Genomic DNA, 144,179 nt, shown 5'->3' on the forward strand with positions numbered 1-144,179 from the left:
GTCAGCTTACAAGACGAAAAGTCCTGTTTTTCCAGGGATTTACTCAGTGGCATAAGCACCTACCTGGGAAGTGTAAGGCCATGATTTTGATCCCTGATTCCAAAAAAAAAAAAAAAAAAAAAAGTTCTGTCTCGGATGGCACCATGACAAGGCTCACTGGAGGACTGTGAGATCCATTTGCTGAGTGTGAACAGCACATAAAGCAGAGGATGGTAGAGCAGAAAATGTAAGTACATTCCATGCCTAGAAATGTTCTACTTCTCTGCTGCTGTGTAACAAGTCATATCTAAGCTAGTGGTGACCAACAACCACTATTTATACCTGATTGTGCCTTCTTGGGTCAGGGGCTTGGGCAGTCTTTGTCTCCCATGCAGGGAAGCTCTCTTGGTTGGGGATGGCTGGGGCTTTGGTTCTGACTGTGGGAGAAGTGCTGTGGTTTTCTTTCTCCATAATATCTCTGGGGCTGGCATGTTTTTTAGGTTCCTCACCAATGTGTATGGCAGCTAGAGTAGAGGATGGCTATTCCAGCTGCAGATGGCCACCAGACACCACTCCCTCTCCACAGTTTACATGTGACTAGTACAGGCTTCCTTTCAGCACAGAGGCTTCTTACTTGGTGGCCTGTTCCTTCACAGCAAGAATTTCACAAAGCCCAGGTGGAAGCTGCAGTCTCAGGATGTAGCTTCAGAAGATTCCAAGCACTGCATCTGCCATATACATGTATTCTACCACTGAGCTGCATTTCCAGGCCTTCATTTTTTGAGTCTGGGAATACTAAATTGCCCAAGCTGCCCACGGTAAAGCTAAGTGTCCAGGCTCCAGAGTGGTTGGGATAACAGACACATGCCACTGATCTCAGCATATTATATTCTTTTGCTTAAGCAAATCCCTAAACCCAGTCCAAATTTTAGGAAATATTGGAATCATGGTTTACAAGGGAATGAGTTTAATTCAGGACAAATAATTTATAGGATTATTTTATAGTAGTCACACAAAGAGTCAAATGCAAGTGTGCAGGAGATTTGTGCACATACTAGAGACACAAGGATGGGGGTCTGGATCCCAAGGCAATGTTTATATGAGTCAAGTTGAAGACCTTGAGCCCATAGCAATATCCTCTACAGGTCCAAATGGAAGCCTAGAGCCCACCAAAATGTCTCAAAAAAATTCTATCAAGGATATGCACTGAGAAGGCCCAAAGTCAGGGGTAGAAGCTAGAAAGTCTGTGCCAGCAGGTGAAGTAGTGTGCCAGCAGGCTGAGGGATCTGCACTGAAGCCAGGATGCTCAAACTGAGTACCAGAGTTTCCCCAAAGAGAATTACAGTTGTCCTCAGCTATGGCCAGGTCCCAAGCTCTTCTGATCCTAACAGCAGAGTTTGTATCAGAAAAATCAGCCCAACAAGCTTCTCTGAGATCAACAGCGCCAGCTGTTTCTTTCCAGTTCTCCGTTTATGCTGCTGGCAACAACTCAGATGGGCCTTCCACATCCAGCACTACACACTCGGTTCAATCGGGTGTTACAAGTGGACCATTAGTTACTCCATTACAGGAGTAAAACAATTCTCCATGCAACAGGAACCCGGAAAAAAGCAGGGATAGCTATTCTCTTTGCAGATAAAGTGAATTTCAAGTCAATACTGATTAACAGAGAGAAAGCTCACTATATCCTTGTAAAGGGAATAACCAAGAGGAAGAGATAAACATAAATATATATGCACACATAACAGTTCACCCAACTATGTAAAACAATTACTAACAAACATGAAAAATCAAATAAGCCCTAATACAATGTTACTGGGAGACCTCACTACTCTACTGTGACAAAAACACAGATCAACTAGACAAAAAAACACAAAATCAGTAATGAAATATGGGTACTACATCAAACTTTTGAACAAATGGACTTAGTAGATGTCTATAGTGTTTTGCTCCACAACATCAGAATATACAGTCTTTTCAGCTACCAATAGGATGTTTTCCACCTACTGGCTCATAGAATATACTTGAATAAATACAAGGGATTTGAAATTATCCTATGCATACTCTCAGACCAATGTGCAATGAAATTGGAAATCCATGCCAAGGAAACCACAAGAACTTCATAAATCCATAGAAATTAAAGAGCACCCGACTGACAACCAATGGGTCACAGATGAAATTAGACGGTTTCTACAGTTGAATGATAACAATACAACATACCAGAGCTTGTAGGAAACAATAAAAGCATTCTTAAAAGGGAAATTTTTAGCAATAAATAAAAATATCAGGAAAATAGAGCTAGTGTATAGAAAAAATTCAATGCTGAACCTCAAATTTCTAGAAAAAGAAGAGCAGGCCAAGCCAAAAGCTCGTATGTAGGAGGAAATTACAAAGATCAGAGCAGAAATTAACACATTGGAGACTAAAAAATACAATACAAGGAATCAATGAATCAAAGAGCTGGTTATTTGAAAGATTAAATAAAACTGACAAAACCTTAGCCAACCTTATCAAAATAAGTTAAGAAAAGACTAAAATCCACACAATTAGGAAAGAAAAGCGTAAAATCACCACAGACTGCAGAAATGCAGAGAAACATGTATACCTACCTGGAAAACTTGTATTCTAATAAGATGGAAAATTCAGAAGAAATGGAGAGATTCCTAGATGCATGTGAATTATCAAAGCTGAATCAAGAAGATATAAAAATCCTAAATAGTCCAATATAAATAAATAACATCAAAGAGGTAGTTAAAAACTTCTCAACAAAGAAAAGCCTAGGCCTGACACATTCACTATGGAATGCTACAAGAAATTTACAGAAAACCTAATGTTACTACTACTTCAAACTCTTTAATGACATTGAAAGGAAAGCAAGATTCCCAAATTCATTCCTGGCAGCAAGCATTTCCTCAAACCCAAACTAAAAGAATTCTAGGCCCATCTCCCGAATGAACACTGATGCAAAAATCCTGAATAACAAACTGGCAAACAGACTGCAGCAAGTCATCAAGAAGACTGTACACCATGATCAAGTGGGATTCATCCACAGGATGGGGGAATGGGTCAACATACTTAAATCCATAAGTGTAATACACCATATTAACAGAGCCAAGGACAAAAATCACATGATCATCTCAATAGATGCAAGAAAAGCTTTTGACAAAGTCCAGCAGCCGTTCAGGATAAGAGCCCTACAGCAAAGCAGAATACATGGTCTTTATCTCAATCTGATAAAAACCATCAATGACAAACCAACAGCAAACATCATACTAAGTGGACAAAAAATGAAAGCTTTTTCTCTAAAATCAGGAACAAGCCCAGGATGTCCACTGTCTCCACTCTTATTCAATATAGTCCTGGAAATTTCAGCTGAAAGAATTAGAAAAGAGAAAGAAACAAAAAGAATAAAGATAGAAAAAGAAAAAGTTAAATTATGGTTATTTGCAGATGACATAGAAGACACCAAATATTCCTCCAAAAGACTACTAGATTTAATAAACAAATTCAGTAATGTAGCTGGTTACAAAGTCAACACTCAAAAATCAGTAGCCTTCCTGTACTCACTGAGAGAGAAATCAGGGAAACAATATCTTTCACAATAACGTCCAAGAAAAAAAAAAAAAAAGAAATACCTAGGAATTAATCTAACAAAAGATGTAAAAGACCTCTACATTGAAAACTACTGAACTCTGAAAAAGAAATTGAAGAGGATATTCGAAAGGGAGAGATATCCTGTGCTCTTGGGTAGAAAGAACCAATATAGTGAAAATCGCCACTCTTCCAAAACCGTTATACAGATTCAATGCAATTCCAATCAAAATCCTAAGAGCATATCTCACAGAAGTAGAGAAAACAATCCTAAAATTCATCTGGAACTAGAAAAGCTATAGAATAGCAAAGTCACTCCTCAGCATGGAGACAAGACGGGGGCATCACAATCCCTGACTTGAAATTATAGATAATGCTACTGTGACAAAAAGTACGGTATTGGCAAACAACAACAACAACAACAAAAATCACACCTGAAAATCAGTAGAACATATTAGAAAAACCAGAAACAACTCCAGACATACTACGCCACCTTATCTTATCAAAGGTGCCAAACACATACACTGGAAGAAAGATAGCCTCTTTAATAAATGGTGCTGGAAAAACTGGCTCTATACCTGCCAAAGATTAAAACTGGACCGTATCTTTTACCAGGTTCTAAGCTAAAACCAGAATGGACGAAAGATCTGAATATTAAAACAGAAACATTAAATCTGCTAGAAGATAGAGTAGATAAAACTCTTGAAGACGTTGGTGTAGGCAAAGGCTTTATGAACAAAACCCAGATTGCACAGGAACTATCACAAAGAATAAACAACTGGGATCTCACCCTATTGAAAAGCTTTTGCAAACCAAGACAAACCACCAACACAGTGAAGAGGCAACTCACAACAAGGGAGAAAATGTTTGCCAGTTGTACCTCAAAGGATAGTAATATCAAGAACATATAAAGAACTAAAGAAAAAAAATTAGTCCTCCCAGATTTGAAGACCCAATCCAAAAATGCGCATCTGAGATGAATACACACTTCTCAGATGAAGAAATACAAGCAGCAAATAAATATGTGAAAAAAATGTTCAACATCACTGCTCATTTGAGAGATACAAATTAAAACAACACTGAGATTCCATCTCACCCCAGAAAGAATGACTATTGCCAAGAATTCAAGCAAGCACAAAAGCTGGAGGGGTTGTGGGGAAAAAGGAATCCTTTTTCTCCACTGTTGTTGGAAATGCAGACTGGTGCAACCACTTTGAAAATCAGGGTGGAGATCCTTCAAAAAACTAGGACCTGAGGTCCCATTTGGCCCAGCTATTCCCCTTCTGGGCATCTTCCCAAAAGAACATCATACTACAGTGATATATCTGTACTCATGTTTATAGCAGCACAATTTTTAATAGCCAGATCTTGGAAACAACAAAAATGCCCATCCTCTGGGGAATGGAAACAAGATGTAGTATTTTTATACAATGGAGTATAAAGTCAGAAAGAAGGATAAACTGGAGACTTTTATAGTCAAATGGATGTAACTTGAGATCATATTCATAAGCGAAATAAGACACACATGTGTAAACATCATATTGTTCAGTGTGAAAACCTAAAACAACATATGTATATGTATGCAAAAAGTAGTTAAAATACTTCTACTACTGATTTCTCCTGAGTTCACTGAAGAGAAATATTTGTGCTGGTACTGTTTGGACAATTGATTGCAGATTTCTTGGGCTCTGGGTGAATGATTTTGGGATGACAATGCACCTTGTATGTATCATTGTTGCCTCCTGATTGATGTCTTTTGAAATTTTGAGGGTTTTTTCTCCTTGAAATAAGATGGATTTGAAAAACACAATCCAAGTCAGAAGAGAATTGACTCCACTTTCATTGAGCAGAGAGGCCAAGAATTTGCAGCCCACAGTAAGACGGATGTCTTCATGTGGCTTCTCAAGTGCAGAATGTCTTTCCTGGTATGTAGCATTCAACTTTCAGACAGAAACGCATTAAAGAATACAACCATGATAGGATTTATGAAATGGAGGGGGTATGCACCGGGCTGTGATGTAACATTCCTGGTACAGGATGGAGTCTTTTAAGAGTGAAGGCAAGAAGCAGTACTTGCAGAAATCTAAAGACTAAATTTATACTAGAGGGGTTTCCCTGAGATACTATTTGTATTTCATTACAGAAAATTCCATACTCAAAAGCAGATTAATAAAGGTGGGCATGGTGGCACACGGCTGTAATCACAGCACTCGGAAGACTGAGGAATGAGACCCAGCCTGGCTACGCAGTGAAACCCTGTCCCAGAAAACAACAAAAAAGACAAATCCTCACAGATCTCACCTGACTTCAACTGTCACCAGCACACATGATTTTGTTTCATCTATGTCCTGAGCTGTCCCTCTGGACATCACATGATCTCACCTGTTAGGACCTCAGCAGTGGAAATATAGCCTGTAAAGGGCCTGTATGGTGCAGTCCCTCAAATATCTAGAAATAAACATTTACAGCCTGAATACCCAAATTAGTGGACACAGATTCCGTTTTGACTTACCTCTGCTGAGATGAGACGGAAGTGTGCTGCATGCTAAAATTTTCATAGATCACAAAGAGAAGCCAAAGACAGGACTAGTGGGCAAATTCGGAGAGAACATTGAACACACACAGGAGAGAGTAATGCAATAAAGATTCCAAACAGTTCTCCATGAGCGAGGAGGAGGCGGGAAGAGAAGGCAAACGATGCTCTTGTTTTACTTTTAACAAAATGGAGCTGGGAGTAGAGCTCAGCTGTACCATATTTGTCTCCCTTGTAACACTCACACACACACACACACACACACACACACACACACACACACTCCAGGTTAGAGGGCTGAAGCCTTAGTGATTAACATCTCTCCAGCTCTATAGCTTTTGAAATGCTACAGTACTGTTATACCACTTTATGAGAGACTTCTGTCCACCTGAAGACAAGAATGTGGACTATAGGACAGTCTCAGGTCATCAACTCAATTACCCCCATTAAGAGGAAAGGCCTGTGCTTTCCTGTTGGCCTCCTCTGAAAGGGAAGGGTGAGATGTCTAAGTATTTATAATCAAATCACAGGGAGCTGTTGCCAAATGGGGCGAAAGTAAGGCTCTCATGTGACACAGGATGGTTTTCACTGGGGTCCTTGAGGCGTGAGAACAGTTCACATGTGGATTCCTAGAGGACGCTAGGATGCCTGAATTGAACAAACTCCCAAACAAGGGTGAGCAGATTTCAGACCCTCCATCTGGGAGCAGCCCAGGCGGGGCTGAGTGGAGGTGACCCAAGGCACCCCTGAGAGCCACCCCTGCAAGCTGTAGAGGTGAGGACTCTCCAGGACTTCCCAGAGGAACTGCTTGCTTCCTTCTGCTACCTCCGCCCACTGTGTGTTCCTGCTCTGTCAGGTGTCACGGGTCTGAAAAACTGTCCTCAAGTAGCACCACAGGTCCTTTGTACTCATGGGTTCTACATCCAAGGAGTGAACCAACTGCAGACTGAGAATATTTCTTTAAAAATCTGCATCTGAATTGGTTTGTTGATGTGTGCTTATACTTCCAGCACTGTGAGGCTGAGGTTTAAGTCCAGCCTAAGCAATTTAGCAACTTACTGAGACCGCCTCAAAATACAAAGGGCCGGGGACAGAGCTTAGTGTGAAGGCCCTGGATTCCACCTCCAGCACCTTGGTGAGGGACGTTGTATCTGTACTGAATACATGCAGATGTTTTTTCTTGTATCTCCTAAAGAGCAAACTACTATTCCCATAGCATTGCCACTGTATTAAGTGTAAGTTATCCAGAGAGGACGCAAAGCATCTATGCAGGGACACATGCAGGTTCTACAAATATGATGTATTTTCTACCAGGGCCTGAGCAGCCATGGCTCTTGGGATCCGTGGGGTAAATTCCCTCATGAAATACAACAGATGACTGGAAGGCAAAATCACTGACTAATCATTGTCACTAGGGAATTAAGGCCAGGAAATGAGACATAAATGCATGTGGGATATTTGAAATGCATTAAGTGATATGTGGGTGTCCAGAATAGCAGCAGCAATAGCACTAGGATATGGACCATCTACTCACCTACCACCCAGGGACACACCAAGGAATGCGGGAGAGTCTGGCCTCTTCTCTCTGCTCTGCAAACCCCATTCAAAAACACACAGTTTGCAGGGAAAAAGGCTGAGAACCAAGAGCTCAAACCCATGATTACTCTGAGATGCGCCATGTGAAACTTGAAAACAGGAGGGTAACACTGTGTGAACAAAGGGCCTGACACAGCAGGCAAAGCTGAGCTTGTCAGTGTCCCACCCCCAACTGGGCTGGGAGCACCTCCCCGCCATAGTCTAACCAGACCCAATCTTCAGCAGGACCCCATCTTCTCTTGCCTCATGCCCAGGTACACTTATGTCATCCAGCTTTCTGTCCGGTGATTTCCATAGCGACACTACCTTCAGAGAACCTGCCTGGAGCAGGAAGCAAAACAGCTGTGCTTGGGCCAGGGATTTAGCTCAGTGTCATGAGTGCCTGCCTGGCAAGCATGAGGTTATGAGTTCGATGTCCGGTAACACACACACACACACACACACACACACACACACACACACACAATTCAGCTGCACTTAACTTTTAACAAAATCATGGCCTATTCAAAAAACTCTTCACTGGCAGTGAAAAATGTTTCAGAACTTTATTGGAAGAAAGCAATAAATAATACTGTGATTAAAATAGTTCAAAAGTATATATGTGTATATGACTGTATACTTTGTTACTTACTCAGAAAGTTCCACAAAAATTAATAGAAAAAGGGCAGTAATATGGATTGTACAAGTGAATTGTATGCATAAACTAAATTAAAAAGGCATGCTGCGTCTACCTATGTATCAGTTGCACAATAAATAACATGCACCCTGATCTGACTCCTTCCTTGCTGGCTTTTTAATATGCCAGTGAAAAGCAAGTTACATTTGCTACTTGTTCAATCCAAAATGGCTATGTCATCAAAATCTAAAAATGTATGACTAGTTGAAACATGTTTATAAACCAATGTAAAAAGGTGACTCACATATGAAAATTAAGGCCTTGATTAGTTAGAGTAGTACAACTTTATTTTCAGGGTTTCCTGCTCTCATCTGCTCATGCACCAATGTCTGTGAGATGTGAGCACAGTGCTCAGTGATTGGTCCTCTAAGAATAGCTGGAGGCACCTTCCACATGCTCACAGGAAAGAGGCAGGGAAGGTTCCAGGCTGGGGTCCACCCCTGGCCACTCCAGCCCTGATGAGAGAAGCTCCCAGCTCATGGCTTCTGGTCAAGTCTCTGAAGACAAGCTCCCCAAGTCCAGAGACAGGATGGGGAAAAGGGAACCAGTGCTAAGAAAGTTCCATAGTGCTCTGGTGCAACGGTTCAGTCCCGACTTTATTAGACTCTGATTTCTTGCTAAAAAAAAGGACAGTTAAGGTCAGTCAACCTCAAAATATGACAACTGCTTGGAATGAAGCCTCCTGATTTTTTTTTTTTTTTGTCTTTTTTCGCTTTTATCGGTACCAGGGATCGAACTCACGACTTCCTGCTTGCAAAGCAGGCACTTATGCCGCTGAGCTAAATCCCCAGCCCCTACCTCCTGATTTTAAAATGACTGATGTAGAGCAAGGTGAAGGATAATGCACATTGCTTATGTCACAACAATTTTATAAATGTAGTAAACTGGGCTGGGGATTTAGCTCAGTGGCATAAGCACCTGCCTTGCAAGCAGGCAGTCCTGAGTTTGATCCCTAGTACCGATAAAAACAAAAAAGACAAAAAAAGGGTAGTAAACTAATTTTTTCAGGGATGGCTTATCATTAAAAAGTTAAATAGTAATAATTATAATATGTGCACAATTTACAAAAGCCGTGTATTTGTTCATAGGGTTTATACATACAAGCATTACAGTACATTCATTTGAAAGACTAAAATTAGATATAAGAACATGAATTACTTCCAGAGATATTTATAGCCTAAACATAGATGAAAAAGTAAGTAACTATATAAATGAAAAGTCCTAAGTTTACAAAAATAGAAGAAACATTAAATTCTAAAATATTTTCTCTATGTTATTGATGAATTTTTCACTAATTAAAAACTCTGTTATAAAATATCTTAGGAGTCCATATAACAAGTATTAACAGCGATTCGACTGAATTAAAAAATGTAGTCTCTGTTGGATTCAAAATGCTGCATATCATCTGTAGAAGTAGTGCAGGAAAACTGGAAGATAAAAACAAACAGAAAGCCTCTCTTAACACACACCACCTGGAAAAGGACCATGACTTCAGACACACATGCTGGGGCCCACTTCCCCAGGCCTCCTGCCTCCTCCCTGCTGGAGCGTCAGCAGACAGAACACTGAGGACCCTGCTCATGGACTAGAGAGGTTTTACATTTTGTGACAGTTTTAAAAGTTAAAGTTAAAAGACTATGGAGCCCATCCCAGATTCCAGCTGAGGCACTGAACACAAGCACAGTAGGCAGAGCTCCAGCTGGGGTTCTGATCACGGGTCAATGACACCTCTGCCATCAGTCAGTCAGAGCTCTAGACCATGAGGACACAAGTGGCTCACTGGCGCCCAGGCATGGCAATGCAGCTTTGTGTTTAAAATGTCTGCCATGTATGGTGGCACGTCTGCAATCCCGTATGTCAGAAGGCTGAGGCAGAAAGATTGCAAGTTTGAACAAGGACTAGATGATCTAGGAAGACCCTGTCCCCACTAAAAAGGGGATGGGGTGCTAGGGATATAGCACAGTGGGAACACTCTGGGTTCAATTCCCCATATATGTGTGCGTACATGTGTGTTTGTAACAAAGCCAGTATAGGAGCTGTGTACCACTGTGTATAAACACAGTGGAAGAGATGCTTCCCAATCTCAGGCTCTGGCCTCCTGGTGTGGTCAGCTTTTGGGGTGCTTTTTTCCTCAGTTGCTGCTTTCCTGCCCACCCCCCAACAATGGCATCAGCAGATCATCACTTCAAGTGAGTAGGCATTTTTAGCTTTTAGGAAAAAATGGGAACGAACGTGTTTTTCTTTAAAACTGGAGACACAAGGGACACAGGAGAGGGGAGGTAAAAAGATTTAAGATGTCCTAGTACAGGTACCAACTCTCCATGATGAATTTAAGTACAACTAACTTACTAATAAAAATAAAAGTTAACAGAACAAAAATGACACACAGCCCTCTTTATGGTCAGCTAAAAACCAAAATCGCCTTGATGGGTACAGAGCTACTATTTCTGTCATTTTGAAGTTCCCCATGTAAATTGGCATGGTCTAAACCCACACTGTTAGCCCTGTTACAGCTTCACCCTGCTGTACAGGGATGATCTCCAGGGATTACGCTGCTCTCTACTCACCAACAGGAGGCTTAACAGGAGGAAGTCCTGACTGTCGCAGAATCCAACTTCTGTGTTTCTGATACACTGCCTGTTCCAACAACCATGAGAGGAAGTATGCAAAAACAAAGTGCTGTTAGTTTTAACACTTCACACGGGGCACAGGTAAGACACACATCTCCACACCTACAATGGTGTCTACTGAGGAATCCTAAGACTGCCTGGGAGAGTGAGGCAAGAGCATCAGAGGGCTGCCCAGAGTGGTTCTGTCACCACCCAAGGGGACACTTGCACCTAAAATAGCAATAGGGCCCCTTGGAAGTGCAAACCACCTCAGTGTGCACATACAGAAAGGACAACCACCTAACATAGCTACTCTGCAGCTCCTTAAGCCACACTTTGATATAGCAACTGGACTTTTCCTTGTGCCCTACAGCTAGACCTCCAGGAATGAATGGGGTGAATCAGCAGCACGAAGGGGAGGAGGGAACCCCAGCTGCTCTGCAGGCACTGCTCTCAGGGTGGGTTGCAGGCAAAGAGGCACAGCCCAGAGGCCATGGCCAGTGCTTCTCAGAAGACTAAAGCTTGTCTCAGTTTCTACAAAAAAGGATGGAGAACACGGAGGCAGGGGTCCTTGTTTGACAAACACTGGGTGGCTAAACAGGCAGTACAGCCCTGTCACAAACTGGGTAAAGAGCTTGCAACATCTTCTGCAGATATTTACACTCCCAGTTGTACAGTGTTTTGTTTTCCTGCAAGTATACCAGGAATACTTCTTAGCAACATCTTGCCATAGCTCTAGAAAAGACAGATAGCTGGCCGTGTTGGTAAGACTGGGCAGTCATTGTAAACCTTCATTCTAAAGTCTAGGAGACATGCTGTAATTTATCTTATACTCTCCACCTCGCAAGTCATTTGTAACAGTCCACCTTCTTACCAATGTGGCATAGACATCTTCTATGTAATTTACCCTGACAACTTTTTCTATTCAATCCATTTAAATTTAGTGTTACACAGTTTGCCTGCACATGCCTGTAATCCTAGCACTCTGGGAGGTTGAGGCAGGAAAACTCCAAGTTCAAACCAGGCCTGGACAATTTAACAAGACCCTTTCTGGATAATAAAAGAAGGGGTGGTGTGTAGTACAGGTAGAAGGCTCCCTCCCCAGTACCACCCCAAACCCCAAAACAACAACCACAACCACAAAAATGCCACCAAAAAAACAAATCAACAACAAACAAACTCATTAATACTACCCTTTATTTTTGTTTTGTTTTGTTGAAACAAGGTCTCCCTGTGTAGTTCACACTGGCCCTACAATCCCTGTGAATTCGAGGCTGGTACTGAGCTCTCAGCAACCTTCCTGCCTTAGCTTCCCCAGTGCCGGGATTACAGGTGATCTCCACATCCAGCTATGTTAATATTGCTTGCAATGTTCAGAGAGAAAATGTGATTCTTATAGTGAAACAGAAATTGAAGGTACAGGGCAAACAACAGAGTACTCATTTAGACTATTTAGTAAGCCAATGGAAATTAAGCTCAAGGCCCGTCACAGCTTACTTACTTATCTATTTTATTTATGATACAAGGTCTTCCTATGAAGCTCAGTATAGCCTTAACCTGGATTTATGATTCACATACATCTCAGATTCATGATTTTCCTGCCTCAGCCTCCCAAGTACTGGAATTACAGGCATGCACTTCCATGCCTTGCCAACATTTGTAAGACACCTTGAGGGAGAAAGTGTTAATTCTTAAGAACTTACTAGTTAAAAGACACACTGGAAAGTGTTCAGCTTTAAAAAGTTTATATAAATGTATTTTCCTCTGATTTTCATACAGGCAAGAAAGAGAAAAAAGGAAAACTACCTACACAGGGGGCTAACAACAGGAAACTTGTAACAACCCCACTGGTACAGTTTATACAGCACAACCATGTACATCAGGAATGAGAAGGAATGAAGTCTCCACCTAACACTGAGATTGTCAGCAATGCAGAGGCTCAGGACTCCATCAGCTTCACCCACATGACACATTGAAGCATCAAAATCACATTACTATGATGCCCAAGTTACAGATATGGAAACTGAGGCACAGCACAGCTACATGACTTGCTCAAGGTCATGTCCCTGCTACCACAAGAGCTGGATGTGGATGTGGGCTCTCTCAGGACCCTATCAGTGCCTTTTACTAGGTGGGCAGGACTGTCAGGGACTCAAGGTCTCCTCTCAGCCAACTGCACTCTTCAGTCAGCAGTTACATAAGGGCCATCCCGACTGCACTGGAAAGGTCAATGCCTTGCCATCTCTCACTGAGAAGGCAGCAGCGCTGCCCTAGCGGTCTCCACAAGGCTTCTGCCTTCTTCCCTGTCCCTCTTCAGGTGGCACAAGGTAAGTATATGGAAAGATAACACTGGAGGGAAGGGAAAAGGAAAGACAGAGTTGGCAGAAGCTGGAAGTTGTGAGCTAAAGTTTACTCTGCCATTTCTTCTAGTGTGGAGAGAAGTCCCAAGTGTCACACTGCAATTTTCCTGGCAAGCCAGTGCTGCCTGCCACACACTGCACCCCACAGGTGCATCAGCCTCAGCCCTGAGAGCACAGATGGGTGCTCCACTTTATTAGTTGGGCAAGGATGCTAAGGTTCAACCAGACAGATTTTTTAAAAATTCTATTATTGTTGTTAACCATTTTCCAACAAATGTTAGGGCTAATTCTGAACCATTGACACCTGGGCATGCAACCAAACTCAGATGCTTTGTAACACATACAATGGCCACTCTAGGTAATTATTAGCGCGCACATGCTCCCAGCCAGTGTTGCATTACATGGCCCACCACATACCATCCATCTGGATCTCATTGGGCTGCATAGAGCAGAAAGACTTGGAAGAAGAGACTCGGAAGTTTGCAGGGAGTGTCTCTGATGACCCAGTTGCCACGCCGTGAATGGCCTTTTCTCTAACCTTCTCTCTCCATGAAGGTGCTCTCCTAAAGTGTTTGTCATCCTCCTGGCAAATGAAAACACAGAACAGGCACACTCTAATAAAGATAACTGTCCTTCAGAAGGACTCCTAAGCCCCTGACTGTTTTGCTTTACTTAGCCTTTCCTGGTGACCTTCCAATGTGCTGCACACACTGGAACTTCAGTGTGAGAGGAAACATGACTACATTCCTGCTGGGCCCCAACTGGAGAAACGAGGGCAGTCCTGGGCACCAGGGATGTGATTTTCTCACCCATCAGAATATTTTATTTCTTACTGTGGACAAGCTCTTGCCTGCTATATAATGTACTTTTATTTATTTTCAAAATATTCTGGCTACAAATAATCCAACAAATGCTTTGCTTCCAGATTCAGCTTCCATCTTCTTTGTGAAAATCAAGTACTCTTGGAGCTCACTGAAGACAATCGTAATGTATGGCAACAGGTGAGTTATGATTTAGCATGAGGGGAAATTTAATATACTTTTGAAAGAAACCTTCCAAACAGAAGAACTGGGGCAGGACAGTCAGCTGTCACCAAAACACAACTTAAGACTTTGATCGCAGGCTGCAATCTGTTTGACAATATAGAAATAATTTTTGAAGGTTGCCAAAAATTAAGTAGTGGACCAAGAGCAAGGATCAGTAGTAGAGCACTCAACTGGCATATGTGAAGCCCTGAGGTTGATTCCTAGCAGTGAGAGGAGAAAAAAGCTGAAAACTTACAACATCAAAACGTCTGACAGTCCCAAGGACCAAAAGGTCGGCAAATTCTTTGTCCAAGACATTTCGAGCCTGAAGTAACAAAACAACAACTAAATATATCTGAAGGATGTTACACATTACAATTTTTTAAAACAAAGACTTCAAAGACTCACATGCTTGCAACACAAACTGGAAAGAAAAGATAGTGAAAAATCAAGCATTTGCTTATTTTGAACTACCATATTATAGATTAGTTATGGAAAGTGATTACTAGTTGTCTAGAGTTAAATTTTCTCTCCATTCAAATGAAAAATAAGTATTCTAGAACCACAGAAAAACCGAACACTGTGGCTAAGCAGACAGAGGCACAGACTCCGTTGTCACCTTTCTGTTCTCTGTCGGGATCTGTAACAACAGGGCCAATGTGTTGTAATCGAAGGCTTCATCTAAGGCCAGCTGTGCGCCATGAACCCCACTCTCTATGAGGTTGTTTGCATATTCTTTAAGGCCAATGGATATGACCCAGCGAATCACTCGATCATTGCTCCAAACAAGCACATCTGTGAAAGAACAAAACAACTGTAAATGTGGCTTCAGAAAACCTCTTCATCATACATGTCCTGCAATGCAGGGGAAAGATTCCTAGCATGGATCTTGATCCCTCAGTTCCTGAAAATGGACTCCACACTCACAAATACTGACAGACACACACCTAGACACAGCTGTTTTGGTTCTGCCTCATTCTAATAAAAACTTTCCCTTTAGAAGCCTCCCCTAGTGCACTCAGGTGTCACAGTAAGATTGTGGATGGGATATATTCAGGGAACAATACAGCATGATTGGCTGAGGATGTAGCTTGGTGGCAGATCACTTGCCTAGTATGTACAAGGCCTGGGGTTCAATCCTAAGACTGCAAAAACATCAGGCTGAGGGTCAGAGTCAGACCTAGCACGTATAAGCATGTTTCCTACACAGACCCCAGGGTCTCCTGATATGCTTCTCCATCATGAAAGGGGCAGATACCATGACAGTTCAGATACCTTGCTGAGTTCAACACAAACTCTTTGCTTCTGACCTTCTGACCTTCGTTTTCTTTTACTTTTTCTTGTTGTTGTACTGGGAATCAAACTCAGAGCCTTGTGCTTACCAGGTAGGTGCTAAGCCACTGAGCCATACCCCAGCCCCTGTGCTTCTGAAGCTTTGGTCATATCAACATCTTAATATATTACAAAGAAAGAATTTTAAAGACATTCCAGCATACTAGATTTTGGCAATCGTATATCATACAAAGATAATTATTAAATGTATTCTATTACAGACCAAAAAATTGCCACTCTGTAAAAATATATCTGACCACCAATCTTTTCAAAGACTGCTTTTGCCAACTGACAAAATATGGAGAGGGGATATAGAAAACAAATTAAATGGATTAATACATTTCATGTCTGATTTTTTTTCTCAACTTTGTTTTGGTACCAGGGATCAAACTCACGATCTTGCACTTGCCAGGCAGCCGCTCTGTTGTTGAGCTATATCCCCGGCCATGACTTTCTTTTCTAAATAGACCTCAACGTATTCTTTGTTTTAAAAGAATTAAAACCCAGGCCTTGCACAGACTAGGCAAGTGTCCTACCACAGGGCTACATCCCTGGCCAATAGATAATCCTTTATTTTATTTAGAAAAAGACATCAGAATGAGGATGAAAATAACAGAACCACGATGCAGCCTGAATGAATCAACTATGGAAGACTTGACACAGTGCTTGATCATTATTCAGTAAGTCTCATTTCTTCTCATCACTGCAGTGCTATTAGTAACTACCGAGAATTCTGAGAGACTCTCGTGAGCATGACATTCAGTGTTGTCTTCAGAGAAAATGCCTGTCCCTGTCATACTGAGGGGGCTGCCATGCCCTCTCCTACCTCCTGGCCTGTTTCTGACATGTCTTTCCTTTGCCCACAGGACACTCTGTGGTTTCTGTAAGGACTGCAATCCCAGTTAGTATGGGTGCTGTGGCAGGAGGGTCACAGGTGTAATCCCAGACCAGGGTACTTAGTGAAATTCTGTCTCAAAATAAATAAATAAATTACAAAATTATGGGTGCTAGGCTATTGGTTGCCTTGACCTCTCCCTCCCTCTGGGAGCAGAACTGTGTGCCCTGCATGCTGCCACAGGCCTTAGAAAAAGCTCCCAAAGCTGTAGTTTTGACCTCTATCCAGTAAGCAAAAGGCAGTGGCTTGTTTGCCTTGCTCTGATCTAATAGCATAAGGCAGAATCTCTGAGAGAGCGTATACAGTGTACAACAACAAAAGGAAAACTACATGAAAGAATGCCAGCACCAAGAGGGTAGCCTACAGACTGAGATAAGCACACACTGTCTCAGGGCACCCCTTTTCATCCCTCCTCTTGTTATCATGCCAAGCCAGTTGTTTCCACTTAAAAGTCTTCCCTGATTTATTTTTTTGTGGTACTAGAGACAGAAGCCAGAGCCCTGAGCATGCTAGGCAAGTCTTTTTTCACTGAACTACATTCTTAACACCCCTAATTTTCAAATCTAGTTTTAGTGTTCTGAGACAGGGTCTCACTAAATTGCCAGGTCGGCCCTGAATTTGTGATCTTCCTGCCTTAGTATTCTTAGTAGCTGGAACTGTAATTTGTGTAATTCCCAGATAAATGTATGATTATTTTGTGCTTTTTTTTTTTTTCAGTCCTAGGGATCAAACCCAGGGCAATGCAAGTGGTAAGCAAGTGCCTTATCACTAAGCCCTTGATTTCTTTTTGAGGTACTCAGGAATAAACACAGGGATTTGCACTGAGCTGCATCTCTAGCCCTGTTATACTTTTCATTTTGACAGAAGGTTTCACGGAGTCCAAGCTGCCTGGGCTAGGCTTGTGACTCTGCTGCTATATCCTCCCAGAGTGCTAGGATTGCAGGTATGTGCCAGCTCAGCTGGCTGCTATACTTTTTCAAACAGGCAATCACCCAGGCTGCCTGGGAGGCAGCAGGCATGTGCTGCATCCATCCGGCATAATGTACTTGCCTTTAACTACATCCTGACTTTCTTCTCTTCTTCTTTCCAGTTCTTTCCGATCATAATTTAACCTTTTCAGGCACATAAGTCCACACTGGAAGCTGTTCCTATTTACAAAATAAGGGGTTATTTAACGGTGGCAATGTGAAGTCTCTTGATCCGTTAGGAAGAACCACTTGCACTGCCTCACCTGTGAAAACTGTCAACCATTTTCAGCCGCCCCCACAGGTCTTTCTTGGTCAGATGGTCCAGCATCCGAGCATCCACAAGGCACTCCATGAAATAGCTTCGGTACTGAGGTAGGCCCAGGCTGGGCAGCCACTCATTGCCAATCCACTCGTGGTTCATGTCCCCATATGCAAGTGTCTGATTTCAACAAATGAGTGACATCAGTTCAGATTTTTAATCTAGACAACATTCTTAAAGGCTAAATGAATGACAACATTGCTTTTCATAATTTCTAAATATTTGGTCTCCCATTCCTACCTTTTCAAATTCCTAAAGTTTTATCCAACAGAAATCATATTGGCAAAATTTTATGACTCATTTAGGACAATTTACCAAGCTATAGAAAAATCATACCTGTCTATAAATTCCTTTTCTGAATTAGTTTTCAATATAATAATATAGGAATAAAGAATGATCATGACTCATGAACAAGTTTGAAGAATCAATTCAAATCATTCAAATGAGCTCTAGCTGGTTTTGATTTTATTTTTAATACTTTGTCTTCCTAAATGACAAGTGTATTTGAAAATCAGGAAAAGTAAATTTAAAATGATAAACGAACAACTAATGAGACTAAGAACAAAAAAAGAAAAATACAATTAAATTTAGAAGACTTCAACACTCCTCTCTTAACAACTGGTTCAATGTGCCAATCAAAAAACCAAAAAGGACTAAGAAAAGGAAAACAATCAGGAAGGCTACGGACAAAAACAATACTGTCAATCAATCTGACCCAGATATAACTTACACTTTTTCCTTTCTTTTTTTTTGGGGGGGGGTACTGGGAATTGAACTCAGGACCTCATTCTTGCAAGGCAGGTGCTGCAACACTGAGCTAAATCCCCAGCCCCTCCCCACAACCTTTAAAGACAGAGATTCCCATTATATTACCAGGATTGAGTGCAGTGGCTATGCACAAGCACTCCCTATGCAAAGAGATATTGATGCCACTCTTAGTATGATGTCCATCTTAGTTTAATGCCCAATTGTCATAGGACATTATAACAGCCAACTTCTGGGCTCAGTCTCTTGAGTTTTGGCAACTACAGGGGTGCATCATCACATCTGGCTTCAGGACATACTTTTTTTGTGGTGTGGTATGGTGGTGCATGCCTGTAAACCCAGCACTCAGGAGGCTGAGACAAAAGTATTTCGAGTTTGGGACTAGTCTGCACTACACCAAAAATAAGGAATCATGGTAAGTAGGTTTACTGACTCAGGAATAGGTTGGTTCACCAACTGAGGAGGAAAAAAAAAAATCAATGAAATTTGCCCAATTACGAGATCAGCAAAGAAAGCCATGTCTCATAATACCTTATGTGGCACAAGATCCATCATTCAGTTATGAAACTCAGCATTCTAGGACGAAAGACCCACCGCCTCAATCTATTAAGGGTCATCTACCAAAAGCCTGCAGCTAAAAACCTCACAATGAGGGACCAAATGTCTCCCTGAACGGAAAGAAGCACAAGGGGTGTCCACTGTCACCGTTTATGTTTGGCTGTGCTGGAGACCTGGCCACTGTAATGGCAGGAAAAACATAAAAATGGCATGAGTTGAGAAAGACATAAACCTCTCTTTATTAGTAAATGACACAATTATCATTGTTGAAAAAGTCTATGAAATAGCTATTAGGATTTATACATGAATTTAGCAAAGCTGCTGAATATACAATGAATACACAAAAATTAACATTTCTAAATATACAAAATGAACTGGAAATTGAGATTTTAGAAGTATCTTATATAATGGCACTAAACTGCATAAAATCCTTAGCAACCAATTCAACAGAATATGTCCAAGGTCTGTACAATGAAAAATAGACATGATATACAACCACTTCACAGAGAATGGTTCGTTATGCTCTCCAGCTAAGGAAGATTAAATTACATTCACAGGAATCCTAAGGTACATTGAGGAATCCTTTAAAATAAAAAACTATCCATTCCCATCCATCCCCTCCTGGCTTGAACTCAGGGTTTCATACCTGCTAGGCAAGCACTCTAACCTGAGCTACATCCCCAACCCCCTACAACAGGGTCTCACTAGGCCCAGGCTGGTCTCTAAGTTGATATCTTCCAGCCTCAGCCTCCTGAGTTATGGGATTACAGTCATAAACCACCATGCATGGCCTCCATGTTTGGTTTAGAACAATGGATTCCACTCTAGTATTTTATTTGTTCCAGTCAAGATACAAGGGATGGCTCAGCTAAGAGGAATGTTCCAATTCTAACAGAAAAGATTTCAAAACTTTCTTTAAATGATGAGTGACAAATATACCACTATGGTAACCATTAAGATACCTAACAATGTTACCATGATGCAGTCCTTTGAGTCATACTTTCATGGGCCTGGGATTCACAGCCTGAATATTTGATGTTTTCTGGCCTGCTGACTATGCTATCTTCTAATGAGTAGAAGAAATCTTCCAAATAAAAAGCTGTGCGGAAGCAAACCCTCCATATCTCTGTTTACTACTTTTGCAGTTGCTGATAATGCAGATTCTGACAGCTCAGACTCAGTTTGAGGGAGAGCCTCCTCCTCTCCCTGGCTGCCACCACAGCCTTCTGAAGAAGTGTGCAAAGGGACCTCATGCTCCAAGCATGGACAAGTCACGCTCAGTCTCAAGGTCAGTAAAATGCGAGCTCCACGAGAGTGGGACTGCAGCTGTCCTGCTCATTAATGGCTCCTGGCAGCTGGCACAGCCTTCTTACACAGCCAGTCATATCTTACATCTGATATGCGAACAGTTCTGACCACACTTGAGTGTTCCTTCCAAAGCTCAGTCAGGATTGAGGCCACCCAGTGCCAGCACGGGCAAAGCACAATGCTTTGTGCTAGCATAGCTCTGTCTGGGAAAGGATGGTGGCAAAGTGCACCAAGCTTCTGCAGAACATTGCATGTGGGGTAAATCTGGAATCTTCTGCATGGGCCACTTTTATGTGGTCACTGCAAAAAGCAAATGTTAAGCTTATTCAACTACACTTTATGTCTCTGATGCTATTTCATATTGAAGTGGTGACCATATTCTACTTTGTCTTTTGGAATATATTGAAACTTACGTAATTATGAAATGCACTGCTTAATTCACTGATGGTCATTGTTGGTCCTGTAGAGAGACCTCTAACTAGGTGAATTTAAGTGATTCTAGAGGCAGGGAGTATCTAAACCCAGGGAGGGAAACCCAGTTAGTAGCTATTCTCTTTCTTCTTAGTTTTTGTTTCTAAACTTTTTGTAATTTTGAGACAGGATTTTACTATGTAGTTTAGGCTGACCTTGAACTCACTATGTAGCCTATGCTGGTCTCAAATTTGCAACAAACATGCTTGATCAACCTCCCAAGTCCTGGGATGACCCATATGTGTCACCAAGTTCCACCTCTCTTTTTTTCAAATGAACAAACAAAACAAACAACCAAGTGCTATAACTGAATAACCTTTAGAAATGCAAACAGAAGCAACTGTTTCAAGCATCATCTTGGAATCAGCAAATTCTAATCTTAACTCATTTATACTTGCTTTCAGACATATGCTAACTCTTCTGAGCCCCCGAATACCGTGCCCCTGGGAAAAGCTGAAGAACTACAAGTCCCCTGGTACTGCACTGTGCCCACCAAAGACCCACGAGGGCAGAGGGATGCTGGGAATTTAACCAAGTCATCTGACTCAGACACTGTAAAACATGGGGCAGAGCTTTCTGTGTAGTGAAGAGTTAGGCAGCTGAAATTCAATCTCTGTGAAGTGATAAGCCTTAATTTCTGAGAACTCCATTACTAAGATCTTTAACTCAACACAGTAGGGCAGTACTTAGTCAAATAACAATATAAAGACATAGAGGGAAAGGCCCCGTGCCAACTTTCAGGTTTAGAAGTGTATTTCATGATTTTTTTCAGCAGTACATTTTAGAACAAAACTAACCCAGCAACGAACTACATGTACATAAACTCAGGAGTTGCCTAAACCAGGGGACTTTGTATAAAAGATTCTATTCATAAATAAAACAACCTTCGTTCAAAGTAATTTCCATGATCCCATATGGGAAATGTTCAAAATTATCCATGAGATGTAATCTTTAATCCTGTGATTTATTTGATTACATTCTTCAAGTCATTAATGATACTATGAATAAATTAAGATGTGAAAAACACCTACTAAAGCAGGTCACACAAGTTTACATCCTCAATTGCTTTTTGTTGCTACAGAGTGAAGAAATATTATAGAAAGACTCCAACCTTATCCAGCTTCCCTCCTCATCTTCCTGATGTTAGGTTGTTAGGAATGTAAAAGAACATAACTATTAGTATTAGTGAACTTTAGTAGTGTAAGCAAATTAATTCTGCAGGGAACATGCACCTTGACTGAGTGAAAAACATTCAAAATATCAATGCCTCATGCAAAAACTCATGAAAATCCAAGAATTTCAATTTTCCATGCAAGGAGCAGACTTTTTCCATGCCAACTAACCTCATACAGTAGACTGTTGGCGTTAGACAACCACAACGCAGTGCTCAATGGAGGTCTCTCCAAAAGGAGAAGCAAATTACATCTTCTCTAAATGGGGCAAATCTATAAACTAAATTCTTGTAAAAATCTAAAAAATGCAAATACGACTATACGCTATGAGCTAATAACCTAAAAAGAACACATTATATTTCAAACAAATGCAAATTAACTTTTGTTTTCAACAAAAGACAAAGGGCCCTTTGGTCTGGAGTAGGAAACCCACTTTGGAACATGAGCTGCAGGGCTGACTGACCATCTGAGATGTGGCTGCAAGTGTTTCCATCTCTTCATGTGTTAACCAGACATTTCCTGTGGTCTAAGGTGACCCCAGTGCACCAGCCACATCCAGGGCAAGGGAAGCGTGACAGAAAGGAGAAGGACGCACATATGAGCCACAGGCACAGTAAGGAGCCACGAGGCAAAGGTCACTCTTTGCACATTTTCATTTCAGGCACCCACAGAGAAAGCCAGAGATCATTAACACAGGCTCATCCTCTTTTAAACAATAACAGTGTGGTCGGAATATAAGGAGAACAGCACACAATTTCCAGATCACATGCTTAAAAGTATGGATGAGAACATACTTTATATTTCTGAAAAGTTACTTTCCCCAGTAACTGATGATTCAATACACAGTATTTTCAATAGTCTCACCATGTTGGAGGTATAGCTCATGATAGGGTTTTTGCCTGGCTCTCCCAAAGCACTAGGTTTAAGCCTCAGTACAGCAAAACAAAAGAATAAAACAAAACACACAGAAAGCAGTCTCACCCCAACACAGGCTAACAACAGGATGCTCTGGCCTTGGCTTCCTGTGGCTGCTTTCAGCAGATGATCCAAAGCCAGAGGAAGCCCAGGAGGCCAGGGCACAAGATAGTGAGCACAGGAGAGCCAAACAATGCAAACACCAAAAACAAAGCACTTGTCACCATCTGAGTCAAACCTGAGACTGATGGCCACTCTGCTAGCCCACTGTAAGCTCCCCAAGAACAGCAATTTCTGTGTTTGTAACTGGTGATATGGAGAGTCTTTCTGATGTGAGGTGTAGTCCTTGCCAATAGTTCAACTGAATCACAGAAGCTCCCTTTTGAAAGAGGGTTCTTAAAAGCTTTGAAAAAGCCATGCAGCATCTTCATTTCTACAAAGCCCACATTAATGTGGAAATAGCTGCAGAACAGACTGATACTGGTTACAAAACATTCCACCAAGGGAAAGTGTTCTTTGGCCATACGTTAAAAAAAAAAAAAAGGCTTATTGTTCATTTTCATAATTCTCTAACAACAAAATCTTCACACTTTTTTGTGTATAAAGTTACTGTAGGCAGACCTTGCTCTGCTGCTCAGAAGGATGTCTACACAGCTCTAAGAGTTTGTTGAACATCTAAATGAAAAACCCCTGAACTTTGCAACTTAAGAGCTGGCCTGCTCTTCCCTTCTAATAACCACCAATGTTTCATCAGAAGAGTCACCAGGAAGCTCTTTGAGGGCTCTTCACTACTCCCCAAGTGGACAGCATCTTTGTGAGCACAGGCATGGTTGGACAGACACATGCAGCTCCCAAGACCCAGAGCACCTGCTGGTGCCGTGACACACAACCACAGTGCATCTAGGAAACTCAGCATTTTTCCTCCTTTAGTTCTTGTAGGGAAAAAAAGACATCCACAAAGAAGAGAAGCTTAGAACTGTCCAGGAACCAGTGGATTTCTGGGAGGTGACCACCCCTTGTTAGCATGTCAACTGTATGTCAGTGGCACCTCTGGACTGCCACAAATTACAGTTACTCTGTAAGTCCCGCCTATATGTGCAGTGATGCAGATGCACTCACACGCACAAGACTGAAGGAAAGAAGCCACACACAACAAAGTAAGGGCAGCCCAACCTAGTTTATAGCCAAGGGGCCATAACCAGGTGCTTATTTATGCCCGGGGATTGTATGTAAAGGTTTATACATTCCTGGGCTTATCTGTATATTTTGCTACCTGTATACTTGAAGAAAAACAATATTTTCCGCATATAATTTGCTTAGCAAGTACCTTTATATACAGTACAAGTACTAATTATTGTTTGAACTATGAAATAGAAATCAAAGTTCAAGGATGAAATGCTACTTAAAATGTTAACTTTTCCTTCCTCAAGAGGTCCTTACACTTACTCAGTTTTGATAAATTCATACGTACATTTGTGACAATCAATTTTCTACCTTTCAAAAAGCCTTCTTTCTTAAAGAAGGCCTTTCTAACCAAGTTTTATTCATTTATTTAATTATTAATTTTTTGGTCTTTTCTGAAACGGGATCTCATTACTCAGTTCAAGCTGCTCACACTGTAACCCACTGGCCTAGAACTCACAGTGATCCTCCCACCTCAGCCTTCTGAGTACTGGAACTACAGGCATGTGCCACCACGCCTGGCTTTAACCACACTTTTACACAAGCAGTTCACACATTTTCTTTGGATCACTCAACCCCTCCAAGTTAGGGGTTGTACTATGCTTTCCTGAAATTTTAAGTTGAAACCACCCTGTATGATTAGGAAGCAGCACGGAAACATTAGCAGGCCACTGCTTTTGTGGGCTCTGCCTTCCTCCTCCACAGAGGGCACACAGAGCCTCTGTGAACATACCTTTTTCAATGTGGGTGTAGCCGAAGGGCTGGTGAGCCACAGGGTTTCCTGGATGGCCAGCCGCAGCTTCAGTCTGTGCAGAGGGTGGCTGATGCCAATCTCTTGCTGGATCTGTCTGTCTGACAGAGCTGACATGATGGCCCCACTTTTCACATTTGCTCTGCAGGCAGCCACATAGCAAGCAGGCATCCCAACCCAGAGCTAGAAAGAAGAATGAAAAGACCAGAACATCAGGTAGAGACAGGAGATGCACGACAAGCTTGTGTCATGTAGCATAGGTCTCTGTAGTAAAGGGATGTACCTCCAGCCATTCAACCACGGTTGGCCCGTCCCACTGTGAAAATGGTAAGCCTTGCCTCTGGGCTTCCTCCAGCAACTCAGGCCTGTGAAAAAGAAGACATTCAAATTAAAGAAGCACTGCTACACATCCAACAAGTTAATGGAACAGTCTCTGAGCATTTTCAAAAGTATAACACATATTCTCAGTTCCTTTTATCTTCTACAGTTTTAATGTTATTAACATCATCCTTGTAATGACAGTCACACACATACTATGGAGAATGCCTGAGAAAATAAAAAATGCTACAGAGTTCTCTTGATTCCCAGTCAAATCACCATTACTTCAGAGAATTGAAGAATTACTACCAACTTATAAAACTCAAGCAGAATTTTCATATCCAAGGTAGTAAGACAATTAGGGGAAAACATGAAACCCTACTTCAACAATGAAGAAACAGTATCTAGGAAGAGGAAACCACACCTCAGTTGAGACATCAGTGCCTAATTTTGTGAGAGACTTTAAAAAACAGTGTTTTTGGGGGGTGGTTGTGGTTTGGGGAATGTTGAGACAAAGTCTTGCTATGTATGTAGTCCAGGTTGGCCTCAAACTCTGTGTAACCAGTCTCCCCCAGTGCTTGGATTATAGATGTGTTTCATACTCCCAGCTGTAATGCAGACTTTTAACCACAAAAAGATTATCGTCTAATACAGCAAACAAGTAACAGAGGACAGTTTCTATTGTACACTGCTCTTTAAGTAAACGGGTACTTGATAAGTCACTGGGTCATTCTGTGGTTTTAACCCATTGATCTCTTCTTTAGCCAGCCATTCAACACCTCCTTCAATGCCAAATGTATCACCAGCACAGAAACTCATGCAATACCAAGGCAGTACTGCAGGGAAGTGGGTAGGTGAGTCTTGCATGCACTACGTAATGTGATTTGAGGTTTCATATATGCTTTATTTCTAAAGACTCAAGTCACACTTTTACTATACTAACATCTCTAAAAGTGATTTGTGTAACACAGTTATGTGAAACAGTAACATTGTAAGCATGGTAAGTCTGACATTAGAACACAAAGGACAAGTATGTTTCAGATACACAAAAACCCTAGTCAGTCTCAGTCAATCAGTCTCTCTTCCCCTTTTCTTTCTTTTGGAAACTTATGTTCCTAAGTAAAATGTTTCATATACCATTTCAACTAAGAGTTCCTTAAGTTACCACTAAGCTTACAGGAACAATCACCAGGGAGTAACTGTACCAGAGAAGGCAGCAAATGTGTTATCTCAGATGAAACAAGAAAAAAAAAAAAAAAGAAGAAGAAGAAGAAGAAGAACAACAACAACAACAATTTTCTAGTTGAAACAAGCAAAGCTATTCACAGAGAAACAGATCAGCAGAAGTGTGCTCCTAAGTACAAGAAGTAGTAGGCTACTGTCATGGTTTATGTCTGTGGCCCCCAGGCCTCATGCATTTTCATTGTGCATTTGTGATGGTTCATTGTCTAGTGCTTGGATTCATGGTGTCAGTGTTACACCCACATAAGAGTGGAGCCAGGATATGATGTAATGGTAGGAAGAAAGTGTATCTTGCTCTTTGCCTGTTCCTACTTGCTGTTTGCAGCCACCATGAACTGTGACCCAGCCATGCCCACCTGCCTTGGAGCCAACTGAGTGTGGACTGAAACCTCCAAAAACTGTAAGAAATAAACTTTTCCTTTCCAAACTTGGGCTTCAGGTATTTTGTCTCAGCAATGAGTAAAAAGTAACTAAGACAGAATTTGGTACCGAAGAATGGGGTTGTTTGCTGTGACTATACCTTACCATGTTTTTCAAGAAATGGCTTTGGAAATGGCTTGTGGGCAGAGTTTGGAAAGGTTTGGATGTGTTGCCTGGATGCATAGAGCTAGAGCAGCTTAGGCAGTTCTGTAGAGGAGATAGTGGTCACAGCTCAGGAGACCAGAAGGCTGATAGGAAGCCTGATGGTAAAGAACAGGCCTGGGAGATTTCTGCTGGGAAGAAGGACTGCAGTAGTTGTTGGACTCCCCATGATGTGAGTTATGGGTTGGCAGAAAGTTGTCTACATTTTGCTCATGTCCAGAGACTTTGCCTGAGACTGAAACAAAGGGCAATGGACTGATTAATCTTGAAAAAGAAATTAAAAAGCAATCAAATGTTGAGTCTGTGGCATGGCTACTGTAGAGGGCTTTTAGCCAGCTTTATGTTGCAAATCAAGAGGAAAGAGCCCAGTGGGATAATTTGCAATACTGTGAGTTTGGCCAGAAAGAATATTTCAGGAAGGCTGTGGATTGTAAAGACAGTTGAGATTCTGATGGCTGAGGGAAAACAGAGAAATAAGAAAGATGGGCCGGGGCATCCCAGGAAGCAGGTCCCCACCCTGTGCAGCCTCACTGCAAAAGTAAAAGAATTTTTTCAGAGGAGAAAGCTGCAGAGCACCAGGTTCCAGAATGGCGACAGAGACCACATGAGTTTCCAGAATGGTGACAGGCCACATGAGGTTCCAGAATGGTGGCAACATAGAGAAGCTTTTCCTCACAATCAGTTAAACAGAGCCCTGTGATCCAGGCAACTGACCCCTACAGCCAAGAGAGAGAAAAGCCTGAGTACTGCTCTAGCTAGCAGCAAACCTTGGCAACATCCACATGGTGCTGATCTTAGGTGCTAGGAAAATGCACAAATTCTGAGGGTAAGATGGCTTCTACCTCTATTGCAAAGGGCCTGGGAGGCCAAGCTGTGTGCCCCTGAGAGGGCAATTTGTGAAGACATAAAGGTGAAGCCAAAGGTGCAGTGGAGACCCCAAAAGTTTGGAAAAGCCAGAAACATGGACGATCCAAGGAAAGCTCCAAAAAGCAAGCAGAGAGGATTTAAGAGAAAAGCTGCAGGAGGTGAAATCCCTGGAAGTGCCTTGGGGGTGGAATCACACAAGCCTTTTGGAGCTTGTAACCATATTGCTTCAGATGCAGAGCAAGGAACTCTAGGACTTAATGTTCATCCTGCTGGATGTTGGATTTGCTTTGTTTCCAATGCTTTATATTCCCCTGTTTGTAACTTTTGGAATAGTAATGTTTATTTTGTGCCTTTGCATTTGAGAAATGTTTAAACTTGTTTCATTTGTACAGGGGTTACATTTAAGAGTTTGCCATAGATCATGGAGGAGACATGGGACTTGGACTATTCAGCAATGCTGAAACTTAAGACTTTGGAAACTCTTGGTGGTGGACTAAATGTCTTTTGTATAAAGGATGTACAAGAGTCCTGGGGGCCAGGGGAGGAATGCCATGGTTTATGTCTGTGGGCCCCCAGGCTTCATGTATTTGTATTGTGCATTTGTGATGGTTCATTGTTAGTGCTTGGATTGATGGTGTCAGTGCTATACCCACAGAGGGGTGGAGCCAGGATGTAATGTAATGGCAGGGAGAAGGTGTGTCTTGCTCTTTGCCTGTTCCTGCTTGCTGTTTGCAGCCACCATGAACTATGGCCCAGCCATGCCCTGGAGCCAACTGAGTGTGTGAAACCTCCAAAAAATGTAAGAAATAAACCTTTCCTTTCCCAACTTGGCCTTTAGGTATTTTGTCTCAGCAATGAGTAAAAAGTAACTAAGACAGCTACCAAACCTGGCTACAGAGCTGCTATGACTCATTTAAGGAAACAAGAAACACACACACACACACACACACACATACACACACACACACAGAAAGAGAGAGTGTGTGACAAACATACAGAGAGACAGACAGACAGACAGACAGACAGACCCCAAGAAGCAGTGTAAATCCATTTCTGGGTAAAGATCTGAAATTCTGTAATATTAAGTGAGGGTCTGTCCTGGATGCTCTGGCCAGGCCAGGGAAGAGGAAGACTACTGCTGTAGGTCAGAAGCACTTCTAGATTATGTGCCTATTCAAATAGACTAAGTAAGAACTATGTCCTCAGTAGTCTAAAAATGATTTTGTTGGTGTTTTCATTATTTTTGATGGTACTGGGGATGGAACCAAGCACTCATTGAACTAAACCGCCAGCCATTTCTACTATACTTTTTATCTTGAGACAGTTTCTTAAGTTGCCTAGAACAATGGTATTGTCATCATAAATGACCCTTCTGCCTGGACCTCCCAGGTAGCTCGGATGATTAAAGGTACATACCACTGCACAGCTGTAATTTGTGAAAGTACATACCAGACATGTACTGCAAACAAGAACAAGGCCCACTACCTGAAGCTTGGTATAAACTGCTGTTGCCTTTACATCCTTCCTCCTCCTTACACCTGCATCCAGATGCAGCTGTGGGAGTGGTGTGAAGGTAGCAGAAGTAGGATGATGCATTCAAAAGTCATGGGATGTTAGGAAATAACACAGAAGACCCTGGCTGGGGAGTTGGCCCAAGTTCCACCTACAGGTAGCTACACCTCCCCTACCAGGTAGTTTGTGGACTACGAGATTGGGCACCTAACCTTGGTTAACACGATAGGTGGGCACATTAGAGTCCAGTTTTCTTGAGAGTTGTTCCCAAAAGTGTACAGAAGGATCCTGTGTTAAGATGCAGAATCTGGAGCCTGCAGACACTTCTGCGCACCTCTACTCTGGCTCTTTGCAATGTTTGGTGATATGCACAACTACCTTCCTTTTACACTGGGTATTGAAACTGGATCTCTTTTGCTTGCTACTGCACATACTTAGTACAGACACCCATTTGTCCAAATCTGTGACCTCCAAGAACTAAATGGCTTCACAGTGTTTACTCACCTACCTGACTATCCACTTAGGTAAGGTTATCCGTCTACCCATATGATTAGTTTGGAATAGGAGAACCACCTATTTCCTCCCCCTCTACTAAAGCTGCAAACATTTAAGCTTTAGCAACATTCATTCTTTTCTTGCTCAACTTCCCAAATAATAACTCTTCCAGCTCTGAGCCCCAAAGCTTCAAGCAAGGTAATCAAGCTGGGTATGGTGGCATCATCTATAATCCAGCATGTGGGAGATGAAGGCAAGAGGATTACCATGAATTCAAGGCTAGTCTGGACTACATAAGGAGCCCCCAGGGGAAAAAAGGGAAAAATTTAAAAAGAGCAAATAAAAACATAGTAACCAGTGGGGGGGGGGCATACTCTGCAGAATGTCCATCATCTGTCCACACTGAATAGCCACCAAGGGCATCTGAATAATATGTCAGTAATCCTAGATGTTGATGTGTCATATCCATCAACTCCAGAAGAAAACCCCTTTGGTTTCTTCTGATATTTGCTTGCTCCTGGGCTGTGAGATATCATATCCCAATAGATGTGACAGGCAGGCCAAGCTGGGGCCCTTTGCAGAAGGTGGCTGGGCACTAGATTGCTCTGTTCCTGACATTGTCAGAGCTTCTTTTCTTCAGCTTATAGCTTCTCCCATAGAACCAAACACTAGACACCAGGGTTGATTTTTATAATATCTGCTCTAATGCCAGGATGATGGTACACACCTGTAATCCCAGCACTTTGGAAGCTGAGGCAGGAGAATTGCTATGAGCTGAAAGTCAGCCTGGGTTACATAATGATTTCAAGTCCAACCTGAACAACACAGTGAGACCCTTTTTTAAAAAAAGAAAAGGAGGCCAGGAATTTAGCTCAGCAGCATAGCACCTGCCTGGCAAGTGCAAGGGCATGAGTTTGATCCCCAGTACCAAAAAAGGAAAAGAAACCAAACACACATACACACACACACACACACACACACACACACACACACACACACAACACAGAGTATCTGCTCTAATGCAAACTGATACGGCAACCTTCCTGCCTTTAAATTAGAGACTGGGGGCTGAGTGTAGCTCATTAGTAAAGCACTTGCCCAGCCTTCACAAGGTGCTATGTTTGATCTGCAGCACCAACATGTATATACATGCATACATACATACATACATACATACATACATACATACATACTGTTGGAGGAGGCAGCTATTTTAGATTCTGTCATACTAATGATGGAGCTCAGGGCTTTAGCATACTAGGAAAGTGTTCTACAGCTAAGCTGTATTCTCTCGGACCAAATTACACTAAATTCTCTGGGGAACAAATGTGTAAAATAAAAGTTACGTGAAGGCCAGGGATTTAGCTCAGCAGCTTAAGGGCCTGCCTGGCAAGTGTGAGGTTGTGAGTTTGATCCCTGGTACAAAAAATGTCATGTAATCTATGAATTATGATATATTTTATAATGTAGGCAAAAGCACAATGGTAAAGCTGCCCTTCATTTCAAGAAGCTTGTGCGAGTTTCTGCAGAATAAACATTATCTAAGTGACATATAGCAAGAACTTTAACTCTCCATAGTAAATACATGACTGTATTTCCAAGAGATGGGACACTTTTCAACTTCAGGGGTCTTGCACAAGGGCTAAGGAGACCCTTTCTCATGGCTGCAGCTCAGGCTCACATTTCACATGCTAGCCACACTGTGAGGAAGAGTACTGGGGACCAGTGTGTTGTTTTGACAAGTGAGGAATGGAAGCAACTTTTCTCACCAAACAGAAATATACTCTTGGGAAGTTTAGCAGAGAACCCAAAGCTGGTAACACCAGCACTCCACACTATATGATTCAGAGTACCACTGAGTATGGCTCCATGTGTAACCAACTTCCCACAGCAAATGCACCACAATGCCACGCAACCGGAAGGAGAGCACTACAAAGACAAAGATGAGTTGGAGATCCATGTTTTGAAACTTCACACAGCATTCTATGAGCTGATGAACGGACTCCAGTCTGAGTCATGCTGAAAGTTGCATTGACTACTGAGCACCTCAAGTGTCAGCAGAGCATCAAATTCTTCCAGTAATTCTCAGAGAGCATGAGTTCAGCTGGTCAACATGTGCACTGAGTCCTGGGAACCCTCCTTCAGTCAATGTGATAGGCTAGTGGTTCAGCGGCAAGGAGCATGGCCTACAGCCAAGTTAGGGCTCATCACAAGAAGTACTGTATTTCTGAGAAAGTACCAAAGTGTTGAACTGTACTCTGTATTCACAGAACAGTTTTTTATTACATCAAGAATGCTCAAAGTAGCTGGATGTGGTTGTGCATGCCTGTAATTCCAGCACTTGAGAGGCTGAGGCAGGAGGATCATTGTGAGTTTGAGGTCAGCCTGAGCTACAAAGTGAGCTCAAAGCCAGCCTGAACTGCATAGTGAGACCTGTCTCAGAAAAACAAAAACAAAAACAAAAAACAAACAAAACAAAACAAAACAAAACAAAACAATAATGCTCAAAGTATTAAACTGTACCCTGTATTCACAAAATACTTTTTTTCTTCAAATCAATTACAATTCAGGTTATCTGACAGATATCACAAAACTGCCCACCATAGTCAGATGACTACTTTAGAATTTTCCCTATGAACTTTCTACTATGGTTGAGAAATCACATATGCATCCCACATAGAACTATAAAGTACAGAGCAAAGACCCATTCTTAGACACCTTGAAACAGCCACAACAGATGTTTGGAGTAAGCAGCATAAACTTGAATCTCCTTGCTACCGAGAAATCTCCCTCCCTACCACCACACACACACACACACACACACACACACACACACACACACGCACACAAACCTGTAAACATGCATGCCTGGTGTGCAATTTAATCATGTGTTTGGGCAAATAATTCAAAGCCTGTCCTGAGGGTGCACACACACTTCTTGAGAGTTAGAAAGTCAATTTTTACAAAAGGGAAACATTTTGGTTTTCTGTTTTTTGCTTTTATTGTGGTACTGGGGATTGAACCTAAGGCCTTAATGCATGCTAAGAGTACTACACTACCGAGCCACATCCCCAGCAAAATAGCCAAACATATTAGGAAAATTATTTCTTCTCTTCCATGAAACATAAACTTCAGAAGGCAATGGGGTGAATGATCAAGCTGTGCTGCTGTTGTTTTTATTACATTGAAATGAGCACGTGAAATAAAAGACACTGGCAAAATCTGGGCAACACTATTTCTTTAGCATGGTTTCGAGAGGGAAAATGACTAGCTTTAATATTAAGCTCCACAAAGCCAACTGCTCATTGCTTAAATTATTATAAAAGACTTTTACACAGTTCAGATTTTGTGGTTAAATGGTACTATAAAATTCTATTTACAGAGCACCAAAGATTGAATATTTGTATAGAATGTTTCCATAACAGAATTTCACCTGCAATGGCATGTCATCACTGTTGAGCTGCTTAAAACAGTTACTATGGTCAAGTGCGGTAGCACATGCCTGTAATCCCACCACTTGGGCAACTAAATCAGGAGGACTGCTGTGAGTTCAGTCCAGCCTGAATTACAAAGTGTGATTCTTGTCTCAAAAAATAAATGAATAAAATAAAAAACAAAAGACTCATTATAATATGAAAAACTTCATATATAAGTTAGCTATGAAATAAAAGACAGACAATAGAAGAAAAAAGTTATTGTAACTCAGCATGGAAAATATATCTAAAGGAATACTTCGACTTAGTACAATTGTGTTCCATCTTTTATATGTGTTTTGGCTTATAGTCTGGTATGTCTGATATATATATATATAATATATATTGATATTGATATATATATCATATATATATATATATATATATATTTCTTTTTAATAGTCTTATTTTTAATCTGTATACATGACAAGGGTTTATAAGAGAAATGCATGAATGGGATTCTGGCAAAATACAAGGATAGTGGAAAATAAAGAATAGAAATGTGTCACGGACATGTATCAACTCCCAAGAACCAACATGATTATTATGTACTGCAAACACATACCAATAGAAGTTTAAAAAAAAAAGGCAGTCATGAATTCAGAGAAGACAACTAAAATGAGTGAGATTTCATAACTTTCCAGCAGAAAGGGTTCCTAGGGATTCCAGTGCAACGCTAGTGTCAGGGCCTTTGCACTCTGAATTCCACACAGTACTGGCTTCACTGAGAAGTGGACACCTGATGTTTCCCATATACAAATTTATCCAAGAACCCACCAACTTTCACCTTTTCTCAAGACCAGTGTGCCCATCTTACCTTAGGCTTTCAAACATTCCCTACTGTCAAGTTCAAATTGTACCTCTTAGACATTACATACTGTCTGATTTTGTTGCAGAAAGCTTTTTTATTGATATTTTATTAATCATCTCACTAGGAAAATGTCTCAACCTATCTAGTTCACTTATAACTCTAGTTTTGGGTGTGGTCAGCTTACACAACCAATCCTACATCAGAGAAGTGTACATACTTCCCTGATATGTTGGTGCCTGTGCTCCCCTATGCAAAATCATTCGGAACAGTATATATTATTTTCAGAATCTATCTTTATGTGGGCTTAGGGATGGTATGTCAAGCCAGTACACTCTCACTTATACTCCACTCCTCAGCCCCTTAAGATTTAGTAGAGGATTATAGTTCAATAATACACTGTAAAATAGAGATCCAATCTCAGATAAAATGTAAAATTATATCACGGTAAATGCTTCTGGAGGACCACTTGTGTAAACAATAGAAGTCACCACAGTGACCTTAATTATAGCTTATTTAGGACTTGTGTTCATGTTTTAAAACATATACATGCACATATATAATTCTATCAAACTGAGAAAAAGCCACACGATGCATGAACAACTGTAACAGTCATTTGACAGTTGAGAAAACTGAAGCCTAAGCTAAATAACTTTGTCAGACAGCTAACTAGAGAATTAACCAGGATTCAGCGGCCAAAGCTCAAATGGCCAAGCCTAACTATTACCCATTCTATCATCTAGAGAGACAACTCTGCAAAGGAAGACTGAGAATACACATGTGAGTTCAGTCAAAGTTTCCAAATGTCCTCTGTTCTCCAGACATGATGGCTTAAAACAGGCTTTAGGTCAATGGAGGCAAACCTATGGCATGCATGTTGCAGCAAGCTCTTTGTACCACTGAAAGCTCTATCACTGCTTTAGGTTCATCTTTCAAAAGACAATGTATTTACATAGCTAGAAATTACACTTAAAATCAGCTAAGAATGATGGTTAACTCAGAAAACTGTTTCATGAGATGGAGAAATAACAAAAAGCTTACTGTTTTTGAAGTTGACGATTTTTTTCATCCTTTCCTCCCAATTTGCTAAGTTGGAAGGCATCCTGAGATGAGTTTTCCGTTTCAGAAACAACGGCTACAAAAGAGAAGAAAAGCCCCCAAATTTAGAGTAAATTAACAGGGCAAAGTTTTATGTTTCACAAATAGGAAGAAGATTCTGCAGGTAGAGAGCTGAATCATTTCTGAAGGGTAAGCTTCCGAGCAAACACATATAAATGTTCAAGCGTATAAATTAGCACATAAGAGGGTTATTCATTCACGACAAATGAATTTCCACTGCTCTGCTTTGTTTCACACGTGGGCAAACTGGGCTGTCAGGAGAACGCTCAGCCATGACTCCTCGTGGGCACTGGACACCTGCAGCAGGCACATAGGAAAAATCTCACACTCTCCCAAACCCAGCAGTTAGGACAGCTGCCTAAAACCGGCCCACCTTGTCCTGGTGATTCTTTGCCAGTTTGTCCAGGCGGACCCTTTTCCTTTTTGCCAAACAAACGACCAGTGGAGGACTTGATGCTCTTCTTCTTTGGGGCTTTGTGGAGCGCGTCCTACCTGCTGTCACTGCTACTGGGATTGTTCACAGGACCTTCCTGGGAGCCTGTTGAGCTTCAAAGAAATAAAATGGATTTTTACCACCCTCTTCCCATCTCCACAGTCCATTCACACGTACAAGAACAGTCTGCATTTTTAATATTCCTACCTTCAACTTCCTAAAAAACGTTTCGAGTCTCTTACACACAGTACAATATGCATTGTGATGCAGGGTCCCAGTAATGCTTCCACAGACCTGTGTCTGGAAAGCCAAGATTCTGATGTGCTCCCTGCTCAGAGCAGGCCTGTACTCTAGCCTGTCTTGTTTGGACACATAAGGGAACACCCTCTGCAGGGGCCTTGCTCAGGCACTGAGGGATGCACTCAGTCAACAGGAAAGAAAACAAGGTCTCAGAAGCCTGACTGTAATTGTAACTTATTTAGGAATTGTGTCCATGTTATAAAACATATACATGCACATATATAATTCTACTGAACTGAAAAACAGCCACATGATGTATAAACAACTGTAACTGCCATTTGACAGTTGAGAAAACTGAAGCACAGGATAAGTAACTTTGTCAGAGACACACAGCTAACTAGAGAATTAACCAGGATTCAGCGGCCAGAGCTCAAATGGCCAAGCCTAACTATTACCCATTCTATTATCCTGGGAGAACACTCTGAAAAGGTAGACTGAGAATACATGTGTGAATTCAGTCAAGATTTCCAAATGTCCTCTGTTCTCCAGACATGATGGCTTAAAACAGGCTTTAGGTCAGTGGAGGCAAACCTATGGCGTGCATGCTGCAGCAAGCTCTTTGTATCACTGAAAGCTCTATCACTGCTTTAGGTTCATCTTTCAAAAGACAATGTATTTACATAGCTAGAAATTACACTTAAAATCAGCTAAGAATGACTGTTAACTCAGAAAACTGTTTCATGAGATGGAGAAATAACAAAAAGCTTACTGTTTTTGAAGTTGATGATTTTTTTCATCCTTTCCTCCCAGTTTGCTAAGTTGGAAGGCATCCTGAGATGAGTTTGGTGTTTCAGAAACAACAGCTACAAAAAAGAAGAAAAGCCCCCAAATTTAGAGTAAATTAACATGGCAAAGTTATATGTTTCACAAATAGGAAGAAGATTCTGCAGGTAGAGAGCAGAATAATTTCTGAAGGGTAAGCTTCTGAGCAAACACATATAAATGTTCAAGAGTATAAATTAGCACATAAGAGGGTTATTCATTCAAGCCAAATTAATTTCCACTGCTCTGCTTTGTTTCACATGTGGGCAAACTGGGCTGTCAGAAGAACGCTCAGCCATGACGCCTCGTGGGCACTGGACACCTGCAGCAGGCACATAGGAAAAATCTCACGCTCTCCCAATCCCAGCAGTTAGGACAGCTGCCTAAAACCAGCCCACCTTGTCTTGGTGATTCTTTGCCAGTTTGTCCAGGCGGACCCTTTTCCTTTTTGCCAAACAAACGACCAGTGGAGGACTTGATGCTCTTCTTCTTTGGGGCTTTGTGGAGTGCGTCCTGCCTGCTGTCACTGCTACTGGGATTGTTCACAGGACCTTCCTGGGAGCCTGTTGAGCTTCAAAGAAATAAAATGGATTTTTACCACCCTCTTCCCATCTCCACAGTCCATTCACACGTATGAGAACAGTCTGCATTTTTAATATTCCTACCTTCAACTTCCTAAAAAACGTTTCGAGTCTCTTACACACAGTACAATATGCATTGTGATGCAGGGTCCCAGTAATGCTTCCACAGACCTGTGTCTGGAAAGCCAAGATTCTGATGTGCTCCCTGCTCAGAGCAGGCCTGTACTCTAGCCTGCCTTGTTTGGACACATAAGGGAACACCCTCTGCAGGGGCCTTGCTCAGGCACTGAGGGATGCACTCAGTCAACAGGAAAGAAAACAAGGTCTCAGAAGCCTGATTGTAATTGTAACTTATTTAGGAATTGTGTCCATGTTATAAAACATATACATGCACATATATAATTCTATTGAACTGAAAAACAGCCACATGATATATGAACAACTGTAACTGCCATTTGACAGTTGAGAAAACTGAAGCACAGGATAAGTAACTTTGTCAGAGACACACAGCTAACTAGAGAATTAACCAGGATTCAGCGGCCAGAGCTCAAATGGCCAAGCCTAACTATTACCCATTCTATTATCCTGGGAGAACACTCTGAAAAGGTAGACTGAGAATACATGTGTGAATTCAGTCAAGATTTCCAAATGTCCTCTGTTCTCCAGACATGATGGCTTAAAACAGGCTTTAGGTCAGTGGAGGCAAACCTATGGCGTGCATGCTGCAGCAAGCTCTTTGTACCACTGAAAGCTCTATCACTGCTTTAGGTTCATCTTTCAAAAGACAATGTATTTACATAGCTAGAAATTACACTTAAAATCAGCTAAGAATGACTGTTAACTCAGAAAACTGTTTCATGAGATGGAGAAATAACAAAAAGCTTACTGTTTTTGAAGTTGACGATTTTTTTTCATCCTTTCCTCCCAATTTGCTAAGTTGGAAGGCATCCTGAGATGAGTTTTCCGTTTCAGAAACAACAGCTACAAAAAAGAAGAAAATTCCCCAAATTTAGAGTAAATTAACATGGCAAAGTTATATGTTTCACAAATAGGAAGAAGATTCTGCAGGTAGAGAGCTGAATCATATCTGAAGGGTAAGCTTCCGAGCAAACACATATAAATGTTCAAGCGTATAAATCAGCATATAAGAGGGTTATTCATTCACGCCAAATGAATGTCCACTGCTCTGCTCTGGTTCACATGTGGGCAGACTGGGCTGTCTGGAGAATGCTCAGCCATGATTCCTTGTGGGCACTGGACACCTGTGGCAGGTACATAGGAAAAAGCTCATGCTCTCCCAATCCCAGCAGTTAGGACAGCTGCCTAAAACCGGCCCACCTTGTCTTGGTGATTCTTTGCCAGTTTGTCCAGGCGGACCCTTTTCCTTTTTGCCAAACAAACGACCAGTGGAGGACTTGATGCTCTTCTTCTTTGGGGCTTTGTGGAGCGCATCCTACCTGCTTTCACTGCTACTGGGATTGTTCACAGGACCTTCCTGGGAGCCTGTTGAGCTTCAAAGAAATAAAATGGATTTTTACCACCCTCTTCCCATCTCCACAGTCCATTCACACGTACAAGAACAGTCTGCATTTTTAATATTCCTACCTTCAACTTCCTAAAAAACGTTTCGAGTCTCTTACACACAGTACAATATGCATTGTGATGCAGGGTCCCAGTAATGCTTCCACAGACCTGTGTCTGGAAAGCCAAGATTCTGATGTGCTCCCTGCTCAGAGCAGGCCTGTACTCTAGCCTGTCTTGTTTGGACACATAAGGGAACACCCTCTGCAGGGGCCTTGCTCAGGCACTGAGGGATGCACTCAGTCAACAGGAAAGAAAACAAGGTCTCAGAAGCCTGACTGTAATTGTAACTTATTTAGGAATTGTGTCCATGTTATAAAACATATACATGCACATATATAATTCTACTGAACTGAAAAACAGCCACATGATGTATGAACAACTGTAACTGCCATTTGACAGTTGAGAAAACTGAAGCACAGGATAAGTAACTTTGTCAGAGACACACAGCTAACTAGAGAATTAACCAGGATTCAGCGGCCAGAGCTCAAATGGCCAAGCCTAACTATTACCCATTCTATTATCCTGGGAGAACACTCTGAAAAGGTAGACTGAGAATACATGTGTGAATTCAGTCAAGATTTCCAAATGTCCTCTGTTCTCCAGACATGATGGCTTAAAACAGGCTTTAGGTCAGTGGAGGCAAACCTATGGCGTGCATGCTGCAGCAAGCTCTTTGTATCACTGAAAGCTCTATCACTGCTTTAGGTTCATCTTTCAAAAGACAATGTATTTACATAGCTAGAAATTACACTTAAAATCAGCTAAGAATGACTGTTAACTCAGAAAACTGTTTCATGAGATGGAGAAATAACAAAAAGCTTACTGTTTTTGAAGTTGACGATTTTTTTCATCCTTTCCTCCCAATTTGCTAAGTTGGAAGGCATCCTGAGATGAGTTTTCCGTTTCAGAAACAACAGCTACAAAAAAGAAGAAAATTCCCCAAATTTAGAGTAAATTAACATGGCAAAGTTATATGTTTCACAAATAGGAAGAAGATTCTGCAGGTAGAGAGCAGAATAATTTCTGAAGGGTAAGCTTCCGAGCAAACACATATAAATGTTCAAGCGTATAAATTAGCATATAAGAGGGTTATTCATTCACGCCAAATGAATGTCCACTGCTCTGCTCTGGTTCACATGTGGGCAGACTGGGCTGTCTGGAGAATGCTCAGCCATGACTCCTCGTGGGCACTGGACACCTGCAGCAGGCACATAGGAAAAATCTCACACTCTCCCAATCCCAGCAGTTAGGACAGCTGCCTAAAACCGGCCCACCTTGTCTTGGTGATTCTTTGCCAGTTTGTCCAGGCGAACCCTTTTCCTTTTTGCCAAACAAACGACCAGTGGAGGACTTGATGCTCTTCTTCTTTGGGGCTTTGTGGAGCACGTCCTGCCTGCTGTCACTGCTACTGGGATTGTTCACAGGACCTTCCTGGGAGCCTGTTGAGCTTCAAAGAAATAAAATGGATTTTTACCACCCTCTTCCCAGCTCCACAGTCCATTCACACGTACAAGAACAGTCTGCATTTTTAATATTCCTACCTTCAACTTCCTAAAAAACGTTTCGAGTCTCTTACACACAGTACAATATGCATTGTGATGCAGGGTCCCAGTAATGCTTCCACAGACCTGTGTCTGGAAAGCCAAGATTCTGATGTGCTCCCTGCTCAGAGCAGGCCTGTACTCTAGCCTGCCTTGTTTGGACACATAAGGGAACACCCTCTGCAGGGGCCTTGCTCAGGCACTGAGGGATGCACTCAGTCAACAGGAAAGAAAACAAGGTCTCAGAAGCCTGACTGTAATTGTAACTTATTTAGGAATTGTGTCCATGTTATAAAACATATACATGCACATATATAATTCTACTGAACTGAAAAACAGCCACATGATGTATGAACAACTGTAACTGCCATTTGACAGTTGAGAAAACTGAAGCACAAGCTAAGTAACTTTGTCAGAGACACACAGCTAACTAGAGAATTAACCAGGATTCAGCGGCCAGAGCTCAAATGGCCAAGCCTAACTATTACCCCTTCTATCATCCTGGGAGACAACTCTGAAAAGGTAGACTGAGAATACATGTGTGAATTCAGTCAAGATTTCCAAATGTCCTCTGTTCACCAGACATGATGGCTTAAAACAGGCTTTAGGTCAATGGAGGCAAACCTATGGCGTGCATGCTACAGCAAGCTCTTTGTACCACTGAAAGCTCTATCACTGCTTTAGGTTCATCTTTCAAAAGACAATGTATTTACATAGCTAGAAATTACACTTAAAATCAGCTAAGAATGACTGTTAACTCAGAAAACTGTTTCATGAGATGGAGAAATAACAAAAAGCTTACTGTTTTTGAAGTTGACGATTTTTTTCATCCTTTCCTCCCAATTTGCTAAGTTGGAAGGCATCCTGAGATGAGTTTTCCGTTTCAGAAACAACAGCTACAAAAAAGAAGAAAATTCCCCAAATTTAGAGTAAATTAACATGGCAAAGTTATATGTTTCACAAATAGGAAGAAGATTCTGCAGGTAGAGAGCTGAATCATTTCTGAAGGGTAAGCTTCCGAGCAAACACATATAAATGTTCAAGCGTATAAATTAGCATATAAGAGGGTTATTCATTCACGCCAAATGAATGTCCACTGCTCTGCTCTGGTTCACATGTGGGCAGACTGGGCTGTCTGGAGAATGCTCAGCCATGATTCCTTGTGGGCACTGGACACCTGTGGCAGGTACATAGGAAAAAGCTCATGCTCTCCCAATCCCAGCAGTTAGGACAGCTGCCTAAAACCGGCCCACCTTGTCTTGGTGATTCTTTGCCAGTTTGTCCAGGCGGACCCTTTTCCTTTTTGCCAAACAAACGACCAGTGGAGGACTTGATGCTCTTCTTCTTTGGGGCTTTGTGGAGCGCGTCCTGCCTGCTGTCACTGCTGCTGGGAATGCTCACAGGACCATCCTGGGAGCCTGTTGAGCTTGAAGGAAAGAAAATGGACTTTTACCACCCTTTTCAGAGCTCCACAGTCCATTCACACGTATAAGAACAGTCTGCATTTTTAATATTCCTACCTTCAACTTACTAAAGAATTTTTCAACTCTCTTACACACAATACAATATTCATTGTGATGCAGGGTCAGAGTAATGCTTCCCCAGACCAGTGTCTGGAAAGCCAAGATTCTGATGTGCTCCCTGCTCAGAGCAGGCCTGTACTCTAGCCTGCCTGGTTTGGACACATAAGGGAACACTCTGTGCAGGGGCCTTGCTCAGCCAGTGAGGGTTCCACTCAGTCAACAGGAAAGAGAACAAGGTCTCAGAATCCTCACTGTAATTGTAACATATTTAGGACCTGTGTCCATGTTTTAAAACATATACATGCACATATATAATTCTATTGAACTGAAAAAAAACCACATGATGTATGAACAACTGTAACAGTCATTTGACAGTTGAGAAAACTGAAGCACAAGCTAAGTAACTTTGTCAGAGACACACAGCTAACTAGAGAATTAACCAGGATTCAGCGGCCAGAGCTCAAATGGCCAAGCCTAACTATTACCCATTCTATCATCCTGGGAGACAACTCTGAAAAGGTAGACTGAGAATACATGTGTGAGTTCAGTCAAAATTTCCAAATGTCCTCTGTTCTCCAGACATGATGGCTCAAAACAGCCTTTAGGTCAATGGAGGCAAACCTATGGCGTGCATGCTGCAACAAGCTCTTTGTATCACTGAAAGCTCTATCACTGCTTTAGGTTCATCTTTCAAAAGACAATGTATTTACATAGCTAGAAATTACACTTAAAATCAGCTAACAATTACTGTTACCTCAGAAACCTGTTTCATGAGATGGAGAAATAACAAAAAGCTTACTTTTTTTGAAATTTTCGATTTTTTTCATCCTTTCCTCCCAGTTTGCTAAGTCGGAACGCATCCTGAGATGAGGTTTCTGTTTCAGAAAGAACAGCTATTAAAAAATCAGAAAAGCCCCCAAATTTACAGTAAATTAACATGGCAAAGTTATATGTTTCACAAATAGGTTGAAGGTTCTGCAGGTAGAGAGCTAAATAATTTCTGAAGGGTAAGCTTCCAAGCAAACACATACAAATGTTCAAGAGTGTAAAGTAGCACATAAGAGGGTTATTCATTCACGCCAAATGAATGTCCACTGCTCTGCTTTGGTTCACACATGGGCAGACTGAGAAAGCAGACTGGGCTTTTCTGGAGAACCCTCAGCCATGACTCCACGTGGGCACTGCGCACCTGCAGCAGGCACACAGGACAAAGTTCACGTTCTCCCATTCCCAGCAGTTAGGACAGCTGCCGAAACCCCACCCACCTTGTCCTGGTGATTCTTTGCCAGTTTGTCCAGGCCGACCCTTTTCCTTTTTGCCAAACAAACGACCAATGGAGGACTTGATGCCCTTCTTCTTTGGGGCTTTGTGGGGCGAGTCCTGCCTGCTGTCACTGCTACTGGGATTGCTCACAGGACCATCCTGGGCACTTTTTGATCTTGAAGGAAAGAAAATGGACTTTTACCACATGCCCTCTTTAGAACTCCACAGTCCACTCACATGTACCAAAACAGTCTGCATTTTTAATATTCCTACTTCATCTCCCTGAAGATCCTTTCCAGTCTCTTACCCACAGCACACTATGCATAGCAATGCAGGGTCCCAGTAATGCTTCCACAGATCTATGTCTGGAAAGCCAAGATTCTGATGTTGCTCCCTGCTCAGAGGAGGCCTGTACTCTAGCCTGCCTGGTTTGGACATCTAAGGGAACACCCTCTGCAGGGGCCTTGCTCAGCCAGTGAGGTTTACACTCAGCCCTCAGGAAAGAGAACAAGGTCTCAGAAGCCAGAAGAACTGGAATTCCACCTTCCCTCTCAGCAGCTCCTGCAGTCTGGTTCCTTGGATCCTGCTCTCCTGCAAAGTGAGAGCTGTACTATCTCTCAGGACACTGTGGAGACCAATGTGCCTGCTTGATCATACTGCCTGGTATGGAACAAAAGCTTCTAAGAGGAAGTGTGAAAAACAACAGTCTATAAGTAACCAAGCCTTCATGGCCTCCTGATGGAACATGCTTCCTAAAGGGATAGGGACAATGTGGGACTCTCAAGAGCTTAGAAGACCCAGAGTGTGGGAGGGTACCTGAGAAGCACCGATTGTCCACAGAATAGCATGATCCAGAACCTGCCACATCCGTGTGGCAAATTCTTCACCAGGAATAGAAAGAAAGTTCTTAAAAGAAGTGAGTGTGTGGGATCTGAAGAAATGGAGCTTTTCTCTCAAGTGCTAATTTCAAATAATTCCTATTCTTTCTAAACTTTGCCCAAACAGATGGCCTTTTCCACTGGATGTCACTACAGCCACAGAACAGGAGAACACATTCTAGGTCTAACGTTTAAATAATCACAACCAAATGAGCTTGCTGAGAATTCTTTAAAAACTTGGTTTTTCTCACAGGAAAAGATTAATAGATGTTCTTAAAAACTAAGACAAGCAGGTTTCTCAGGGGTCTGGTGGCCTACGAGACCTGCTCCTTACTTTTGCATGTCCCTGATGTCCTCGTGGCTGACTATTTGCAACGCCCCTGTGTGCAGCCTGTCTAGCTGAAGGGACTTCGGAGAGGAGAGAGGGGAAGTTTCACATTTTATCGTTGTCTTGTCATCTCGTTCTTCTTCTCTGCAAGCTAGCAACTGAGGAGTGAAAAAACAACATCAGCTAACAGTACATTATAAGAAAACACATCACATAGGCTTTATATAACATAAACTGACTCAAAACCTATTAGCTAAACTTTCTACCTGTCCTGAGAAGTCTCATTTTAATTGAATGCCAACCTGAAGGCCTGTTTGTCTGGGGGAAATGAACCACATAGAAGAGAGAGAGCAGGGCAGGTTGACCTATAGCCTTCCTTCATGGAAGCCCCGGGAAGCCCAGGGACAGCATCACCCCCCCCTTCAAGATTCTGTTCTCCGTACAACCTCAGGTACCTCTGAGGATAGTTACTGAGGGACAGTGAAGTCCTAAACGAAGCCTGTTCACTGCACTTTATCACTTCAGGTTAACAAAGTTACTCTCATTACTGAAGAGCCTGTGACACATATCTTCAGTTACTGATGTCACTCAAAGGAACACTAGTGGGGGCCGAAGCCTCAGGGAAACTGTCAATACTTTTACCTCTAGCAAGAAACAAGACAAGGACAGCATGAGCGAAGACCCAAATATGCATGTGTGTGGCTTCTGTTTCTCACTGTGTGGACCAAATGTTATGAGCAGAAGCATTTGCATGCAGCCTAAAACCCTACTTCCATGTGGCTTCATAAAATAATCCTGGGTTTTGGGTTTGCATATTATCTTTTTTTGAAGTCCTGCAATGTCTCCAATGTTTTGCTTTTATTGGTTTTGTTCTTTAATGTTTTCAGTTTTATTATAACTGATGATATAGGTAATTAGCAAGAGGCATTATGGTAACCAATGATCATCACTTTGTCTTCCGTTTTTGTATTATGTACTATATCCATTCTTTTGATTTGACTGACTCTGTTTTGTTATGTCACATTGGATTTTATTCTCTTCAAATAGAAAGTAATAAGAACTGTGGGAGTAATAAAACCCAAAATGTATAATTGTCATAGTAAAAAAGAGAGGAAAAGAAAGTGCTCTAAAGGATATAATTGCATGTATATTTAAGTGTATAAGATAGATAACCATATTGCTAAGTTTTTGTGGGATCATTGAACAGAATTGTTTGTAGTCTCACAGTTTGAATGTCTACTTCATATGCTTTAATTTTGTAATCTGAACAACCATTTCTAAGATGACAGTATGTAATCTATTAACTAGTGACTTCCTACTGTTTATTTTTTTTTTTTGAAATTCTGTATCACTTGTATCCTTTTTCTGTTTTTTTTTTTTTCTTTTTCTCCTTAAATAAAAAAATAATAATAATCCTGGGTATATTATTAAAAGAGGGTCACGCAGACCCTGGGATTTCTTTTAGGGGATGGCCCATGAGTATGCCTATGTGTTGAGGAAGGCAGGACTGTGGAAATAGTGCATATGTGAACTCTTTCAGGGTCTGGTTAGGCCCTGTTTAGAAGGTTGTTATTTTCGAGTTTTGAAGCAGGACTAGATTTCATGAAACATTCATGGTGAACAACAAGTGGTGAACAGTTAATTTATTTATCTGTACAATGGTATAAAGGATACAGATTCCATTATAGTCCTGTAGCAGCTCACTGAAGACCACCTAGACTAGTGTGAGCTGAGAGCATTTAGGATATAATTTTTTTTTTTTTGTCTTTTTCCTTTTTATTGGTGCTGGGGATCGAACTCATGACTGCCTGCTTACAAGGCAGGTGTTTATGCTGCTGAGCTAAACTTCCAGCCCGCTAGGATATAATCTTAACAGATAAACAGATAAATTCTGTATCTTTCTCTCTTTTTTTTTGAGATAAGGTTTCATTATACAGTTCTGGCTGGCCATGAACTCACATGATAGCCCAGGCTGGCTTCAAACTCCAGCAGTCCTCCCTTATCAGCCTCCTGAGTGCTGGGATTACAGGCATATATCACCTTGTCTGGCTCTCATTTCTAATTGTAGTAACAAAACAAAAGACTGTCGGGGGCTGGGGTAACCAGAGCTCACTTACTTAGCTTGTTTGAGGCCCTGTGTTTAACCGCCAGCAATCTCATCTCTAAAAAAGTCCATCAAGCTTGAAATCAACAACATGAATCATAAAAGTTCAAAAAAACTTTTTGGGAGGGAAAAAGAAATCAAACTTAGGACATTGTTTGCCAGGCATCATTTAAATTTCACGTTAAAATAATCATTTGTTAAAATAGAAAAGAAAAAAGAAGAGGTAAGGCACTATACGTATGCTCCACCCACAAAAAGAGATTCTTGCACCAAGACTCCCCTACACTAGCCCCTGCTCTGCCCAGAGCCTTTCAGGCTCACTGAACCAGGTCTTCATTCTGCCTCTGTTCTCTTGTGGGAGGAAAGCACAAGGCTAGGGCCCACTGCCTTGTCTCAGACATGTCTACAAGTGCCAAGAAGTCACCTTAGTCTGCCCAGTAAAACTGAAATGAAGAAGTAACCATCCCATATCGCTCTTTGTCTGGCCCATGTTTGCTGTCCTTAGACTCACCGCTAGGCTAATCTTCACAGCCAGCCCAGAGCAAGTCTTCTCAAAGTCACCAGGCTGCATGCTGAGGAGAGATGACTAGTGAACAAGAGGAGGCCACAGTGTCTGAGTCTAAGTCAACAGACTGCTTCCTTTGCTGAGAAATTCTTACTGCCAAAACCAAAATATCCAAACCACACTGAAGTCCACTGAACAGAGGTAAGCTCTGAGGCCGGCTGCTGGTGAAAGCGCGGCATCTCACTTTGGGCAGGCACAGATCAGGGCCATTCCAAGCAGCACTACTGTGTGGATCACTACCTCACTTACAAGAGAGCAAGCCATGGTTCCACTGGGCCAAGGAACAGCTCCCAGGCCAGGAACTAATCAGCAACAGAGTGAGGATCTGTACCCGTGTCCTTAGTAAATTTCCCTTCTGCTCAGCCACATAGAGAAGCTCACACACAGCTGCTGAGGACAATCACTACTTGGCACCTGCAGCAGCACTGCCCCACAAGTGTACCACCAGGAAGGCAGGAAGCATGAAGCGGGCATGGCACAGGGCCAGAGGCAGCAGGCATTAGGGGGAGCTTCTAGATAGACAGAAAGAAAACCCCACAATCCCCACTGCTCCCAGGGTACTGCTTTTACTTTCAAGTTTTACTCTGAGAGGGAGACTCCCAGCAGATCAGAGCATCTTGACAAATCTAGGCCCAAGGGAGAAATGGTCCTGGTTTTGAAATCAAAACACACTTAACTCCTACCTGCTCTGCACATCATGTGATCTAAATTTCAGTTTCCACATCTGTAATTGGGGGCAAGCACAGCAACTGGTTTCTCACAGGGATGTGTTTGTGGACTAAATATAGCAAAAAAATGCCCAAGCACTGAGTTTGGCACCTGGCAGAGAGCAGTGCTTACTAAGTTCTAGCCTTCCATATCAGAAAAAACTAGTTTTCCTCAATCTAAAGCCTATGGCTTTGCTTCAATCATTCCCTCCTTTCAAATCCTAAATTCTATGTCTATTATACACATGCATGCAATGGTTAGAGGCAAAAGCACTGAGTGAAGCAAACACTGACATCTGTCCCCATGTTCCATGGATGGCTGATTACCAAGAGAACAGTAACTTGTGATGTGGCAGGTCAGTTTAAACATTTCCAATGAAACATCACTTATTCATTGCAATATATTGACAACATTACACTTATGTGTGACATACTATACTCTTCCATGCATTAGGGAGATACAAAGCTATGCTCACTTACTGGAAAATTTACCTTTCTATGATGTTTCCTTAAGTTGCTAGGCTAACAAGATGCATGCAAAGAAATAGACACCAGATTTATGACACGATTTAAAGCTAAACATTCAAGGATCTACTCAGGCAAATATATTACAATATGAAGGACAAGACAGAAATAAGAGAGACAGGATTTAGAGAAAATATAACTGGAAATCAAATAATCTTTTATCACAAATATAAATCTAAGTTATCCAAGATTTATTAGAAAACACTATAAATTACTACTCAAAGAGCACATTCTATTTGAACACATGCGATTTAAAGCAAGACACTGTATAGAACAAAGGGCCCTGATAACCACCTACTCTCTAATATTCCCATGATGACAAGGATGTTACAGCAACATCTATTATAAAACTGAAGAGCCAGGCATGGTGGTGCAGACTTGTAATCCCCGCATTTGTGAAGCTAAGCCTGGAGAACTGCCAACCTGCACTACATGAGTTCAAAGCCAGCCTGAACTGCATGGTGTCATCCTGTCTCAGAAAAACACAAAAAACTGAACAAACTTATTTTTAGTTAATCATTTTTTGTGCAATGCAGTAAAATCTTCACCTAGAATATGATTTACAACTTCCTAAAATATATCATTTATCCCTCGTGCAGTGGCATACACATGAAATCACAGCACTCTGGTAGGCTGAGGCAGGAAGGCTGCCAAGTTTGAGCTCATCTTGGTGATTTAGCACGATCCTGTCTCACAATAAAAAATAATACTGAAAAAAAAAAGGGTCATGTGTGTATCTCAGTGCACAGGCCTAGATTCCATCCAAGATACTGTGGAATACAAAGGAGTGGAATGGAATGGAAAAAAAAAAAAAAGAAAGAAAGCTAGGCATCCTAAAATATGTAACAATAAAAGCTAGCACAGTACTAGATAGGAGGCATTTTAATTAAAAAGTAGTCCATTAAAGACTATAGCATATGCCCTATAAGTTGATGAGATTTAGAATTCTGATTATAATCAATAAAATCTGATTCGTATTGTCTGTATAAAGTTCCCATAAATTTTACACTCAGCAGTGGCCCCTCCCCTTGCTCCTGCAGTATGTAGGGTTGAATCCAGCTGGGCCACTCAACAAACTACACTGCCAGCCATGTTTATATTTTTATTTTGACATAGCACATTGCTAAACTTCTCATGCTGGCCTCAGACTTAAAATCCTCCTTCTTAGCTTCCCCAGTAGCTGGCATTACAGGCATGTGCCACTGCAGTGAGCCCAGATTATTTTTTAACCTAGGAAATACTTCACTCATGAATCATGCAGATCCTGTACAATCTAAGGAAAAACATTCAACCAATTATATCTTGCTTGTAACCACATTGACAAATTATATATTAAATATAATTGATCACTACTGAGCAAAATACATTTTTAATGACAAAAACCCCAAGCCCCACTAATCAGTCACAATCCAGCTCAGACTCACACGTGCTTGCCTGGTTAGCTGTGCAGAGCCATCACAGAATGGGGAGAGGCTGAGAGGGGAGCTTCATGGACAAACTACAAATTGATAGGGACCTGAGGCCTGGATTAGAATTGAATCTGGAGATGGTTAAAATAAAACAAACACAAGGGTGGCATAAGAAATCAAAACCAACAATGGAAGCACACAGACCGTCAGCCAGCATGCTGAATTAGAGAACCAGGAAGAAAGAGTTTTCCTCCGTGGTTGTGTGTGGTACTGGGAATAGAAGGCAGGGGTACTCTAACACTGAGCTATGGTCCCATATTTTTTTCCTTTTAATTTCAAAACAAGGTCTTGCTAAATTGGGCAGCCTACCCTTGAACTTATGATTGTCTGCCTCAGTCTCCTGGGTAGCTAGAAAGATAGGGTTCACCCACTATGCTTGGGATACTCAGCTCTTTTTGAGTCAGTGTCTTCCTAAATTGCCCAGGCTGACCTTAAACTGGCAAACCTCCCACTTCAGTCCACAAGTAGCTGGGATTACAGATGTGTTGCTGCACTTCTTTTACAAATACTGGAAAGAAGGACACAACTGATAAATGAGATTGTCAAAAAGATGAAAATACAATGCCAGGCTTGGTGCCACATGTCTGTAATCCCAGCATGTGAGAGGCTGAGGCAGGAGAACTGCCATGAGTTCAAGGCCAGCTTGAATTACACCACAAGATCCTTTTTTCAAAAAACCAAACACTAATAAATAAAATAAGTTTGAAAAGAAGAAAAAGGGTCAGGGATATAGCTCCATGGCATAGCACTTGCCTGTCAAGCAGAACATCATGAGTTCAATTCATAGTACCAAAAGAAAAGAAAAAAAGAAAAGAAAATGGTTTGGTGAGTGGTTTGGTGCTTGCCTAGTATGTGAGAAACCCTAGGTTCAAACCCAATATGTCCAAAAAAAAAACAGGAAAAGAAAAGAAAAATATTGCTCAGTTAGTTAACAGTATAAATTATAAATACATCCAAATGTCACAAAACAGACTGCTGACACTGAACATTCCACTAAAATGACTTGCTTAATTTGATTATATTCTGGCTAAGAATGCCACTAAAAAGTAAAATGTATAGCAAGAGAAATAAAACCAAAGATACAAGTACAGGTGCAAAGCAGAATGTTGTAAATACAATTTCACATGAAATGAGATCTCATAGGCAAGATAAGCACAAAGCCTAAACTACCCAAAAACTATTCACACATTAGAGCTGATGTAACATCCAAAATTCAATACCATACCTCTGTGCCTGAGGAAAAATATGAAAAAATTAGAAGACACCTGATAATGCTCCCTTTACCACAGTCCCAGAGAATACTCACATCTCTTTAGCGAACTCAAAGCACAACTAGTACTGAAAATCCTTGTTTAAGGAGTGCATGTACTTGAGAAGCTGAACATAAAGAAAAACACATGATGACAGCCAAGAAGCTGCAAAGATGAAGAATCCACATGAGGGTGGAGGACAAACTCCCATAAACTAAGTGGGAAAAGCTGGGCAAGTTCTCCTCTACCTTTTTAAAAGACCACAGAAAAGGAGAAATTTCTCAACCAGGGGGAGGCGGTATGTCACGATCTGACAGCAATACTGTGTTGTATTATTCATATTTATACTCATTCAACAGTGCAAATGCTGAAAATAACCGACCAAGGAAAGGACAAAAAAAAAAAGGAATCATTATCCTTAACACTCCAAGCACTCAACATTATGACAACCCTGTAATTTTTATCACTTATTTCATGAACATCTCGTTCCAATTTCTTGTTCATCTCTTCAGACTTGATGAGATCCTTTCTTGCTGTGTCAAGATTTTCTTGCAGCTCTGACACATGGCTGGAAAGTGCAGCCAGGAGCTCCTTCATCTGACTCTGCTCTTTTGAATGTTTGTGTATGACTTCTTGGAGCACAATTATTTTGGCAAGGTCTTCCTCATGGCTTAAGGAGCCAGCAGAAGATCTCTGATGGGTAAAATGGACACTCTTAAATAACCTTAGTGTACTACCAAATAAAATACTTTTGAACATAGGGACTATCAAAATGGATTTATGCCATCTGTTGGATGATAGGACTCTCAACAATCACTTTAGCTGGAAGCAGGCCATTCCAGCAACAGCATCCAAACAGCATCACACACGAACCACAAAATATAAGAAATCAGCAACAGAACAAAGAGAGATCTCAAGGACTTACCTTTCCATTAGTGCTTGGTGTTTCTTCTTGTTCATGGTCAAGCACTCCATCTCTTGGTGATTTTTTCTGATTATTCTGTTTTTTAAGAGTCATTAGTTACAATCGAAAACTGAGTATGAGACTACAATAACTTATGGAAGAGTAATGAGTAAAGACAGCAAAATTCCATTTGGAAAAACATAATTCTACAGTGCTGAACATAGTATAAAAAAGACAGTACATGCCAAAGCTGACCATCCATAGCAGAACCAGATTACTAGAAACAGAATGTACTGACTGCTTGACAACAAATTTAGAGATTCTTGCAATCTGAAATAAAAATCTAATCCAAAAGTATTACAGGCTTCACACTGTTTTTTAAGAGATTAAAATAATTTTCCCTTTTCAGGGCTAGGATGATGTCCCACAATTACCTCCTTATGCGTGGCGCCCAGTTCCTCTTCTAACAAGCTGCACCTTTGCAGTGCTACGCGTAATTGCTCTCGCACCTGAAAAGAGTTGAGTTTTTATATGCATACGCACACTTTCCATATAGTTATCCTGATATTGATGAAAGGCATATAATAAAGTACTTTCAATGTCTTTCATTGCTAGTACTGTCAAGAAAATGTCCTTGTTAATGGCTTTAAATATTAAGGCTGGGAAACTCTTGTTCCTAAATAAATGAACACTATCCAGTTCTTAATGGGCAGTCAATATTCAGAAATAATCAATTGAAGACTCACATTCCAGTTAGTGTTTGTTGATTATGCAGAACATTGCCTTTTAATACAGAAAGTCTGTTTACAAGAACTCAAAAACTTAGCAAACCTTAAAGGTAAACAAACACATGCAAAGTCTGCCATGAACCCAGCAAGTGTAAGAACCCAGAACTACTAGTGTAGCTCATGTACTTTTTCGTCCAGGGTCTTGTGGTGGTCAAATAAGGATGTCAGTGCTTTTAGCACTTCCATCTCAGTGGACACACCTGCAGGACACCGCGCCTGCCGCTTCATCACAGTCGTTTCGAGAGAGCGTTCATGCCTGGAGACAAGGAACTCCAGATGTTCCAGGAACAGCTGAAACCAGGCCAAAGGGGGCGTGTAAAGAGCACCTTCAATTTCACATTCAAATCCTTCATAATCTCATGGTCAAACAAGTTCAAATTCCTACAATTCAGTAGAGTTAGGTAAATTTCCCTCAATTGTATTCGAATGTCATGAATTTCCATCACTAATTTCTTTTATTAACAAGAAGGTCTCATTTTGTAGTCTAGGCTGGCTTGAGGACTTACTAGCTAGCCCAGGCTGACCTCTAACTCAAGACATTCCTGGCTCAGAATGTTGGGATTGAAGGCATATGCCACCATGCTTTGCCTTCTATCACAAATTTTAAGCAACATTTAATACTGAACACACTCTACAGAAGGAAAAAGCACAAAACACTTAAACCAGAGCTCCACTGACCCTCATGTTGTTCCTTTCTGCTTTCAGTTCAGCAATTTCTTTTTCCCTCTCAAGCAGCTGTTCCCTGCAAATGTTGAGCTCTTTTGCAAGCGTTGAAAACTCCTGCAAAGCAGCAAAGTAAAGGAATAAATCAACACATACATGAATAAATTAAAAAAAAAAAAAACAACCTCTTAAGCAAGACTTCCATTGGCCTCATAGTCCACACACACAGGCAACCCAATCTCAAGATACATGGCAAAGGATTCCCATTCTCCTCCAGAGAAATGGAGATCAACCATTTGCTGTAAGGTGACATAGGTATTCCCAATGGAATGAGAGTCTAACCCAGGCCATCTGACTTCCCTCCACCCTGGCACTGCTGAAAGCACAGCAGGGGATAATGAGTGTCCAGGTCCACCTCCTTAGACTTCAGCAAATAAAAGCATTTTCCTCAATTGGCATCCCAAAATGAAGCATCTGAAGACATTTGTAAGTCAGTCACAGATCTGAGACCTAGAGCCCTTAGAGAGATCAAGGAAAAAAGGCCTAGAAGGTCACTATCCAATTCTAGTCCCCTCTCTATTCTGATTTTCCCTTAGTCCCTATAGTCTCCCTGAATCATTGGAGCAAAGTCAACTATGAAGAATGGGCTTACTGCTAGGACTAGGAAGCCTTTTGTATTCTCTGTAAAGGCATTCTCAAAACACTATGCATGCAGCAGTGTAGGAGATCTTGCAAAAGGCAGAGAGAAGCTGCAGGAGTCCTGCAGCACTGTTCTGTGCTAAACCTTGTGTTATGACACCGGTTCACAGATACCACAAATGAACTGAATTGAGCAATGTGAATTTGGAGCAAAGCAACTCTGAAATAAGTAAAATCATCTGCCAGTGTTTCTGGCTTTAGGTGCTTTTCCTTTAAAAGACAAGAATAAAGATCTACCGGATAAATAATCAGTCCTTCAAAAGAACATGTGCTTGAGCTAGATAATTCTAGAAAGCTAGTTTAAAACAGGCGATGCTCTTACAGGGCACTGGTAGCAATTGTTTGCAGCTCACAGTCAATCTCATCACAGAAAGCACAGGCCCATGAAGTCTGCTTTAACCAGACCACGACTCATGTGCCTATGTGAGCCACAGTGAGATTGGGCAAGTAAAGTGAGAGAGAAATAGAGATGACACTGCCACAGAAAGCACTGGAAAAGAGCAAAATTTCTTTTAAACTAGTTTTTCTTCTCCAAAAAATCATGACTGTGGGTGAGCCGAACTTAGCCTGGCAGGAACTTTGCAGCCTGCTCCCCAGGGAGACCTGAAATGATGAAAACCACTCTTCAAAGCTTCTGGAAATGGCTCAAAGGATAACAGCAAATGAGGAAATTATCTATTCAAGAAATATCAGGAATAAGGCCAGGAGTCCATGGTATTTGAATTAGGACTTCTATTTGCCTCCCCCACCCAGCTCAGCATAGCGGACTCCTCCAGCCAAAAACACAGGGCCCTTCACCAGGCCAAAACCATGGTGGCTCCCCAGATAACAACATAGAGATTCTTCTCCCCAGGCCAGCAGAGCCTTCTCTTTCCCAGCTAGCAACACATGATTCTCATATCCAGACCAACTGAAGGCCCCTTCTTCCCCCAGGCCAGCAAGGTAAGGTCCTTTCCCCAGGCCAACAACACAGGCTCCCCTCCCTGGACCTGCCATGCAGGATTGTCTCCTCACACTCAAATGCCCCCTCACCAAGGCCACTAACATAGGGTCTGCTTGCTCCTGCCTGCCAACCAGGTAAAAATCATCCAAATGTGTCTTAAAACCTGACAGAGTTCCAGCCAGTGTTGAGACATCTTCATAGGCCCAAAGCCAACCTTCAGGAATGGGACTTGTGGATGCGAAGCAGTAGGGGAAAGGGTATTGGCAAGCCGGCCATCTAGACTTCTGTCATGTTCTCTACTAAGTGTGAGCTCTTCCCTGTGGTACAGATTTCTCCTGTAGATGCCAACACGGCCCTGATCGAGGTACTAACTGGCATCGGCCATGGTGATAAGCAAGAGCTCACTGTCAGGTCACCTAATAAGTACCATTCCTGACAGAGTGTGCCCTCTCTCTAATGGAATCTTTTATCAGAAAGATTCTGGGGCAGGTAGAAGAAAAGTAGACTCTAATTACTCTAAGTCAAAAATCAAATCAATTCTATTCACACACCTATCACATCAATAGGTGGACCTGCCTCTAGGCCTGCCTGAATTGAGGGCCTTGAATTTTTCTCATTTTGTCTCTCTTGCTGCAATCTGGCTCACCTTTGGTGACTTACTGCCAATGCTCCCTCTTTGACCATGTCCACAACAGACTGTATCATTCTAGCTAAGGTCTGTTTCATTTACTAGATTCCAAGTTGTTTTTTTGTCATACCTGCTTCGTTTTACCGCCAGTCCCTGTTACTATGGATGTTAATCTGTCTCTAAGTATCATGCTCACTTATTTTGGCAGTTTTGGCAGATTCTCCACCCATCTGTGATCGAGTGAAATAGGCACCTGTTTGTGAGTAGTCATCTCTGTAAGCATGTCTTAGTATTATCTATTTTTAAGCACTGTGGAATCTAGTTTCATGCTCATCTAGATGAGGAGGCTTTATGTTGTTAGCAGTCTCCCTCTCCCAGTCACTTCCAGCTACTATAAAAAAAAAAAAACTACCATAGTCATAGGCTGGGTATTAATAAACAACAGATAATTATTTCTGACAGTTCTAGAAGCTGCAAGTCTAAAATCACATAGGATACAATGTTAACTTAGGACACAATCTTAAATTAGGATATATAACATATGATATAATCTTAACAGATAAACAGACAAATTCTGTATCTTTCTCTCTCTTTTTTGAGATAAGGTTTCATTATACAGTTCTGGCTGGCCATGAACTCACACTGTAGTCCAGGCTGGCTTCAAACTCCAGCAGTCCTCCTGTATCAGCCTCCTGAGTGCTGGGATTACAGGCATATACCACCTTGTCTGACTCTCATTTCTAATTGTAGTAACAAAACAAGACTGCTGTGGGCTGGGGTAATCAGAGCATGCTTACTTATTATGTTCAAGGCCCCGTGTTTAACGTCCAGCAATCTCATCTCTAAAGAAGGCCATCATGCTTGAAATTACTAACAAGAATCATAAAAGTTCAAAAATATTTTTGGGAGGGACCCAAAAATCAAACTTAAGACCATGTTGTTTACCAGGCATCATTTAAAATTTCAGGTTAAAACAATCATTTGTTAAAATAGAAAAGAAAAAAGAAGAGGTAAGGCACTATACTTATGCTCCACCCACAAAAAGAGATTCTTGCACCAAGACTCCCCTACATTGGCCCCGCTCTGCCCAGAGCGTTCTAGGCTCATTGAACCAGGCCTTCATTCTGCCTCTGTTCTCTTGTGAGAGGAAACCCAAGGCTAGGACCCACTGCCTTGTCTCAGACCTTTCTACAAGTGCCAAGAAGTCACCTCGCTCTGCCAGGTAAAACTAAAGTGTAAAAGTAACCATCCCATACCAGTCTTTGTCTCGTCCATATTTGCTGTCCTTAGACTCATTGCTAGGCTAATTTTCATAGCCAGCCCAGAGCAAGTCTCCTCTAAGTCACCAGGCTGCATGCTGAGGAGAGATGACTAGTGAACAAGACGAGGCTACAGTGTCTGAGTGTAAGTCAACAGACTGCTTCCTTTGCTGAGAAATTCTTACTGCTGAAACCAAAATATCCAAACCACACTGAAGTCCACTGAACAGAGGTAAGCTCTGAGGCCGGCTGCTGGTGAAAGCGCGGCATCTCACTTTGGGCGGGCACAGATCAGGGCCATTCCAAGCAGCACTACTGTGTGGATCACTACATCACTTACAAGAGAGCAAGCCATGGTTCCACTGGGCCAAGGAACAGCTCCCAGGCCAGGAACTAATCAGCAACAGAGTGAGGATCTATACCTGTGTCCTTACTAAATTACACTTCTGCTCAGCCACATAGAGAAGCTCACACACAGCTGCTGAGGACAATCACCACTTGGCACCTGCAGCAGCACTGCCCCACAAGTGCACCACCAGGAAGGCAGGAAGCATGAAGCGGGCATGGCACAGGGCCAGAGGCAGCAGGCATTAGGGGGAGCTTCTAGACTGACAGAAAGAAAACTCCGCAATCCCCACTGCTTCCAGGGCACCGCTTTTACTTCCAAGGTTTCCTCTGAGAGGGAGACTGTCAGCAGATCAGAACATCTTGAAAAATCCAGGCCCAAGGGAGAAATGGTCCTGGTTTTGGAATCAAAACAGACTTAACTTATACCTGCTCTGCACATCATGTGATCTAAATTTCAGTTTCCACATCTGTAATTGGGGGCAAGCACAGCAACTGGTTTCTCACGGGGATGTGCTTGTGGACTAAATATAGCAAAAAAATGGCCAAGTACTGAGTTTGGCACCCGGCAGAGAGCAGTGCTTACTAAGTTCTAGCCTTCCATATCAGAGAAAACTGTTTTTCCTCCATCTAAAGCCTATGGCTCTGCTTCAATCATTCCCTCCTTTCAAATCCTAAATTTTCCATCTATTATACACACGCATGCAATGGTTAGAGGCAAAAGCTCTGAGTATAGCAAGCACTGACATCTGTCCCCATGTTCCATGGATGGCTGATTGCCAAGAGAACAGTAACTTGTGATGTGGCAGGTCAGTTTAAACATTTCCAATGAAACATCAGTTATTCATTACAATATATTGACAACATTACACTTATGTGTGACATACTATACTCTTCCATGCATTAGGGAGATACAAAGGTATGCTCAGTTACTGGAAAATTTGCCTTTCTATGATAGTTCCTTAAGTTGCTAGGCTGACAAGACGCATGCATAGAAATAGACACCAGATTTATGACACGATTTAAAGCTAAAAATTCAAGGATCTACTCAGGCAAATATATTACAATACAAAGGACAAGACAGAAATAAGGGAGACAGGATTTAGAGGAAATATAACTGGAAATCAAATAATCTTTTATCACAAATTTAAATCTAAGTTATCCAAGATTTACTAGAAAACACTATAAATTACTACTCAAAGAGCACATTCTGTTTGAACACATGCGATTTAAAGCATGACACTATAGAACAAAGGGCCCTGATAACCACCTACTCTCTAATATTCCCATGATGACAAGGATGTTACAGCAATATCTATTATAAAACTGAACAGCCAGGCATGGTGGTGCAGAGTGTAATCCCAGCATTTGGGAATCTGAGCCTGGAGAACTGCCAACATGTACTACACGAGTTCAAAGCCAGCCTGAACTGCATGGCGAGATCCTGTAATAAGCAGATGAACAAAGCTCTATAAAAATAAAAACAGAAATAATTTCTTAGATAACTACAGCGATGGTGAGTGACTCTAGAACTATATGGATAAAAAGATAAATAAAGAGCTTAGGGAAATAATGGAGACCATGAATGCCTAGCACAGGAAAGAAATATTGTGCTCTGAGTGAATGATTTGGGGATGATAATGAATAATATATGTGCCATTGTTGCCCTGATTGCTGTTTTGAAATTTTTGTTTTAGTTTTTTTTTTTCTCAAAATAAAATGGGTTTGGGGGGAGAGGAACCAAGAAGAAATAGATTCAAACAGATATCCAGGAGATTATAGAAGATGAATTACAGTTAGCAATCATGGAAAGAAAGATTTCTTAAAAGAAGCAAAGGACCAAAAAAAAAAAAAAAAAAAAAAAAAAAAAAGTCAATCCAGTGGCCACTAAATGATGCAAAGAGGAATAATGTAAGATTGACTGGAGTCAATGAAAAAGCAGGAGATACCACAAATTGCTTAAACTTGTTCACAAAAGTAATGGGAGAAAAATTCCCAAGCAGGGTAAAAAATTCAACACAGAGATAAGTGAAGAAATTAGCCATTATAAAAACTCCAATTCACCACTACAAAAACAATCTATACCAAGGCATATAATACTCAAAATTCCACAAATTCACCACAAGAACAGATTATTAAAAGTTGTTAGAGAAAAGAAACAAATCACTTATAAAGAAAAGCCCATCAGAATCAGCAGACTTCTCAACATAAATGCTCAAGTTAAGGAGAGCTTGGAGTGAAGCCTTTCAAGCCCTAGAAAACAACCTCCAAACTAGATTGATTTACACTGGAAAACTAACTTTCAAAATTAATGAATAAAACTTTCCATGATAAAGAACACCTGAGGAAACCCACGAACACCAAACCAGCACACCAAAATGTTCTGATGGACATTCCTGAAAGAGATATTAAGGACTACAACTCCATGAAGAACAACAGAATCAATCAACCAGGCAAGGCAAGCAATTCACAGGGGAGGGAAAAAGAGAACCAATGATAAGAGAATAACCATGAAAAGATAAGTCAATACATATCAGTTATAATCAATGTTAATGGCCTCAGTTCCCCAACGAAAGAAACAGACTGGCAGAATGGATCAAAAAGCAGGATCGAACAATATGCTGCATACAAGAAACACATTTTATTCAAAAAGAAATTCACAGACTGAAAGGTCAAAGGATGGAAAACAATACTCATGTAACAGGAACCTGGAAAAAAGCAGGGGTAGTTATTCTATCTGCAGACAAAGGGATTTCAAGCCAAGACTGATTAAGAGACAAAGGTCACTGTATCCTTGTAAAGGGAACAATCCAAGAGGAAATGATAACAGTCATAAATATATATGCACCAAATGCCAACCATGGAAAACCCAACTATACAAACAAATATTAATAAACATGATAAGCAAAATATGCGCTAATACATTTATAACAGGGAATTCACTATCCCACTGTCACAAATGGGTGGATCAACTAAACAAGAAAATCAACAATGTAATGTCAGAACTGAACCAAATTGTTAAACAAACGGATTTAGCAGATTTCTACAGTGTATTCCACACCAGAACATCAGAGGACACATTCTTTTTGCTGCATATGCAACCTTCTCCACAATAGGACACATTGTAGCTCACAGAACATGCTTAAAGAAATGGAAAGAAGTTGAAATTATTCCAGACATATTATCAGCCCACAGTGCAGTGAAACTGGAAATCAATGGCCAACTACAAGATTCATAAACATATAGATATTCAATAATACCTTCCTGGATAACCAATGGGTTATAGATGAAATTAAATAGTATCTATAATTAAATGATAATGCCAATACATTGTAACAGAACATAAGGAACACAATGAAAGCAGTCCTAGGAGGGAAATTTACAGCACTGAATACCCATAGCTGAAAAACAGAGCAAGCTCAAATAACCTACTGTTGAACCTCAAGCTTTTAGATCAAGGGCAGGTCATGCCTAAAGCTTGTAAAAAGGAGGATGTTATAGAGAACAGAGCAGAAGTTAAAGCAATGGAGACTAACAAAATAATACAAAGAATCAATGAAACAAAGAGTTCTGTGTTACATTAAATGAACTTGACAAACTCTCAGCCAACCTTACTAAAAACAAAAAAGACCCATACACATACAATTGGGAATCAAAAGGTGGAAATCACAAGAAGCCCTACAGATATTCAGAAGATCCTCAAAACCAAACCTACTTTCAGAATGTGTATTGTAAGATAGAAAACAAAGAAGAAATAGACAGATTCCTAGTTACATATGAATTACCACAGCTGAATCAAGAAGGTATAAAAATTCTAAATAAATCAGTATCTGTCAGTGAAAATGAAGATGTAATTAAAAACCCATCAATAAAGAAAACCCTAGGCCCTGACAGATTCACTGCTGAATACCACAAGAAATTTAGAGAAAACCTAATACTACTACTTCAGTCTCTTTTAAGAAATTGAAAGAGAAGCCATACTCCCAAATTCATTCCTGGAAGCATGTATTATCCTGATACCAAAACCAGAAAGGAATCCAATCAATCCTTGACTGCAAATTATACTACAAAGTTATTGTGGTAAAAACTGGCAAAACAAAACAAAACAAAACAAAACAACCAGACTCAAGGATCAATGGAACAGATTTTAAGATGTAGAAACAACTCCAGCATACTCAATCATCTTATCTTTGACAAAGGAGCCAAACATACTCACTGGAAGAAAGATAGCTTCTTTAAGAAGTGGTGCTGGAAAAAACTGGCTTTCCACATGCCAAAGATTACAACTAGACCCATATCCCTTCCCAGGCATTAAGCTAAAATCCAAATAGCTCAAAGACTTCAATATGAAAATAGAAACAACTCCAATCTGCTGGAAGACAGGTAGAACTGAAGACTTTGGTATAGGCAAAGATCTCATGGAAAAAAAACCCCAATTGCAAAGCTTCTATCAGAAATAATCAACAACTTGGACTGCATCTTATTCAAAATCTTTTGAAAAGCAAGAGAAACTACCAAGAGAGTGAAGAGACAACCCACACGATGGTAAAACATTTTTGCCAGCTGTTCCTCAGACAAAGGATTAATGCCTAAAATATATAAGGAGCTCAAAAATACAGAACCACCCCCAAATTCAAAAAATGGGCATCAAAAATGAACAGACCCTTCTCAGATGAAGAAGTAGAAATGCTAAAGAAATACATGAAATACATGATAAGGGGCTGGGCATTTAGCTCAGTGGCAAAAGCACCTGCCTTGCAAGCAGGTAGTCGTGAGTTCGATCTCTGGTACCTCTCTCACTAAGTCACCTCTCCCATTAAATAGGCACCAGAAAAGCTAACATAAAAGAATAAACAATGGGGGCTGGGGATTTAGCTCAGCAGCATAAGTGCCTGCCTTGAAGCAGGTGGTCATGAGTTCGAGCCCTGGTACCAGTTTAAAAAAAAAAAAAAAAGAATGAACAGTGTCAGGGGTAAAGATGATATGCGCACTGACTTCTCACATGCTGTTGGTGTCAGTACAATGCCACTTTTAGCAATATCTCTTAAGGCTGAGCAAATGCATGGGATATCTATCACTCCACAGTTCTCTGCTTTTTTTTTTTTAAAGGATCCGAGGGCCAGGGATATAGCTTAGTGGCACAACTCCTGTTTGGCAACACAACGTCCTGAGTTCAAGTCCCATTACCTCCCCCCCAAAAAAGACAGGTTCTCAGTATAAAGCCCAAGAGGGGCGCAAACTTGCAGTCTTCTTGCCTCAACATTCTGCCCTGCTGAGTTTATAGGCATATGCCGCCATGCTCAGCCATAGCTTCACTCTCATACACAAAAGAAATAATACACAAGAATACTCAGGATAGAATTGATAAAATCTGGAATCAACCTGAATGTTCATGAATAGAAAAGAACAAATTTTGATATATTGGTATGCTGGATTACCAGACAACAGATGAGAATAGGCAAAAAATATAGGACACAGGTAAATCTCATGAACAATGAAACAACCAAGAAACACAATATAGGTACTATTTTACTTCATTTAGTCAAGAAGAAGCAAAAATAATCAATGGTGAGAGATCAAGACCATTGTTAGAATTGGAGGAAAGGTACAAGGATTCCTCATTTAACCACCAAGTCCTATTCCTGTCAGTACAGCGTTAAAAGAATTAGTTGCTAAATGAGGAGCTGTATATAGTACATACATTACAACACTCAGCACAAAGAAATGGTCAAAGGAAACTCCAACTTGATGACTTTGCCTTTATTTGCACAACTTCTATGCAGTATATAATGTACAACAGAACATGAAACTACAGTACCATAGAGTACCATCAGAAAAAGTATAGTACTGTATAAACATTACAAACTAAAAAAAAAAACAAAACAAAACAAAAAAAAAAACAAACCATTGAGAGTCTCTGAACCAGATGTGCAGAACTTTACAAAAAATAAAAAAAGAGGAGGCATAAGTCTGAGCAGCAGGGAAGTCCAAACAGTTGTTAAGCAGGTAATTAAATGAGAAACACCTGTACTGGAAACTAGGCAGGGGCTTCCAGTGTTTCATTTTGATGTAGGAACTGTTTCTCAAGTGCGTTGGCTCTATGGAAAATTCGCTGAGAAGATTTCTGATATTTGCTATAGTTGGGGGCCTTCATTCTGAGGAGCATTCTCTGCTCTCTTTTTATTTTTTATTTAAGACAACTGCTAAGTTTCTCAGGCTGGGCTCAAATTTCTGATCCTCCTGCCTTGGCCTCCCTAAGGGTTGAAGATTCCAGGAATGCACTACCATGCCCAGCCTTTTACTTCAATTTTTAGAAGTAGGGCACATTCTGACCTGCCTACCTAATGTGCCAAAAGTACACCGGGCACTTACTTGACAGGCCTCTCTAGTCAAACAACTACCAAAGATGAGCCTGATTCCAGGAAAGGAAAAGGACCAAAACAAGTTTGTTTCATGGTTTCTGTGTTTCTGAAATGCTGCATCAGGTGCTCAGATGGTGACAGGACCTGGTGGCATCATCACATTATGCACTAAACTAAGCATTTCCAGGCTGCTACACTGAGAACCCCCCAGAAACAAATCACCAGGCAACCACCTCATCAGCAGGTGTGACAACACCCACTGCCTGAAACCAACTCTACAAAACTCCTGTCACTTCCCTCTCAGGTCCTGCCTGCCTGTTTTTTCCAAAAACTGAATAGATTAACTATGTATTAGATAAACTGTAGATCTATCTCAAATTATAGTCAATATATTACAAAAACAAAACTAAACCATCACAAATTTACAAATACCTGTATATACTATAAAATCCTTCACATAAACTGCTCCCCATTACCTCCCTACACAAATACAAGTTGGCCAGTTCTTATAATCTTCTATAGTAAAATCTGACCTAAATAAACTCTGACATTTATAAGATTCCAATGAGAAAAATCTTAATGTGACTAGGAGGGATGGAGCTCAGTGACAGAGCACTTAGGCAAACACAAATGAAGCCCTCCTTCAACCCTATGCTCCACAAAAGCAAACAATTTACTGATTCTCTAACCAACAAAAGAAACATATAGCACTAACATCAAATTATTGTTTCTAAAAAGGAAATTCAAATGCTTGGCTTATTAATCTTTCAGGAGAATTGACTATAGCCAACAAATACATTAGGGCTAGTGTTCATTTGCTGATTTATCACTGCAGACTCATCATGACAGCATAGATGTATGCTTATTCAGGTCTACCTGAATGGACCAGAAAGGCAACTATTATGAACAAGTAAAATGGTACTCGATGGCTTATAAACACCTAAATAATAAGCTACTTATCTCCCACTATGCTGTGTACCATTTACCTTACATTTTTCTAGTTTTACTATGTTCTCCCTTCGCATGCCATTCAGTCTCCATTTAATTCCACAAGAGGCAGTTTTGAGATACTGGGCTGAATGTAATATAATTAAAGAAAGAACTACAGTTGTTTCCAACTTTGAGGTGGTTTTTACTTTTATATATTTGTTTTTGGTACTGGGGATCAAACTCATGACTTTATGCTTGCCAGGCAGAAGCTTATGCTGCTGAACTAAATCCCCAGCCCAGTTGTTTTAAACTTAGAAGTCTAGTCTAAAAGGAGAAAGTTCCTAAAGAATAAATTTCCAGTTTTCTATCCCTTATTACAAATGTGATTTACAAACACCAGTATTCTGTAAAGATAGTCTGTAAAAATTTTTCTCTGTGAAATCAATCCTTGTCTACCAAATTTCAAGGGCTAGAGATAATATCTCAGCAGCAACAAGCATCTGCTTGGCAAGAGCAAGGTCCTCAGTTCGATTCCTGATACCAAAAACAAACAAACAAAAAAAATTATTATCTACCAAATTTCATTAGAAAACTGCAATACAATTCCTGAGATACACATACAATTCCTACACATACAATTCCTGAGATACAAGCCATGGGAAGCCTACATTAAGCAAGAGATCTCACAAAACAGAATCAAAGAAACCAAGGACCATGCCGCTTGGTTGTTGTTTCAAGTCTTTTTAAAAAACCTTCAAAGTGCATTCCCAGATCTTTAGCAGTTCCTCAGTGAAGAGTGAAAGTAGTAAGATATTTTCACATGACTTTACAGAACACTAGTTTGTTTGCCCTAAGTAGCTGAATCCCCAGGAACTCTGCATGCGCTTACAAACACTAGGAACTATCATTTGACAAGTGGTTGGTTACACAAAATATACAGGTACAAAAACAAAAGATGGTACCACAGAAAGACACGTAACAGAAAAAACCTGTAGTTTCAGGTGAAAACCACACATACCTGTGGAAGCGCAGTATTGAGTTGTCTCTGCAACGAATCTCTCTCATGACCAACCTCGAGTAATTTCCCCTGGGTCAACGCCAATGTTTCTTGAGTCTCTATCAGTGTGCTCTGAGCAATGTATGTTTCTTCTAGCATGGACATCATGTGCTGTTCAAAATGGGAATCTGCATCTGGTTGTGAAGGGCAGCCAGATCCATGGTTTTCACTTCCTCCTGAAGGGCCTTCTTCACTGATGGTGGGCATCACCTCACACATCATTTTGGAACAAAAACACAGGACTAGTCATTATACGGAAAATACAGGTTCCCACAAATCTACAACTTTATGAGTATCTGTAGCTAATAAAGGAAAGCTGACAATCTCTTTATTCACAGATCTGTTATTCTTTGGATGCAAATACTCTGTGAAGATACACCCAGGCACCCATTAAATGCAGAAAGCCACCACATGAAGACACTAAAGAAGACAACAACGCTGGGAAGATGTAAGGCCCAAAGAGAGCTACTTATTTCTCCTATAAAGAATAGAGCAAACCATGTGAGGTTTTGTTTGCAAAAGCAAACTTTTTAGTTTTGAAAACAAGTGCGCTTCTGTTACCTAGTTTTTTCTATTTCCTGGTAGGGGCCCATTCCACTCAATCCTTTTTCAGGAAAAGCACAGAAGCAGTATACAGCCAGGAAAACTGACAAGTACAAAATCCAACAGGCATCTTACATCTTACATCTTATTGACTGTGTGCAGTCAGCTCCTGGGAAGGCCTGCCTGAATTCTTGGGCTTAATTTAGTGAACACAGAAAGGAATTGGATTTGCTATGGCTCAAGAGAGATGTTTTTCAAGGACTGCAGTGGCTGTTCAGTCAACCTAACTTAAGTTTACAGCTCAAAAAAAAAAAAAAAAAAAAAAAGAAGAAGGCTTCACAATGGAAATACAGCAGGTCAGTACAGTGGAGAATGGTTAGGAAGGAAAGGTGAGAGGTACGATCATGAGAGGCTATTGTGTCACATAGACAGACGGGCCTAATGAGGGCGACAGGAATCGCTGAAGACTTCCAGGTAGTACCCCAGGCAGGTGCAACCCTCCAGCAAGAGATCCCCGCGACCGCACACCTGACCACGATGATTTCTAGCACCTCACCGGGTGCTGTACAAGTTCTGGCCTCACTTACCCTAGAGCTTTCCAGGACGCGGCCATACAGGCGAGTCCACAGTGCCATCACTGGGGTCTCCTGGGCAATGGGCAGTGGTTTAGAATCCGTCCCTCGAGACCTAGGGGGTCCTGCTAGCCGCAAGCAGGACCAACCGCCAGCCAAGCGCGGAAGCTTTGCCCCCGCCCACGCCCACCCCCGGGTGACATTTGGCGGGTGGCCCCTGGCCAGTTCCAACCTTCCTGCCTCAGTCTCCCGCTCCTTACCTTGCGCGCAGTCTTTTTAAACATTGCGATATAAAACAAAAACCATTCTTAAAAAGCAAAAAGGGTTCAGTTGACTTAAGAGTTGTCATCACGAAGAAAAAACAACCCCAAGCGATAACACACGTGAATTAGCTCAGTTTAGCTGTTCTGCAGTGTGTACACATATCAAAATATGTGACAGACTGGGCGATGTGGCACACACCGCTATTCCCAGCTCGTGGGAGGCTGAAGCAAGAAGAATGCTGTGGGTTCAAGGACAGCCTGAACTACAGAGCAAAAGTGTCTCAAAAATCCAAGGAACAAAACAAGTAGCATGTTACCAATCATAAATATAGACAAATTTTGATCCTGCCAATTAAAACTTGAGGAGGGGAGTCTGGGAGTGTGTCTCAGTGTCAGGGTGCCTGACTAGAGCGTGTGTGAGGGTCCTGGTTCTGTACCCTGCACCACAGAAAAGTGGGAGGAAACATCACATGGAGAAATCACCAAACGTGGGTCCCTTGATTCTTCATGCCATCAGGTTTGCATCATTTATCAAGCAAAGCACCTTCTGGGCACCCAGCAGTCACCTAGTGGAGAAAGGGACTCTGTGGTCAGACACAGACCATGCCAACCACCAAGTAATGAAGACTGGATGGTCTGTGGAGACTCTGGTGACACCACAAGCTTGATAACCTAAAGAAACAGTGTCCCTTCAGTTTTGTAGGTCTGGATCTGGCAAGGGTCTTCCTGAGCTAAAGACATGGTATGGCCAGGCTGCCTTCCTTTCTGCAGGTCCAGTGGAAAATCCACTTCCTCCTGCCTCCAGTTTCTGGAGGGACTTGTGGATTCTGTCCACTTTCCTCAACTTCAGAGCTGGCAGTAACAGTCAAGGTCCTCTCCCATCCCACCACGGTGACTCTGAGCTCTTAGCCTCCCTTTGCTTCTTTTTCATTTTTATAGGTACTGGGGATCGAACTCATGACTGCCTGCTTGCAAGGCAGGTGCTTATGCCACTGAGCTAAATCCCCAGGCCCCTCCCTTTGCCTCTTGAAGACCCCTTTGGATTATGCTGGGTCGACTCAGAAATTTCTAATCTCTGTTGGACAAGTTTGTTTTCAGCAGGGTGTGGCAGCATACATCTATAATTCTAGCTGAGGCAGGAGGATTGCTGCAAGGCGAAGATCAGCCTGGGCTAGCTACATAGAAGTTCAAGGCCAGCCTGAGCTATGAAAAAGACCCTGTCTCAAAAAGCAAACAGACAACAAGATATATTTTCGTTATGGTAAAACACACACAAAACTTCCCATCTGAACCATGTTCAGGTGCACAGGTCGGGGGCATTAGGTATGCTCACACTACTGACCAGCTGTCCCCACATCCACCTCCAGAATGTCCTCATCTTCCCACACTGAAGCTCTGCCCCCTTAACCACTGATTCCTCAGCGCCCTCTTCCTGCTTCCATCTGCAACCGAATTCTCCAGTGCCAGACAGGACATTCTCACAAATCCCGGGGATGACAAGGTGGGCTTCTGTGGGAAGTCACTGTTCTGCCTGGAAAAGCGCCCTGGGCCTACTGAGTCTCACAGTGCACCTGAGAGGTGGGATTTCCTTATTTACTAGGAGGAAGTTTCATTAACAGAGAAATTAACCACATTAAATCTAGATGGCTTGTTTATGGGAAATCTTACAGAGCAGAAATGACAACTGAGCTGTCTGGCTCATGGAATTTTTAAATGTTCATTGAATAAGCACTATTTTAACAATGATAATGTTGGGGGAAAAACAACCTCACCACGCAGCCTGTGTTTACTGTACTTGAATGACTATATTCCTTACATGGCATCACCTTCACAATCATAATCAAAAGCAAGGGGTCTGTTTCCGTGGCAGAAAATGTCAGCAGAAAGAAGAAAAAACAGAATTCACAACACTGGATGGAAGCAAGGACCTGAAGGCATCTTGGTGTCTCCAGAAAAGCCAGTTACTCAATGTATCACTGTATCACATTGCAATACATGCTCAAATCATTCCATGCAGTTGTTGCTTTGAGCTGGGTCTTGTTATGTTGCCTAGACTGGCCTGGATTGTCTGGGCTCAGGCAAGCCTCAAAGTGCTGAGACCAAAGGCATGTGACACTGTGCCTGGCCCATCCAGCTGGGAAGGTGTGTCCTGGCACTTGAGCATGTGAAATGCTTCTAGCAAGCACCTGACTAGAGAGAGAGAGCTGTCTTGTCTTTTGGTTTTTGGAAGAGGAGGACTCATTATCTAGTTCAGGCTGGCCTCAAACTTTCAGCAATTCTCCTGTCTCAGCTTCAAGAGTGTGCCACTTCAGCTAGTTGAGGTGGCTGTTTTTAATCCTCCTCAGATAAAGAAGCTGAATATCTGCAAGCCAGTGTAGGAGGCAAAGCACCTGCCCACTCTACCAGCGTCTGCAGGGTGCAAGAGCACAGGGCACAGCTCTGGGGCACCTGTGTTCTCTTCTTGGTTACACAATCTGTAGCTGGAGGTAATAATGAAGGTGGAACCAGCTGTTCCCCACCAGAGCCCTCCCTCACCAGTCATTCCACATGCAGGGCCAGCACCCGGGACATGCTCCGTTAACTTCCCATGCAGTCCCTTTCTGGACATCTTTGGTTGAACAAGGACCAGCAAAAGTATCTTCCACACACAAGACAAGAAGTTTCACCTGCTCTCAGTTTTCCTTCTCTGTGTGCACTTCAGAGCTGCCCAAAGTGGCCATCAGAAACTGCAGTGCTTCCCAGAGACCCTTGCTGCCTCCATACCATGAAATCACTCCTCATGGCTGGGCCTCAACAGAGAAAAGCCTGCTAACCTCTGACCTCCAGCTTCCAGTGGCTGAGAGCACAAAGGGGCCCAGAAACCCAGTCCCAAGTTGTTCCTCAGACTAAAGGGGTCCTTGAGATCAAACTTAAAAATTACAGATGTATGACTCAGCAAAATGGAAAGGGACCTGTCCACTTTGTGTCCGGGGTCTGCAAGGCCCCTGCCACATCTATGGTCACAGAGCAAATGGGTAAACAGTGGGCAACGGAAACACTGTTACCATATATCCCGTATCATGTCACACCCGAGTTCAAGATCTGCCCACCCTCTCCAACAGGTAGCAGCAGCTTCACTGGTAGACAGTTCCCTTCTCCCACCCCCAAACTATAGTCATACATGAGAGTCTCCACACTGGGGACCCCTTGATGCACCAAATTTTTTGTGGGAGGAGAGATGGACTCTCAGGATTGTATCACACAAGCAACACTGGCAAAGTTCTGCTATCAAGGTGGAGGCAAGGCAGGGCACTGGGGATGCTGCTGCCAGCTCAGAGGCTGGAGGGGCTTTTCAGCTGGGCTTCCACAGGAGGGCCCAGCAGGCAGGGTATGAGTGGAACCAGGTTTTCAAGCCCTGCTCCTGGCTCCTGCTGGCAGGAAGAGTCAAGGGACCTCACCAGACAGCAAGGACAGTGCCCAAAGCTCAGGGTTCTGGGCCTGTCCCTACACCAGGACTATGGCTGCAGTAAGCTACTCTCAGCTCCTGCAAACGACACGGACATAAAAGCGTTGCACAGCTATGATTTGCATTGTGCTTCCCTTGCTTCCAGGTATAACAGAGTGCCTTTTCCCAAAGGTTCAAAGCCCTCTTGTGCTGGCACTGGGTCTGGGAGCTGCCCAGGAAGGAAGGTCTGCCTGTCCACCTTGGAGGGAGCACCAGCTCCCTTGCCACTGCCCTGGGGGTTTCCAAAGAGGTGGCTAGTCCCTCATCCATGATTGTTCCTTTTAAAGCAGACTGGCCAGAGCCCAGGGTAGGTCCAGGAGCCAGGCCCTTGCTGCAGACACCAGCTCCTCTGCCCAGGCTCAGCACTTCCTTCAGGCCCTGAGGTGTGTGAGCTGAAGGAAACTAATGCCTCTGACTACACGGCAACCACTGAAGGATTCATTTTGAGAGCTGCAGCTCAGAAGTGATTGCTAAATATGGCATTTTCTGTTCTGATTGGAGACTTCCTTCAAATAAAGATTTGAGGGTGCATTTCAGGTGATAAAATGTGCCCTTGAGAAGGGGACTTTGCTTCACCTGAGAAGCAGCAGCAGGATGGCACATTGGCTGGAGGGTGGTCCAGGCCAGGTCTCTCACGGAATGCAGGACACTGACACCCACAAAGGCACTTTCAACTCCAGAACAAAGTGACCAAGTATCAAAGCAAATCACACAGCAAATCAGTTAAAAAAAAGAAAAAAAAAGGTTTATTCGGAACATTTGATTTTTAAAAAATCATACGTATGAGGTATACTACAGAAATCCAGATACAGTAAGTTGTATGTAAAACCCAACCTAATAGTGGGAAAAGCAAGACTGCAGAAATCACTTCCAGAGAGAAAACATGCACATCAGGACCGCCAAGTGTCCCCAACAGTCATAACATTTCCGTGGATCTGTCCCCCAATCATGTGCACCAACAAGACTGGCCCTGGTGTCTCAGGAAGGACAGGTATTCCCCCTGCAAGTAGCAGGCAGTATGGACAGAGTGGCTTAAAGAGACCACCGTGGCACAACGGGAAGGAACACTTGCTTGTTCCCAGTCGTATTTTAGCCAACTCAATCACATTTTAATAACTAAACACGAGATTTTGGCAAAATGCACAACCCCCTGATGAGGGCGTCCTTCTGGCAGTCCACAGCAAGGTACCTGCCTCCCCCAACTGGGGGCCATCCAGCCACACATGTCACCCCCCCTGCATGAGCAGACAGCCATGGGAGCAGCCCTGGGTGGCACCCAGGCCCAACTAGCTTTAAGCTCACCTCTAAGCCCAGGGCCCTTCACTGTGGGCCAGTGTGTAAGACAAGCAGTGAGGGAACAGTGGAAGGACGTGGTGACACCTAGCAGGGCAGGAGTCAGGGCTCAGGAGAGCCATGGAGATAGGGATAAGACAGGGGCACAGGAGAAAGCCTCGCACAACCTTGGGTCACATGGGATGAGATGTGGGGGTGTCCCACCTGACAGGGGAGCCAGCACCCCTCCAGGGGTTCCCACCAGTCTTACTCTTGACCCGGGTCTTCCCTCCACTTCCGAACACTGCTGCCCCACAGAGCTTATGTAGTCAGCCACTCCCAGAGCTGCAGACATGGACATCAGTCCTGGGAGACCCAACAGTCATGACAAACATACAGACAACATGCACTGCTGACCTCAGGAGAGCCACAGGTACCTGAAGTGGCTACACATGACAAGGCAATTTGGCAAAAAAAAGAAAAAAAAAAAAGTTCAAAAACAATCACCAAAGTCCTCCTAGGGAACACGATTACAATTTATTAGCACATTCTGTGGCATCAACATTTTCAAAAGCATCAGTAGAAGTATTAAATATAAAATCAGTATGTGTATTTCCCTCCTCACCCTCAGAAAACAGAACAAAAAATACAAACCCAAAACCCCAAACCAGCAAAGGCATGATCTGAAGTGTGATTCTGTACAGGCCCGCAGGGCAGGCGGGCCGCCTACTGCCACATCTCCACATAGTTGGCCGGGAAGAGCCCGTACAGGCGCTTGCACACGCTGCGCTGCCAGCCTTCCTCATGCATCATTTCTATGTTGCTGATGATGTCATCAGGGTCAAAGGAGATTTCGTCACCATGCGCTGGGAAAAAAGCAAAGAGAGAGACACAAATGGAAAACATTTCCAGGGGGGCTGGGAGGAGCATGCAGCAAGAAGAAGGAGGCAGCCACAGCCCGTGTAAGGCTGGGATGCACAAATGTGAGCGGCGTCTTCCAAAAACATCCACCCTGGCCAGACACTGTTTTTGAGAAATGGCCAGGATGGGTGGGAACTCGCCTTCCTTCCCACCTTCACTGGGGGAGTGAGGAAAGGGTGCCACCACTGACAGGGCACAGGGGGACGAGGACATGTAGGAGGGGTGGTCAGGGTGGGTGGTTCTGAACACAGGAAGGGGTCTAGAAAGAAGCCCAGGTGACGGGCTGGAACACAGGTCACGGGATGAACTCAAACATATGTACAGATGCCAAAATATCAGAGAACCCATTGAAGAATAAATAGAAACATGTGTGCTGCTGGGCATGGTGGTGCACATTTGTAATCCTAGCAGTCGGGAGGCTTACACAGGAGGATCACATGGCACAAGTTCAAGGGCTACATAGTGAGTTTAAAGCCAGCATCAACTCTATTTCAGGTGATAAAAAGGTTTTATCACTTGAATAGAGACCCTGCCTCAAAAGAAAAAAAAGCAAGAGAAATGTATAGATAGGGGAATAAATAATAGCAGGTGCAGAAAGGCCACGCTCTGCCTTTGACCGCCCCCACTCAGCGGGGAGGAGGAACTGGGAAGCTACTGTCAGGGAAGGCCAAGTGAGGCTGAGAGAAGACAGGACCTGGGGGGCTCACCATAGCGCCTCTCAGTCATCAACTGCTACTGGAGTGGTGTGGATTGGCAGGTGATAGTGACCAATGCCACAGAAATAACATACAGGGTAGGGCAGGGATTTATCTCAGTGGTGTAAACACCTGCTTGGCAAGTACAAGGTCAGGAGTTCGATCCTGGGTACCACAAAAAAGACAACTCAGCACAGGGAGGCACCGAATTGTATCTGTGGCCTTCCTACCATGCGAGCACCAACTCTGCTGGGCCCTGGCCAACTGTGGAAGGACACGGCCCAGGAACAGGGCCAAACAGGACCAACGCCGAGGGGTGTGTCATGTGCACAAGTGACCTCCCAGAGGGTGGAGAGTGCTGGAAGTACTCATATGAGACCCTGGATGTCCTAGACATGCACAGTGCAGTTTTCGAGTTTTGTTTTCTGTATTTTTGTAATACTAGGGAGGGAATGGGGGCCACCTGCAGGCGTTTCACAGAGCTACATCCCCAACACATCTATTTCTTTGGAGACAGGGTTTTGCTAATTCACCCAGACAGGGTTCAAATTTGCATTCCCCTGTTTTGGTCTCCCAAATAGCCAGGATTGCAGGTACGTGCCATCACATCAAATGGGGTTTTTAGGGGCAATGGGGACCTTGCAGGTCCCCGATGGATCTGAGAATAAATGTAATTGAAGTGGTTAAGTGCATGAGTTTGTACATGCACACATGCAGAAAATTAGGACCTGGTTGAGACATGAGAGTCCTTGTCACTGTACTGGGAGTTTTTCTGTAACTGAAACTATTTCAAAATAGAAACTGCAGCATCACTGGAAAAGTCAGATTCTTAGGGGCTGAGTTGGCAGGAACAAAGGGCAGGAAGTTGCTCAGGCGCCTCACCAGCCTGGTAGTCCTAAAGTGCGATGGCTGTGATGCCCAGGTCGTTCTCATACTCGTCATAGGTGTTCTCTTCTGAAAGGAAATGGGGACAGTTGAGCAGCAGCTGGTACCCACCTGTACCTCCCCACTGTAACTGCTTTTCACACAATGATTCCCAAGATTTGGGGCAGGAGCACTTGCTAGGAAAAAATCTCAGTGAGTGAGCTCCACTCTGAGGGCAGCAGGAGAGAGGAAAGGAGGCACCTCCTGGAAACTCAAGAGAAGACTCCAGCTTTCAAGAGCAAGTCCATGGACTCCCAGCTCTGCCATCACCCAGGGAACATGGCTCTCATGACCATTTTGAGAGTATAACTTTTAAAATGCAAAATATCTAGCATCATCAGGGAAGTGAATAAGAGAAGGGACAGGGCAATCAATGCCTGTGACGCTGTCAAGGTAAGAGGCCTCCCCCCCGTCACGTGTGTTCTCAGCCCAAGTGGCTCCTGCCCTCCATACCGACCACATTACCACATTGCTCCATGTGGGATAAGGGGTCTGTGCTGGACCTGGCGTACTACAGGAAACCTCAGTATTAAAGGACAATAAGCAAAACTGCAGTGTTCACCTAGATCAGGGGCAGAAAACCTTTTGGAGACCAACTAACTACTCAAACTGTAACACAAAACCCACTTATGTATCACAAAGTGATAATGCTGTAATTAAACCTGAATACCGAGGTTTTAGTTTACAAAAATAACCTAATTCAATGCTGGGTTTCTGGCGGGACTTGGATTGTGAGCCAACAGAGAGGGCTCTGCGCATACCCACTGCAGCAGGCATGCTATAGGTTCACCACACTGACCTAAGTGAAACACCTGCACCATCTTCAAGCCGCAGAAAGTGTCACCTTTAAGGTTGTCCTGCAGCAGACAGGTGCTTGATGTCCAGAGGAAATGCCACAGTAACAGAAGCCCGTTTCCTGACTCCAGACCTATCCCCAGGTTCCCTGTATCCCAGAATACCAGGGACCTTCCCAGGACCACTGCTGCCACTGGAGACCACTGTGCCTAGGGCCATTCTAACAGGGAAACAAAGAGTTCGGGGGGGGGGGGTGTGAGCAGACAGGAACCCTGAACACATTCTTCATGGGGAATAATGCTGGGTGGGATCTCTCAGAGAGCCCCATTCCCAGGAAGGGCATGGGAGCGTGGGCACAGTACCTGCTTGATAGTGGCCAGAGGGTTTGGTGGTGTCCTAGATGGCTTCCGGATCATAGCCCAGGCTCTGCTAACTGCTGGCCTGTGGGAAGGTAGTTTGTGGCCTCTGCACTGTACACATGCTAGGGCTCACTTTCACTTGCAGGACCTCTGCGTTCAAGGAGGCTGCATCCTGAAAAGGAACAAATGGACATATCCTGTGGCCTGGCTGGCACCTACAAAGTTTACAGCTACACTGTCAATGCCATCTAAGACATGGGGACTTATTTCCTAGCTTCGGCTGGGATTGAGGAAAAGGACACTAGTCAGGAAGGCATCAGTTCAAAGTCCTGACTGACCTCTCATCCAGGGAGCCCCAGTCCTTATTACCCCCAACACTCCCAAATCCTGAAGGGACTGAAGTCCACTCTCCTCACCAGGAACCATACACTCCCCAAACTGCATCCCCAGGGCTCGAGTCATTCCATCCTGAGTTCAAATTAGCCTGTTTGTATTTTGGGCCTCAGGTTTCTGTCCTGTCCAGTGCTGCCTATCAGCACCAGCCAGCAGCTTCTTGTCTTCTAACCAAATCCTCCGCACAGAGTGAGGCAAGGGAACCACCAAAAGAACCATGTTCAAAGACAAAGGTACTCAGAGAAAATACACACCTTATAATTTAAAACTGCGTGACTAAAAAATTTTTTAAATAAAAAAAAACCATATGACTTCTGAGTTCTAACAGGCATCCTGAAGCACACATTAACATTGGCTCCAATGTTTCTGACCAGGTGCCCTCTGTGGGTCACAAAAAACAAGGCAAGTGGTCAGGAATGGCACTTGCAGGATGCTGCTGGGAGGCCTGGCTTTCTCTGGATTTGGGAGTAAGACCAGGAATACCCAGGCCCGGCCCTGTGCATCTCCATAGCTTTCACGGGTCTGTAACCTCCCTGTGTCTTGAGTCCTCAGCAGTTGCAATTCACTGACACAAAGTGTTATTTAGATAAAAGAGTAAATGTGCAGCCCAGAGTGGCTATGGGGGAAACAGGAAACAGGACAAGGGCCACAGTGGAGGGGGAGCCAGGAGCTGTCAGGCAGGTTAGCATCTGAGGGACAAAGCAAGATCGCAGGTCTGTGAGAGGCACCAATGTGGCACAGAAGGGAGGTGTCTGGGAACACACCATCAGAGCCACAGGAGTGACACTGGTGGTGGCGCCTCAGTGCCAAAGGAGGTTGGTTCCCATAAAGAAGTGCAGCCAGCTCAACACACACAGGCTTGTGAAAGAAGACCAACAAAACCAATGTGACTGAGCATTTGGCATCCAGCGACTTACCCAGGGCTGTAGGGAGACAGTGACCCACTCCTCAGCTGGCAGTCTGATTGCAGGGAGGTGCAGAAAGGTAAAGAAGGGCAACGGGGAGGATGCCTCACTCCAAGGATGCCATCCCTGAACCCTGCCACACCACAAGCCCAGTGTGAGCACAGAGCACAGCACGTCAAACATCCACACGGGCACTGCAAAAGGTTCAAGACTCCTTCACGAACCAAACAAAAACACCCACCTCATAGATGGGGCTGGAAGGCTGCCTCTCCTCAGCTGAATGAGGAGTGGGGGACTCAGGGGGTGTTTCCTTTTTGGCTCTGGCTTGCTCCTGCAATAGAAAAATAGCAACCAGAAGGTCATGACCGTCTGGATGACACCAGCAACTCAGAAAAGGAAGGTACCTTAGCCTGAAGAATGGGCCTGATGCAACAGCAGACAGTGTCACATATCCTAGAGAAGGAGCTGCTGCAGCAAAGGAAAGTCATGCAGTCAGCAGACCACCTTGAGAGGAAAGACCTCGGCGGCCTGCAGCACTTCGCGGTGCCACGCCTGGAAGATGCACTTCACTGGGCACTAGGCACAATTGCAGTGCTGGCGCTGGCCTATAGTTCGCTGTGGAGTCCTCACTCACTGAGGGGATATAGATGATGAGTTGATGCTGTAGTGGACTAAGGTTCTCAGGGACCATGACGTGAGGGGACTATATTATGAGTGGGAGGAAAGTGTGACTCTTTGGCCGTCATGGATACAATGCAGTAGACAAATAATGCCCCCTGCTCTGATTCCATGGTCGGCCCAATGTCATCACGAGGTCCTCATAAGACAAGGAGGAGTGTGACAGGCAGTCAAGACATGTGAGGATGGAAGCAGAGTCTGGAGTCACACGAGCCAAGAAACGCAAGGGCCTCTAAAAGCTAGAAAAAGGACAGACACACAAGCCTGCAAAGGAATGCAGCCCCTCTGACACCTCTGGGGATTCCTGAGTGCCACAAGTGAAGAATGTGTTGTTTCAAGCTCAGTGAGGGTGACCTGAAATGGCAGCCACAGGAAACACACTGATGGCCTGCATGCTCCAGGGAGGACTGGGGAGGACACACAGCCAGGGAACCGTAGAGGCATAATCTGAACCCCAGGTGCCCATGGCACACCTCCCCCATGGGACAACGAAACACTGTCTCATTTTGTTGGAAAGCAAAGCAGGCCTGGTCCTTGACAGGTCTCTGCATCGCTGTGGACTAGCCTGACCTGCAAGCATTTGTCACCTGGAATCCTACACAGGTTCAAAACCCAAGGCCTGAGTCCCGGGCAGCCGTGAAGGGCAGGACTGGGCCCACCAGCCTCAGCACCCAGGCCCCTGGCTGCAGGGTAACTGGATCACTTCACAAACACAGCTGCAGGCCGAAGGGCCTACCTCCAGCCCTTCCCAAACCCAGCTGGGTGAGAAGCCTCCTCAACAGCAGCCACCAGACAGTGTGGATTGACACATAGGCTTCTCCTGCCAGGACGCACTGTGCCAACCTGTCTGGGGTGCTCCTAAGTAACGGAGGGGGTCCACCTGAGACTCAGCACACTCCTGGGGAGGAGGGGGGCCTGTAAACAGAAAAGGACTCAGCAAGCAACCTGCAAAGAAAGGGGCTAAACAATAACTACCCTACTCGAATCTCTCCTCTCAAGCAAGCAGGTCAAACTGTTGTGTCCCAGATGACAGAGATTAAAATCCAGTCATGAAATAAGGAAGGCCCCAATTACGTGAAAAAAAGACGAGACAGCAAGTAAAGAGTGCCTGTGTGTATTCGGGTGTTCTGTGACAAAGAACAACAAACAAACACCTTACTTTATAGAAACTATGAAGGAGAGGTCATTAGGTGTTTCTAGTCACTAAGAACAGGAAAACAGTGTTGTCACGAACCTCTGCTTCCCATCACGTGCCTGCCTGTACTAAGGCAAATCGGGTCTTGTTCATTAATGCCTCCGTTCCCAGCACCCCTGCCTCTGCACACCGACCTCCTCCCGCTGGGGATTCTTGGAACCCAAGCACTGCTGTAAGGAGAAAACATCCAGAACCTCACTTGGCCCAGCAGCTTCGTGTACATTATTTCAGCCTCGACTGCTCAACTACCCAAGAGAACCAGCCAGGCTGTCAGCCGTGGGTCCTGATGAGCAGGTGGCAGAGCAGAGCCAAAGCCCGCCAAAAAATCCTGGAAAGAGAGTCCTTGCACTCTGTCCAACCTCCACGGCCTCTGTAACCTCTTCTTCTAGTCAAAGTGTGCAGACCACAGGGAAAAGTGGCAGACCAACCCGAGGTCAGGGCAGGCCACCTTGGCAGATGGGTTTGGCCGACCCCTGCCAGCCTGTGTGGCTGACTCTTTGAGTGGAAAACACTTTCTACTGAGAACTTCTGGGAATGCGGAGCAAAGTGGCAGCCACCGCAAGCACGAGCACCCCCTTGGCCACGCATGCTCACGCGCTGGGCCAGCTTCTCTGTCTCCACCTCCAGCTTCCTTCGAGCCTCCTCCTGCTCCTGCCTTTCCTTGGCCATCCACTGTGCTCTCTCCGCTTCCACCTGTCCTCCTGCCTTCTCTCTTTAGTGAGATTTTCAAACTTTGCCCTCATGTTGCTGGCTTTGCTGGCTCGCTGTAGAGGAAGGAAAGAGGGCGTCTGCCTCACAGCACCTCGGAACACTTCCCTGGGCTGAAAGCCCAAGCAGGGTGACCTTCTGCAGCAACAGTTGGCCCCACCAAGAGCTCACACTTCTCCCACCTCACTGTGCTCAGCCTGCCAACTGGGCCAGCTCTCTACACTGTATGTAGCAGCACTTGTGTCTGAACCTTGGCTTCCCACGTATTCTTTTCTGAGATGATGGGAAGTGAACTCCAGAGCTCTGAGCTACATCCTCAGTCATTTTTATTTGCTTTGTTGAGACGGTCTCATTAAGTAGCCTAAACTGGCCTCAAACTTTTGATCCTCCTGCTTCAGGCTTCCCGGTAGCTAGGACTACTGGTGTGAACCAGCACAGCCCTGCTGGAATACTTTTACATAACCCATCATCACATTACTTGCCACCACATGCTGAAAAAACAAAGAAGCAGGCATCCTTAAGAAAAGATGCAAGTCTATTGTTGTTAAAGAAGTTTAAAAAAAAGATACTGATTTTCAGCAGATTTTGACCTTTACATATGCATTTTGGGTGTTTCGTGTGGCAGAAATGGGATAGTCATAAAGCACTCCTATGCATCTCAGAGAACAGCCTCTCTGCACTAGCTAAACGGTTTTCTTATGGAACATGATTTTCCCTAAGATAACAAGTGGCAGACAAACTCTGGTTATGCAGATTTGGGGATCTGGCAGACACTTCCTCCAAAGTAAATGAATCAAATCATTCTGTCAAATGTCAAAACTTATAGCAGTATTTGTTACCCACAGGAAAATTAATGCTTTCAAGCAGAATTAAAGAGTTCTAGAAAATTAGTAGGTGCCAGAGTGAGCATTGTCACTTAAAGACTGCACCAAGGAGATGGAGAACAAATGTGATTTTCTTCAATAGTATAATGAAAGGGATCAATCGCAGGACAACAAGGATAATCTGTAGGTCTACTGTTTTTTTAATGGCTGCAGCATGATGTTGTCACTCTGGGGAAGCTTCCCAGGATGCAGAACTAGCCTTTAAGGAAAGATGGCCCACACGCACCAGGCAAAATACAGAACACCATAGTGACCCCAAGGACACCAAGGGCCCTCCCTTCCCACCTGCTGGTCCACCTGTGTCCAGTTTGCCTTAACTGTAGAAGCAATCTGGCCACTGCTACAGACAAAATGTGGGAGCAGATATGAGACCCCAATCCACCATCCTCTAGTAATGGGATTTAGAAAAACATAAAATGATGTCATTCCCCTAAATTTTCTTATTCTGGAACTCACAGTAGTTTTTTTAAAAGCAAACTTAATAAGCAGACTTACCATAGTTTTATTTTTACATGAATTGAAAACTTTCCTCCATTTTAATTTAGAATACATACCAATAAACACATCCAGCTCCATGGAGGCTCTCTGTGGTCCTCAATGACTTTCAAAGTGCCAAGGTGGTCTGGGACCACAGAATCGGGAAGTGATCCAAGGCACCTGCAGCGGAGCTACAGTAACTCTGAGCTCCACTCCCCTCCTTCTTCTCCTCTCCCCGCCCCCTCACCCCACTGAGACTTGAGCCCAGGGCTCTTTCATTGTGTAATGTTTCTTGTGACAGTTCTCACTGAGTTGCCAAGACAGCACTTGAACTTGCAATTCTCCTGCCTCAGGCTCTCAGAGTGCTGGGGTTCTGGGCACACGCCACCTACTGGCAGGTATTTCCTCTGAAGTGAGCAAAAGTGGGCCTCTGCTTCCCAATTTTAAGTGGACCCCCATTCACAGGGACTCTGGTGTAGGCTCTGTTGTGAGAGTTACTTTCCGAAGCAAAGAGGGGTTAACTGTGTCTCCAGGGTCCCTGCAATGTAGGGGGCAGGGTTATGGGGGCAGTCACACATGTCCCTCTGCTCCTGGCTGTTTCTCCAACCTTGCTTTTCCTCCTGGGATTTTCCCTAGACTTTCCTCCAGAGAAGACCAAATAGCGCTTTGGCTGTGTGGGTGATACTCACCAGCTTGAACAGGGACAGTCTTCTAGTAGGCAGACGATACCTGTGCCACACCTTCAAAGGTCGACGCACTCTGCAGAGAAGGAAAAAGAAATCAGAAGTGTGCTCCTCTGCCCCTCCCTACCTGCGGAAATGCTACAGCCTCCCCAGATCCCTCAACAGACCAGGCAGCCTAAGTTCTGCCCCTGTGTTCTGCAGATTCGCGGAGGTACAGCCACACACACTGCTGACCATTAGTCAGTGTCACAGCCATCTGCTCAGGGACAAGCCACCTCTGTGCTGCTCAAGCCTGATCAAGCCTGCCCCCGCCCTGCCTACAAGCCTCTGCTGTGTGGGGACAGGTCCTCAGAACACACAGGCCTGCCTGGCCAGATGTTCCACGTGGCTCTGTAATTGGGATGCCACCACTTTATTTCAACTGGGCTCTCAGCTACACCCCAGGGAAACCGCTGTGACATCAGGCCCTAAACCGCAGGACCTAGCACAGGCTGATGGGGTTCTTAGAAACTAATGACCTTCCCCAGTTCCTTTGAGAGCTGCACCACTGCTGATGGGAGCACCGTGCTCCAGCTCAGGATGCTCACTGCTTCCCCACATGGCACACTAGAGTGCAGCCCAAAGAGGCAGCCCCTCGAGGTAGCAAAACCACACTTCCCTGCGGCACAGGCACAGATGGCTCCAGCTGCCCAAAGGAGACCAGAAAGGAATCTGGCTCACATCCACCCTCCCCTGTGCCTATCCTTTCACAGGGGAGCCAAAAAGCCCACCCCAAAGGACTCCCACCTTGGCCAGAGCAGTCACCTGTCCTCCTAGCCGCCATGCCCAACAGATCTAGCTGTATAGCTCTTAAGGGCCTTTGGCCTAGACTTATCTCTGCTGAGTCTAAGCTTTGGCTACTCAGCTTTCCTGACTAAACCTTTCCCTTTTCCCAAACCTACTGACCTTGGACAGTCTGCCACCTTTTCTAGAACAATCCCTGCCCAGCTGTCCAGGTGACTCCTGCCTGCCCTGTAGCCTCAGGGTAGCAGTGAGATCACTGCCCTGGTTCCTGCCCTCTGCTTTGGGAGGGTGGCTCCAGTCCTCTCATCCCAGTTCCTGCAGTGGAGGCCTCTGGCTTGCTGCTCAGGCAGGGGCATCTCTCTGTCCACATCCACTCCCCATCCATATCACCTCCCACACCATCCCTGTGCTCAGCCTTCCTCACAGTGACTCCGTCACCAAGACCCACCTCTGCTCTGCATGCTGGAAAGGGAAGCCAGTCTATACGTGGGACACAGGCATCCTCCCACTGAGCTACACTCCAGCCTGTGACTGCCTACCGACCACAGCCTCTCGCACTTGCCACCTTCCTACCCATATAAACCTTGCTCCATCCTCCTTGTCCTGTCTGGCCTGGCTCCAAGATTCACAAGAGCAACTACTCTTGCCCTTGATCCCCTCATGCCTATTACAGCCAACCTTGTCCAAGACAGGACAGGCTGGGCATTTCCAAAACAGAAGGTCACTGGCCTCACATTGATCTCCATCACCACAGAGACAACTGCAGACTCGAGTCCTCAGCGACCCATCATATTTTTAGGACGGCCTCATAGCAAAGCCTGGGCCCTGGCCAGTGGCCTCACTTAGAAAGCACCAGGCTCCATGACAGCACAACAGTTCCAAGGGGGAATCATGATGCCTCATGCATAGGGTTACAAGAGGCAATGCCAGCCTCGCATGCTTACTTCCACGGCGTTTACAAGCCCAGCGGTCATTGGTTACCACTGGCATCAACCACAGACAAGAGACAGAAACTTCGTCAACTCCCAACCGCAAAGCCACAACTTCTGACTCTCTCACTCATTAGCTCCTTCCGTCCTCCTAACCCAGGGGCCCCAGCCACCAGATACTTCCTGGAGTTCCCTGCTGCCACCTCGAGGAGCCTCCTTGCCCAGCATCCTCTGACCTGACACTTCCATCAGACAGGCGCAGCCCTAAACTGGACGAACTTCAGGCATCACAAGCACTTACCACACATGCTCATCCAAATTCTCCAGCTCCACAGTCACCCCACTGGCCACTTGGCTCCTCCCTCCTCCTGGGCCCTTGAAGACAAACCCCAGCCCAGCCACTTGCCACCTTTACATCTATAACATCAGATGCATCTCCCATTGCAATTCCAGCCTAAGACAATACCTTGTTCAGGCCTCTGGGGCCACCTCTTCACAGCAACCTTAGACCATCTCCCACGATGCAGACAGGGGCTACTCAGGGCAGATGCCACTCTTGTCCTCTGCCTGCTAAGCCCATCCAGGGCTCCAGAGTCCCTTGAACAACTTGAGGACCTCACATGGTTTGTGCGGCTCCCTTCTCCAGCCCTGCAGTGATCCCTCAATCCCCCACACTGAAATATATGCTGTGCCCTCTGCTCTGCACTCTCTTAGCCCTGACTTTCCTAACAAACTCTTCCCAGCTCTTCAGAACTGGGCTGTGACTAGTCCTTTCTCCAGACCCCTCGGCCTGTGCGGTGTGCCCCAGGGTTCTCCCATGGACCCTGGTGACATGGGGAAGTGCCCGAGGAGAGGCTGTGAGGTCAGCCACAAGCTGTATAGGAACAGAGCTCTAAGGCTCCACCATGCCACCCACCACTACAGCCAAGGGCAGGATGACCCTACAAATGGTCTCACATTAACTCAATTCCCAGTCTGATTTACCATTCATAATCAAAGTTCAAACAGCAGTATGATCCAGTGACAGCTCCCTCACTGCCATGCTATGGCCAAGCACTCAAGACTGGCTAGTTCAGACCTCGACTGGGAGCCAGTCCACTGCTGCCGTAGTGACATATGCCAGCTGAGTGGGTAGATGGCCAGAACCACGAGCACAGTGCCTACCTGATGGTAGCTACAAACAGCAACTGACACAGAGTGGGGGCTGCAGGAATCCCTGGGCCTGCGGGCAGAAAGTTCCACATCTGGAGCTGGACAGCCTTACTTTATCCATCTGATCTTTCTGCACCCTCTCCTTGACACTGAATCCTTTGGAATAGTCTGGAGGTGACAAAATACAAGATTTACTCTGAGGCAGAGGACAGGCCCGGTCCGAGATGATCGCAGGTGCATGCAGATAGGGCTCAAACAGCCCAAGAAAATGCACCCTGGCAGAAAGAACCAAGAACCGCCACAACACAGGCTTTCCGGAACAGGCAAGTTGCGTCTGACCACAATGTCTAGTGCACAGGCAGGGAGCAGGATAGGCGTGGGCATGCTTCTGGCATTCTCCTGGGGAAAGGGCGGAGACAGGCAGCAGGCTGGCAAGAAATAAGCCAAGAAAGGGGCATAGGAGGCCTTTGCGATGGGACACTTCACTAGCACAGTTTTCCACACCAACCACAGGGCTTACGCTCATCTGTTTCCTACGCAACCACTCTACCCAGCACTAAATACAGGCTCAGTCGCAGTTTGTTTTCTTGCTTTTTAAAAGAAAGAAAATACTCCATGTGGACATTCTACCAGCCAAATATGTCTGCTGCAGCAACACACATCCACATGAAAGTCACACTGTCATGCAGTCTCAATGCCGCTGAGACTCGAAGGCTCTCTCCATGCAGTCTGCAGGGTCAGGCCCAGTGCGTTCACCACCCTACACCCAAGCACTGCGCAGGTCCTATTACTGCGCTCAAAGCCCGCACTCTGCCCTTCACTGCTGGATATCATCGTTCAGCCGGTGATGGGTCCAGGTTCTCGTAACCAAGGCCTCTGTTGGAGAACTTTGATGGGAAGTGTGACTGCTCTAAGGAATATGCGTCAACTATCTGGAATTCCAGTGTGTGGCCCCAGAAAGGTTACTTTCCAGCTGTGTGTACACACTGTGTGGCTACATGTGAAGATCCTACACGTGGGTGGTGTTACAAGCAAAAAAATCAGAACAAACAAAACTACCCACCCCTGTCTGAAAAGCACCACTGCTACAATGAAACACAGAAATGACACAGAACACGCATTTCTCAGCCCTCACTGCTACGAACCCTCTGATGGAAGGGTCAGAGGTGCTGGAACTAAAACCTCTCTTTCCTAACCTCAGAGGCAACAAGGCCTGGCATGATGACCCAAGAAGTCGTGGTCAAAAGCAAGCAAACACGCAGAAGGTTGTTAGAAGACCACCCCAGAAACCTGCGAACTATAATTTCTACCCCAACTTTCCTCTGAAAGGTCAAAAGGGGGAAAAAAGAGAATGGGATAAACGGGAACTTAGTTTCAATGGGTTGAGGATGCCCAATGGTCTGACAGCTGGTGAGCAGGAGAGCCTGCTAGAGCACCGAGGTGAACCCTGAAGCCTGTGCTGGAAGTGGCTGTACCGCAAGGGAGTGTGGGAAGAGGCAGGAGGTGGGGACTGTGCCTTGGTGGGATTCGTGCATGGCCAGTCTTTCCTTATATTCAGGAGTCCCATAGTGGAGGAGTCCTGCCGCTCGGACTGAACACCAAATTTGCTTCCGAAACCAGTCTGATAATCTGGAAATCCACATGTGATAAAAAGGGCTTCCTTTACCTATGCTCACCCAGTAAAGGACCACTCCTCTTGTGCCCAGAGTGTTTCTATATTATGATAAACAATTCCTTTGTATCTGGTCCAGGCTAGCCTACCTGTCACAATACAACTCAGGGCATGTAGCCAAGTATGTAACATTTTGTTACTTGCTTTGTATTGCCCACTTTTAAATTGTATACTATGCTCTCTGTAAACTCAGGAGTTGCTTTTGTGGAATTATCCTGCACCAGTCCCCTGGTATCAAGATCCAACAGTCTGCCAGCGTGAAGATGAAATGCTGCCTTCTTAAACAATCAATGAATGAATGCATGAATAAATGGGAAGGGAGTACAGCTCTGTAGTTGAGTGCTTGCCTAGAGTGTGCAAGGCTGTGGGTTCAATCTGGAGTACTGCTGGTTAAAACACACACACACACACACACACACACACACACAAAAAAAAAAAAAAAAAAAAAAAAAAAAAAAACCACTTTCACAGTCTGGCAGGCACCACAGTCAAGCACATCCAGGGCAACGTGGCTTCCTCCCCAGAAGGCTGCTGCACATCAGGCTCAGCTAATGTATTGTAGCCACATACTCCCCATCTCGAACAATTCTCTATGCCACACAGGAACGCATTCTTCAAATAAGCTATCCTAAGAACAAAATGAATACTAATAACAACAGCAGCAGCAGGAGCCAGGCACCATGGTGGGCATATGGGCACACTATCTGCTCTGCTTCCCACCCAGCCCCATGAGTGAGGGATTACCATGACTCCCATTTCACTTGGAATAGAAATTCCAAGACAGCTAGGATGTCAAAAAGTCGGAACACAGACTGAGGCCTGTCCACATCCAGGCCTCTGCCTGCCATGAAACAAAATGAAGGAAGGGGCTAATGGCCCTGATCCAAAGGGAATCAGAACAGGCTCAAGCTTGAGCCTGCCAGAACATCTGGACCCAGCCTGCAGCCCTGAAAAGGAGGGCTCCACAGGAAGAACTCTGAGCAGCACTTGCCACAGTGATATATAGGAAGGGAAATGGGTGGGAGTGGTCCCCATTGGCACATTCTTAGGCAATAAATTTAAGGGTGTCCTATGCCCAGGGCACTTAAAGAAGGACCCCAGTCCATCTGGTAAGTAGACAGCAACACAGGGATCTCTAAGCCCATGTGAGAAAGGCCTTTCTTTACATGCTACTACCCCCCTTTCTCACCCAGCTGGCTCAGCCTCTCAGAGCACCCCAGGGGAAGAGGCCTCGGCTCTTCTCTAGACATCCCTCCCAGCACACTGCTACGAGTGACCCAAAGGACACACATAGCACCAGCACCATCTGGGGTGGAAGGCACTGTGCTCAGCAGAACTCGGGGTCACTTCTTGTGCCCATCACTCACCTGGTCAACTCTGTCCATCTGGACACCAAACTTGCCTCCAAAACCCCGGACCGAATCGACTTGAGAGCAGTGCTTAGCAAGTTTCAACTGATATTCATGGCCAACAGCTGACTAGAAGAGAGTCCAAAAATAAAATATCACAGACTCACGCCTAGCACAACATTAACAACCCAGGTGCAGGCATTTCCTCCATGCACCCATGGCCAGAATCCCGGGAGAAACTGCAGCCTGAGCCATTGAGTCTCTGGTGCAGGGTTCCTCCAATGCAGCTGCAGGGCTCTCACACCACAACGCCTGACCTAGAGTGGAGCTTTGGATGCAACAGGGCATGGAAAAAAGAGATAATGGCAGCTGACCACACAATTCCTAAGAGCCATTTACATGGACATTGCTGGCAATACATTTACTCTCTTGAAAAAAGGCTTTTTCATACTGTAAGAACTACAAATCAGGACAAAAAATATTTATTTTGTCAATACACTAAAGCATAGAAAGGTCTATTTTAGTAATAACACAGACTCAGAATCAATACCGATGTATGCATACAGTGTAGACAGGGTACCAGCTGCTGTCACCCAAACTGGCTCATTCCAGAGTCGCAATCACCAACACTGTCAGCCCCCATCATACAGGGAGCACAGGTTCAGGAATCTTCTGTATGTTACATGTCTACCAGGTAGTAAAGTAAGGAAGCAGAGTCTGGGGTTTTGGCATGCTTCACCTCGAGGTCTGCAAACCCCAGCCTCAAGAGCAGCCCTCTCCAGCAATGACATTCTTCGGAACCCAGCTGTGTCTCTTCACCAGCACAGTGTCTCTGGTTGTGTCTATGATTCTTCTACCCAGTGCAGCCACCTTGATAGATCGTGTGACCACAATGCTGCCTTGGGCCCAACGGTTCCCGATGTTGAGCACAGTTAAGACCCAGGCTTCCATAGCTAATCCCACAGTACATAGTCCCCCAGGACCCCTCCATGGGTGCTAAGGACAGGCAACACAGTGACAGGTGTGGGAAGGACACACACACATCCAAACACATATGCCCATGCCCCATTGGTACACATCCTGACCTTAACCACCTATGCCAGTTTACCTGGTAGATGCTGGGTCTGGCCACTTGGGCAGTGTTCAGCACATCAGTGAGGCTCGGCAAGTGGCCACTCTTGTTATTTTTCTTGTTGCTGAGATAAAATACCTGACACCCAAAGTTAAAGGAAGAAAGCTCACACATTGTAGAGGTTTCAGTCCATAGCTGGTTCCGAGACAGGGTTGTACATGGCACAGGGGCAAAAGTTCAGAGCAGCAGAAGATAGCAAAAGCAAGCAAGCAGCCTTAATAGCATCTTTCTGACCATTTTACACTCTAGGCTGCTAGGATTAGGGTGCTGTCAAACCAACCAGTATCACACAGCCTTAAACCCAGCATCACACACTCTAGATACAGTCACTTCCAAAACAAACCCTGTGATTGCATGAGGCTCTGGGGGGACATCTCGACATAAACCGTAACATACCCCATGCATGACCTCTAGGATCTCAACCAGAAAATGTCAGTGAAGGAGTGGCGAGAGGCCACTGTGACAAAGGGATTCTTCAGCATAACTTCATGTAACTCAGAAAGTTACATGAAAATGACTCTAAAAAGACAGTCACGATCACCATGTTTGGCAACAGCTACAGCTTTCTGACTGAAACAGACATGCTCCTAAAGCATCTTTAATCTTCTACTGGCACAATCACACTTGCTATTACACAGTTGTGCAAGTGGAGCTCCACCCTGAAGGCTGAGGTATAAGAAGCAGCAGAGACCACAGAAACAGGAAGCCAGAAGAAGTTGGCCATGTGCTCAGACAATGGCACAACTAGAGCCCCAACAGCTCCTGTGCTTCCTCAAAATATGATTCTGGCAGTGCCTGTCACTAGTTCCTCAATTCTTTGCACAAGGAAGGACCTCACTACTATTTATGCAGGTTCTAGACAGGGCAAGTTACAAAGAGTTTAAGCACTTATTCCCAGGTTAACTGTCAGTTCTTTCTGAAAATAGGCTGGTCTCATGGTGCTCACATGAGATGAAAGCTGAATATTCTTAGACATGTAGGCCCAGAGAACAGTAGCACTAAGAAGCAGCAGAGGCAACAACCATCTCCAGGTCCACTGTTGCGGGATTATTATCAGCCCCTCTGAGAAGTGAGTGATTCTTTGAGCCAGTAAGGACCTGCATGTATGTGTGTCAGCCACAAAGCATGATTCTGCACACTCACCACATGTCCCTGAGCACCCTGCACAACACCAAGCCACCCACAGATGAGAATGATGAGTGTTGGCCCTGAAAAGCCAGGCCAGAGAAGAGTCTCACTGCAAACCACAGCACAACGTGGCAGCAACAACTGAAGGGGAAGCCAAGGCCAGCATGAAGGAGAAGCGGGGTCTCAGGGTGGGAAAGTTAGGCGGAAGGAAGAGATGGGCTCTTTAGGAAAGTTTCTCGGCTAGAAAAAGCCCAAGTTGGAGGCTCAAGGATAAGCAGGATCCAGGCCAACAAAAGACACAGCCCAAGAAACAGCAGAGAAATCATTTTAAATCAGACTTGTGCTGTATAAACCGGGATCATTTTCCTTAACCCTAACTTGGGGCCCGATATAGTCAGCCTCTTTTTGCACTAACACCACATGACCTCCAGTGAGCACAAGCCTAGCCACCTACTTGATGGAAGGTTCTGTCTGCCACTTTGCTCTGCTGCTCTGAAAGGCTACCAGACTCGTATCCAGAGCCCCAGGGAGATTCTTTTGCACACACTATCTATTTCACCATTAGGATATCTCTGTGGGACAAGCACAAGTGACACAGCAAATGTCCATGTCTCTTTCCTGCAGATGGCACCTAGTCAGCCTCCAGCTTCAGATGTTTAATTCGATTCATGCAACAGGAGGAGAGGTATGGAATTACCCACCAGAATCTAATGCCAGCTGATCCTTTTACCTCTGTCCACAGTGCGGGCAACACATCAGTCCGGTCTGAACAACACCAAGTTGCTCAGACCTGAAAATTCACTGCTGCAAGGGTGTCTGCAGAAGTCTGCCCTGCTTTACGACAGACGTGCTGCTATCTGCACTGTTTATTCTCCAGGGAGAAACCAGCTAGCTGTCTCGAGCCAACACTCGCCTGCTCTTAGGTGGAACAATGTGCAGTGCCATAAAGGTGGCTGTGCTCATCAGCAGCTGCCATGAGCATCTGCTCGGTGTTGGCAGCCTGGTCCCATCACTGACTGCTCACAGAAGCCACCTGGTTGGTGCTGATGCTACATGCAGAGGTCAGTAAAGCCACATGGGACGTCAGCTACATGCTAGCACAATTTCCAGGAATGATGTGATGAGGGGCCCACAGGTATGGTTACTCTACGGAATGGTACAACTTGGGCCATAAGCTGGAAACACAGGTAGTGCTGACTAGGACATCTGCAGCTCAGTTGTTTCTGGACTTGTCCCATTTACAAAGTCCAGCTAATCTCCCCTTAGGGTCTCTCTACCATTCGCCAGCACCTCTGGGAACTTCCAAAAGCCAGAGAGTTTAGTGAGTGGGGTCAGTTGACAGAGACCCACTGTGAACAGATCTCACCCCTGACAAACCAACTTGACACATTTAAGCTAAGGAAAAACGTAAGGACTACATGGCCCACCACAAGCAGCCCACACAACCAGGGACCCAGCACAGACAGCTGTCGCCCACTTACTTTGTCCATGCTGTACTGTTCTACGCAGAATTTCCCTCCATAGCCATGGGAGGCTTTTGGTCCCGTTTGAAGTTCCTTCTCCTTGAGAGTGTGATGTTCTTGAAAGACGTTTTCTCTTATCTTGTATATGCTTGAGAAGAAAGGTAAGAGCAGAAAGAAAAAAACTCTGAAATGGATGTGCATCCTTGTTTTGCAATGGGATAAATAAAGACAGGCAACATCACCTCTGCAAACTTGAAAGCTTTCTTTTTTTGGTGCTGATCAACTGCCTACCTTCTATGTATGTTCCTGACTATCCTGAAGCTGGGGCACCCACTTCAGCAGTTCTTGCGCAGAAATGGATGGAAGGAGGAACGCTGTACCAAATGCACACCATGGTCTCATCCAACTCCGCCCCAAAGATACCCAGCTAAAACTTGAACTCCATTTCATTTGGAGAAAGGCCGCTAACTTCAGTAGACAAATGGGTTAGGAACACAAGTCCTACAAACACCATCAGGAGGCAGAAGGGGGGATAAAGTCAAGGTCCCTTCCTCCAGATCTCCAAGGCCACCAAGGATACCTATGACAGTCTGTCTTTATTTGAGGTACTCAAGCATTGTATACCTGTCCAGACAGACATTCAGAATTTATCACCTAAGAGCCACTTTTTATTTTAAATACAGAAAGGCAGGAGGCACATCACAAGATTTAGTCAAAATCTGGCAAGCCAGGAAAGAGCTGTCACTATGAGAACCCAGAACAGCACAACAGCTACCTGGGCATGGAGCCCTTCTGCCCAGAAGACACAACGCCCACACCATCAACACAAAGACAATCATCACAAGAATGTGGCTAAAATACATACCAGGCCTAGAAACTACCTGACCCTCCACGAGCAAGAGAAGAAGAGCCCCTGCAGAACTCTGGGAAGAGCCGCAGGGTGCCAAAAACGATCCCATCCCCACATTTTCCTTATGGAACCTTAACTCATCCAGATGCTGCCATCCCAGACAGTCCATATTCCCTGCCCAACAGGCTGAGGCCACCAAGAACAGAAGAGGTCCAGATGACCTAACCAACTTGGGGCAGGTGTTCCTACCAGGACCATTTCATCCCCTCTCCTAGCTTTCTGACTTCTCAACTCAGTTCTGTGGGAAACGTGGGCTGGGCAAGCCCAGGAGGGACCAACACTTAAGACTAAATTTGAGTCCAGCCTAAGCAACATGGTAAGAATTTGTTTCATTAAAAAAATACAAAAAATAAAAGGTGATATTCTAAAATGTCACCATGTAGACTCTGTTGTTCCAGGTGATTTACTGTATCCTCCTCTACCAGATACTGTGGCCAAGTAAGACAGGAACTTTCCCCATGTTTCAAAGCAGGTCACCAGGTCAGCAGTGCTGCCTTTACAATACAGGACAGGGACAACCAATCCTGACCAGTGTGGCCTAAAACCAACCTCTGCGCATGATTTTAAAGGCCCTTTTATCATCGCTTCTTGAGAGAAAACAAGCTGCCCAGAGCTGGCATTTCAGATAGTGCCAGATCAGAAATGATGATACAGCTCGCTGTATCCTATTCTAGGCTTTTCTCAAAGCCTGGAATTCAGTTCAAACACCCCAGTGACTAAATCCTGCAAAGCACCATAATTTTCAGACAATAATAAAAGGGAGGAAAAAATAGTAATAATAATAATCAAAGGAAGGAGGGTGTTTAAGATCTAAAGTATCCAATGACATCTCACAGTTGAGAAGCCTCCTATTTAGAGAAAGAACTTAGGCGACCGTGGGCCCTGATGAAAATCACCAGATGCAGAAGCAGGAGTCCCAGAACTGTAAGTGAGGAAACTTGTCTATTGTGGACATTTTAACTTGGTGGCCAATTACACGTGTAAGCACATATACATAAAAGCATGCATTAAATCTAGGTGCCACGACTTATATTCATTCATCTGCTGTATGAACACCAGGTCAATACCATAAGCAAAAGCAACTCTGATGCCTGATTGGCCCCTTCAGCTGTCAGCAGTAGATGTCCCTGCTGGGGCCTGTTCCCATCCTGCGGAAGACCCACTAGTTGAGTGTGCGGAGGGGCCCCCATTCGCGACAGCATTGCAGAGGCTCTTACTTGATGTGTTCCTGGTGCCTGGACCCTTGCAGGGTTTTGGAGCCCCATCTCTGTTCCTTTTTGCTCACATCATTCTGGAAAGAAAAACAACTAGTAAACCCCACACCCATGACTGTGAACACAAACACACAAATGAACAAAACACAGGAAAATCGCTTTCAAAGAAACGCAAATCACAGGCAGGCTGGTGACTCCTACCACAAAGTCAGGGTCGGTCCCCCAGTTGTCAGCTCCTCTGTCGTCCTGGGTGATGGACACAGCATAGGCTGTTGATGCTTTCCACATCTGCAAGAGCAGCACCAAGGTTACAGAGTAAGCACAGCCACCTTCAGGCCCAGGTTACCACGATGCCAGCGCAACACATGGAGGGCAGGAGCCACATGACCAAACGCCCTTCCATCATCACTAAACCTAAATGACAGCTGTAGGGATAAAAACAACTGAGAATTAAGAGCTCAGCTTGTTGTAAATCTTTTAAAAACATCACCCTTTGATTTCAAGTACTTTAATGATTTAAAAAATGTTTCAAATCATTTAGTAGAGGGCTGCCTTGTCATGTTTTGGGGCAAATGCACAGCATAGAAGATGCAACTCCTCCTATGTTAGGAGGCTTAGAAAGCAGTCACCTTTATCCATAGCACTTTAAGTTGGTTCTGTAAGGTTTGTTGTTATAGAGAACAATGACTGCATCTGCAGTTACCAATAAGATGCTGTTTGTAACTTCAAACCTTCAAGGGCTTTTAAACAATTGTTAAGAATGGATGCATTTTCCAGAGAGAATGAAAATAATCATAAAATTTCACTGAGGTTATAAAGTAACTGAGAGATGTACCAATTAAAATAATTTTTAATTTGACCAACCAAAGCTGTGCCCCAGGCTGAACTAAGAATTCCAACCCTCCATCCTCCAGCACTACAACAGCTCTTGCAGCTTGTGATTCTTGGACAAAAGCCCTTCCCAGCCTGAGAACCTCCTTCCAAGCTTCCATTCTAGGTCTCCTAGGTCTAACGGCCACATCCCGGATGGCAGTGAGAGGGATGATGGTGCACTGCTCTCAAGCTCTACATGGGACTCCTGCCTCCTCCTCTAGGTGAAGACCCATCTGCCACCAGGTGGGCAGGACCTATACAATGCCCCTCAAATGAGAATCACCTTGAACCTCCTCTAGATGCCCAAGCATGACAAGAACTTCCCAGATGTTAAAATCAAAATGGATCAAAGACCTCAATATTAAAACAGAAACACTAAATCTGCTGGAAGAAAGAACAGGTAGAACTCTTGAACACACAAGTGTAGGAAAACACTCTATCAACAAAACCTATTACTCTGCGTGGAGGCACATGCCTGTAATCCTAGCACTGGGGAGGCTGAGGAAGGAGGATCACCACGAGTTAGGGGCCCACCCGGTCTACACAATATGTTTAAGGCCAATGTGAACTACACAGTAAGGCCCTAACTCAAAGAAAATAAATAAATAAATAAAACAAAACAAACAAAAAAACATAATCACATGGAAAATATTATAAAGATTCAACAACTGGGATCTCATCTTACTAAAAAGCTTTTGCACACCAAAAGAAATGATCAACAGAATAATGAGACAACTCACAGAGTGAGGAAAAAAATAGCCAATTGTTTCTTATCAAAGGACTAATAGCTAAGGAGGGGTATAGGGACTGAAGGGAAGCGAGGGGAACATGGAAAAAAATGAATCAAGGTACGCTATGTTCAGGTACAAAGTCCCTATGATGAATGTGATCATCATGTGTATCTAAACTATACCAATAAACTTAATAAAAATAAATAAACATACAGAAGCCACTGTATTGAGCCCCACCAGCCCCCTAAAAAGAATTTCCCGGCTGTGATTTGCCTTTGACAGATTTTAAAGAGCAGATAAACAAGCCTTAGCACTGAGAGGCATGGCCAGACAGTCTGGTCCCAATCATCCATTCACAGATGAAAAGTTACACTGTGTGCATGGCCGCTTCCTGCCCTGAGCAACACACTGTCCTCCATAGGGCAGTTGCCTAGAGGCAGAAATCCAGGAACCACAGGTTTAGTCACTGGAAAGGACAAGAGCCACTGTGGGGCCAGCAAAACTTCCATTCACCCCAAGTCGAAGATGCAATAGTCAGCTGCCTGCCTCTTTCAGTTTCATCAGGGAAAAGAGTTACGCCTATCGGATCATCTTTCTGCAGACCAGCATCACAAGCTAGGAGGGGAGACCTTCCACCTGGCTTTATACCATCAGGCCTAGTGGTTCCTGCCACATGCAGAACACAAGGGAAAGAGATGAAGGACTCCCCTGAGAAAGGCCTCCTACCCCTAGTTCCCGAGCTTTCTGCAATTTCCTTTTCTAAGACAGATGCAACACTAAAACTTTGACTTCAGTTTGTTTGTTTGGTTGGTTGGTTTTTTTGAGACAGGGTCTTGCTATGTAGTCCAGGCTGGCCTTGAACTCACAGTGACCCCCAGCCTCTGTAATGCTGGGATTACAGACATGTGCCACCACAATCAGCTTGGCTTAAGTTTTTAATTGAACTTTTTTTAGTGCTCAGCCTAAAACCCAGGGCCTTGTACTTGCTAAGAAAACACTCGACCACTGAGTTACATTCCTAGCCCCTGACTTTTGTTTTTCAACAATGAAAATTTTTTCAGAAAACTGTTGGTGCTTCTCCCTCCAACTTCCCACTCCTTTTCAGTAAAGTGGTTTTACCCTTAGGACCCTGGGGAAAGAACATTAAAAAGTTCACAATACACAACACTTTCTTCCCAAGTGATGAATGCCTGCTTGCAAAACTCTACTTAAAACACAATAAGCCAATACCGAGTGTCCAGACATTTGGAATGCTTCTGTCTATAAAAAGATTAAGGGTGAAAACAGACATCTGCTGCCAGGCCCTCTGGGCAAATGTATCTTTCCAGAGCTTTGTAGAGTACCTCAGGACTCCTCCCCAGCATAAAAAGGTTTTAGGAAGATCTTCATCTTACTAATTAAAAAGCTCAACACAGGAACTTAATAAAGATTGGGGGGGCGCATAAAAAGAATTTAGATGTTACCCACATGCACCAACTGCCCATGAAGAATGTCATCACTGTGTATTGCAAATGTATACTAATAAAAATTTTAAAAAAATTAAAAGTGACATGTTTCAAAAGACAACTACACAGCATTTCTTAATGGAAACAGAAATGACTGCCTTAGTTGCATTTCCTGTCTGCTATAATCCTGGTACCTTTCCATTCTTTATTCTAATTCACAATGCTGCTAAGAACAATACAGTTCTATTATTGTTAGTTTTTATAAGTGATTTAAGGGAAACATTCTCTGAAGGGATCCGTGATGAGCCTGGGAGGAAAGGCCAGTGTTGTAGGTACTGTCTGTCACATGAGCCACATGAGAGACGTGTGCAGAGATGGAGACCACAGGAAGCAGACTGCACTCCCAGGGACCACGCAGTTCCTGAACAGGGAACAGGACTTCAGCCCACATGCTGGCCAGTCCACCAACACACAACCTAGTCCCCAAGACCACACATCAGCCTCAATGGGCACCACACTGCTCCATGGCACACACTGTGGGGAAAACAAAACGCCCTAGCAGAGTAACCTGAACCAGCGCTTAGATCTCCACCCAGGAAAGAGAGTGTGGTCCTGACTGGCCTTCACTTTCCTACCTAGGTCCTGACCCAGCTATTGCTCTTTCTCTTTCTGCAGTCCCTGTGGATTGCTTAGTACACTCTGGCTACTACATTGTAAGTATAGTCACGGTGCATCTTCAAAAATCTACCCAAAGAGCAAGTTAAAAAAAGAATTAAGATATGTTATGCACGCGTACTAAGTCCCTGTGTTGAATGTCATCAATGCAAATGTGTACTAACAAAAAGAATCTCCCCAAGGGCAGCTAGTGATGGACTGAAACCTACACTCATTTATTATCCTATCAGCATGTTAAGTTTCAAAGCTCAAAAAAACAACTGACTGGAAAATGAACTTCTAATCCAAAGTGAAAGACTCTGGACCCCCACCTCATACCATGCACAAAAGTTAATTTAGGCCTGGGGATGTAGTTCAGTGGTGCAGCCTTTACCCAGCATGTGCAAAGCGCTGGGTACAATCCCCAGCACAAATAAATAAGTAAGTAAATAAATGCATGTCTTAAATCGGTTTAATTTTTTGAGACCATAAATTTGACAACAGTTTCTTAGATGTAACACCAAAATTATAAAGAAAAACAAAACAGACTGGACAAAAGTTAAAACTCTGCTTAAGACATAAGTGAAAAGATGACTGACTCACTGAGAGAAATCTATTTTCAAAGTATATATCTAGAATATATAAAGAATTCTTTTAATTCCATAATAAGAAAAGATACACACCCCCATTTAATAACAGATAAAGGAGCTGGGCACAGTAGCCCACTAGGTCCAGCATTCCAAATGCTCAGGCAGGAGGCTCATGTGAGTTTGGAGTTCAATACTGGCCTGGACAAGACAAAGAGATTCCTATCTTATTAAAAAAAAAAAAAAAAAAAAAAAAGTGGGGCAGGGCCCCAGGGGGAGGTTGGGGATGTAGTTCAGTGGTACAGAATACGCTTAGCTATGTGAGGCCCTGATGGGATGGGTTTAATCCCCAACACTGCATCAAAAAAAAAAAAAAAAGAAATAGTAATAAGAGAATTAGAACCCTTCTTCAGTCCTGGTGGAAATGGAAAACAGGCAGTTCTTGGAAAGGTTAAACAGCTACCATATGACATAGAGATTCTTCTTCTAAGTATACACTCAAAAGAAATAAATGCACAAGTTCATATAAAGACTTGTACATGAATATTCACAACATCATTATTCATAATAGCCAAGAAGTGGAAACAATCCAAAATCCATCAACAGACAAACAGATGTATAAAATGTGATATAGTTACCAAGTGGAATAGCATTCCTCCACAAAAAGGAATGAAGTTATAATACATGCTACAATGTGAACGAAGCCAGACACAAAAGACCACATACAGTAATATGATTCCATTTATATGAAACATCTAGAGTTGGCAAACCTGCAGAGACAAAAAGTACAATAATGGTTGCCCCAGGCTAGAGGAAGGGGAGACTGGGAAATGATGGCTGGGGTACAGGGTTTCTTTTGAAAAACATAAAGAGAGTTTCTGGCTGTGTTGCACAGGTTGGCCTCCAACTGCTGGGCTCAAGCAATCCTGCATCCTCCTGAGTAGCTGGGACAACAGGAGCAGCCAGTCTAGGATTGCTGAATTAATGACACAGTTCCAAAGTGCATAGCGATAAGGGCCACACAACTCTCAGAATAGAATGAAAACCACTGACTTATACACTCTGAATGGGTGAGGGTATGGCATGCAAATTATATTTCATTAAAACTGTTACAAAAAATTACTGCTCAAAGATAAGACTGTCACCAAACACCATTAATACAAACTTCTCTTGCAAAAAAAAAAAAAAAAAAAAAAAAAAAAAGCCCCCCCCCCCACAGAGTGTGGAGAGACAAAATAATCCTGCCTTGAATAAACAGGGTGAAAAACTCTGCTAGGAAAGAATGCTGTAAGACATGGGGTAAAAGCACCCATTCAGAATCGGCTTTCCCTGAACTTCACTGCAGACAGCTCAGAAAAAAGCCAAAAAGGAGCAAAAAAGCATCTGTTGAAGCCACAGTAGATGTCACAAGGCCCACTCTTACTCAGAGGAAGCCTCTTATAACAGAGCACATACTTTTGGGTTCATGCCTAAGCAGAGAGCAGTGGCTTTGCTTGGCACAGACACCAGTGAAACACAAGCTGATGGGCATTCAGTCTGCTGCTATCAGTTGCCCAGGTCAAGGAACAGTGCGACTCAGGGCACTAAAGGCACTGGTAAGGAAGCACACATTCAACCACATGCCAGAGCACCTACTTACTGCATGGGGTAGGTCAAATGTCTGAATCACCAAGTCTGCTTACTCTAAATGTAAAATGCTTTAAAAACAGGTCCCATTAAAAGTCAGCTTTCAACAGTCACAGTGGCACATGCCTGTAGTCCTGCTACTCAGGGGGGAGGCTGAAGCAGAATTTCAAATTCAAGGCCAGCCTGCACAACTTAGAAGACCCTGTCTCAAAAAAATGTTTTTAAGGCTGGGGAGGTAGTAGAGCACTTGCCTAGCATGCTCAAGGCCCCAGGTTAAAAAACTCCAGCATTAAAGGCAAAAAAAAAGGATGTCATCATTAGACAGGATAAACTTACAATTACTGGAGACCTGATATGAGCAACAGCTCTGTATCCCCCAGCTCTTTACTCCTGCATACCTCAAAGTCCCTAAAACCTAAGGCTGCTTCCTTGTTTCTTCAATTTCTTCTGACATACTTTCCCCACTCAGAGAGAGAAGGAGCACTGACTCAAGGCCCTGGAGTGGGTGACTCACTGTAGTTCAGAAATGGACTATTCAGCCCACCCTCTCCACAGCCTAGCCTAGCCTGGCAAGGCTAGCTGGACAGAACTGCTATCTGCATCAGCTGTTAGGGTCTCCTGGGTCACACCCCTGACAGAACGCCCAGCCAAGTCAAAACTGAGCATATCCTGCAGGCACCTCAGGTGCATGGCCAAAAACAGAAATTCTGCCTCAAGTGGCCCCAACAGGGCCCCTCCCACCCAAACCCTCCAGCTGGGCGGCTAAGGTCGCTCTGGTGCCAGACCTGTCCCATCCACGGAAACACAGAAGCAAAACACACCCAAGCACCTTTCTGGTGCCTTGGCACACACCCAGGAGGGAGGGCCTGTTCGAGATTTCCAGCTCCCCTGCGCCGCAGCATTTCAAGTGACCCCATTTACAAACCTCTCTCAGGTGCACATGGCCGATCCCGAACTCCCGCCCAAGGCCCGACCGCCACACACAGCGCCCTCCGACCTCCACCCCTTTCCAGGCCTCCACCTCCTCCCCAGCCCTTCTGACCCCCGCCTCTCCACTCGGACCCCATCCACCTATGCCACCCTCTGGGATCCCGAACACCTCCAGTGCAGGGTCCCACTCCGGGATTCGGGACCCCCTGACCCGCGAGACCCTCCCCCTCAGACCTACACTCCCTAGTTCCCGGGAGCTCCAGCACCTCTTTCTCCAGGCCCCTCCGCCCCAGAGTCCTGACCCACTCCCCGCGAGCTCCTCCTCCGCCCAGGTGCCCATTCCAGACCCGCTCCACCAGTGCCTGGGATCCCCACCACCTCACTTCCTGGCCCCCTCCCGAGAACCCTGAGCCCCTCCTACCCGCTGGACGCCTCGGACGCGGATGCATGACAGGATAGCCTCGCCTGCTCTGCCGCGACCAGCTCAAAACCGCAAGCGGAAGCGCGGTGAGACGGCCGCTTCCTTCCTGTTCCAGGCGCTGCTTCCACCGCCCGCTGGGGCTGCCCGTCCCAGCCGCAAGAGCTACGCCCGCCCGTTCAACACCACGGGATCCCCGTAGGTCCGCCACAGTCCCGCCTCACCCGCAGCTCTCACAGAGCCCGCTCACTTCCGGTTCGCCGGGGGCGGGGCCGCATCCGGGTCTGCGCGAGGTCCCGCCCTGGCCCCGCCCCCTGTCCACACCAGGGCTGCGGCTGTTGGGAAGCCACAGGCGCGGGCCAGCCTGTGGAGGCTGGAGTAAGTCCTTACCTAGAACGGGTATGTTAAGAGAGCTGCAAAGTAGACAATCAAGCCTGGGGTTTCTGAACTCATAGTCCCGCCCTGGCGAGAAGTGAAAAATGAGCCACACAAGGGGGAAGTAGTGCCCCTTCCCTCAAGCACTGAGGACTCACATGCAGTGACTGTGACCATTCTGCAAGAGGGAACATGCCTCTACACCCTCCAGCCCTCATTCATCCCTCCACTCATTCTTCCAGCCATCACCCACACACCCATCACTCATTCACTCACTCGTCCATTGTCCAACCACACCTATTTCTCCATTCTTTAGCAATCTTTGCACACACTCATCTGTCAGTTATTCCTGTATCTACCTAGAGAAGGCAGATGTGTGCCAGGGGTAGTAAGATCAACACGCCACGCGGGACAGGCCCCCAGGAGCCTTGCAAAGGAGGAGGACAGTCCGACGCATTAATGTACATATATAATTGGGAAATGAGACGAATGTTATAAAGAAAAGTAATAAGAGTTCTACTGGTGAGCAGATAGTACCTGAATATATCTAGATAGATATGTCGGAGCAATTCATATATGAGGCAAAATCTGAAGTTCTGGAGTGAACAAGATGAAAAGGGAAGAGTTTTCCAGGCAGAGGAAACAGCATGTCCAAAGGTCCTGAGACACAAAAGGTCTTGCCAGGGAAGAAGTCAAAGAAGCTGGGCATGACCAGGATGCAGGGATGCACCAGGTCAATGACAGAGATGGAACAAGGTCATCAAGGAGCTGATGCGGGACAGCAAGGACTTTGGTGTGTATTGTCAAAGAAATAGGAACTTCTTTGGAGAATGTCAAGCAGAGGAGAGACTTCATAGAGCTTGCACTGTACCAAGATCCTTGTGGCTGTTGTGCATGGAATGAAAGACAATGTATGACAAGAACAGCAGGACCCCATCAGCCAGGGAGGAGCCTAATCAGCCAGTTCTGGCAAACACTGTGGACAGGTGAGACAAGTGAGGCTCTCCTGTAACACAGGATGATTTTCACTGGGGTCCTTGAGGCGTGAGAACAGTTCACATGTGGATTCCTAGAGGACGCTAGGATGCCTGAATTGAACAAACTCCCAAACAAGGGTGAGCAGATTTCAGACCCTCCATCTGGGAGCAGCCCAGGCGGGGCTGAGTGGAGGTGACCCAAGGCACCCCTGAGAGCCACCCCTGCAAGCTGTAGAGGTGAGGACTCTCCAGGACTTCCCAGAGGAACTGCTTGCTTCCTTCTGCTACCTCCGCCCACTGTGTGTTCCTGCTCTGTCAGGTGTCACGGGTCTGAAAAACTGTCCTCAAGTAGCACCTACTTGTACTTGTACTTGCAAGTACAAGTAGCACCCACCCCTTTGTACTTGTGGGTTCTACATCCAAGGAGTCAACCAACTGCAGACTGAGAATATTTCTTTAAAAATCTGCATCTGAATTGGTTTGGTGATGTGTGCTTGCACTTCCAGCACTGTGAGGCTGAGGTTTAAGTCCAGCCTAAGCAATTTAGCAACTTACTGAGACCGCCTCAAAATACAAAGGGCCTGGGACAGAGCTTAGTGTGAAGGCCTTGGGCTCCACCTCCAGCACCGGGGTGAGTGGAGTCCTGTCTGTACTGAATACATGCAAATGTTTTTTCGTGTATCTCCTAAAGAGCAAACTACTATTCCCATAGCATTGCCACTGTATTAAGTGTAAGTTATCCAGAGAGGACGCAAAGCATCTATGCAGGGACACATGCAGGTTCTACAAATATGATGTATTTTCTACAAGGGCCTGAGCAGCCATGGCTCTTGGGTCCTTGGGGTAAATATCCCACATGCATTTATGTCTCCTCCTTTCCTCGCCAAAATTCTGTGGTGAGAATGATTAGTCAGTGATTTTGCCTTCCAGTCATTTATCAGTCTCCATGGGGGAATTTACCATGTGAAACTTGAAACCCATGTGAAACTTGAAAACAGAAGGGTAACAATGTGTGAACAAAGGCCTGACACAGCAGGCAAAGCTGAGCTTGTCAGTGTCCCACCCCCAACTGGGCTGGGAGCACCTCCCTACCCTGGTCTAACCAGGCCCAATCTCCAGCAGGACCCCATCTTCTCTTGCCTCCTGCCCCGCTACACTTATGTCATCCAGCTTCCTGTCCATTGATTTCCATAGCGACACTACCTTCAGAGAACCTGCCTGGAGCAGGAAGCAAAACAGCTGTGCCTGAGACAGGGATTTAGTTCAGTGTCATGAGTGCCCGCCTGGCAAGCATGAGGTTGTAAGCTGGATGTCTGGTAACACACACACACACACACACACACACACACACACACACAATCCAGCCGTACTTAACTTTTAACAAAATCTTCAAAGAACTCTTCATTGGCAGTGAAAAATGTTTCAGAACTTTATTGAAAGAAAGCAATAAATAATATTGTAATTAAAATAGTTCAAAAGTAGACTGCATACTTTCTTACATACTCAGAAATTTCACGAAAGATTAACAGAAAAAGAACAGTAATATGGATTGTACAAGTAAATTGTAAGCAGAAACTAAATTAAAAAGGCATGCTGCCTCTACCTATGTGTCAGTTGCAAAATAAATAACCATGATCTGACTCCTTCCTTGGCTTTTTAATATGCCAGTGAAAAGCAAGTTACATTTGCTACTTGTTCAATCCAAAATGGCTATGTCATCACGATCTAAAAATGTATGACTAGTTGAAACATGTTTATAAACCAATGTAAAAAGGTGACTCACATATGAAAAATAAGGCCTTGATTAGTTAGAGTTGTACAACTTTATTTTCAGGGTTTCCTGCTTTCATCTGCTCATGCACCAATGTCTGTGAGCACAATGCTCAGTGATTGGTCCTCTAAGAATAGCTGGAGGCACCTTCCACATGCTTGCAGGAAAGAGTCAGGGAAGGTGCCAGGCTGGAGTCGACCCCTGGCCACTCCAGCCCTGATCAGAGCAGGTCCCAGCTCATGGCTTCTGGTCAAGTCTCTGAAGACAAGCTCCCCAAGTCCAGAGACAGAATGGGGAAAAGGGAACCAGTGCTAAGAAAGTTCTATAGTGCTCTGGTATAAGGGTTCAGTCCCGACTTTATTAGACGCTGATTTCTTGCTAGAAAAAGGACAATTAAGGTCAGTCAACCTCAAAATATGACAACTGCTTGGAATGAAGTCTACTGATTTTAAAATGATTGATGTAGAGCAAGGTGAAGGTTAATGCATATTTTTTATGTCACGACCATTTTATAAATGTAGTAAAATACTTTTTTCAGTGATGGCTTATCATTAAAAAGTTAAACAGTGATAATTGCAGTAAGTGCACAATTTACAAAAGCCCCATATTTGTTTATGGGGTTTATACATACAAGCATTACAGTACATTCATTTGAAAGACTAAAATTAGGTATAAGCACATGAATTGCTTCCAGAGATATTTATAGCCTAGATATACATGAAAAAGTGAGTAACTATATAAATGTAAAGTCCTAAGTGTACATAAATATAAGAAACATTAAATTCTAAAATATTTTCTCTATGATATTCATGAAATTTTCACTAATTAAAAACTCTGTAATAAAATATTTTAGGAGTCCATATAACAATTATTAACAGCGATTTCACTGAATTCAAAATGTAGTCTCTGTTGGATTCAAAATGCTGCATATCATCTGTAGAAGTAGTGGGGAAAACTGGAAGATAAAAACAAACAGAAAGCCTCTGTTAACACAAACCACCTGGAAAAGGACCATGACCTCAGACACACACGCTGGGGCCCACTTCCCCAGGCCTCCTGCCTCCTCCCGGCTGGAGCATCAGCAGACAGAATACTGAGGGCCATGCTCATGCACTAGAGAGATCCTTCACTGTCTAGACTGTGTGACAGTTCTAAAACTTAAAGTTAAAAGACTATGGAACCGATCCCAGATTCCAGCTGAGGCACTGAACATGAGCACAGTAGGCAAATCTCCAGCTGGGGTTCTGAACATGGGTCAAAGACACCTCTCCCATCAATCAGTCAGAGCTCCAGACTATGAGGATAACAGGTGGCTCACTGGTGCCCAGGCAGGGCAATGCAACTTTGTGTTTAAAATGTAATCTGTCTGCCATGTATGGTGGCACATCTGCAATCCAGTATGCTGGAAGGCTGAGGCAGAAAGATTGCAAGTTTGAACAAGGACTAGATGATCTAGGAATACCCTGTCCCCCCTAAAATGAGGGATGGTGTGCTAGGGATATAGCACAGTGGAAACACTCTGGGTTCAATTCCCCATATATGCGTGCATACATGTGTGTTTGTAACAAAGCCAGTATAGGAGCTGTGTACGACTGTGTATAAACACAGTGGAAGAGATGCTTCCCAATCCCAGGCCCTGGCCTCCTGGTGTGGTCAGCTTTGGGGGTCTTTCTTCCGCAGCTGCTTTCCCTCCCACCCCTCAACAATGGCATCAGCAGATCATCACTTCAAGTGAGTAGGCATTTTTAGCTTTTAGGAAAAAATGGGAACATGTTTTTCCTTAAAACTGGTGACACAAGGGAGACAGGAGAGGGGAGGTAGAAAGATTTAAGATGTGCTATGTACAGGTACCAACTCTCCATGAAGAATTTAGGTACAACTAACTTATTAATAAAAATAAAAGTTAACAAAACAAAAATGACACATTGCCCTCTTTATGGTCAGCTAAAAACCCAAATCGCCTTTAGATACAGAGCTAGTAGGTCTGTCATTTTAAAATTCCCCATGTAAATTCTCATGGTCTAAGCCCACACTCCTAGCCCTATTACAGCTTCACACTGCTGACAGATCATCAGTTGAAGAGGTTGAAAAGTTCATTTATTGGACGTGTCTGCACTCTTAAATCCCTTAAGTCATCTGTCTCACATGAATCCGAAGTAGGAGGTGAAACAGAAGAACATAAGTTTCAGCTCACAGTAGCAGTCCCAAAGGAAAGCTTTGAAGTTCAGCAAAGATGGAGAGGAGAACACAAGTTGTTAACATCAGACTCAGAAACACCGAGTCGGCTTTCATATTCTTTTCCTTGGAAACTAGGAAGTTTTAAAAACAACATACAGTTTGACTGTGTTTTATTAAAGTATCCCAGTATTTTACATGAGACTTGCATCAGGGTGTAAAAGGTTATTTTAATATTTCATACGTAAGGAAATAACTGTAGTAATAATCTTCTGAAAGCAAAATTAAAGGTGATATTTCATAGATTAAATCAAATAAAAAAACAAATTGAGTTGTGAATAATGTTTGTGGCTTGATTAAAAGATGATTTGAAAGATTTACAGTGTGTATATATGTATTGAGATGTCAATTTTGTACAGCTAATTAATGCTTTTTTTGCCAGGAGCTTTCTCCATTATTAAAATAATATCAGGTTTACAATTTATTTTGTTAAAATCCTCTCATAATGTTCAGATCAGAAGATATGAAGAGCCCTTAATTCTCTGACATTTTCATTGGTACTTAGATTATGTATTTGATACTTTAATATCATGACTTTGTAGTCTATGGCCCTTTAAACAGTGTTCCTGAGCATTCTGAGCTTGTGTCCTCCTCCAGACAGGTCTTCATCTGGGCACCTCCTCCACAAAGCTGTGGTGTTGGAAGGTCCCAATCTCTCTGAAGCAGATATTTTTGCAGTATAAATCTTTGGTGGCATTGAATATGACCTAGGATATCAGGTGGGTTTGACGACAAGCAAAAGAGATGGGTTTGAAATTTGCCCTTTCTTTTCTCATTCTTCTTCTTTCCTCTCCCCTTTCCTGCATCGTCCTCTCTGCTTTCTTTCTTTGCTTGTCCTCCCATTCCCTTTTGTTAGTTTTCTCTTTTGTGTGGTTTCTCAGCCCCCTTTTATTACCTCAGGGGTATTGTTGATCTGAGGTAGCCAGGGTGTCACTCTGTAAGACCCAACACCTTTAAGTATATTTTTTATTTGAAGCTAAAGCTCTCTGCATCACATATAGTAACTATAACTGGAGAGCTTCTCAGTTTAACTTCAAGCTGCATCCTCATCTTGAGGCTCCTGCAAGGAACCCCTCACCTTTGGTTTCCACATCCTGGAGGCCCCTCACATTCCTCCTCTGTGCCCATTGTTCCTCCATCTTCATTGATTGGAACATTTTATTTCTCTGCACTTTCTTCAGAATCGTGATCCCCTGTGCAGCCTCCCTGTCTGCTCTCCTAATGTCAGCACTGTGTAACCTTAGTCTGCACTGCTGATGGCGGTGACTCTGTACCCGACTCCCTGTCTTCCTTCTGATCTCCCAGTCTCAGTTAACGAATAGAAAGAGATTTGGGGAAGAGTAACTTTGTGCCCCTATGGGAAGAAATTGCTACCTAATCCTCTTCATATATTCATTTTAAATTGGAATTCAATGCCTACTTAGGGGCATAAATACATATCAGCAAAGAAGAGTTCCCCATGCCGCATATCATTGTTTAAAAACATGGAAGCATCTTAAGGCTCTATGCATGAGTCAGCTCTTCATAACTTGCTTGTTCTGCCAGTGTATACTAGAAACACACAGGTGTGTTCGGTGCTGCCCACGTAAGAGCACAGGGTGATGTGAGCTTTGCAGTGCACTGTAAATGTTTGCAGGTGATCCACAAAGATCTTTGTAATTCCCGTATCTCTAGAATTTGATCAATAGAATTTGTCAATGTAGATTCGGAAAAGAGGGAAAATCTCACTTTTCTCTAAAGTTGGGTAACCATTTGCCCAGCTTAGATGTCTTTCATTAAAGGATACGTGAATACTGGGCATCAGGAATATGTAAAACATGCTTTCATGGTGCAGGCAGCAGTGTGGTTTAGGTCTGTTCCTGGCGAGGGAAGGTTGCCTTCAGTGTGGCACCTGGGAAGTTTCAAGGGTACAGACGGTTCTATCACCAAGTAAGGCTGTGGAGACATAAACATGCATTTGTCAAAGAAAGAATAGATAAAGACAAATGTGCCTTCATTCTAAGCAAAATTTACCTGAGCTGACGTCCTCTAAAAAGAAAATAATTTTGCACTGGGACATTTGTACTTTTGTCGTATCTCTGACCATTGTGTATCTAATGAAAGTAAAATCATATGTCAGGCAGCACAATTCTCATGTCAGAAAAATTCCAGTTCTCACTGTGGCTGAACACAAAAGTTAAAGTAATTTCTACTTGGGATGGTACATGTAGGAATCATGTTTATGGAATTGGGTGAACATTTAAGGAATCAATTTATGGAAAATATAGAAATGCTTGTGACAATTTATAGTACAAATGGTGGCCCTGCATTGACTCTATCTGAGTGCAAAACTCACAAACACACCATGTGTCAGTTGAACAATGGATTTAGTGCACACAGGGGTGGCTTTGATGATTTCACACCATCACAGGCTGTGCTTAGGCTCAGTGATCATGCCAACCCTGATGCTGTTTCAGAGCAGACTGGGGTCGAGGTACTGCATCCACACGCTCCTGTTCCATCTGCAACTAGAAACTTAGCTGGCCTGTTAGCTGGATGATGGCGACCTGGGGCCTGCACATTTCTTCCCCAGTGTGAGAGGTGTGTGAGTGGTGGGGGGAGGCAATCAGCTCCTAGAGAAGAATAGAAGCTTGAATCTGCATTTTGTGATTATATGTGATGTTCCGTAAACTAGTTAATTTTTTTACATGCCTTCGATTTCTCAACTGCAAATTAAAGCATGTCTCGCAATTTGCTGTGAGAAGTAATAAAATAGCATGGGCGAGTTCCTGAGCATAGAATCTAGCAAAGCACCAAGTTCTTAGTAATTTTTGTTGCTCAGATTCAGTGACCCAGGAGCCGGATTTGCACAGTGGTGACTTATGAGCAACAGCAGCAGCAGCAGCCACCAATGGAAAGAACACCACAGGGAAAGGCAAGTAAATCAGTTCTCTGGTGGTGCTGTGGTAAGTTTTCTGTTTCTTTGGAAATGCATCATAGTTGGTCCTTAGGCCGCCACCTGTGGTCCCCATGTGTGGCCTCTTGGTTGGTGGCTGCGACTGGAGGCTCCTTGCCTAGTCCTCCCCTGTAACACTCCACTTAGAGTGACTACAGGTGAGAGCGTGTTTCCATTAAGCCACAGTTATTCCTAATTTACCATACTATAAACCTCATGACAAACTTTTTTCCTTTTAGATTCCATAATCAATAAACTATTGAAGAGCTTGAAATAATAAGAACATTATGTGTATTTTACCTGGCTGCGGACTTGCTTCATGTGATTTAAAAATTTTGGCCATAATTTTCCCTGTTCCTGGAGAATGTGCACCAGCATCTCCTGTAATGTGGAAGCTGGGGTTCCTTATGTCTTACACACACCCCAAATTTCCTTCTAAGGTCTCATTTCTCTGAGAAAACTGTTAGACTGAATGTTGTTTCTCAGTATTTCTAATCTTTTGTTTCTTCTCCTTCTTCCTCCCTGCCCTTCCCGCCCCACCCCTTTCTCCCTCACTTAGTGCTTCTTTCACATGTGCTCTCCCCAGCCCATCCTTCCCTCATGTGTCTTTGTTTCTCTGTGTTTATCCCTTTCCAGTGTGTGCTGTTACTGCGCAGGGTTAGACGGGCTGCTCTTCACAGTGAAGGTGCCAGTCTCATGTGAATAAAATCTTCCATGTTTTTGGATCCCCTGTTACGTGGGTCAGACCAGTGTGGAGTTACTGAGGCATTTGGCTTGGGTGCAAAACCGAAGAAAGTCCCCACATCTCTATCATTTTTATGATAAACTTTAAAGTATCCAAAGTTGTACAAAGGCCACCTCATAGGAAAAAATCAGAATTATAGGTGAAAACAAGATCTTCCTTGTGAGCATATAAATGTCAATAGCAATTGTGGCAACATGCTATTCCTAAGGCTATTTGCTTGGTGATTTTGGTTGAGTTTCTGCCACCAGTTGCGATCAGTGGCTGGGTTCATAGCACCATTACAAGTGTGTATTGCAGGATCATTAGAGCCCAGGACAACAAGAGTACAAGTCCCCCAAGGCAGTACCCTGACCCTAGGACATGTGCCTATGTGTTCAGATCAGTGTCCAGGAGGGTTGTTCAGCCCGCCCTTTTCAGCCTCTGTCCTTGCTCTGAAGAAAAATGCTCCTTACACTGCTCTTCACAGATTTCCTCCACAGCAGCGCAGAGGGGGACTGTAAAGACTGTGGCCACTGCTGTTTCCTTATAAACTCTGTGAGGATCAAAATCCTGTTAGAAATAGTTATTCCTGAATTGGTGGCTAAACTCCAGAAAAGCACCCATGTTGAAAGAAATTACCTGTTTCTTTCTGATGAATGTTACAACCTTGTGAAAATCAAGTGGAAAATTAAAAAAAAAATGCCTTCTATAATGAATATAAAATTATTGTTAAGTACATTTCAAAAATTTGTGACTACTCTGTCACAAATTATGTCTGTTAATATTTATCAATCATATTCATTTAAATAAAAGCATATATACTTGTTTATAAAATTATATATACATATATAAATATGTTGATGTGTACGTTCACATCAGATTAATAGAAACGCTTCTTATAAAAATTGCCCTGAAGTCCTGTGCGGATGGAGGAGGTATAATTTCATAGCTGTCTTTTCAAGTGGCCATAAAAGTCCTGGTTATCAGTGTGTTTTATTCTCCAGGGTGCTGTGCATCCGCAGTGCTTGTGTGAAAAGGAGCCCCCATGGGAGTACATCTGCACGACCTCAGGCTTCTTCCTGTCTCTGTGCAGTGTGAATTAGTGCATGGCTCAGTCCAGGATGATCTCCGGAGCAGGGCTGGGTCAGATGTGCTGTGGGATTTCAATTTCCGATTCTTTACTCCAAGCCAGGGAGACAAGCCTGGTCCTGCAAGCCTGAAGGCCATGGTATTTGTTTTTAAATGATGGTGCCAGATATTTGAGCATTCCTTCAAAACTGTGAATTTTTGTGGGACAATAAATATTTTCTCATGTTTGCTTTTATAAATACAACACAAAATGTATTTCTCTCTTCCCTTCTCTTCCACCTCCTTCGAATTTTCTTGTCCCCTGTGCTTGAGATTGAACTCATTGCCTTCATCCTAAGCTATATCCTCAGACTCTTATTCTTATGTTTAATATTTTGATGTGGCATCTCCTTGAGTCACTAAGTTAGTCATTTTAGGCTTGCACTTGCCATGTTCCTGCCTCAGCCTCCCAGAATCCTGGGGTTACAGTTATGTGACATCTGGCTTGGATGTCTCTGTCTTCTGAGTGATAACATCTTTCTAAGCACATACAAAAGTTCCTATGATGCCTTGCTTGGCTTCTCAAGACCATGCTATTGTTCCTTTTAAAATTTTGCATATTTTTATTAGTGCATGCTTGAAGTACTTAATGACTGCATTCATCATGGGCAGTGGGCCCATGTCCATGACGTATCCTAATTTTTTATTTCTCCTTTCCCTCATTTTTAAATTCCTAAGGGTCTGTTCTTCATGTGTCAAACCTAAGTTACCAGTAGCAACTATCATGAAAGACAGTAAGCTGGTGATCATTGGACAAGCACAGAGCAAAGTTGTAAAAGCTTACAAAGGTGTACAGAGGATATGAAAACCTGATGGAAAATAACTTGGACACATTTATTCATCTTTCATATACTTGCCCTTGAAAATTAAGGAGTTCCCGAATCCATGTACAGATTGACTGTGCTATATTATGGTAATCGAGCAGTCCTGAATAAAACTTGAATGAGATTTTAAGAACTTGTAGCCCACTATCTATTGAAAGCAAAGTAGAAGGGGAGACCATGTTAATGAAACCAAAGCACATATTTTCTCAGTAACAATACTGTGTTCATGCTAATTTTTCAACATCCATTGAATAGTTTATATTGCATGTAAAATACTCTGATATGTCACTTTTCTTTTTTGTACTGAGAATTGAACTGAGGATCTACCTCTTGTAAGGCGAGCATGGCCTACTCTGTATATCCATGGCCTGAGATGTTAATTTCATGGGGTTTATTAATGAGGTTAATGAGGTTATTTGTTTTCTGCACATTTTTACAAAAAATATTTTTTTTGGTCCGTGTGTTAAATATTTTGTTTAAAGGGTTTTAACAAGAAAAAGAAGGTACAGAAATAGACATTATATTATGAAGCCCAGGGCATTATTCTCCATGACAAGTATCATAACAAAAATACCTATCAGTTAAGTGAATCAGCACTAAACGAAGTAGTTTCAATATAATACAGGCTGCATATCCATGAAATGGTCTGACTCCACGATTTTGCAAAGTAAGTGATTGCCTAGAACAAGAAAATGCCCACCATTCTGGCTATAAACTGCCTTATTTCCTTTTGAGAGAAAATATGTGTAATTTTCTGTCTAATATTTCATCAGGCAACAACAGAATAACTTGAAGACAGTGTTTCTCAAAATGAAGGTCAAAGACCCTAAAGAATTCTTGTGTGGGATCAGTCACAAACATTTTAATCCAGCTCCCCATGTGATTATTGTACATTCTGAAAAGCCCTCCAGGAAAAAGTAGTTATAACAAGATTCCAAGCGAATTACTTGCATTGGAATATTCTCTACAAGTGTATGTTGTGAATACTTCTTTTCATTTTAAAACACATTTCTGGCATGGAGGGGAACATGTACAGCTTGCAAATGGTCATGTGACTGTATCTCTACATTTTCCTTTGATGTTTTCATTACTTTCAAACTTAGCTATTGGAAGAAAAACAATGTTTGGCTATAATCTTAGGAAAGTTATATTTCCAACAAAGGAGTGCTCTAACAAAGATAAAATATATTGTATTTAGTGCCTACAAATTTAAAAATCATTCTACATTTAAAATTAAATAGAGTACTTACCATTAAATTGTCCCAAGATTCTACCATACTAACTCATTTAGAGGATGATGGCTTTTTAAAAATTCTTTACATAAAAAATGTTACTAATCTTGATGCTGTGTCTGACAAGTCTTTCCTAAAATGCTAAGCACTATTTTTTTTTTGCTAAGCACTAATTTTTATAAAAATTACTTAAAGAAATCTGCGTCTGAAATGAATCTTATCATTTATTTCATGTGTTATCCTAGCAAACGTATTTAACTAAGGGAATAGAAAAGTGATATTTCTGCTTTTTGTAGATGTATTCAAAATTGTTGTTATTTTCTGGATGTCCTTGAATACTATATAAACTGGGAACCAAAAGTATAGGTACTAAGGTTTGGAAAGAAGCAAGCATAGTGAAGATATTCTAATTAAAAAATAAGTTATATTCCCGTATCATAAATAACAAGAAAAATCATCCACATTCTGTCTGCACCGAACAAGTGGAATGTGCTTACCAATTTAGTTAACAAGCAAGTGCATCATCCTTATTTAAATGAAATCATAAACAACAACCCTATCAGCAGCAATAAAATACGCAACATTTTCTATTATGGATTAACAGAATCTTATGTTACATCTAAATACATGTACAAAATCACATTAAATTAGCCTCCAAATAATTGTGAAATGGCTTACTGAATCCAGATTGGTAACAAGCTTTTGTGTGCATTAAATGGCACACAATTGGAAAATGACGATCAGACCTGTTCTTCTTCACCATTGAAAGAGGACTGATATTCTCAGCACCTACAAACTCACATGCATTGCTCTTCCTCCCAGTGTCCTTGTCATCTGATGTGACCTGGACAGGTGCACTAGTCAACTGAGGGTAAAAGTTGTCCAGAAATAGTTGGTTTGAAGGGAGGTACCGGCTTCTCCATCATGTTCCAGTCAGCATTCTGAAAGAATAGATGGTCCTGCATGTCTGAAAATCCTGTCTGATGATGAAAAACTAGTTATTCCTCTGGGTCCTTGTTCAGAAAATTCTGCAGGACATTTGTGGTTTCTACAGCCAAACAATGCAGTATGTGAACCTTTCTTTCCACAATGAATTGTGGGAGATAAATGATTGACTTTTGATCAGGGGTGTCAGAATTCTCCACAATATGAAATGGAGACTCTCCTACCATCATCATGAACATTAGCACTCAAAGTCCACCAGCCCACACTGAACCCATAATCTTCTCTACTTATAATGTTAGGCACAAGGAAAATATCAGTGCCACAGCAACTGTGGTCACATCTCCAGGGCCTACTCCTTCCTTACACATGCAATAGTCAGTGAGCTTAATGTGCTTTTCTAAGTTCAGTGGTAAATTGTCTAATTTCAGTTATCTGTAAAGGATCCCTCACTGGTGAAGAGAGTTCAATGCTACGCTGATCTCTGCAGAGTAAAACCTGGCCTTTGGCTCAGGGAGGATTCTTTGTTGCTGCATATGAAACACTAGATCTCCTCTGCTGACATGGTCCAGAGCAAAAATCAGTCTGTTTTTTGTCTGAGAGCAAGAATGCAGTCCAGTGACAAAAGGATGTTTTCATCACTGCTTCAAACATGGCTTTCTGTTTGTTCCCAGTGAAATTTGATGCTCTCTTTTGTCACAGCTTTCATTGAAATATTCCACCTGTTTTTTGTAGTTGAACCAAGAATACTTTCCCGTAACTTCCTCTCCCTATTCCCTGGAGCAAAGTAAAGTCCTGAAGAGCTAACCTAGATGATGTTTTACCACTTGTCCTAGTGTTATATACACATACATATACATATAGAGAATCACCTGACATATTAAACACCATTTAAATTCAATTAACTAGTTCCACTCTAAAATTTTCAATTTAACAATGAGGATGCATTTATAATGGCATAGTTTTTTCTAAATAAAACTATTTTACAAAATTAAACTATGCAGTACAAATTTCTTTTGGAATTGTTGGATAAACTTTATGGTAACTCTTCCTTGTGCCCAAAGATTTGATCAATCAAAATAATAGTTCCAGTTGTTTATGAAATGTTTTATAATTTATTTCTTCCATATGTTTTTATTGCTAATGAATCCATATTCTACATAGTACTTTTGCTCTGTGTAGTTTCCATTGATTTCATTCATTCTTGAATTATCAATTTCTTTTGGTCTTTCCTGATACAGAGTTTTGTTATAAAAGATTGGTCTTGAATTTGCAGAGATTCTTGTGCCTCAACCTCCCAAATTCTGATTTATATGTGGGTACCACCATACCTGGCACTAATTTTGAATGTCTAGAATCTCTGACTTGTGTTCTATGGTCCTTAAAGTATTTTTTGTAAAGACATTCACATTGTGAGTTATTACTGAAAGAAATCAACAAATTCCTATCTCTATATTCTTTTTGTGTTGCTGATTTCTTTATTGTTTACTTTTGTTTAACTTCTCACTTTATGTATTCAGGTTTGATTGTTATGATTTTATTTTCTTAAATAATTTTGTAATGGAATTTCTTTGTTTCTTCCTAAATTCAGAAATATATTTTGGTAGGATACAATAATGTGCATTGAATTATTCTTTGAAGTTGATTACACCTCCTGGCTCTCCTGACCTTAAAATTTATGTTGAAAAACCTGCTGTTACTCTGATAGGTTTGTCTATAGAAGTTACTTGACATTTCTCTCTATTGGCTTTGAGGATTCTTTCTTTGTTCTGATTTTGTTTGATTTTTCTATAATGTGCTGTGGAAAGATTCTTCTGTGGTCTTATCTACTCAGGGTTTGAAATGCCTCATTATCTGGATGTCTACTTCAATGTCTACATTTGATAGTTTTCTGCAATAGTTTAGGAACCAACATTTTTTAGACCTTTACTTTCTTCTTCCAGCCCTTCACTGCCTTCTGTAGTTCACAGGTTATGTCTTTAGACCCATGTATGAGCTCTCAAATCAGGTTCTCATGATTTCTTTTGTTTCAAGGAAAATTGAGTCATCCAGTACACCCTTTGTGTCCTCAAGTCCTGATATTTTCTCTTCTGACTGGTCATGTCTGTTGTCATGGTGCTCAGTTGTGCATTTCATTTCCAGCAACTGTGCTTTCTTCTTTTCTATAAGTTATTTCCTATGATGTTCACTTCTATCCTGCATCATCTTATTGCATTCAGTCTGCTGTTTGTGACCTATTGAAGCCTTTTGAGTATCCTATCAATTGAAATGTTCATAACTTTACTTCCTTCCTCTTTGAGCATTGAGCATTGTGTGCATTTTCTTCTTTAATTGCTTTAAACATTCTCTATGTTGGTGGCTACCAGATAGCTTCCAGGGTGATGTAAAATTTTGAAGCATCTTGCTGTCTTATTTTTCTGTGTTTTTGTACTGAGTGTTGTAGGTCTGTTGGACCAGAAACTTCTGCTAGTAGAAGTAACTAGCACTGAGTTGCAAGCAGAAGACAATTTTGTCTAATATCTACCTGCAAAAAACTATCATGTCATGGAGAGCTAGGTTAGCAGATTTATATTCTCACATTATCCAGGAATAGAAGACTAGAAATGATAGAGAAAGGGTTGTGAGATAAAACATAGGAGAAAAAAGGAGATAAAAATAAATCATTGGAGAGAAAATTGAGAAAAATAGGAGGCTGAAAATAAACAAAGTCCAATAAAAGAATAACATCAGTACTTTTTTTTTCCTTTTGGAAACAAGTGCTTTTATTTCAGAATGAGCTTTTTTGTTTTCTTTTGCTTTAAAGGTAGTAAAATACAACAAAACCATACAAAATGAAGCCAATCAAGACAATGCAGTGGAATTGGTACAGAACTTCAGAGCTGGATACCAGAATAACAACAGTATATTTTGTTGTCTTTACAATAGTTCTCCATTCAATCAGGTATATCTAAATCAACATTATAAATTCAATGAAAACAGAATATTGAATAGAGTGAAACAATCAGAACAAAGCAAAACAGTAAAAGCAGCATTGGCCTTCAAAGAGAAGATAGAAGGCGATCCCCATATTTGCTAGAGATGCTCAGATCTCTGGCCCCAGGTCAGCATATTCAAGCTAACAGTACAATCTTTTAGTTGATATATGTGCCTTAGTTGCTATCAACTCCAGCTGGCCTGGAAACTATCCAGCTGCTCATGGGGGTCAGGGGACACCGCTAGGCTCACAGGAGACACTAAATTATTCTCTATCTGGCACATTCACAGCTTGCTATTGCCGCTTACCTGGAAGGATGGCTCATTGATTTCTTGGTCAGCCTGCAAAGGTTTCACTTGGCTGATCTTCAGGAGATGCTGACTTGTTCTCTCCTGGAGGGCCTGCTGCTTGCTAGTGCCACTTACCAGGAAGGATGGGCAGACATCAGTTTTTGATGGTATTTTAATATGCATAAAAATGGAAAGAGAGACAGACTTTGACAGGATGCAAGTGGGATTGGGGGGGGAGTAGAAAACTTAGAGTTTTAGAGGTACAAATGTAGTACATTCTTTATGGATCTTTTATCCAATTTATAAGCTAGACGAAACCTACATTAAAGACCTAAGGAACAATTTTTGGTGAGGGATAACTTGAGGGATCAATATATAGCATTGTAAAAAAGAACATTAAAACTCAGTTTTAGGTGTTTATAAACATATGCCCCTCTACTCATTCTAAAGTAGACAAAACCAGGAAGATGTAGTTCCAATAACACATTTAATATACTAGAAACTAAGGGGAAGGGTGAGGGTACTATGAAAGTGTATGAGGGGAAAGGAGGTAAGAGGACGTGGGGAGGGAACTGAGTGGATGCTGAAAGAGGAAACAGAAAAGGAGCACAATTTGTGACCTCAGAAACACTAATTGTAGAAACAGTATGAAACAACATTGGAGAGGAGAATTGTAATTTGGTGTGTTACAATGCAATAGAACTTAAGTTTTCTCTTAAGAGTTTCCACATGAAAGAGAGCAATAGGTAGAAAGGGAGAGGAATAAAGAAGCCAAGCTATAATGTGGAAGAGCTGATACACAGGATAAAGTACCATGGGGAATTAAATCAGGTAAGGAAAGAGATAGTAGATGAGACTGACCACTGGGTTTGCCTTTGATGAACTTGATGTTTGCAGTTGTCTCTAGTTGAAGTTTGTTCACATTTTCTATGTTTGTTAGTTTAATTACTAGGCTGATGCTTATAAATTTTCTGTGCTGTGTCATTTAATTGCTATCATTTACAACTCTTAGGAATTGACTATGTCTCATAACTATATTCCATGTTTAGCTTTCGAGTTTTGAGTGTGTTGCAAGATTCTATCTCTTCAATTTATTTGGGATGAGGAGTTGCAGCCTACTGGCTTAGCTCCCTATTTTTAAAAATGTTCCACTGAGTCTTATGACCCTTAGGCAATCTCAGTTGTAGTATAGCAGGAATAACAGCTGGTTAGCAGAATTATAAGGTGGTGTATTTAGCAATAATGGCTACATTAAACACAACCTAGGAAATGACAAAATGAGGTAAGCAATAATTTTCAATCTTTACCTGTATGAACTAGAATTGTGGTTATATAACAAAACCTAAAATGAACTGGAAAACTGTATGCATTAAAAAGCCCTCAATATGCCTCTTTTACCCTCAGTAAGGAAAATGTGAAAGGGATTTGCGGGAAAAAAGAAAGAAATGGAAAGAAAGAGATGGAAACTAAAGTTTCAGGACAAAGCAGGATCACCCAGACTTGGGGAAAGTGGTGCAAAAGATAGGAGAGAAAGAGAGAAGGAATAAGTAAAACAGAGAACAGGAGAGAACTGCAACCACCAGAAAATGGGAAACTATGTTTCTATTCATATAAGTGGAAGATCAAACAATAAAGAAAAAGAAATTGGTCAAGAAAGAAAGAGGAAAAAAAAAAAAAACCTGTTTCCTTCAAGGTGTGTCTCTGCTACCACTAGTAGAGAGTATGTGGAGACAGAGTCTAGATCCATGCTGATTTATCCCAGCAGGCCAACAGTCACTTTATGGTGAGGCAGTGTATCACCTCATTGAGCCTCAACTTTATTTCCACTGAAGAGGATGCTGATTCCTGACCATGATGCTGGTACTGGACTTGTTCTGTGGTTCTGTGGGCTTGAACTTAGCTGGGAGCTGGTAGATGGAGGCAGCTGTTTTTCTGAATGTGCATTTTAGTTTGCCCCTGTTAGGGTTTATATCTGGATGTTCCCCCAAATCCTCATGTAGTCATCGAGGCGGGCTTCTAGAGTTTGCGCATGATTTTCAGTCCAATTTGGGATTTAGGGGTGTGACTGCTACATTCAAGTTGGTGTGACCTAGGTACAATATAAGGGACAGAGAGTCTTCTTGGTGCTCTCCTCCCCTTTTGCTATTGTTGCTTTTGCTGTTGCCAGCCTCACGATCTGTTGAACTCTTCATGTGCAACTATGTCTTGAAACCTGCTGATTTTGGGTTGAAGCCTCCACAAACTGAGCTAAGTAAACATTTCCTTTCCTCCTTTTGGTTGTCAGGTATTTTGTCTTAGCACCAAGAGAAACGCTACTAAGTGAGGTCTTTTTCAAAATGGCTTCAGGCCAATCACACTCTCCCGCTGATGACCTAATCCACACCACTCACCAGGTAGTGTGGGCTGCTGAATGCACTGCATTTCTTGTTCTCTCTACCCAAGTCTCTTATTTACCAGGATTCATGCTTTGTGTCCCCAGGTCTGAACAGTTCCTTCCTGCAGTGAGTGCTGTCACAGGGAGGAGGTGCCAGTCTCCACCCTCTCAGTCTCCTCATCATGAGCTCTGTAAATTCATCCCTGCCCATTGTGCTCCTGATCAATGGGTCAGATTAGTGTGAGGATCATGCTGCATTTATCTTAGTCCACAATTTAAGCAGCAATGCCAGTATTCCTTGGAACAGTTGCTTCACATCTTGATAGAATAAAAAATAGCATAATTAATATAGCAAGAACCCCAGTATGAAAAAAGTGAGATTTCAATACAGAACAGTGATTTGAATAGAGGAAACACTGATGTTTTGTATCATAAAAATATGATTTGGTTAGGGACTAGTGAGTAGCGAAACATTGAACTTTAGCTATTCTACATTGCGGTGATGCAGTATTTGAACAGTGGTTGGATTTTGTGTGTTTGCATGTGTGTCTGTGTGTGTACTTCCTGTACTGTATTCAGTGGTCTGAGTAATCAGTGAGAGTAAAATTCTAGGCCTTAAATGTCAGAGCACAGGCAGCAGAGCTGCTGAAATGCACAGAATGGCTTCTGTGCTGTAACCGCCTGAGGATGAGGTGGGTAAGAGGTGCAGTTCAAAAGGTGGGAAGAGCACCAGGTATGAAGAAGGAAGATGCTTTTCACCGCTGTGCTCTCCACGGGCCTGCGTCCCACAGGTAACACAGGAATAATGGTACATGTGACGCATCAGGTTGTTCAGAGTTTCAATCCTGTGAGATATTGGATGCATTTGCATAGTCATTAAACTGGATACAATATAAAAAATCGGAGGGTGGATTAAACATTTCAGTACCTTTGAAAGAAGTAATCCGAGGAAACACCTTGCTAGGAATTTGCACTGCATGAGAATGAGCAGCAGGGGGCAGCACTGCCCATTTCTTTGTGAGCCTCACCTTAAAAATCCTGAACTTGCCTGTGGAAAATCTCTGATTCTGAGGAAGAAAAAGACAGTGGTGGTCTCCAGTGTACTGGCGCTCTATACTACTTGATTTTGTGCAGTTTTCGTGTGGAAATTTACCTCTACTCAAGCTCAGTTCCTGGGACACGGCAGGTAGGCTTGTGGTGCTCAGCTATATTCCCGACCCTCTTGCTATTTTTAGTGAATTTTTTTTATTCTTACACATGTGCCCATTTCTTTACAAAAGTTACCTTTAAAATCTCCCAATTACCTGGAGAAAACCTCTGATTTTGTTGGAGAAAAGTATCATTTGGGGCTCTATTGTATTTATATTTGCACTCATTAGTATTGGACAGCTATTGGATTGTGCGCATTTTCTGGTACAGTTGTTTTTCTTTCTCTTTTTTTTTTTTTTTTACTACTTGTGGTTAGCGGGTTGGTTGAGAACAGAATAAGAAGCTTGTAATATCAGGCAAGCAAGGAGAGATATTACAAGGCACAGCATATTTTATGTGTTGTAATTGCCTGAGGATGAGGGTAGGTGGGAACATGGGTTCAAATCAGAGGAAGAACCCTGGGAATCACGCCCGATGAAACAAACAAATGACCCTGCTTCATATTCTAGGGAAATAATAGTACATATGAGGCATCAGGTTCTTCACAGCTTCAGTGCTCTGAGCCACTGTAAAGAGATCTGCACCTGTTAAACCAGATCGCAGTGTAGCAGGAACAGCCCCGCAGTCCCACAGCCAGAGTACCTGAGTTTCTATTTGTTTCCCAGATAGCAGTGCCTGCTATTTCTGTTTCTTAGAAAGCACTGCTCACTGTGACACAAAGCTGGTCACTGTGATGCAAAGCTGGTGACTATGATACATAGTGTAAGAATCTATCAAAGACAGCCGAGTGCTCTACCTCTTACTTCCCTTTTGCAACCTCATAAAATCCTCCCTCCCTGAGACTCTGTGGCTTGAGATTGTTGTAAGACTGATTCCTTGTCACTGCCCATCCATGCAAATAAATCTGCCTCTGAATCCTTTGTCATTTCAAAGTTTCTTTTGGCCATAGCAACAGCATGGTAGAAAAAAAAAAAAAAACTGAAGACCATTGAAAGGAGAATATTAGCAATTTTCCATGGAACATGCCTTTCAAGGACTGACCAACAGGTGGAAGAAAGTGGCCATCACTTATAAGAGTAACGTTCAAAATTTTGCCCCTGCCCAGAAAGAGCTGTGATTTTCAAGAGACACAATATTTGCCCCATTTATAACAATTTGCCCTAAAGTACATTTGTACATTCATTCAACACTTTAGTTTTACATTTGTGAAAGAGATTCTTAAAACACCGTCTTGACTGTAGAATTTCATTTTCTCTCCCTTCCTGTGTGTCTTTCTGACTCAGACTAACTCCGTCTCTTTGCTTTCATCTGTCTCTCTCCCTTTTCCTCTTGTTTTCTCCTTCCCACAGGTGACTCTTACTCCACTGCCTCCGGTGTGGGTTTCTTCTTGTGTCCTGATTTCTGAGAATTGGGTTACCTTTCAGGGCCCAGTCTGTCCTCATCTACTGACCCTCATTTCCTGGTGACCTCACCTCTCTGCCTATATTTGCTTCTCCAGTTCAGTTTGCTTCCCAGAGCTCTAGCATCTCACATATGCAAGTGTTGGCTGGAGGTCTGGTGCCTTCTCAGTATGGGAAATATTTTCCACAGAAAGTCCTCATTGCCAATTGTTTCCCAGTGTTGCTTTTTCTGAATTCTCCTCTAAGAAGGCTTCATTGCAAAATCTGTGGTGGCTTCTTTACAAATTCAAGGCAGTGTTTTGTTTTTCTGTTTCAGTTCATGTCCAGGATGTCAGCAAATATATTTCTTGTCATTTTAAAATATGATCAGGATATGCTTACCTTTCAAAAAGCTCTAGTGAGGAATTGGAAATAAAATCATGTGCTGACTGGGAATATGGTACTACAAGATCTTTTTAATGTCTACTTTGTAAGCTGCCTGGAGACAATGAAGAGCAAACAAGCATCAACTATACCTATTGTCAGAGTCTTCATTTCTCTCATTTTAAATATAAGTTTGAGGATAGCAGTCATCTTGGAGGACTTTCACAAAAAGGAAGAAATGGAGCCTGTTATGATTAACCAACTATCATGAAGATGAGGGGACATGTGAGTTACCTGCTTTAATTCTAGAAGTATTAGTTCTCCATGTTTTGTTTGCCTGTAAAAAGCTTGGAAACAAAGATCCTTGCAGAGACCAAAACCCATATATCTTTGTGAGTGGCAATAGAGAACAGAGGCAAAAATGTCCCATAAAATGCAAGTCTAATTGCTGCTAACTGCTGTGAGACATTTTCTGAGAATTTGGTTGCCCTTTTTGCATGGTAGCTGTATTTCTTGATATCACCAAACATGGATCTTTCAGCTTCTCTCATCCCCAGTATGTGATGAGGCAGAATCACAATTCAGGTGCTCACTTTTGCCATGCTACACTGATGAGAGAGATGTCACAGGACTGTAGTTTCATTGGGGCCAAGATCTCTACTCACCATGGAGTCAGTAAGACCAAGAGCCCTGCATGAGGCATCACTTCCTGTAGACCCAGTGATTTAAGGCAGGATCTCATAAATGCTCCAGCCTTTGTTCTCCCTGACTTAGCCAAACCTTTCCAATTGCATGTGGCCAAGAATCATGGGATCACAAAAAGAGTCTTAACCCAGTACCTAGGACCTTAAAAGGGGCCTGTCACCTATCTTTTCCAGAGATCATACCTCGTGGCTGCAGGGTGGCCAAATTGCCTATGGACAATTGCAGCCACCACAACCAAAGAAGCCTCTAAATTGACTTTTGGACAAATACTCTAGATAATGGCCCCAAATGCTGTGGAGACACTATTGCAGTTGTCTCCTGATGGACGACTTTCCAATGCTCGCACTGTCCAGTACCAAAGCCTTTTACTAGATACTAACTGCATCCAATTCCTGCCTATTTCTGCCCTCAATCTGGGAACTCTCCTGAATGATAATGATCCCTCAATGCAGGTACATACTTGTATGGACATCGTTGACTCAGTTTCAAGCCCTCAAGACGACCTGACTGATGTTCTGCTTGGCCTAAAGCAAATCTTTTCACAGAGGGCAGAAGTTTCTTCCACCAAGGTACTTGAGTGGCAGGAGCTATAGTGACAATGGAAACTGAGGTAGTATGGGCTCAAGCTTTAAAGGGTTTGGACACTTCATCTCAGCAGGTAGAACTGGTAGCCCTTACTCAAGCCCTAAGATGGGGACAAGTAGTTGGTACACTTTTGTCGCTATCTATATGCATGGGGCCATTTATCAAAAAGAGGGCTATTAACCTCAGCAGGAACAAAGATGAATAATGATCCAGAGATCTTAGACCTTCTGGCTGCCATTTGGTTGCTCCAACAGTTTGTCATTATGCACTGTTTGGAGCAAATGCGAACACCCCCCCATAGTTCACAAACATGCCCTTCCTGTTAAGATAGCAAAAGAAGTAGCACTAAAACCACTGGGGCCTATAATGCTCCTCCCAGCTCTCCTTCCACCAGGCTACTCAAGTCATCCTATTCAGATTCAGACTTGAGATCAGCCAAGAGCCTAAAAGCCCAACTATCTCTGGAAGGCTGACACACCTTACTGGATAGGTGAATTATCTCAGGATCATTGAGCCCCCAGATCATCCAGGAAATCATTTTGGCCACTCAACTGTGGCAACCAAATTGGCCAAGCTGTCTTGCTTGGCTAAAGAGGTCATCCAGAAATGCCCACAATGTCTTCAAGTGAACCCTAAGCTGGCCACCACTGATGTTTGAAAGAGACAACAAGGATTTAGCCCTAGAGAAGACTGAAAGATAGACTTTACATAAATACCTTTTAGTTCTCATGAAAGCATTCACTGGGTGGACTGAAAGATTCACCACTTGCAGTAAATCAGCTTTCATCATAGCTAAGAAACTCCACTATGAGATAGTGCTTCAATTCGGATTGCCCCCCTCCCTGGGGTCTTACCATGGCTCAGCTTTCATACCTCAGATCACTTAAAATTTAGCTGCAGCTTTAAAAATCACTTAAAAATTTCATTGTGCCTACTGGCCTCAAAGTTCAGGCCAAGCAGAAAAAATCAACAAGATTTCAAAACTCTTTCTTGGGACTGGCAATATTTGGGTAAGTCTCCTTCCTTTTGCCCTTCTGTGCGAACAATGTACCCTCTACCTCCAGGACATTACTCCTTTTGATGCCATGTATGGCCAACTGCCTTCTTTGATTCCCCATGTCCAAGATGATATAAGTTGGCTGCTGTTACTAATGGGAAACTTAAGTACTTATAGACTCTACATCCTTCTTTTGTACTCAATGCACTGTTTATTCTGGGGCTATCAGACCAATCCTTAAAGAGCTGATGACCCCCTAGAAGCTCAACCTGCTGATCAAATTTACATCAAAAGTAGACAGCCTATATCCCCAGTGCCCACTGGTAAGGACCCTATACACTCACCTTGAGTTTTCAAGGTTGTCAGAAAGAGCCTTTAGATTCATCACGCCCACTTCAAGCCCACAATACAAAGGACTCCATCTAAGTAGACTAAAACTGCAAAGATTCAGGCCCTAAGTCTGTTTGTATGCACAGCTAATATTGAACTTTGATGGTAAACACCTCAATACTTGATTGTTGATCTTCATGCTGGTGGGGATAGGGATCTAATTCTCCCACTCTGGAAAATATTCAGGGCTCTGGACTTTGTATCCAGTCTGTAAATTTGCCCCTTGGAGTGTTCCCCATTTCAAATCATTTATAATTCAACTCTGTATGTACAAGGTCTAAGATCTCTGTGTCTCTTATCCCCTCAACCAATATTTAGTCTCCCCACTGGAAACTTGGTTTGCCTGTACAACAACTTCATTCCTTGTGCTTGTTCGACAGTCTTAATGGACCTAACACTGAATTCTGTATCTTAACTTATGTCCTTCCTCAAATGTACTGGTATTCAGAAAAAGAAAATAGGAAACATATGGGGTTACCCAACCTCATGAAAAAGAGGACCCCAGTCCTAATCCCTGCCTTTTTGTGATTAGGAGTAGCTGGTTCCACAGTCCTCATAGTGGGAGACCAAAATTACCATATACTAAGCAAACAAATAGACTGTGATCTAGGCACACTTAGACAAAATGTTCATCACCTCGAGGACTCTCTAAACAACCTGGCTGAGATGTTCCTTCAGAACTAGTGATGTCTAGACCTCCTATTCTTAAAACGGGGGTCTATGCTTAGCCCTAGTTGTTTTTTACACCAACCATTTAGGAGTTATTAAAAAGTCTTCATTAACTATAAAAGAGGCTAGATGATTACAAAAAATAAAAACATCATCATCAGAGTTGACACATTTACAAAATATAAATAAAAAGGTGATTTTTAAAAAAGATGACCAAAACTCAAGGATTTGATACATACACTAAAATCAGTGGAGAATGTTGTGGCTTGGCATAACTGACACCATCTTGAGCCCTGCATTTAACTAGTGCCCTGTATTTGACCCACGAAAATGAAATATTACTCGGGGCATAAATCCCATGAAAAAAGCAGAATGAGCTGTACTTTCAGGAGAAAAATTAATCTGCTCAACTAAAGAAGCAGGATACAGGTGCCAACAAAAATTAATGAAAGATTATAGCTAAACTGTTTCCAACACAATGTCTTTTTGTGGTTCTCTGTTTAAAAACTTTGTAATTTTCCATTTCAGGGCCACTCAGTGGGATCCACCTGAGTCATCGCTGAGCTCAGCTAATTAAATTCCAAATTTATCAATTTGGCTGCTTGGATCCCTACATTGTTTATGAACCCACTTCAATTGTCAGTATGTGATGAAGCAGAATCACAATTTGGATGCTCACCTTTGCCTTGCTGCATTTATTAGAAAGACATAACATGACAGACTTTTTTTAGGCCAGAATCTTTACTCACCATGGAGTCAGTAAGACCAAGACCCCTGCATCATGTACTACTTCCTGATGATCCATGGAGTCCTACAACATCCAGCATTGCAATGACAGCAGTGATCCCCTTACTGTTGCCCTCCTGAAATGGGCACAGCATCCTACGAGTCCCAGTCTGGCTGAAAGGACAGTGAATGGTGCCAGTATCCCACTGGATTATCATGATATGAAGAAAATGCCAAAGAAAGTTCCAACTGTGGAAGCCATCTCACCTTGTTAGTCACTTTAGCTAAATTCATGGTTCATCTTACTTGCTTTTTTTTTTTTACAGTTTCATAAAGAACAGACATTTTAAGGCATTAAAGAACCTCTGGAATTGAGCTTCATGCTTCTCTCCCTGTGTCAGCATCCTCAGTATAGCAAAGGTTCTTGCCATTCTGTTGTTTTCCTCACTCTTAGACCTGGATGGAGGTCTTAGCTGCAACTTTCTGTTCTTATTCTTCATCCTCCTACTCTCACACAGAGCAGGCTGTGCTGTGCTGCTCCCTGGACAGTGAAGGAGGGCAGCTGGGCCTCCTCAGGCAGGGAGGTTTGTGTTAAGGGCTGTAGCACTGTGAGAGGTTCATGTGTAGCTTGCAAAACATGATAAACCCCAGCATCCTCAGCCTCCACCCTGCTGATTTTGAGTGTGAAATCTGTCCCTGACCCACTGCCACTAAACTTATCTGTGATGCCAGAATGGTGGGTGAAAGTATAATAAATCAAGCCCGGTGGTTCCCTGCCTGGCTTGTGCACAAGCCAATAGAGATAGGTTTTTCCATTACTATGCAGGAGGCTCTGACTGGAGGTGCAGGAGATGGAGGCTGGCTCTCCAGGAGAGACAGACAGAGAGAGTGGGGTCTGGGTCATCATAACTTCTCCTCTGGATTCTAAAATGATGAAAGAGATGTGCAAGGTCACATACAAACATCAAGATCCACTTTCATACTTTAGCTTTCTTGGCATTATTAAACTATATTACTTTTGTAATTTTAATTTAAAAAGAAAAATTATCAATTTTGAGATAACTAAGAATGCTAATCACAATGATCCCTCTAAAATTCATCTGAGCAGAGGAGGAGCTGGGCAGATCTGGGGTGCCCTCACTGGCCTCTCTGCGTGTCTGGAGGACTCTGGATATCTGTGCCCAGACTGTTGGAGTTCCCTCAGGCTTCCAGGTGCAGTGAAGGAGAGAGGTGGGTTTGAGGCATCCACATCAGCCTCCCCATTCCAGGCTTCATTTGGAGACCTGCTGAGCTCCCGATAGGTGGGCTGGCCCACACTACCAGCCTAGCCCAGCCTGTTTAGCTGCCGCGCCTGGCCATAGGTCTGCAGAGGAGGAGCTGGGCAGATCTGGGGTGCCCTCATGGGCCTCTCTGCGTGTCTGGAGGACTCTGGATATCTGCGCCCAGACTGCTGGAGTTCCCTCAGGCTTCCAGGTGCAGTGAAGGAGAGAGGTGGGTTTGAGGCTTCCACATCAGCCTCCCCATTCCCGGCTTCATTTGGAGACCTGCTGAGCTCACCATAGGTGGGCTGGCCCAAACTACCAGCCTAGCCCAGCCTGTTTAGCTGCCGCGCCTGGCCATAGGCCTGCAGAGGAGGAGCTGGGCAGATCTGGGGTGCCCTCACTGGCCTCTCTGCCTGTCTGGAGGACTCTGGATATCTGCACCCAGACTGCTGGAGTTCCCTCAGGCTTCCAGGTGCAGTGAAGGGGAGAGGTGGGTTTGAGGCTTCCACATCAGCCTCCCCATTCCCGGCTTCATTTGGAGACCTGCTGAGCTCCCTATAGGTGGGCTGGCCCACACTACCAGCCTAGCCCAGCCTGTTTAGCTGCCGCGCCTGGCCATAGGTCTGCAGAGGAGGAGCTGGGCAGATCTGGGGTGCCCTCACTGGCCTCTCTGCATGTCTGGAGGACTCTGGATATCTGCGCCCAGACTGCTGGAGTTCCCTCAGGCTTCCAGGTGCAGTGAAGGAGAGAGGTGGGTTTGAGGCTTCCACATCAGCCTCCCCATTCCCGGCTTCATTTGGAGACCTGCTGAGCTCCCGATAGGTGGGCTGGCCCACACTACCAGCCTAGCCCAGCCTGTTTAGCTGCCGCGCCTGGCCATAGGTCTGCAGAGGAGGAGCTGGGCAGATCTGGGGTGCCCTCACTGGCCTCTCTGCGTGTCTGGAGGACTCTGGATATCTGCACCCAGACTGCTGGAGTTCCCTCAGGCTTCCAGGTGCAGTGAAGGAGAGAGGTGGGTTTGAGTCTTCCACATCAGCCTCCCCATTCCCGGCTTCATTTGGAGACCTGCTGAGCTCCCTATAGGTGGGCTGGCCCACACTACCAGCCTAGCCCAGCCTGTTTAGCTGCCGCGCCTGGCCATAGGTCTGCAGAGGAGGAGCTGGGCAGATCTGGGGTGCCCTCACTGGCCTCTCTGCGTGTCTGGAGGACTCTGGATATCTGCACCCAGACTGCTGGAGTTCCCTCAGGCTTCCAGGTGCAGTGAAGGAGAGAGGTGGGTTTGAGGCTTCCACATCAGCCTCCCCATTCCCGGCTTCATTTGGAGACCTGCTGAGCTCCCGATAGGTGGGCTGGCCCACACTACCAGCCTAGCCCAGCCTGTTTAGCTGCCGCGCCTGGCCATAGGTCTGCAGAGGAGAAGCTGGGCAGATCTGGGGTGCCCTCACTGGCCTCTCTGCGTGTCTGGAGGACTCTGGATATCTGCACCCAGACTGCTGGAGTTCCCTCAGGCTTCCAGGTGCAGTGAAGGAGAGAGGTGGGTTTGAGGCTTCCACATCAGCCTCCCCATTCCCGGCTTCATTTGGAGACCTGCTGAGCTCCCGATAGGTGGGCTGGCCCACACTACCAGCCTAGCCCAGCCTGTTTAGCTGCCGCGCCTGGCCATTGGTCTGCAGAGGAGGAGCTGGGCAGATTTGGGGTGCCTGCATCGGCCTCTCCATGTGTCTGGAGGACTGTGGATATCTCTGCAACCAGGGAGGGTCCACAGGTTTCTGAAGCACTGCGGCCTGTGGTGAGTACCCTAACCCGGCTGCGATTGAAGAACTGTGGAGCTTCCAAGGGGCAGGTGGGCACACAGTGTCCCTGAGGCCCAGCTTGTCTGGAACTGCGAAGTTCTGAGCAGGCAGAGGAGGGCCACTGGTTCTTTAGGCCTAATGGCTTGGGGTAGCGCGGCGCCAGAGTCTCAGTAGCTCCAATCATAGAAGGGGATTTTCAACAGATCCTGAGGAAGCTTTCAAATAACACTTGAAACACAGAAATATAGGAAAATGACAAAACGAAAGACCAAATTACAACCTCAAACCTCCAGCCCATCTCAAGAAACCCTAGGAGCGATGTATATAGAAGAAAATATATCCCATCCACCTCATATATCGGACACAATAGCCACTGAAATTGACAAGCAACTCCAGGAAGCTTTAAAGAAATTCAAACTCGAAATAATCTCCCAGATAAAAGAAGAAATGATAAAAGAAATGAAAGAGATTCTAAATATATCTAAAGAAAACACAGATAAAAAATTGGAGGAACTAAACAAAAAGATAGAATCCCTAGACGAGCAATATAAGAAACAAACAGAATACATAATGCAGATGCACAGAGATATACAGGAAATAAAAAACTCCACTGAAAGTTGTAAAAACCGCCTTAATGAAAGTGAAGATAGAATTTCAGACCTTGAAGACAGGATTGCAGCTAGTGAACAGGAAAGGAAAGATCTTTTGAAAATAACAAGGAACCAGGAAATAACAATTCAACAACTGCAAGACGATGCAAAGAAGAATAACATAAGAATGATAGGGATTAATGAAAGAGAGGGAGACAACATGAAGGATGTCAGGAGGATATTTAGAGAAGTAATAGCTGAAAATTTCCCAAGCATGAGATCAGAAACTGACATCAGGATCAGTGAAGCATATAGAACTCCAAACAGTCATAACCAAAATAAAACTACACCCAGACATATAATAATCACCATCCCAGAAATCCAACACAAGAATAGATTATTAAAAGCTGTCAGAGAGAAAAGACAAATCACTTATAAAGGAAAACCTATCAGAATCACAGCAGACTTCTCAGCACAAACGATAAAGTCAAGAAGAGCATGGAGTGAAGTATTCCAGATCCTAAAGCAAAATGATTTCCAACCAAGACTGATATATCCTGCAAAACTATCATTCAAAATAGATGGTGCAATACGATACTTCCATGACAAAGAACAGCTGAAGAACTTCATGAACACCAAACCAAACCTGCAAAAAATATTGAAAGACAGTTTAGATACACAAAGGAAAAAAGCACTAAGCAAAGCAAATAATTAAACAGAACAGAAAGATAAAGATGCAACAGCAGAGAGATAACATTCCTACAATTAACCAGCATTTAACAGTAATAACCATTAATGTAAATGGTCTCAATGCACCAATCAAAAGAAACAGACTAGCAGAATGGATCAAGAAACAAAATCCAACCATATGCTGTTTACAGGAAACCCATCTAACCCAGAAAGATACTCACAGACTGAAAGTCAAAGGATGGAAAACAATTCTTCATGCAGCAGGAATCCAAAAAAAGGCAGGAGTAGCCATTCTGTTTGCAGACAACGTGAACTTTAAACCAACAATGACCATAAAGGACAAAGAAGGTCACTACATACTCGTAAGGGGAAAACTCCAAGAGGAAGAGATAACTATCTTAAATATATACGCACCAAACTCCAGAGCACCCAGTTATATAAAACAATTATTAACAGAAATGAAAACTCAAATTATCAGTAACACAATTGTAACAGGAGACCTTAATACACCACTGACACCAAGGGACAGATCAACCAGACAGAAAATGAGCAAAGAAATAACAGAACTGAATCACACCTGCGAACAAATGGGTTTGATAGACATATACAGAATGTTCCACCCAACAACATCAGAATACACATTCTTCTCAGCAGTACATGGATCATTTTCTAAAATAGACCATATATTAGCTCACAGAACATATTTAAGCAAATGCAAAAGAGTTGAAATCATCCCTTGCATATTATCGGATCATAGCGCTCTGAAATTAGAAATTAATGACAAAGGATACTGCAAAAATTCCGCAAACACATGGAAACTAAATAACACACTCTTGAGTAATCAGTGGGTCACAGAAGAAATTAAAGAAGAAATCAAACAATACCTAAAAGAAAATGAAAATGCAGATACAACTTACCGGAACCTGTGGGATGCAATGAAAGCCGTTCTGAGAGGAAAATTTATTGCACTGAGTTCCCACATCAGGAAAACAGAACGAATACAAATAAATAACTTGATGCTACACCTCAAACAGCTAGAAAAAGAAGAGCAAGTGAAGCCCAAAGCCAAAAGAAGAGAGGAAATTATAAAAATCAGAGCAGAAATCAATGCAATAGAGACTAAGAAAACAATCCAAAGAATCAACGAATCAAAGAGTTGGTTCTTTGAAAGAATAAATAAAATCGATAAGCCCCTAGCCAACCTTATTAAAAAAAGGAAAGAAAAAGCTCAAATTCATGCAATAAGAAATGAAAAAGGAGAAATCACTACAGACCCAATAGAAATACAGAGGATCATCAACACCTATTTCGAAAACCTCTACTCTCAAAAGTTTGATAACACAGAAGAAATAGACAGATTCTTAGAAGCATATGAAGTACCAAAGCTAGATCAAGAGGATATAAAACTGTTGAATAAACCAATCTCTGCTAATGAAATTGAGAATGTAATTGGGTCCTTGTCCACCAAGAAGAGCGCAGGCCCAGATGGATTCACTGCAGAATTCTACAAGAAATATAAAGAAGACCTAATGCCGACACTCCTCAAACTATTCAATGAAATTGAAAGGGAAGCAATCCTTCCTAAGTCATTCCTGGAAGCAAATATTATTCTAGTACCAAAACCTGAGAAAGACCCAACTATAAAAGAGAACTATAGACCGATCTCCCTAATGAACACAGATGCAAAAATCCTCAATAAAATATTGGCAAATAGGATCCAGCAAATCATCAAGAAGATTATACACCATGACCAAGTGGGATTCATCCCAGGAATGCAAGGATGGTTCAACATACGCAAATCAATAAATGTAATCCACCATATCAATAAAGCCAAAAATAAGAATCACATGATCATCTCTATAGATGCAGAAAAAGCCTTCGATAAGGTCCAACACTTATTCATGATAAGAACTTTACAGAAAATTGGAATAAATGGTCTTTACCTCAATATAATAAAGGCCATTTATGACAAACCAACAGCCAGCATCATACTAAATGGCCAAAAATTGGAAGCCTTTACTTTAAAATCGGGTACAAGACAAGGATGTCCTTTATCACCACTCCTATTTAATATAGTACTGGAAGTACTAGCCAGAGCAATTAGGCAAGAAAGAGAAATAAAATGGGTAAAGATAGGAAAAGAAGAAGTTAAATTATCATTGTTTGCAGATGACATGATACTCTACATAGAAGACCCCCTAAACTCCATTGAAATACTCTTAGATACAATAAATAAATTCAGTAATGTGGCTGGATACAAAATCAATACTCAGAAATCAATAGCATTCCTATACACGAACAACAAAATTACAGAGAGGGAAATAAGAGAAACTGGACTATTCACATTAGCAAGCAAAAAAATGAAATATTTAGGAATTACTCTTACGAAAGAAGTGAAAGACTTATACAGTGAAAATTATAATACACTGAAAAAGGAAATTGAAGATGATCTCAGAAAATGGAAAGACATCCCTTGCTCATGGATAGGAAGAACAAACATTGTGAAAATGGCCATTCTCCCAAAACTGTTATACAGATTCAATGCAATCCCAATAGAAATACCATCAACATACCTTATAGATCTAGAGAAATCACTCCTAAATTTCATCTGGAACCAGAAGAGACCTAGAATCGCAAAGGCAATTCTAAGCAGCAAAGACAAAGCAGGAGGCATCACAATCCCTGACTTGAAGTTATACTACAAAGCAACAGTAGTAAAATCAACATGGTATTGTAATCAAAACAGAGCTGAAGATCAGTGGAATAGATTAGAAGATACAACCACAACTACGAACACACTCAACCACCTTATTTTTGATAAAGGAGCCAAGCAGGTTCACTGGAAGAACGACAGTCTCTTTAATAAATGGTGCTGGAAAAATTGGCTCTCCATTTGCCGAAAACTAAAGCTAGACCCATGTCTATCACCATGTACTAAATTAAAATGTAAATGGGTCAAAGATCTGAATATTAAAACAGAAACACTAAATCTATTGGAAGACAAAATAGGTAGAAACCTTGGAGACATAGGAGTAGGTAAAGAATTCATGAACAGGACTCAAACCACACGGGAAATACTTCCCAGAATCAATAACTGGGACCACTTCTTATTAAAAAGTTTCTGCATGTCAAAAAAAATCTCCAGCATAGTGAAAAGAAAACCCACAAACTGGGAAAAGATTTTAGTGAACTCTCTCTCAGACAAGGGCCTCTTGTCTAAAACATATAAAGAATTAAAGAAACTCAGACCTCCGAAATTCAAAGATCCAATCCAAAAATGGGCATCTGAGATGAATATGCAATTCTCAGATAAAGAAATGCAAATGGCAAATAAATACATGAAAAAATGCTCATCATCATTGGTCATTAGAGAAATGCAAATTAAAACCACACTGAGATACCATCTCACTCCTGAAAGAATGGCCAGGATCAAGAAAACCGACAACAAATGCTGGAGAGGCTGTGGGGAAAAAGGAACTCTCCTGCAGTGCTGGTGGGAGTGTAGACTGGTACAGCCTTTGTGGAGATCTGTCTGGAGATTTCTCAAAAAGTTGGGACTGGAAATCCCATTTATTCCAGCTATTCCACTTCTAGGCATATTCCCAGAAGAACTGAAAGCATCATACCACAGTGATATATGTGCACCTATGTTTATAGCAGCACAATTTGTGATCGCCAAATCTTGGAAACAACCCAAGTGCCCATCAACTGAGGAATGGATAAAAAAGTTGTGGTATTTCTATACAATGGAGTATTATTCAGCTATAAAGAAGGATCACATTGAGATATTTATCAATAAATGGGCGCAGCTTGAGACCATACTCATTAGTGAAATAAATCAATCTCGCATGTGTGAATACCGAATAGTTTCCCTAATGTAAATAATGATTCAAATATATAAAAATATGTGGTAATCATGATTCCCCATTAGGTGGCCTTGAAGCCTTATAAAGTTTTCACTCATTAATTAGAAAGGCTTTATTCTGGGCTTCTTGATATGAAAATATTTGAAGCTAGAGTATATGAAGTTTTATCCAAATATTTCAAGGAAAAAGACACTATGGTAACTACTATTAAGTCAGGTTATAAGGTGGTGAAGTACTAGGTTGTTGAAACAGTCATGCTGTGACCTCTATTGTTATATTGTTATGTCCTGATTTATCTCAATCTCCCCCTTATTGTTTCAAAAAAAATTATTTAGTCATTTCTTATGTTTGTCTTAATTAAAGAAAAATTTCAAAAAAATTAGGATATATAAATAGTAACTCTTTTCGATTTCCTATTAACTTGTTTTGAAGTCCTGTAGTACTCCCACGATCTTGTTTTGACTGATTAGACTCTGTTCCATTCTATATGATAGTATCAAGTTTGAAGAAATAGGCAACTACTTTGAAGACAATAAGATTCACTAAGATACCCATTCTGGTTTGACTATTGTCTTCTTTGGAAGTCCTGTAATGTTTACAATGCCTAAGTTTTATTGGTCTTGTTCTCTACTGTTTTGTTCAACTTTATAATATCTAATAAGACAGACAATTCTTTTTAAGGAAACAAGGGACAACGTTGATAACCATTGTTGATAAACTTGTACTCTGTTCTACACCATGTGCTATGTCTATCCTTGGTATTGACTGACAGCTTTGTTTTGCCATATTTGACTGTATTCTTCCCCCTCCCCAAAGAAAGTAATAAGCACTAAGGAGTAATAAAATCCAAGATGTGTAAATTTTGTTGTAAAAAAGAGAGGGAAAAAAAAAAGAAAAAGAGCTCTAACGGATATAACAGCAAGTGTGTTTGGGGGTGTTAAATAGCTGACTTTATCAATGTTTTTGGAACATTGAACACAGCTGTTTGCAGTCTCCCTGTTTGAATGTCCACCTTGTGTTCTTTGATACTGTGATTTGAGGAACTATTTTCAAGAAGATAGTGTGTAATCTACTAGCAGGTGATTTCTTACTGTTATGTTTTTTTGTTTTGTTTTGTTTTGTAGTTCTGTATTGCGTGTACCCTTACGCTGCTTTGGTTTGTTTTGTGTTTTTCTCTTTTTCCTCTTAAATAAAAAAAATAATAAAAAAAAAATAAAATTCATCTGAGCAGCCCTCTCTTTCTTTGTGGCAATCTTCATCAGAGGCCAGGTCCTTCATCCTTTAGGAATTTTCCTCACTCACTGATTTAACCTCACATACCCATGCTTCAAGTTAGGGCTGCACATCTCAGGTATGGACAGAAATCTTTTGGGTAACAGTGGGACACCAAATATCACTCTCTCACTCCATACCGTTCCTCATTTCCCTGTGTCCAGAGCAATAGCAGCCCTAGGAGCTGAAGAGGGAGCCTCATTTCGAGAAATTGTACTGAAGAGTCCTGATGATTCAAGGCCAAGTTAGAGCCAGCTTTAATCTGAGACTTGCTTGCAAAAGCCTCCCTGGGGATAACATGCAAATTCAATGGTGGGTACAGTAGTGCAGAAAGAGTGAAGAGCATGGTGGGTGGTTTCTCATGTGAGCCCAGTGATATAAAATATCCTCTGTATTTGGGAGAAAAAATGGATCTACCGTCCATTCTATGTGCAGCAATGGGTCCAAGGAGCCCTCAGAAAATCTGCAGCTGCAGCACCATACCAGGGCTTATAGCTCTGCCCATTTGAGACAGAGCCACAGTCCTTAGGATACTGGGATGTGTCCAGATCAGTCTCTGGGAAGGGAAGTCTCATGGTCCTTAGCCTCTTGCAAAAGACACAATCAATTATTAACTGATGAGAATTCATTTTTAGCATTTTCTACCATGAACATCATAGCAGCAGTGTTGTGAAGCCCTTGTCATGTGACCAGTTGAAATCTCATGATCTGAGAGACAACACAATGTGTTATATTTTCCATGACCTAGCAATTAAACAGCATAAGAACACTAAAATGAACAGTGTATGGTACAGAGAAAAAGATGTGTCTTCTAGCAGGACACCAATAACTCTCTTGAAGGCAAGAGGAAAACGAAAAAAAATTACCTTATATGATGAAAGTGAAATTCTTTGTGAATAGATTTTGAAATGGGTGAATATCTGCTCAGGCCTGTTTCCATCTATATACATTATATATATATCTCACACAGACAATCAGGTGTTCAGTTGATAGCATCATATTAAGTGCGATTGCAAGATCATTAGAGCACAAGACACTGGAGTTTCAGCAACATGGAGAATGGTGTGCATGCTGTACTGGAGTAGAGACGGGGGCTGGTGTGAGACTGGATTCCAGTGACTACAAGAGCACTGCGTCATGGAAAGAGGATGATGGAAATGATAATGCACAAAAATGTTCCATGTGAGTCTACATTCAATATGCAGAAGGAGAATAATGGGAAGATTAAATATCTAGAGCTTCCTGAGAAGCCAGTGGCAGTTCTACCGCCATCGAAGTAGATTATAGTTGTGTTGTAAGTCTGTAAGGGAAATACTGCAGTAAGTACTACTTTGAAAGAGGACGAAAATGTAGCATGGAACCCGCAGTGCATGCACATGTCCAGCAGAGGGCAGAGCGCGCACAGGTCTTTCAGGGCAGCCTACTGTTTTTCCCACCTGCTCATGGAGAGCTGATCCCAAAGGTGAGACTGTGTTTGGACCACTCCATAAGAGTCATCTGCACCAGGAAATTTTCTTTTGGTTTAATACTGTTTAAGTTCACATTTGTAAACTTAAAAAATAGTCTTACAATGTTATTTTGTCTATGAGTTTAGGGTTAGGGTGCAGGTAGGAAGTCTGTTGGCATCTCAGAACTGTAATATGTCCCACTCTTCACTGGCTGTGTTTCTTGTGTCTCCCTTCCTATCTAAAAGCTACCATTGCAAACACTCTGGTGGCTCAGGTAAAAATATATGGCATTCATTCTAGTTTTGCTTTTCTCTCACATCTCACACACAGTGCCACTAGAGTTTATTTGCTCTGATTTGAAAATATGACCAGAACCTGTCCACAGTTCACCACATCCACTGCTGGGTCAGAATCCCATAAAGGTGAGCTCATAGTGACTTGGATAGAAGCATCCAAAAAGCCTCTCAGGACTTTTCTATTTTTACTTTGTGATCTTAGACTAAAGGCAAAGGATAATGTAGCAGATATTAATCGTCCCTTACCAAACTCATCATTTTCTCTCATCCTATATTTAACTTTGGGAACAGGGTTTGTCTTGGAGGATTTTCACAATAATTTTGGCGGCCACTTTTGATTTACCAAGTGTCAAGGGGATAAGTTGGAAGAATGAGATGCGCTTGTTAATCCTAGAAGTAGTAGGCTGAAACTTTTTGTTTCCTTAAAAAAACTTAGGGAAAATATAAACTCTTGTGGAGAGTAAGACCTCTCCTGTCTTAGTGGGTAATAATGGAGAATAGAGGCTCAAATTAGCCATAAGTCTCATTTGCCAATGTTGTCAAACGCTGTGTGAAAGTTCTGAGAATCCATCTGCCCCCTCCCATAGCAGTTGCATTCCCAGCTCTCACCAAATGCAGATCCTTCAGATTCCCTCAGGTCATCACCACTGTGTAGTGAAGCAGAATCTCATTTTGGGTGCTCACCTTGACCTAGCTGCACTGATGAGCAGGGTGTGACATCACTGGAGTTTCTTTAAGCTGGACCTTTATTAATCATGGAGTCTGTGAAGACTGAGAGCCCTGCATCATGATCCATGTAAGGGAACTGGGACCAACTTGGGAGCCCAGAAGTGATCTCTCACTTCTGCCTTTGAGAGTTGGGATCAGCTCTCCAGGAATGACAGGCAGGCTGAGGACAATGCATGGCTACTAATTCCCCACTGGGAGATGGCATGATAAGAACGCAGTGAAAGATAAAGTACCACCCTTATAAGTGATTTCTATCTTATTAATCATTTTCGCTAAATTTGTGTTTGTTTTGGTTTTGTTTAATTTCATAAAGGAACAGCAGTTTCAAGGCCCAAAGGAATCTCTGCATTCAGCTGTATCCCTCTACCTCTGTGTCAGAGCCCGCAGCAGAGCACAGGTTCTGGTTGCTTTGCTGTCTTCCTCACTGTCATTTCTGGGCAGCGACCTTAGCTGCAACTTGTTCTGAGATCTTCATCCTCTTTCTCTCACACAGAGCAGACTGTACTGTGCTTCTCCCCAGACAGCAGTGCAGCAGGGCCTCCCCTAGGCAGAGAGATCTGTGTTCTGGGCTGTATCACTGTGTGAGCAGCATGTGTATGTTGCAGAAAATAATAAATTCCAGTGTCCTCAGCCTCCACCCTGCTGATTTTGAGTGTGAAATATCTTCCTGATGCACTGCTACTGAACCTGTCTGAGATGCCCTCAGAACTGATGGAAATATTATAAATCACTCCCCCTGGATCCTGGCCTGCCTTGTGCACCAACCAATGCAAATTGGTGTCTCCATCACTATGTAGGAAGCCCTGACTGAACCTGGAGCAGATGGAGGTTGGCTCTTTTGGGGCAATTGACAGAGAGAGTGGGGTTTGGGTCATTACAGTGTCTCCCAAGTATCCTAAAATGATAGAGGAGAAGTGTAAATCGATTAGAGGCACAATGAGTAATTTCCATACTTTTCTCTTTTTTGTCATTATCAAGTTAAATTATTACTCTTGTTTTTTTATACAAGGAAAAGATTTAAATTTTGAGATAGCCCCTAAAATTTCTAATTATGAGTACTCCTCTAGAATTCATCTGAGCATCCCTCTCTCTTTGTGGAAATCTTTATGAGTCCATGTCCCTGTCCTAAAATTTAGAAAGTTTCTTAACTCCCTGATCTAACCTTACACACCCATGTTTCAAGTCAGAACTGCACATCACATGTAAGTAGAGAACTTACCATCAGCAATGGGACCCTGAAACTCACCCTCTCACCCATGCCCCTCCTCATCTTCTGGTGTCCCTACCAGTGACTCACAGCAGTAGAAGCCCCAGCAGCTGAACTCCCTCCCCTGAAGAGGGAGCCTAATTTTGAGAAATTGAGCTGAAAGTCCTGATCAGTTAAGGCCAAGTTAGAGCCAGCTTTTATTTGAGACTAAATTGGGAAGGTCCTCCCCGGGGACAAAATGCAAATTTCCTGGTGGTGCAGTGGTGCAGGAAGAGTGAAGAGCATGGTGGAGGCTTCTCATGTAAGCCCAGTGGTATAAAATACGCTCTGCATTTGGAGATAAATAGGAAATAAGCTAATATGGGTCATTCAAAACAATCAGAAGAAAAACAGTAAAATAGCAAACTGAATTGAACACCTTATTGTCATATCCTTGAATGTGAATATTTCAATTATCCAGTTAAAGCTACATATTTGCAATTGGATTGAAAAAACAAGATTCATCTTTGACATATGCAGAAACTACATATTGGTGGTCAAGATATATACCAAGTGAAAGGGAAAGAATAGAGCTTGACATTCCAATCAAATGGAAACCAAAAGCAAATAAAATTACATGTATTCATATTTGAATAAATTGATTTCAAGAGGAAATTCATTTACCCTCCATGAATAAATGACAGCAGTTGTAAATATATATGTAACGCATATTGGAGAACTCACACTTATATTACAAGCATCAGCAGAGATAAAGTACAAGGCCAAAATACAGTGTCATTGAGCAATTTCTTGCCTTTATTCTCACAAATAGATTGATCTTGCAGACCAAAAAAATCAACAAAGAGACATCACAGTTGAATATAGCATAGACTTAAGTACTTAATAGACATTTATGGTATATGACATCTAATAGATGCAGAATATACTGCATTTTCACGAGAATGCAGATCTTTCTCTGAAATAGAACACATTGGAGGCCAAAAAGAGAATCTTAAACTATACAAAAAACTGAAATCTTTTTTTCCTTTTATTAGGACTATAGTTGAGTGAAACAAGAAATGAACAGTAACAAAAACTGTAGAAAACATGCAAATACATGGAGTTGGAACATTTTTCTTTCTTTGAAAGAAGCAGGGAGTCATTGGAAAAATTTAGGAGAAGGGAATGAAAAATACTTAGAATCAAGTGAAAACAGAGAGAACCTATCAGAAATCAAGGGATACAACAAATGTAGAATCAAGTATGTCTTTTGTAAGCCTGTTTCCTCATATAGATTGGTGGCAACTGGCTAGATGAGGTGTGAGGCTGATGCTCAGTGTCAGAGACAGTGGAAGCAGATCGGTAGCCACAGAACCAGATCACAGCCCAGAGGGTATAAAGCATTTCATGCTATTATAAGAGACAAAATCTGAGAGGTGATCATTCTTGGAACTCACAGTTCATTGCACACAGTGGAGTAAGTACCAGCTTTTCAAAAATCTGTCTGGTTCAGCTAGAGCCCTGATTGATCTGTGAAGGCATGTAGAGAGGCGAAAATGATTTTGCCTTAGATAACTGATGTGTATGTTCTAGGCAGTAGTTTAATTGTTGAATATCCTGCCCTACTTATCTCTGTGGAGACATGTTAACTGTAAGAGTATAAATAATTATTTGTACATAAATGTGTGTAGTCTAAATATGTATTTTTATAGAAATGTGTGAATGTACATATATGTGTCTTCTATATTAATGTATATATATGTATATATGTACTCTATAGCTATATAAATATGCATTATATACATACTCATGTATTAGAATAATCAAAATAGTTCTTAAGGAAAAAAATCCTGTGAAACCATTGTTTTGGGGATTTTGATACTTGGTCTTGCTCTGTAGCTTAGGCTGCCCTTGAGTTGTATTGGAGCCCAGGCTGGCCTGGAGTCTGCAGAGATCCTCCTGCCTCTTCTTGCTGAGTGCCAGGATTACAAGCATGCACCACCAGACCAGGCTTTCCCTAAAATCTTATAGAAAATTAAAAAGGGATGATTGTATGATCCCCGAATTCCCACAGAAGTCTGGCCGGGTTTCCCTCTCTTCACTGTGCATATTCCTTAGAGCCAACTTCCCAGCTCATAGTAGTTGTGGGCAGGGTAACTTCTATTTTCTCTTTGGCTCACACTTCACTTAAACTGAGCCCTGCAAATCCCAGTTTAAATCAGGGCTCCAAGGAAGCCTCTCAGAGTGAGTTCTGGATTTGTGTCCTGCTCTCTGGCCTGGGTAGGTTGAAACCAGAGCTCAGCTGTTTTCTGTGCTGTTCAGTAGCTTCAGGGTAAATGTGGCTTCAGCACTCCGTCAGTTTTTGGTCAGATATAGTAAAAAACACATCTAAATTTAACACTTTTCCTTTTCTTTTCTCCTCTTTTCCCTTATTTTCTTACCTCTTTCTGTGCCTCTCTTTATTCTTTTCTTGCTCTCTATTTTCATTTCTTAGTTTTTCTTCCTTGTGCTGTTTTTCAGAGTTTTGTTATATCTGTTAGATTGTCTATGACTCTAAAGACTCCACTCATTAAAATATGTCAGATTGAAAACTAAAGTGCTTCTATTTATCATCTAGTGTATTGTAAATACAGAGCATCTAACTTGATTTTAGTGCTGTGAAGCTGACTTCTGTATCTGTTCTTGTCACACAAACACACTTTCTTTATATATTGTTTGCTCTTAATTCACAATAGCTATTTTTCCAGTCTTCTGGCCATATCTATTTCAGACTGAAGGGCCTCTGTTGACACTGTTATGACCCAGCCTTTATGATTTCTTGCTGTCTCTATAGTAGAGCTGGTCATCATGAACTACAAGTCTAGCAAGAATCTATAGTAGAAACTCCAGCTGGTCAATTATTTGGATATCATCAGATACTGCTCACCCACCAGACATGCACCTGGGAATCTGGGGCCCCTCACCTGTTCAGTGGCACTGGGTCTGAAAAAAGTTTTAGTGTCACTATCAACAGCTAAAGATATGGCATGCTGTTACTGTCAACAGGGTCATACTCATCCTGCCAGTGTGATTCATCCTGAAACATAAACCCTTTCAGTGTCTGCTCTGCTGTTTGCTGGCCATACTGTGTGATAGTTGCATACTGTCCATCTGCATAAAGACTCTATCCCCTTCCTCTTGATAAGAAGGTTAATGAGATTCAGCAGAAAATTAAATAGATTGGGTTCCTTACATCCTGTATTATTATGCAAAAGTCTCAGAGGAAAACTCAGCAAAGAACTCCACATTAGTTTTTTGCTTCTACAGTAAGATTTTTCATGAACTTGTAACTTGAACATGTAAAATCCATATTTTACCATTCTGGAGTTCAGAAATACAGTTCATAATTCAGTGGAATAAACTCAAGGCTCTGTCATATGAATTCACTTTAGAGGGTCCAGGAGGCAATCTCTCTTCAGGTCCTAGAGGTATCCCAGGATCTTTGGCCTTCATCTTCCTATCTAGTTAACATTTCAACTTTTGGCCCCTCTCCAGAATCTGTGCAGCCTCTCTGTGCTTTCTAGATGTCAACCTTGATGAAGGATCAGTTTTCATATTCTACAGATTCTACTTTTGAGTCTTCCAGTCTCAATTAATTAATAGAATTCTGTTTTTGAGGATGAGAAGCTGTGCCCCTACGGAAACACTGTGGTATCTAATTCCATTCATGCACTGATTTTAAATCAGATATAGACATCCTCTGTACTCTGAATCATAGAGACACAATGAAGAATATTAGTATCATGGACTACTTAAAATTCAGTACACCACAGGATCTTAAATTGTCTTCCTATGAAATGTCCTTTTCTTTTATCTCTTCGTGTACTGGTGTCTACCTGAAGAAATTACCTGTTGAGCGGTACCAGGTAAAAGCATGTGGTGTGTTCAGTGCCATGTAATGATACAGTGTGACACATCAGGATGACACTTCACCTACAACAGAAGTAGATACAGAGTTAGACCAATAGGAATAACTGATGTAAGCTGGGAATGGTGGCACCTGTAAAACCCACACTAGGGAGTCTGTGACAAGAGGATTGCTACAAACATGAGGCCAGAGTGGTCTACAAAGTGAGCTCAAAGGCAGCCTGGACTACATAGTGAGACCCTGTCTCAAAAAGACAAAAACAAAACAAAACAAAACAAAACAAAACAAAACAAAACAAAACAAAACAAAACAAAACATGATGTACATTTTAAAGAAATAAAAAAAATTCCCTTAGAATGATAGAGCAATTTAAATAATTTGAGCTGTGAACAGTAAAGGAGACACATATACTAGCATTTGAAATACCTAGAGCTTTTAAGTATAGTGCCAGCAGCAAGGTCGTTCAGATCTGTCTCTGGTGAGTGAAAGCAGAATACAGAGTGAAGCCAGGAATGTCTATGAGTGTTGCGTCTGTCTTATAACTTAAAAATTGCTGTGGGTACATAGTTATGCATGTGTAAAAACCTGTAGAAATATTTAGTGAGAATATATTGTTCATATGTGCAGCGATCATTCCTATAAATCTATCCTACAAAGAAAAAAAAAGTTTCTGTGCAATTCTCTAATCTTGAACTTCTCAGAAGCTAATGAAAAGAAAATAATAATGTATTAAATTACATGTTTCTATACGGTGGAAAAATTTCTGTTCTTATGTCTGGCTAGTGGATTTCCTAGGGCAAATGTTGAAGATTATTT

General features: G+C 42.8%; 1 protein-coding gene, 1 long non-coding RNA gene and 1 pseudogene across 2 annotated transcripts; 1 reads left to right on the plus strand and 2 right to left on the minus strand.

Moving 5' to 3' along the window:
• Window positions 1-8,225: 8,225 nt before the first annotated feature.
• LOC134471423 (liprin-alpha-1-like) lies at window positions 8,226-67,092 on the minus strand. Its single transcript, XM_063230333.1, has 22 exons — window positions 66,943-67,092; window positions 65,774-66,022; window positions 53,605-53,706; window positions 53,127-53,217; window positions 52,580-52,647; window positions 52,160-52,234; window positions 51,685-51,927; window positions 38,836-38,907; window positions 38,384-38,478; window positions 37,315-37,487; window positions 36,864-36,957; window positions 25,289-25,370; window positions 24,988-25,188; window positions 22,621-22,683; window positions 22,100-22,122; window positions 17,828-18,007; window positions 17,647-17,744; window positions 14,989-15,164; window positions 14,626-14,694; window positions 13,762-13,927; window positions 10,943-11,012; window positions 8,226-9,802 (listed from the first exon to the last, which is right to left on the minus strand). Exons 1-21 carry the CDS (start codon window positions 66,988-66,990, stop codon window positions 10,954-10,956), a joined length of 2,427 nt encoding a protein of 808 aa, XP_063086403.1. The 5' UTR covers window positions 66,991-67,092; the 3' UTR covers window positions 8,226-9,802; window positions 10,943-10,953.
• Window positions 20,279-21,884, plus strand: LOC134471327 (uncharacterized). Its single transcript, XR_010040718.1, has 2 exons — window positions 20,279-20,494; window positions 21,390-21,884. It is a non-coding gene; the product is annotated as an uncharacterized LOC134471327 (long non-coding RNA).
• A 5,369-nt stretch (window positions 67,093-72,461) lies between the features above and the next one.
• LOC100721703 (src substrate cortactin-like) lies at window positions 72,462-100,171 on the minus strand (annotated as a pseudogene).
• Window positions 100,172-144,179: the final 44,008 nt, after the last annotated feature.

The sequence above is a fragment of the Cavia porcellus genome, unplaced genomic scaffold, assembly GCF_034190915.1.
Source record: "Cavia porcellus strain 051 isolate PalLab524CR breed Dunkin Hartley unplaced genomic scaffold, mCavPor4.1 scaffold_18, whole genome shotgun sequence".
In the NCBI taxonomy this organism is placed as follows: Eukaryota; Metazoa; Chordata; class Mammalia; order Rodentia; family Caviidae; genus Cavia; species Cavia porcellus.

Excerpts from the sequence above, each read along its gene's own strand:
- LOC134471423 (XM_063230333.1), bottom strand. The coding sequence starts at position 66,990 with ATGGCACTGTGGACTCGCCTGTATGGCCGCGTCCTGGAAAGCTCTAGG. Across the intron at positions 22,684-24,987 it reads CTACACCCACATTGAAAAAG|ACCACAGGAAATGTCTGGTT; the intron begins GTATGTTCACAG and ends GGGTCACCTTAG. Across the intron at positions 13,928-14,625 it reads CTGTCAGACGTTTTGATGTT|GAGGATGACAAACACTTTAG; the intron begins GTAAGTTTTCAG and ends TTCATTTGCCAG.